A 114,002-nucleotide genomic window follows, 5' to 3' on the forward strand; every position below is an offset into this window, starting at 1 on the left:
TTTATTTGACTTGGATTTATAATTTCTGCATCTAACTTTAGGGATAAATAAAATATTATAGGCTATAGTTGCAAAATGAGGATCAAACTTTTATTAAAAAAATAAATTCTATTTGTAATATTTTCCTGCTTAAAACTAAATGGTGGATTTACATGTTTATCAGGGATGTGTAGTCAGGTGAGGCACATCACTGTCATCTGCCATCATAACATGGATACTAATGATAAAAGTAATGTGTTGCATAATCTGTGCTAAAAATGCCATTTATATGTAGTATTCTGATCATTTGAATGATTTTTATCCTTCAAATCGCTGTATTTTGCATATTTCCTGTTCAATTCCAGCACAGGCTGTGAAGTGATGCAGCTTGGAGCTCTGCCGTACAGCTGATTGCACAATCACATACTCGGCATATGTTAATAATGTAATGCTATATTTAAAAAATATATATACATGTCCACGCTTGGGATTTAAAATGTAATATATTTCAGGTTTGTCTATTGCTTATTTCTGGATCTGACATAAAGCCGCATTGAAAAGACACAAAGTGAAGCAGGCAGCAGCACCGTGTGGTGGACTGAGACGTATAAGCCAAGGACAGCAAAAATTGTTTCAAAAATAATTAAATTCATTTTAAAAAACATCCAGATGGAAAAAATTGGCCTCTTAAAAGAGCTCAAAGTAACAAGATTAACTAAAGCGTTAAATTCAACTGAACAGACAAGGAAACTTACTTAAACAGACCGGACTAACTGGAAACGACAGTGAACATATATAATGGCTGACCAAGACCAAGACAAGCTACGAAATACAGCAAACAAACAAAATTAAAGTCCATTCTATGGTAAACTAACATACAAAATTAATAAAACTAATAGACATCAAATAGAATTTAAAGTAAAGCAATTTTCAACACAAAAATAGTTTCTTGTCCCCCGGGCAATGGTTCAGTCCAGTTAGCGGCCTGCTGAATAGAAGGCCTCTGGCATGCTTTCTCGTGTCAGGCCTGACTTGATGGTTCCAGCAGCAGATGGCAGCACCAACAATGGTCCCCTCAGCAACACTGACTCAAAAAACACCAAATAAAGCTTCAAACAGTGTTAATATATTTAAACCAAACAAAGGGGTTTTTATGTGTTATATTTGAAAAGAAAAAATAGAAAGTGTGTGCACGATGTAAAGTGAGACCATATATGTAGCGTGTGGTGCTGGAGGTTACTGCCCTGATGGGGTGGTAGCGTGGGCAGCCATTACACACGGCTCCAGAAGAGGGCGCTCAGGAGATCACGGATGTTCTTGCAATGGTGTTGTTTTGTTTTGCTGTGACTCACTGCAAAATTGGCAGATGTCCTCCGGGGTGCTGTGTTTATATTTTAGGATGTCCCAAAGTCTGTATCATATCACTAAATGTTGCATTTTAGTTAGTTGCTCTTTCTGGTCATAATCTACTTACCAACTTTTTAGTGAACAGTGGTGAGCTCCAAGTTTAAATGAGGCCCATGGTGGTTTCTATATGTCTTACATGGCAGTCTGGCCAAGTGCAATGCCTCATGGTAGTATTTATAACAGCTCTTCTCTATTCACAATTTTTATGCTTATCATCAACTCCGTGTGATATTCAACTGAGAGAACCATAACTCTGCAGGAACACAGAGTCATGGTGTCCAACGTCTACTGTGACGAGCATGGAGATGTCTTGTAAAGATCCGTTTCACCATGTTGATAGGATCTATGCTCTGCTAAAGTAAATGTGGTATATTTCTGTGCCTTTTAATTCAGTCACTTACAAATCTAAATCCATAAAAGGTGACATTTTCAAATCAGTTCAGCATGTTATCAGTAGCAGGTAAATGGTTGACTTTTTTAGTCCAATGTTACAAATTTAAGGGACCAAATCAACTTTTTGAGCTTTTCAGTGTTTTATAATGTTCATTCCTTACTAGAAACATCCCCAGTGGTATTATTTAACCATTCAAAAATTTCTGAGTATTCCTCTAAAAACCTGCTCTCTGAGCACCAGCCCCTCCCATTCATGAAAATGAGCTGGTTCTCACATTGTGACATCACAAAGTGAGGAACAGCCCCTTCCAGGAAGAGTCTGCGCTGCCAGCCCCGCCCCCAGACTAACACACACGCCCATTTTCTCAGTGGAGCTAGCGGTGATCAGCTTAACGCTTTCAGTTTAGATGAACAATATGTTCATCCATCTTTGTAAAAGTTACGATGTTTTTTTTTTTTTATGGGAGAAACTCAGACACGCCACCAAGGCCGACTCTGGGATGATGTCATGAAATTGAGTGAAAGGAGTGAAAGGCGGAGCCTCAGAGATCGAGTCGTTTTACTTCCGGGCGGCAAAATAAAATGCGAAAAATGCGAATATTTCATCAAAAATTGCTCTTGAGTGTGCCAAAGGTAATAAATGATCATATATATGGATATAGTTTACTCTGAAAGGCTTGAGAAAAGCATGATGAGGGCTGCTCATTACTGGTCCTGGAGATCTACCACCCTGCTGTTTTCCAGCTCTCCCTGCATTTCTTACTACTGATTACCTGGACCAGGTGAGTTCATTCAGGCATGTGTGGAGTGTGGAGACATGGGATTGATCTGGAAAACAGTCAGGGTGGGAGATCTCAAGGACCAGGAATGAGCAGCCCGGATAGACCCTTAAACAGCACTACAGTTAGAAGATTTGTCCGCACTCAACTTTGTCACATGGATAGGCGTGTTGTTGGTAGCGGTGGAAAGAGGCTGAAGGTTTTAGAACCAGGGGTGCTCATTACGTCGATCGCAATCGACCGGTCGATCTTCAAGGACATGAGGGTAGATCGCAGGCCAGCAAAGATAAATAACAAAAAAATAAAGGTGTACTTCTAAAAAATCCACCAGCCAATCAAAATCCTCACTGAGAAGTACGGGACTTGATTGACATGTGGATTGGCCAATCGGACATCCTCTGATACATATGCCACTGCACATGCGTGTTTAAAAACACTGAGCGCAACCTCTCTGTCATCAGAAAGTCCCTTTCTGCCCCGCAGCATGTCAAGTCCCTGGCAGAAGATCACTCCGGAGAAACAGAGTGATTATTGAAGCCGCCCCGTGTCTCCTCCTGCTATCGCCTCTGCAGTTCTCGCCCGATAAATACGAGCTCATTAAGGAAGCTGTTTTTTACGTGGAACGCGCTTCGTACGGAGCCAGCAGCGCCTTTGAAATGCCATGATGCTCCCCCTACTGCACGGTTAACAGAGCGTGACGTATGATAGTCGCTGCTTTCTGTCTTTGTAATAAAACGCCTCATCTGTTAATACAAAAGTATCTTTGTGTAATCTTACTGTGTAGTTTTTAATCATCAGTATATAAACAACAATGTTCAAACAAACATGTAACTAACAAACATGTGCTATAGTGTTCATATATATATGTATATATATATATATATATATATATATATATATATATATATATATATATATATATATATATATATATATATATATATATATATATATATTGTAGCGTTTCAATGAATGCAGACGCTGGTTTCACCATAAACTCCTCATTTATTCCGAACACTCGGTTACTGTCGGCCGTAACCACGCCGTACAAAAACAGGGACAGGCTTCCCACCCAAAAAAACGAGCTTCCCTCCTAGTCTCGCGGCTCTTCCTCCCCTCTCCCGCCACGCCCACCGTTCTCCACAATCAACAGAGCAACCCAGCATCCAACAAAACACCAACGAATGAACAGAACACGGGGATGCTACACTGTCTCCCCCTTACAAAGTCCCTCGTCCCGAGGGGCCGCAGAAAAAGTCCTTGAGGTGGCCTGGAGGCTTTCTCTGTCTCTGAGGCCTCCTTGGAGTGAGAGTTTGGGGTTGTGCTCGTGTTTCTGGGACCTCCAGCTGAGGAGCAGGGGTAGAGTCCAGGGAAGGGGCAGAAAGAGAAGGTTGTAGAAGGGGGCAAGAATGTACGTCGGATGGGGGTGTCACATTTCTTGGAGGATGTTTTGGGGGTCCAGAAAACTGCTGAGGTTGAGCATCACCTCTATAAGGGGCAAGCCGGTCCAGGTGGAGAACCACCCGTCTTCCCCTAGGTGGGAGTCGGACCCTATATACTACCTCACCCAGCACCTCCAACACTTCACAAGGCCCAACCCAGTGGCAGTCAAGTTTGGGGCACCTACCCTTCCTCCGTTTAGGACTGTACACCCACACTAGGTCCCCAGCTTTAAAGTCTCTTCCTCTGGCCCTCATGTCATAGTTCCGTTTCTGTCGTACACCCGCTTTCTGTAGCTGATCACGAGCAAATGCATGGGCAGAGTCCATCCGGTCCTGGAGTCTCCTGGCATATTCCGGTCCTGGTGGAACTGCTGGTGTGTCTGGGGTTTTACCAAAAGCCATCTCGGCTGGTGTCCGTAGCTCTCGTCCCAACATCAGCAGAGCAGGAGTGCACAATGTAGAATCCTGCACAGCAGACCTGTAGGCCAAAAGAACAAGGGGTAAATGACAGTCCCAATCCCGTTGGTGTTCAGCTGTGAGGATGGCAAGTTGTTTTGCCAACGTTTTGTTGAACCGTTCGACCAATCCATCGCTCTGGGGATGCAAAGGTGTGGTCCGTGTCTTTTGTATGCCCAGCTGCTTACACATAGCACCAAATACTGCAGACTCAAAATTTCTGCCTTGATCGCTGTGGATGATCTCCGGTGTTCCAAATCTGGCAAACATCCCAGCCACCAAAGCATCTGCTACAGTCTCTGCTTCCTGGTCTGGTATGGCGTATGCCTCGGGCCATTTTGTAAAATAGTCCATGGCTACGAGAACATAGCGGTTGCCGTGGTCTGTGCGGGGAAAGGGGCCCATAATGTCCACAGCTACCCTCTCCATTGGGGCGCCCACAGCCAACTGCTGGAGCTGGGCACGTGACTGATCTGACGGCCCTTGTATGCTGTACAGAGATCGCAGCGACGGCAAAAGTCTTCGACATCCCTCCTCAACCGGCCCCAATAAAACCCTTGTCGGAGTCGTCGAAGAGTTTTTGAAATTCCGAAATGGCCAGCTCCTGTAGTTCCGTGACAGGTTTTTAGAACAGATTGTTTCAGGGAACTGGGGACCACAATCTGCCACCTCTCCTCCCCTGTTGCTGGTTCCTTCCAGGCTCTCTGAAGCACCCCGTCCTTCAATCGTAGGGCCCCGAACTTTTCTAACAGTCCTTTGGTGGTTGGTGAACACCCAGCTACCTCCTCCCACTTTGGTTTCTGCCCAGCCTCCGCCCACCGCAGCACAGGTTTCAGGTCAACATCCTGTTCCTGTTGTGCTCTCCATTCAAGGGGGCTGACGAGTTGTATTGCCCTGCAGATCGGGTCATCACGGTTGTCCACGGGGCCCAGCTCCTCAACGCAGAGCTCTGTTTCCCGGGTCTCCCTTTTTTCACAGTATCCGCACCCAAGAGGGCCACAGGGCCGCCGGGACATGGCATCAGCGTTGGTATGGTGAGCTCCTGCTCTGTACTCCACTTTGAAGGTGTACGGTGCCAACTCCTCCAGCCAACGTGCAATCTGTCCTCGGGCTTTTTCGCGCCGGCTCTGGCTGCCTCGCTGAAGCCGGCATCAGCAGCCATCTCCCTGGCTGTTTGTCTCAGACGGGCTACGTGCTCCGCAGCGTGGCTCAATCCTACCAGATGTCCAGACAGACCAGCGCGATCATCGTGCGTCATCTCCTCCTTAATTTTGGGACGAGCGTCGGGTTTTCCTCGCGGCGTCGCCATCTTCTCCGCTGACTGAGTTGCAATGCACGGCAAGCCCTACCAGACTAGCGGTGAGGTGAGTCAGAACTCAGAAGTTCTCCTTTTTTTTGTTTGATTGCTTTCACTTCTGACACCAATGTAGCGTTTCAATGAATGCAGACGCTGGTTTCACCATAAACTCCTCATTTATTCCGAACACTCGGTTACTGTCGGCCGTAACCACGCCGTACAAAAACAGGGACAGGCTTCCCACCCAAAAAAACGAGCTTCCCTCCTAGTCTCGCGGCTCTTCCTCCCCTCTCCCGCCACGCCCACCGTTCTCCACAATCAACAGAGCAACCCAGCATCCAACAAAACACCAACGAATGAACAGAACACGGGGATGCTACAATATATATGTATATGTATATATAATCTATTAAGTAAAAGAAAGTTATATAAATATTTTTTTATTTAATAGATTTTATTTAGGTTTTAAAAGGTTTTAAAGAGGTTTTAAGAGACATGTTGGAACAACAAAAAACATTTTATGTTGAAATGATGAATAAAAAAGAGTCAAACTTCCTGTCATTTACAAAAATGGTTTTGGATTCTGTCAATACCAGAATTGATGGTGTGAGAAAAGATGTGCAGGAGATGAAGAGCAGCCTTCAATTTTCTCAGGGTCAAATTGATGATCTGAGGGGAATGGAGAAAAAGGTTGCCTCATTTGAATCTCAATTGCAACAACTGCCTACCCAGAGCTTTGACAAGACTGACATTTCTGATATGTCTACCCAAATTGACTCATTAGAAAACCAGAGTAGACGAAATAATGTCATTATTGACGGACGGGCTCAAGACGCTGCCTGTGAGTCCTGGTTACATTCTGAAAAGAAAGCCAGGGAATTCATCAGCAACATGCTGAAAAGAAAGACAAAGAACGTATCCTACCAAAGGCTAACGCTCACCTGAAAAACTCTGGCATCTATGTCAATGAGGATTTCTCTGATGGTATCAGAAAGAAGAGAGCTGAGCTACTACCTGCAATGAAGCAGGCCAGAGAGAGAGAGGAAACTTTGCTGTCATTAGCTATGATAAACTCATAGTTTAACCCCGTCAACAACAGCAGACGGAAGCTAACAGCAGATTTTAAACTGTCCTGTCCTGCTAGAATAAACCTACCGCCAAGGATTATGTTTTCATCTGTCTTATTCTGACTACCCACGACAATGAATTGTGGGGCTCCTCTGCACTGAGTTTTCTACTTGAGCATGACCCAGACCAAAACTGTATTTCTCAGATTAAAGAAAATACTTTTGGTACGTCTGAATACTATTGTGAAAGCGTATTTGAAAATCGTACTAATTCTTTTGCGACTAGGAATCACTTCTCTCTCCTACACATCAATGCCGTTCTAAAAATTATGATGTATTATCTGCTTGTCTTGTAAATCTTGATTTTAGCTTTGATGTAATTGGATTAACAGAAACTTGGCTTACTGAAAATATAGCAGATACCTTTAACATCATGGATTACATGCATGTTTATAGATGTAGAAAAGGAAGGGAGGACGGGTTTTCTTGTTTTTAAACTCTGGCTTACAATTTAAAGTAAGATGTGACATTGAGGAGCTTTTTGATTTTGAAACAGAAGTTGGAGCCATAGAAACAAAGTTCTTTATAATCAATTCTATTAATAGACCGCCTAATTGTAATTTGACTGAGTTTGTTGCTAATATTTCTAATGTATTGGACCTAGTTTCTAAAGAGGGAAAGAAGTGTTATTTAATGGGTGATTTTAATATTAATCTGTTTAATTATGAAACAGATTTAGCAATCAAAGAATTTCTTTACATCATGTATTCTCATAGTTTTTATCCAATGATTACAGTCCTACTTGAGTGACAAATACTGTAATTCAGCAACCCATAAGATAATATCTTCACCAACATACTATGAAACCTGGGGTGTTGTGCATGGACGTGGCTGACCACTGCCCTATTTTTTTCACAAAACATGTACTGAGATTAGACAAAGCAGCCCTGTGTCGGAAAGTATTGAATATAGGAGGAATCTTACTGAAATGAATAAAATTAAATTTAGAAATATAGTCAGTCAATTGCAATGGACTGAGCTGTATCAGCTATAAGATCCCCAAAAAGCTTTTACTGTCTTCATGAAAATTATTTCAGAGGTTTACAATTGCTGTTTTCCTCTTCAGCCTGGGCCTCATAAGGCCAAATGTTCAAAACCATGGATCACTTCAGCTTTGATAAAATCCTTGAAGACCAAGCATAAGTTATATAAAAATACCTGACTTGTCCTACACTCAAAAAATATAGAAACAGGTTAAACCATTTCATAAAAGGAGCAAACGTTCACTTTTATAATACAAAGTTAGCCCAGCGTAAAAACAATGTTGCCTGCCTTTGGAAAACTATCAACGCAATACTGAATAAAAACACTACTAAAAAAACAGCTATCCAATGAATTTCATGTTTATGATAATTTGTTTCAGCCCCTCACCAAATTGCTGCAAAATTTAACTCATTTTTTTCTGAGACAGTTCACTTGGTTATGACAATATTGATAGTAATTTGTTAAAATCAATCTATCTCTCTGCCCCATGCCGGTCCTGCTGGCCCTGGCCTGGGTGGCGGATGTGATCGCCCGGGGGGCAGTTGTTCTCTATCTGCTGCCATGCGGGTGTTGGGGGGGTTCTGGCTGCCGCTGCTGCTGCGGCGGGGGTCTTGGTGTGGGGATGACTGGGCACTCTCCCTCCTTCTTTTCACATTCCATCATCCACTTTAGAAGAACATAAAGATTCACTTGAGCACAGATGTTAGCTCACGTTTGCACAAATAGTTTGCGTGATTGAATGAAATGTTTCACACTAGTTGGTTTGAATGTATAGGTATGCGCGTGTGTGAAAATTATTTGTATTGTCTACTTGTTGACAGGTGAACGTTTTTGGAGCCAACAGGTATACATAGCCAACAAAGAAGTGGGATTCCGACTTGTTGGTGGTGGTGGGGTTCTGGTCCGGGCTCCAGGGGTTCTATGGGGCAAGGGGCCTGGGGTCTCCATTATCCAAGTCTGGAATGCTGCCTGGGATGGAGTGGATGGATGGATGGATGGATGAATGGATGGATGGATGGATGGATGGATGGATGGATGGATGGATGGATGGATGAATGGATGGATGGATGGATGGATGGATGGATGGATGGATGGATGGATGGATGGATGGATGAATGGATGGATGGATGGATGGATGGATGGATGGATGGATGGATGGATGGATGGATGGATGGATGGATGGATGGATGGATGGATGGATGGATGAACAATGTTTTTACTGAGATTAAATGACATCATGAAAATTAGGAACAGTGAAAATGGGCTTTGTTAATGAAAGTAAATGTGGTGCCAACATTTGTCTTCCTCTTGGGTCTCTTAGCCGGCTGGCTGTGACTTTACCCACCCACCTGTGGATCCTGTTGAGAGGTCACAGCCGGCCTGCACTGATTAACCACACTGCATTTAAGACCACTCTGTGTCTTCAGTGTTGGCTTGCCTTGTATATGCTGAAGTTCATTCTAGCTGTGTAGTTCATCCGTTTTGGCTTCATGCTTTTCTTAACTATATGTGCAGTGAATTTCTGTTAATAAACTCTTGGAACTCTGTTACATCTTCACCTGTGGTTATTCCCTTTATCTGGTCTCGCCTGCTTGCCTGACCATGACAACTTACTCAGATCTCTTTAGCACCTTGTTGGATCATAAATTGACTGACAGAAAGGCCTTAACAAATCAATGTATTTATTTCTGATCTGCTTTTCTTCTTGTGTCTCTCATTTGCAAGCTTTGTCAAGGACAAGAGAAGTTGGGTCAACACAATGAAGACAAAATAAGTCAAAAACCTTGAAAGGTTGCCAGTTCAGAGACTCCCTGAAGAGAGTGTAAGCCTTTGAGAAACTGTACTTTTACATTTTTGAAGCACAGCAGAGTGAAAAAGGGGTATTTTCCATTTGTGTACATGTCTAGAAACTGGAAAAGTATTGTGACATCTCACTGAAGTCTCCCTGGAAAATTGAAAAGGCAGTGCATTGCAAGAACTTGGTTTGATGAAGTCAACACACTCAGTAACCTCTAGTAACATGATAACTGCACTATTTTGGTCAATTTTGCTATCTAGAAAGAAGAGTAACATACTTTTTTGCTGAATTTAAATGACTGTGGTTCAACACTGAGCTGGCCCATCCCTCTGAATTATAACAGTTTTACTTCTGTGCAAAGACTATTTACAGCAATAAGAGGTTTGTGGAAATCTTTGATCATTATGAAATGCCTTTGTGGGACAAATGGGGAAATGTGTACAAGATAGCCTGCTATAGCCTACTATGATTTCTGAAGCTGTTGTGCAGCTCTCTGTGTGCCTAACTGTATGTTTTAGCCATCCAAATTTGGGAGGATGTAAACTCCAAACTACTTTTATGTTTACAGACTTGTTTAACATGTGTTACAATGCTTTACCTGTGTCTGTGCTTTTTTACTCCCTGTAATTTTTTAACACATGCTCCAGTCTGAACTATCCAAACTGGTGAAAGCTGCTTTGTCTAAATGATTTTTAGATGCTGCAGGCTTTTTTGTGGCTGTAAATGATTAGCTTCAGTTCCCCCAGCATTTTGACAAAAGACGTTTAATCTTCAACTTACGTACATTTGTCTAAGAATTCAACAGAATATCTCCACGATGGCGCCGTGTTTTTAGAGTTTATTGCAAACTGTTGACATTTACAACATTGTAAAAGGCACTGATAACATTTTCAAAGAATAAACTATGAAAACTGGTAGTGGAGTACTTGTGTTTATTTGACAAAAAAACAATGCAAAATATATCAAGAAGGAGCATCAAAAAACACTTGGACCAGACATGCAAAGGATCATTTTTTCTTAATTTGTTTTGTTATATATTTTGTTCTAAACCAACAAAATACAGATGTGTATCCTCCTTCCTCCTGTGTTGTGTGTTGGACTACAGGGGTTTGCTGGAGCCTATCCCAACTACTTCAGGGTGAAAACCGAGAGCACCCCAGACAGTTCATCCATGTGCTGCATGCACAGACACACACAGACACACTTACATTCACTTCCAACAGATCATTTGGGACACAGGTCTCAAACTCCAGGCCTCCAGAGTCCTACATCTTTTTCCAACAAACCCACCACTGAAGCTCCTTATTGGCTAAACACACTTGATCCAGGTAACCAGCAGCAGGTGATGCAGGATTTCTTAAGACCCTCCAAGATGTCGGGCCCCAAAGCCTGGAGTCTGAGAGCTCTTATTTAGAGTCACCAATGACTCATGAAGCATGTTTGTGGGCGGTAAGGGGAAGCCACGGCACCCAGAGAAAACCCACACAGGGAGAACATGCAAACTCCACACAAAAAAGAACAAGGAGTTCTTTAAAGACTTGACTGACAAAAACAGTTCAGAGGAGACATCAAGATAGCAGAAAGAATAATAAACGGTTCAAGGTAAGATAAGAACAGAGGTCCCATGAGATCAGGATTTGCTTTCCTTTATGTAGAGACATCTGTAGTTTTTCAGTTCAGGAGAGCGTTTTTGAAGAAGTTTCAGGAGATAATTTATTTACAACCCGTATAATGATTCATCTCATTTGAGTCAACTTTGCTTCAAATAGGTTGCTCAGTTAGAGATGCACCAACTTCATCCCTGAAGTGACAAGAAGACTATGAAATGGGTGCAGCTCAAACAAAATCAGCAAAACTGGCAAAATATCAAGAGGCTTCAGACGGTCAGCAAGAGTGAGTATAGCATGGATCAAACATTACAATGACTAACACTTTTTTACTCCATTATCTAAATAAAATATATCATACAATGTGGATCTGCTAATGCTGTTGATGTCAACTACAAGATAAAGCCAACCGCAGGTAAGAATGTATGCAGGCCATAGAAACACAGTTAAAAATGTGCTGCTCTACATTTACATTGTTTTCTGTTGCAATAAATACAATAAAAAAACTGCAATGCAAGACAGAATTGAAACTTGTTTTTACACAAATGTAATGCTTTTTCCCTAAATGTCCCAAACACTGCAATAGTTTGTGTAATATTAATTATTTTCCAATAATTTACCAGAAAACAATCTGATGAAACTTTAGACTTTATGTCAGTCGATATCTCATCATGCTCTACAAAACTATCAACAGAGAAATTCCTAAAGATAAAAATCATTTTGTAAATGGAATGTATAATTTTCATTTTGTGTATATGTTGTATATTAATACACAACCTGTGTATTGCTTTCTTTCTTTCTTTCTTTCTTTCTTTCTTTCTTTCCACTTTTTCATTTTCTGATTCAGAGGGAAGTTTTATTTTTGAAACCTACCAAATTCTGTTCACCACATCCGCCTGTCTTGCCACGACGCGTGACGTGTTTGGAAAGTTTCTGTGGGGAGAAAAGAGTGAGTGTGGAGACCAAAAAGAGCCTTCAACTTCAAAGTAACATAAAGCTGCTGTTTCCAGACAAAACCGGGAGTCTTCTTTGACGTATAAATTTATGGAGACAGTTGTTCCCGCGGAACAAGTTGCTCTGCATAATACGCGGTGACAGATAGTTTGAAGGTTGGGCTTCTTCCTCCTGAAGTCAATAATTAGTTCTTTGATCGTGGAGACGTTGAGGACCAAGTTGTTTTCTGCACACCACCCCACCAGCTTGTGGACCTCATCCCTGTATGCTGTTTCATTTCCACCAGAGATGAGCCCCACCAGGGTGGTGTCGTCTGCAGGCTTACTGACAGTGTAGTCTGGGTGGATGCTGACACAGTCATATGTATGTATACAGGCTGCACAGAAGGGGTCTGAGCGCACAGCCTTGTGGTGAGCCAATGTTGATGCTGAGAGCTGTGAAGAGATGCGGACCCACTCGGACTCTCTGAATACGGTCAGAGAGGACATTTCTGATCCAACACCAGTGTCCAGCAGTTTATTTGTCCGTCTGTCTGGGAGTATTGTATCAAAGTCAAAGAAGAGCAGCCTAGCGTCGAACCCCTGCTGTTCCAGGTGGGAGATGGCGGCGTGGAGTGCTTAGACAATGGCATCCTCTGTTGATCTGTTAGGTCTGTATGCAAACTGAAATGGTAATGGTAAATGGCGTATACTTTTATAGCGCTTTTCTACCTACAAGGCCCAAAGCGCTTTACAGTCACGGACCCATTCACCCAGTCACACACATTCACACACTGATGGCGGCTCTGCTGTCGAACACTGGCGCCAACCTCCCACCAGAGGCAAGGTGGGGTTCAGTGTCTTGCCCAAGGACATTTCCACTCATGGGAATCAAACCATGGGTCAAATGCCGGTGAGAGACAGGACATGATGCGCCGTTGAACCAGTTTCTCAAAGCACTTCATGATAACAGGAGACTGGTCGGCAATCATTGACGTTGCTGATTGAGGTATTTTTTGGGCAGCGGGATAATTGCGGCTGACTTCAGGCATGGTGGGATGAAGGACTGGGACAGTGATTTGTAGAGGATCTTGGTAAAGACCCCAGCCAGCTGGTCTGCACACTCCCTTAGAACCCTTCCGGTCACTCTATCTGGTCCAGCAGCCTTCCTGGGGTACACTGTCTTCAGTGTGCTCTTCATCCCGTGCTCTTGAACCTTGCTGCTGAAGTTGACACAGTCACAGCTTGAGCTGTGGCTGCCCTGGGCCCTCTTTCCCTCTTGTAGCGTGCAAAGAAATGCTTCAACTCCTCTGCAAGCCCAGCGCCGCCCTCTGCAACGTAATAGTAATCAAATGTAACTTCCAGTTGGATGGAGTCGGAGCTCAGAGGTTTTTTTCCGCTGCAGACATTTTAAACCTGCTGGTCGCTACACTGACATGAATCAATTCAAACCTGTTTGATTTTAGCTGCTTTGCTGCTCCTTCTGGGTTTTACTCTGAGAGAAACGGGCCAGGATGGTTGAAGTCTGCAGAATCCCGGTTGAACTGAACTGATGCAAAGTCCAAAGTCAGTGTCCGTCTCCAGGTTCCGTCAATACAAGACAGAGACACCTGTTTGTTTAGAATCTGGACTAATCAGCAGCTGTTTGATGGCAGCTTTGTCACGCTAAACTGAAACTTATGAACGCAAAATCAAAAACTGAGGAAGAGTGAGATGTGACACAACACGTGAAAACACACATTTGTGTGCAAACAGCAAAAATATTTTTTGAAAGCAAAAAATATAGTTTTTGAAACCAAAAAAGGTTTTTCAACGAAAATGTTTGTGTTGGGAAAGCAAAAATAATTCTGAAAAGCAAAAAAAAAAAAAAAACTACGTTTATGAAAGCAAATATTTAATATTTTCCTTTGCTTCTGAGAAAATTTTGTTTGCAATGTATTGGCATTCATATTTCATAGAAATAAATCTTCCCAAAATGCTCCACATCTTTCATCAACTCCATCATATGAAACTGTTTTAACCTTGATTGATTTATTTCGACCTACATTTTACTAAATATTGATCATTGTTAACATTTTATAGACCTTTGATAACTGAAAACTGTCATAATAACAGTAGTAGCTAAAGAGTCATTAGAGACGAACGAAAGGCTCGAGCGTCGTGAAAGATCCTCGCTTTATGACCATATATGGATACAGGAAGTGACGCAAACTATGGAGTACTCCAACTCAATCGAATCTTTCACTGGTCAGTGTGAACTGCTAAAAACTATTTAATTGAGGTCTATACCTCCAGATTTTTATTAGTTATTCACTTCAATACTCCCTTTTCGAGCACTGATTCAATGACGCAACGTAAGTTATTTGTTTATGCTTGAGTATCGTGACGTAGAGGTTCAAGATTCCTTTTCACGTCCTGCTGAGTTCGCTAGCGTGTGTAAAAGTTGCTAGCGTGCCTTTGTGACGGGCTGTGACCGGCGTGGGGGAGTTTAGGTCGTCCTGGCTGTAGATATGACACACAGACGGGTCCGTTTCTGCCGTTAACTGTGACTAACGGACGGGGAAAACGGGGTTTCCTGCAGCTTCACAGGGAGCCACGGGGTGGCGCCATTTCACTCGTTTTGTTGAGTCGTTGAAGTTTCTTAAGGCTTCACGGTGAAAATTGGAGGTTATTTGACAGCTCCTGGTAAACAAATTAGAACAAATTTAAGCCAAGTTGACATGAATATGACATTTATATCTTGTTTTGAAAGCCGGCCCGCTGACGTAGGTCTGCGTAGAGATGCTAATTTGATATTTATTGAAGTTGAAGTTGTTTTGAAACCCGGCACGCTGATGTAGCACGTTAAGTTTGCTGAGTTTATATGTGTTTTTTAATGATTTGAATCCTGACACGCTTACATAACATGCTTGGTTTGATGAGTTCATAATTTTTGTAAGTTTTTTTGAAACCTGGCTCGTTTATGTAACATGAAAGGTTTATTTATTTAGATGCCAGCATGACTCACCTTTGATGATCAGGACATCATCAAAGATGAGTTGCTGATTCATCTTATTGAAAACATCGCCTCAAACAAATGTCAGAAAGACTTTACAAGTAAATAAAATGACTGTTATAAAATAATAAAAACACTGTTAACTTACTCCTGACAGTCACGCCAAAGAAATATAAGACCATATCAGTCAAGAAACTCCAACTCCCATGATGCATGCTGCAGGGTTGTTAGTTTGAACCCTCAGAATTGTTTATTTTTTTCAGTTGACTGTATAAGGGAACTGGACTGACTTCCAGTCAATGAAGTGCAGGAAACAGGAAGTACCAAACAGGAAGAACCCGCTGGTTCCAAGAAGTCAAAATCACATCTGAATTCCCGCCCTAACCCCAAACTAGGGTTGTGCCGATCGTCCATCGTGATGGGTGACTGACATCCCGATGGAGAGACACCATCGTGATGCCACGCCCCCGCCACGTTGCGAGTCGACACCATAAGCCGCGGTTACATGTACAAAATATCTTGATGGGATCAATGGTCGGATTAGAATCCAACCGTGTACATGGGCCTAGAAAAATGTTTTCTAAAACGTTCACTAAGGTCGGAATAAATCATTCGCACATGCGCAGTAGGGTTTGAAAACCGGAAGGGTATATAAATTCCGCCGAGCGGCTTTTTTTTTTCAAACTTTATTGAATGTAACAATTCAATGCAAAACGATGGTAAACAGCGCCGAGCGGCTATATACATTGACATGTCAACTCGGTAATATACGAGACGATCTTCTAAACGTGCTTTTAATAATGTTACGGTTATTATGAAACACCTGTTCGCTCATCATTTGAATTTTAATACGTATGGTCAGTGCTTTTTCTGAACGGAGCCGGAAAGAAGCCAGGATTAGCAGTATGCTAACACGGGCTAACAGCATTAGCTTTGGGTGGCGCTGCACGTAAACATGTGGGAATAACATCAGCCTTTATTTAGTCGGGACACAACTGGAAACACAAATCCACGTCATTGTTTTAATGTTTTCTAAGGACTGAGCGACATTTCTGCTTTGAAGCTCAAACCCTTGTGTGTCTGCTGACGATCCGAGCTGTGCTCAGAGACACACTTTTAGACCCGGTTCTGAGTTCGGTAGCTCGTACCCCTAGAGCTGCGGGACGGATCGCAGTCTTAAATCTCCCACACATACCGCTCATATAACAAAGCACCCCTCTCCCTTCCCATCAAACACAAAGCTGGAAGTCCGCGCTCCGCCGGTCCACTTGACTAGTTAAGTGCGGGAGCGGACCATTTCTTTTCTAGTTTGTCTGTTACTTTTTTTGTTAATGTCACTTCCCTCCGTTTATACTGGATCATCGCAGATTAGTCATTAGTTGGGAAATAAAATTAAAATAAGTAAAATAACGAATACCCCCCCCCCCGACGATGTCATCGTCCATCCCGATGGTTGACAGCAAACATCGTCAACGGCCAATTTAGGGGACATCGCCCGACCCTACCCCAAACTACTAAAAAGCTGTTATTTGTCATTTTCAAAAGTAATTCAGTCTCCACGGTCAATACTTTTTTTTTTAAATGGCAGATATGACATCATTGATTTTACCAAGTTAGAATCTAATTGATATGACAGTTTTTTGACGATTATTTATGATCCACTGTCTTCTGAAGATATTAACGTTGATGGTTAATTCAAAAATACATTTAAATACATTTTTCTGGCAAAATGTGTTCCGATGCAATGCATTGTGGTCTATATTCGCTGATCTAGTGAGCATCGATGCACAGTGGTTTTTCTAGGGCCCTGGATTCTGGAATGGTAGATTCGGACAGCACTAGAAAATGGAGAACGCACTATAGAGTGAGTAGGGAAGGAATTCAGACACAACCATTGGCTTCCACAAAGAAACAAACAGCTGTTATTCAGTCAGTAGAACTTTTCCTGCTCTGCTACTTTTTTAACACGTTCTTTTTTTTCTCATTATATTTTCCAAGTTATTCAAATGATCAACTGACAAATCAGATGTCTGGATAAAAGTTTGCTCTCTGGTCGAACATTCGAAGAGTTTGATCGACTGATTTTCCGAGCCAGCTTTCAGTGGAAGGGGTGTGGACTTCCAACGAGCTCACTCCCGATTGACAAGAGTGGTTGCCGTAGAAATGACTCAGAATCAGGACCAATCACTGCTTATTGTCAATGTCTGGTTCCAACGTGGTGACGTCTGTATTTGCTTTGTCTTTGAGCTGGAAGTTAACCATTTTCTACGGGTGATGTCAGACTTGCTCAGTCCAGTTTTTTTATGACTTCCTAAACAAAGAAAAACAAATAGTTATTAAAAATATATATATGTATATATATATATATTTTTATAACTGCCTCGGTAATGGCCTTACATTTGTGGCTGCCTTGTTGCCTGGAGGGACCACAGTGACCCTCTCCGTCGACACACACAGACAGACAAAGAAAAGATAAAATACCTGTTCCTTCTTTAAGAGACTTTCATTAGAGAAATGAATGCAAAATCCTCCGGAAGCATATTTGTTTCTCTGACCATGGTTGTCAAAGCAACCATTTTTCTCTTATCAACCATGAAACAGAAAGTAGTGTAATGACAGAGTTAATTATTTTTATAATGAGGTGTTAAGATCTAACAAACACTATAAACATTAGATAATATTTTAAACATTAAACCGGAACTTGGATGTAGTTTTACACCTTCAGTTTCTGACCATGTTACCCAGAGGCCCTAAAACGAGCACTTTGTCGACAGATAAAGACTAAAATTACTGATCGGCCTGTAAAATATTTGAGACCTCGGATGCAGTCCTACAGTGTTCTGCTCAGCCCCACTCAAGAAATCAAATCAAGCTTTATTTATGAAAAAAGTGCTACTTATTCATTGCAGCTCAAAGCGCTTCACAATTTAATAACAGACAACATAATACAAAAAAAGAGAAAGCAACCCACCCCTTGCCCCCCCAGTCACACATACAGGTGACAAATGACCCATGAATAAACACATGACCCCATACACCATGCATACAGGCATGTAAACAGGGCTAGAATTATGAAACAGTCTTGGCCCTAAGATAAACTATTCAAGCAGGTATTTCTCTGCACGAGACATGTTCTCTCTTTAGAGGAAAAGATTTTAGACTTAACTCCTGTTTCTCATCAAACTTTGGGGGGAAATTGAATTTATTCAACTGTAACAATAAAGGGATTGAGCAAGTGGACTTGAGATTCTCACAGAAAGTTTCCTCCCTTTTCTGTTTTTATTTTGTTTTTTTTATAAGACTAAATCGTTACTCAACGTCATCAGTTGTAAATTAAAAAGAAATTACATAAGAAAAGTTTATTACTTTATCTTTGCTCTCCTCTGTGACCGTACTACAGTGTGTTAGTGGCTTATGAAAAACGATAACAGATATTGGTACAGACCTGCTCCCACAATGCACTTCCACCAAGTTGTGATGTAACAGGAAAAATGCTTATACAAAAAGTATTTTTTAATAACACATGCTTATTGTTGTCATCTTTTTACCTGTGCTTTTTAAATACTGGTAAATTATAATTTTTAAAAAACATAAAATAAGAATTGTCCTCAATTTTTCACTTGAGATATCTTTGAATCTTCTCTATACATTTGCATTATTTTCTACCTTTATGTTGAAATCATTGTTTGGATCCTACACGTGTCAGATTTCACACAAAGAGACGTAGATGTTTTATCCCAGACAAAGACACCAAAGTCATGTTCAGTCATGACCGCCAGTGTTTGGTCAGAGATGTGTCAGAACTGGTGCGTCTGTATGAGGAAAGGGAAATGGAATTGACTTGATGCACTTCAGGCATCAGGGTTGTTGCTCAATGCCGTCTGTGCAGAGTTATCTAACTCCTCCATGCAAAGGCACAGCTAGCATGGCGAACAGGCAGGCTGCTGTGTTTTCCACTGGAACAGGCCCCGCCTTAACTCCATCCTTCAAACAAAGTCCCGCCCCCATTCCTGCTGTCCAGCCTCTCTTCCCCCTTTTGTCACGCCGCTCAGCTCTTATAAACTACCACTTAGAGGCTGACTCAGTGACTAGTCAAGGAAGAACTTTATGCTGGTGCCATTTGTGGAGCTGAAGGTGCCGTACACTTTTTTGTTTCATTAGATGAGTTTAGTTTGACAGAAGCAGCTGTTGCCATTCTTTACAGGTACTTCCACTTCCCTTTTCATTGACAATCTTTCAGTTTGCTACCTTAGCGATAGCTGAAGCTTTATCTGGGTTAAAGGTGACTGGGAAAGATGTGTTTCTTTTGTTTAGCGTAACCTCAGACTGCTCAGTAAACACTTCAAGGGTAAAAATATTACCTGGTTCTTTAAAAATGGATTCTATTAAAAGTGGACACGAACATGTATTTTCTGTTGCTCTCGGAGAATGTGTGTCAATTGTAGTACTTTATGAAAAGGCTCTCCTGAGTTTTTTTACTCCATTTTTTGGGGAAAATACTAAAAAGAATATATAAAAAAGGTTTCACTGTATCTTGAAATTGTAAACATCTGTTTAATGTAGTTCACAACAATTTCACACAGCGTGCACATTGTGCAGGAGGATACAGTCAGCAAGCAAGAATGGAGAGAAAGGAATCTAGGTCACAAGTGGGAAGCTTTGCCAATTTTCTAAAAGTGCTTCAGAAGGGGGGCAAAATTAATGTAAAGTTCTTGGCAGACAGTTTGATCCCGTCAAGAGAGGTTGTAGTGAAAAAACAAAAACTGATAGTGTGGGTCTCACAAAGCCCCCAAACATTGTAGGGTTTCCATGACAGCTGATCAGTGGCATCACTGAAAAACTTTAACAAATTCACCACAAAAAACTTTTTTCTTCTTCTATTTTTTATTGCATTTGGTGAGTGATAAACTCATTTGTTAAAGAGTTCAATTTGTTTGCTATATAAATCAATAATTACAACCTTGTAAAAAACTTCATTGATGACTTCATTGATGACATAATTTAACATTCATGCAGATAGAAGACATCTGGGTCCAGTTGTTCAAATCTATTCATTCTTTATTGAAAAGGATGACATTTATTTTGAGGCAGAGTTTTGGGGGATTTGAGGCTAAAGTTTATCCTCCTATGGTGATGCAATTCCAGGAAAAGAGTCCAGAAAAGCCTCAGTGAAGTATTATTGATCATCTATTGGTTCAGACATTTCCAAAAGGTTTCATGCCTGCCACCCGAAAATGAAAAATGATCCCAAATTTAAAGGGTTCCTTCCAAACAGCTGCCAATTATTATGGGATTAGAGGTGGCAGCAGGCTGCCAGACACCCCCCGTTGTCAAACTTTGCTTTGCAGGACTCAGAGAAATTCCAGAAACCAAAGAGCTGCTGCTCCGAAGAAACCACTAACTCGCTCATGTTCCACCAGCTTTTACATCACAGCAGAATTAGACTCATAATGATAATCTGAGCGACGAGGTTTGCTAGATATGATGTCATCTCTCCTCACATAATCAAGCTATGTGACATGCAGTCATAAATTGCAGCAGTTAGGATGTTGGCTGAAGTTCGTAGAATTCATAGAACCTGAGTGTTAATTACAGCAAACTGCAGATATTTAAATATCCTGATATTTGATAGGGAAGCATTATTATTCATCTATTAAAGGGCCTATACCACGCTAAATCCATTTCTGAGCTTTTAAGTGAATCAAAATGTTCTTTCCTCATGAGAAGAAACCCAAAGAGGTCATTTATATCTGGGTCAGAAAAGAACTCAATAAAAGAACTCATGTTTAATTAAAAAAGAAGTTCTTTTGTGTGCCAAAGGTAATATTTTATCATATAAATAGATATTGTTTACTATAAAAGACTTAGCAGTTGCATGTATAGGACCTTGAAGTATCTGTACTTTTTGCTAGTTACTTTATATCTTCTCCAACTTTGACTTACATGTCAAGGTTTGCTCTGCAGTTTAATAGCCTCCATAAACCTGCAGCATTCAGATTTTTACCATGAAGTACTCTGTGAATCTCCTCTTATCCATGACTGTGTTCCCTCTTTGTAATAATGATCATAATGGATCTCATTCACACCCATCTGTTAAAATGTTTTATTCCAGTTTATATGTAGCCTTTTTATTTTATTAGTAATTTCATCCCACATGAAACTCTTTTTATAACTTCTAACCATACGGTTATTTTTTTTAATTGATTACCAATCCATTTCAAGGTTGTACTTAATCATATTGTCTATGTGGCAGCAGATTTTTAAAGGTGTAAATGACTGTCTGGCTCTTGTTCGGTGCAGTTTGTCCTCCTGTTTTCTTATGAACTGAGTGACAGTCTGTGTGGGGAATGTGGTTTTCAGGTCCACCGGTGGACAGTTCTGCTGCTGCACACATCCTTTCCAGTCGACTCGCTTCACTCCCACATCACTTTTGAGGCATCAGCCGCACAAAAGCTACATTGATGAGAAGAATTATCCGACTGATAACCTAATTCAGAACGACAGCTGGCTGTGAGCTGACAATGACCTTTAAGAGACTGATTATAGTGTTGCACATTTGCATTACTGTTTAATAGGACTGACCAAAAACTAAAAGGTAATTGTCTAAATCATCAAAATTGTACAGTGAATAAAAATAGGCAGTCACATTCCTCTGCCCCACATCCGCCCCTAAATTCGACATTGACAAAGAAAATACAAACTGCGTTCACGCTGGAGGGGAACCGTAACACAGATCAGGATCACCAACAAATGCTGGGCTTTTCTGGAACAGGAAGAGTTGTGTTGCACTGTGCTATTGTGTAGTGCTGTGATTCATCTGAACAAATACAGTAAAAAAGAAATCTTCTGAAAATTAGAATGTTCCTGCTCATATTTTCATGCAGATCATGTACAGGATGTTGTTTATCATGACATTTTGAAGTTTTTATTCTTACATAACGATAACTGAGCTAACTTCACCACATCCGGGGCACTTTGACTCAAGGTTTGTTCAGGTGGATCAGAGGAAAAACAACGTTAGGGGTATAATTCTAACATGCCACTCTGTTCTTTACAGTGTTATGGAAAAGATCCCCGGTTCAGAGGTCCAGGTCCAGATGGACTTGGGAACAGCACATCCTGCTCCCTCCAGAGGACAATGGTCAAACAAAATGGAGTTCCTATTGGCGGTTGCAGGACAGATCATAGGCCTTGGAAACGTGTGGAGGTTTCCTTACCTGTGCTACAAAAATGGAGGAGGCGAGTCCCGCTATAGCTAAATGGAAACCCACACAGAGACCGCCATGTTTGTGATAACGTGTTGAACAAAAACCCAAAGAAATGCCTTTCAACAACATTATTTTATTCCAATGGATGTGGGTCACCACCTAAACATCTTGTGCTCCTCAGGTGTGTTCTTCATCCCGTATATACTCTTCCTCTTTACTTGTGGCATTCCCTTGTTTCTGCTGGAGACAGCCCTTGGCCAGTATACCAGCCAGGGAAGCATCACCTGTTGGAGAAAGATCTGTCCATTATTTGAAGGTGAATGTCCAGTCTTTTGGTGTCCAGCTCTGCCCGACCCGATGGGCCTCGTGGACTCAGACACTCATCCACTGGTTGTTTGATAAAGATAGATGATGGACATAGCTGTGTTTATATGGACAAAAGTAATCGGATAGAACGCCTGATCAGAAGAGAAATGCGTCATGTAAACACGCCGTTCTGAATAGTCTGTCCCGATCAGACTCGTTTAGATCAAAATTTCTTTCCGATGGAGATAGGTGGGTTATGCCGATTGTAGATCCGATTGTTGTTCATGTAAACGGTTCATTCCGATCATGGGTCACTACTGCTCTGGTTTACGTCACACATAGACGGTGCTGTGTTTCAGAGAAAGCTTTGGAGCTCAAACAGGACCGACCGGATTTGTGTTTCCTGTCGTGTCCCGACAAAATAAAGGCTGATGTTTTTCCCACATATTTACGTGCAGCCAAGATGCAGATTGCAGAATTTCCCGCATGGATTTATGTTCATCCAAGGCTAAATGTTGTTAGCCCGTGTTGGCCTAACCCTTCTTCAACTTCTACCAGCTCCGTTCTTCTAGAAAAAAAAGCACTGACACACGGATTAAAAATAAAATGATGAACTAACAGGCGCTACATAATATTCATAACATTAATAAAGCACGTTTAGAAGATCGTCTCGTTTATTACCGAGCTGCTGCATAAATATATATGACAGCTCAGTTTGTTTACTGTGGGACTCATTTCCTCTTCCGGTTTTTCCAATACTACTGCGCATGTCCAATGATGTATTCTGACCAAAAGTGTGACCATGTGAACGTTTGTTCTAATCAGAAAAAGGTTTCCTGATCCCATGTACACGGTTGGATTCTAGATATCAAGATATTTTGCACACGTAACCGCGGCTATAGTGATAATTGATACTTCAATTAAACATTTCAGTAAACTTAACACATCAAACACAAAATGCTCTCAGATTCACAAAACCTCCATCATAAAAAGCTACTCTTAACATAAATGGTTTGGTTTCTGGATGTGGAGTAGAATCAGACCAAATAGAGATGCAGGTGTGAGATCTTTTTCAGTGAGGTGAGCCAGGCGTTTGTTGTTGTCATAGGCACGTCTGACCCGGGTGGAGACACTCCAAAACGCTGAGAAACTCGCTGAACGTGACAGTAAAAATATTTAATAAAAGTTTATCAAATTTGGAGAGTTTAATTATATTTTAGTAAGTATCATTTATTCTAAAAAATCTGTCCAACTGGATAGTGGAAGTAATGTGCGACACTCTTGGTGTTATGCAAGAGTCACCAGCTGACAGGCTGGACTGGGGAGAAGGAATTTTGGCAGAACTGATGGTTTTCATCTTTTTCAAAGTCACAAACAGGACTAAATTAATACCAGATGTAGTTTTCAAAAACATGCATGTCTTGATGGCTTTGATTGCTCGTCAAAAGAACATAAAGAAGGATGACTTATTTGTGATAAACTTCAGGCACAGCTGGTCCAGGGAGGTTTAAACAATTTATGAATGTGTTCCCAAACTTTATTGACTTTAGCTGCACAAATCATTTTTTTGATGATAAAGCGTCTTTGCTCAGCCCTCCAACATTACAAAGACTCTAATCAGCCTGAGGTCAATCAGGTCCGTTCATTCAAGCTGCAAGTGGACGTTTAGCTTCCTGAGGAGTTTGACTGGCACCTTTGTTAAGCACATTAACTCCACTGGTTGACTGATCAGCACCATCATGGAAAAGAAAAACGTTTGGAAAGGTTTCCAATATTTGGCAGAAAGAAAAGGAGAGTCATGAACCTCTGTAACATTTTAGATTGTAAGTCAGCGCACTAAACTTTACACATGTGACTTAATCTGTTTGTTTTTTGCAGGGATTGGTTATGGAAGCCAAGTGGTTGTTTCATACTCCAGTATGTACTACATCATCATACTGGCCTGGGCATTCCTGTATCTATTCTCCTCTTTCAACGCAGAACTTCCCTGGGCGACGTGCAGTAACAGCTGGAACACCGGTAACTCTGATGCAGACTTCCTAAAGGCTAAACGCTGACATTACATTGTTTTTAAATCTATACGTTTCTGCATTAAAACAACTATTTCATATGAAGTAGGGCTGCACGATATGAGGAAAATGTGCGATTTTAGTGATCAATATTGCGATGACGATATAACTTGAACAAAGAGCAAAAACAACAAAAACATTTCCATTTCGCTGCAAAAGTTTATTTAAACAAGAGTCAAAATACCTTAAATAATTCTCCGACTGACCCTCGTCTAATTAGGAGGGCAACATCTAACATAAAAGCTCCATCTGATTGGCCAAATGCATAAAGGGATTAATTCAATAGTTCGAGTTGCCATGGAGATTGTTTTAGCACATTTAAGCTTTACCTTTAATTGCGATTTTTGCCGACTTTTGCGATATGGATATTGCGCAGCTTGAAATCGCGATAACAATAAATTTGTGATTCATTGTGCAGACCTAGTATGGAGAGATTTTTATGTTTCGAGCAAAAAAACATTTTTGTGGGCTCAAAAATTATTTTGCACTTGAAACAGAAAAATGTACTTGAAACTCCAAAAAGCGTTTAGACAAAACAATTGTGTCTCTTGTGTGCTGGAAACAGAGCAGGCACGGCGTCACAAATGTGCCACATAAGCCAGCCAATCGCAGACATGAAGGTTGATGCTTATTGGTCAGAAATTCTTCTAATCATGCTCAAACCTGATCCAGTCCACAAATGAAATTGTATTGATTGCCGTTTTCTTTAGTTTCTAGAGTAAATAGTTTTGTGGGCACAGATTTTTGAGTTTCAAGTACAAAATCATTTTTTGAGCACACACATTTTTTGACGTTTTTCATTCAAACAGTGAGTGTTGTGCTGGTAATAATGGCACCAAGACAACTCATTTAAGTGTTGTATGTTTTCCTTTAGCATGCAATAAATCCATTATTCTTGACTAACTTGAGGGTGGAAGTAAAAAAACAAAAACCTCAAATAAACAAAGTAAAGTTATTATGTAATGAGCAAAGTATCCTACAGTCAAATTCCAGTTTCCAGACATATTCCTAGACGGTTTCTGCCGTAAACACTCTTCCTGATTTGTTTTCCCCGGTCACTGAACCGTTCATGCTGTCACTGGTTGTGAATCTTTGTTCATCCCTAAACTGAAATACTTTGTGAATGTGTGTGTTTGCAGCACAGCGATCCTTGTTTAGTTAAGACTGATTGGATTTCATAGAATACGCTGATTATTCCAGATCTATCTGTCAAAATATTCTCAACATTTCAGATAACTGCGTGGAGTTTCATCAAAGTCTTGAACCTTTTAACACGACTTTGACTGAAAATGCAACATCACCAGTGAGAGAATTCTGGGAGTAAGTAACAAAAAAAGACTAAAACCTTTATATTTTCAGGGGAAATTGTGATTTTTGTGTGTTTGTGTGATTCACAGGAGGAGAATTCTGAACATCACAGGAAACATCAATGAGCTGGGCAGTGTTCGGTGGGAGCTGGCTCTGTGTCTGCTCTTATCCTGGATCATCTGTTACTTCTGTGTGTGGAAGGGAGTGAAGTCTACTGGAAAGGTGGAGCAAGGCTTCTGTTTGTTTCTAACATTCACACTTCTTCATGTTTCCACTGAAAGCTTGGATCAACACGGCGTAACCACGTCTTCCCTTTCATGTTTGTGAATTCTTTACATTCAGAATCATTTATTATGAATATAAAAGATCTTTTAACTGGAATGCTGTCATTAATGACCATAAGTAAAACGGATTCAGCCGTTTGACCCAAAGAAGTGACTTCTAAGGATCTGATGTCATTTCAGCTGCATCTAACCTCTTCCGAGGCGTTTTCTGGCAGTCAGATGACCTCTAAACGGTTCAAACTGCCAACAGTTCTTGATATCATTATTGTGTTTTTTTTACTCATGAATAAGCAAGTTTCTTGGAGCAGAGATACCTGCTACTCACTTAACCCTTGTGCTATCCTATGACCCCCCCCTTCCATTGACGTGTTCTCCCTACCATGACAAAGGTGGATAAAGGTGGAAAGATTTCATGTAATCCATGGACACCAGTGAAGATCACAAATCATTGAAGAAAAAAGGTTCAGCGCACTGTCTAGTGGGTCTAGATGACCCAACTCCCAACGTTAAAGTGCTTAGGACAGCACAAAGGTTACGGAGCTTAACGTGAATCAGCAGTCCTGTGGATTTTTGAATGTTGGTTAGTAAATGATCTTTACCATCATGGTTTAAACAGGTGCAAAAACATGAGAAACATTAACTGCAACCAGGCTGCAGATAAATATTAAACTTCTTGACTGAGTTCTCAGAAAAAGAGGTTAGAGGTATATGGTAAGAAAAACAACTATTTTTGAAACAGAATTTAATTAAAAATGATAATTTGAACATGACAGGTTTGACCACACGTACTATTAAAATGACTAACATGCCATGGTTTTTTGCCTCGTGCAGGTAGTTTACTTCACTGCTACCTTCCCGTATCTGATGCTGGTCGTGTTGCTCATTCGTGGACTCACACTCCCAGGGGCCTTAAATGGAATCAAGTTTTACCTTTATCCAGATCCGTCCCGTCTTGCTGATCCACAGGTATCAATACAAGTCCCGCCTATAAAAATCTGTTTTCTGCCGCTTTAGTAACCAGTCTCAAATAAGCTTGAGTTGTTTTTAAATGCAACCACAAGGGGGCGGAGCCAGCACTTTGGTGTGCCTAAGTCAGTGTCATTGCAGAGGGCCAGGAAGGGCATTCCATGTAAAACTAAACTAAGTAAGAGAACCATAAGAACTTTCTCACCAGGTCAGTCATGAGACAGGTTAATATTGACTACCACTGGAACTGATTACCTACAAGATAACCAGTTAAAGAAAGAGAGGAGGAAGCTAGTTAGTCCTGACATCGTTCCTCTGTATTAGTTTGGAGAGGACCACCCAACACGGTCTGAACACAGGAGGAAGTGATAACTGTATAACTCAAACAGAGGATATCTGATCTCCGCGGAGGAACTTGTCACCAGCCGTACTTCGTGGAAATAGTCTGAAGCAAACGTGGAGCCTTGGGGTTTGACCTCTGTGAAATAAAAAAGGGGCAAAAGTTCTACAAAGAAATAGTTCCACACGATAGGATCCTCTTTACTCCGTCCTTAGGTAAGCAGTCCTGTAAGTCCAGAGAATACAAAATCCTTGATTAATCTAAAAACAAGCAAGCAAAAATGTCCCACAGTCCACATAAAGAAAATAGAAAGGAGGACAAAAAAGTCAGGATAACACAATAGCAATGTCTGAAGTCCCTCAGCACTCCCTAACTACTAAAATAAGAAAGTGCCCTGGATTTGAAAATCAATTCAAACACCATGCTCGCTGCTATTTTTGTTTTACACAACACATTTGACATCACTGATTTCCTAAATAAAATAAAAAAATCTAAAGGATAAATCGTTAAAAGTTCTTGGATCATTGTTTTCTCCTTCAGGATTGTGTTTTCAATGGTTGATACTTTTGTGTTTCTGTAAAGGACGCTACATACACGTCACTATCTGAGTCCCTGATTGGTCAGAGTGCTGCGATTCAGCAGGAAAATGTTCAACCGCTTGAACATTCAGTGAGAGCTCACTGAACACCAGATTATGGCAAGCTGAAAGGGTCATAATTCATCAGGAAAAGTGTCGTAAAGAACTGTGCTTCTTAGTAGCACATCATTTACGCCGTTCAAAACCAGGCGTCCCATCCAGAGTTACATTTCATTAGGCTTTGAAGACGGGATGTTTTAAGAATGCTCAGGCCTCCTGAACTTTGTCTTATTTTCACAGAGAAAGTAATAAAAAAGATCCTCTGATTTTATTTTTGTTTTTATCTTTACCCTCTCTGCTTAATGCTTTGAATCACTCAGGGGTTAGTGGCATTTAGTTATGTCTTTGATGCCTTAGTATTGAAATCTTGTTTTTTCTGGAATTGTTTTACAGGTGTGGATGGATGCCGGCACGCAAATATTTTATTCCTATGCTATTTGCATTGGTTGTCTTACTGCACTGGGCAGCTACAATAAGTACAACAATAACTGCTACAAGTGAGTTAAGGACCAGAGTGGCAAATGAAGGGACGGTTTTCATGTATTTTCTTTCATTCACTAGAAAGATTAGTTTCAAATGATAGAAAGTTGTTTCAACTTAGTGAACAGAACCTTTAGACTTTTTCTAAAGTTTATTGAAACATTTGGTGCTAGAAGAATTCTCAGTAAAGGCAAAACAATTATTATTTATAGTAATATGATCATATGTTGAGATTTATTGTTTGTATTGTTTTCCAGGGATTGTATATATTTGTGCCTCTTGAACAGTGGAACCAGTTTTGTGGCTGGTTTTGCCATTTTCTCTGTTCTTGGATTTATGGCCTTTGAGCAGCAAACAGACATATCAAAGGTGGCAGAGTCAGGTGAGTGAAGCTATGTCATGCAAAACCAACACTTATGAGCTTTGAAGTGTTTTATAATGATCATTCCTCACAAAAACAACCCCATAGTGGTAATTTGATCCAGTCACATATTTCTTAGTATTCCTCTATAAACCTGCTCTCTGAGCCGCAGCCCCTCCCAATCCACGGCTCAACGCTTTCGTTTTATATGAACAAAATAAACATCCATCTTTGGAAAAGTTCAGATGTTTGTTTTCGTGGGAGAAACTGCTGAGGTCAGCTCTAGGAGGATGTTGTGAAATGGGCGACACCCACAAGGAGAGAAAGGCGGAGCCTCAGAGATCGAGTCATCTTTCTTCTGGGTTGAGAAAAAAATCAGGAAAATAACTAATATTCAATCAAAAAAGTGTTCTATTCCCAAGGTGTTGCTGTTCTTTTTCCATAAATCTGTTCCATTTTCTGTCACTGAGGTAATATCAGACCCCAATGGCCGCTACATTATAGTTTCAGGCAGAATTTGTGGTGAGAGTCTCACAATATTGAATGTCTGTGGGCCAAACTTTGACAGTGAGGATTTTTTTAAAGAAACTGTTTCTTTCTATTCTTAATTTAAATAACAGTCAGCCTGTAATGGAGCTGATTTTAACTGTTGCCTCAACCCAACACTGGATCGCTCCTCATCTAAGCCCTATTCTGTCTCCAAATCCTCTAAAGCCACACAACTTTTTATGTCACTGTTGAATATCAGATCATTCACCTGTTACCCTTGATATTTTCCTCCCAGGTAACTCTCTGTCACGGTCTCCATGACGGTTTAACCCATTGCTGTTCAAAGACACAGACTTTGTTCAGTTTATTAGTGGGCGTACATTTCCACTAATAATACACCAGATCCATCTGCAATTGCAATTTGGGAAGCATGTAAAGCATTTCTGAGAAGGGAAATAATATCAAACAGCACCTATAAAAAGAAGATTCACAAAAGAGCCGCGATCTTTACTCTACTATATCGGAACTGCAAAATAAGTGTGCAGAATCCCCCAGTGCTGCTCTATCTAAGAAACTGCTTATATCAAGATATTACTGAAGTCTTTACCTCTGATGGACTCACAATCAATCCTCAAACTATCAGTGATAAATTTAGGAATTTTTACTCTGCTCTAAACACTCCTAATGTTTTCCTGATGAGAAACGTTACAAAGCTTTCTTTACACATCCTAATATTCCGACAATCGAACCAGATGTAGCTGCTCAACTGGATAAGCCTTTCACCCCTGAAGAACTAAAGAACGCTGTCATGTCTATGCAGAGTGGGAAAGCCCTGGACCTGATGGAAATCCCATCTGAATTCTTTAAGGCAGGGGTGGTGAACAAGTTTGACACCAAGAGCCAAATGTTTTTACTGTGAAAGTCAAAGAGCCACACCACACACTGATATGCCAAGACGTACACACACAAACACACAATTAAAGCCGTATTATTTCCCATAACACACTCCTCTACCTACAACAGAACAGCAAGTATTGTACTTGTGTTTATTTCAAGGAAAGTGTCCACCCTCAATACACATCAAATGCAGCTTAGCCAGAGTTAACACAGAGACTACCCTGGAGGTCAGATACCCCTCCACACACACAGGCACCTCTCTCTCATCTCACACACACACACACACACACATACTCAGTGACGTGCAGTTGGTTGGTGGTTGGTGAGGCGGTTACATCTGCATAATATCTTGATGGGATCAATGGTTGGATTAGAATCCAACCGTGTACATGGGATCAGGAAAACTTTTTCTGATTAGAACAAACGGTCACATGGTCACACTTTCAGTCAGAATAAATCATTGGACATGCGCAGTAGTATTGGAAAAACCGGAAGAGGAAATAAGTCCTACAGTATACAAACTTATATACATTATATATGCCTTATTCATTTATGCAGCAGCTCTGTAATAAACGAGACGATCTTCTAAACGTGCTTTTATTAATGTTATGAATATTATGAAGCGCCTGTTTGCTCATCATTTTATTTTTAATCCGTGTGTCAGTGCTTTTTTTTCTAGAAGAACGGAGCTGGAAGAAGTTGAAGAAGGGTTAGAAGAGGCTAACACGAGCTAACAACATTTTGTCTTGGATGAACATAAATCAATGCGGGAAATTCTGCAATCTGCATCTTGGCTGCACGTAAATATGTGGGAAAAACATCAGCTTTTATTTTGTCGGGACACGACTGGAAACACAAATCCGGTCTTTCCCGTATGAGCTCCAAATCCTTCTCTTAAGCACCGCACCTTCTATGTGTGACGTAAACCAGAGCAGTAGTGACCCATGATCGGAATGAACCGTTTACATGAACAACGATCGGATCTACAATCGGCATAACCCACCTATCTCCATCGGAAAGACATTTTGATCCAAACGAGTCTGATTGGGACAGACTATTCAGAACGGCATGTTTACATGACGCATTTCTCTTCCGATTAGGCGTTTATTCCGATTACTTTTGTCCATGTTAACACAGCTACTCCTCTGAAGTCAGATTTACGATTATAAAACTGAATATTTCACCATTCATCCAACAGTATTTAACTGGTAATTCTTTATAACTCATCAAAGATCCTTACACCAACAAATAGACAAACATCTGGACAGAGCATCCTCCTGGTGTCTAAGTAATTCATATTAACAATAAAAGCATTAAATACATTACATTTCAGATGTGTGAGGCATAAATTAATTTTAACCTTCAGTCAAAATTTTTGCTTTTATAACTTCTTTTTTTTTTAAATTTAATGAATGACTTTTGGCATAAAAAGTATGGAAGCATTTGTGTAGCATAATTAAACATAAAAGTCAAAACCAGAAATGCTTTTTCATTTTCAAAATGAAGCTGCATTTGTTGACTCAAAATGAGAATGAAAAAGCAATCTGTCAAAATGCTTTTTCCTTTTCTTCCTCAACACTGCTTCTTATTCTGTCACTTAATTAAAATGATAAGAAAATGGTATTTGACATTTCATTTTCAAAAAGTTATCTGGTAAATGTGTAGCAAAATTCATTTAGAAATGTCTAATTTGACAATTAAAATGGATTAACAGAAATGCTTTTTCACTTTCAAAATGTAACTGCATCAGATGACTCAAAATTAAAATCAAAAAGCATTTTGAAGGAATGCTTTTTCCTTTTCTACTTAAAAAGTGTTTATTCTGTGTCATAATTAAAATGAAAATGCAAAGAGCTGATTGCATTTTCATTTTAACATCCACCCTGTGAATAGTGTTGCATAATTCAATTCAATTTAGCATTTCCAGAGGGGAGGCGGGGCGATGACGTCAGTGCTATCTCCGTGTGTCCGGCTGCTAACAGACACATGCTAGGAGCAGTGTAGCTTTGTGTCAGCAGCAGAAGAGAGGGCTTTGCGAGCCCCATGCGGCTAGCAAAACGCTTGGAGTCGATAATGCCCACATTAATCAGTCCTGACCAAACTGGCTTTATTAAAACCAGACATTCATACCATAATATTAGGCAGCGTATGAATATTTTATACTGCACCTCTTCAACTGACACCCCCAAAACCATCTCCATGGATGCTGAAAAGACCTTTGATCGGGTGGAGTGGCCGTAGCTGTTCTATACTTTGAGACGCTTTGGCTTTGGCTCAAAATACGTATCATGGATCAAATTACTGTACACATACGTACGCACGTGTTCGCACTAATAATGGCTACTCAAAATACTTCCCCTTGGGCCGTGGAACTAGACAGGGCTGTCCTCTTTCCCCTCTTCTATTTGCGCTAGCCATTGAACCACGTCCGGCGGCCATTAGAACTAGCTCAGTGTGCGGTATCTTGAGGGGTGGCGTAGATCATAAAGTAGCCTTGTAAGCAGATGACCTTTTATTATTTATCTCAGACCTACCTTTTAAAATCTCTCCATGTGTCATTAAGCATCTAGGGGTTCAAGTAACTAAGGAATTTTCTGATCTTTTCAAAACCAACTTTAACCCATTACTGGATCATACAAATTGTGACTTATAGGGTTTGGCCATGCTGCCGTTATCTCTTGCAGGTAAAATAAGCTGCATCCAAATGAATGTGCTGCCTAAACTTCTCTATTTTTTTCAATGCCCACCAGTATTCATTGCAAAGCTAATTTTCAGGTCTTTTTATTGCCCAATTCTTATGGGAAAAAAAGCCGCCAAGGATGAGAAAAATGATATTGCAGAAAAGCAAAGATAATGGCGGCCAAACTTTTTTTTTTTTCAATTGGGCTGAAAATATCTGAACAATATTATTTTGGTGTCGTTGTCATATGGTTGAGCCAACCTGGTTACTAATAGAGGAGTCATCTTATACATCTGCCTCTGCTACTCTACTCTCTCTTTTGTGTTTTCTTCTTTAACTATCTCCCACATCTTATACCGATAACATCATAGTTAAGTATTGTTTAAAGATGGACTCAACTCAAACAACACCTTGGAATCCAAAAAATATCTCTCATGTCGCCACTCCATCTTAACCCTCTGTTTCCTCCATCATCTACTGATAAGACTTTTGCCCTGTGGAGAAGTCCTGGCCTAGTTTCAGTAAAATACTTTTACACAGATGGAACTTTAGCTTCATTTGAATTACTATCTAAAAAGTTTAATCTGCCTAACACTCACTTCTTTAGGTATCTGCGGGCTCGTAATTTTATTTGTCATCACTTCCCTGAGTCCTCCAGTGCCCCAACAGCCACTATGACTGATACGTTCATGGGGATTAACCCCTCTCTGAAGGGTACAATATCAAAAATGTATAACCTCATACCATCCACCCTTGATTGATAGATCTGAGCATCTTGGTCAGAAGAGCTCCATGTGGACATAAATGATGATCAGTGGAGATCTGTGCTTGGACGAATTCACTCATCAATATGCGCCCGGCACTGTATTCAATGTAAAGTGGTTCATAGAGTTCATTGGTCTAGAAGCAGACTTGCCAGAGTCTTTCCTGGTACCGATTCTAACTGTGTAAAATGCAACCTAGGCCCTGCAAATCTTGATGCGCTGTAAAGATCTTCGCCCACCCACTCATTCACAATGGATAAAAGACTCACTTTCTTTTATTAATCTGGAAAAAATCAGACATTCTCTTAAGGGCTCTGGATCTAAATTCTCTGAACATGTCATGTCCTTGACCTAGAAACCAGTGAACTTTCAAATTTATAAACAAGTATGAGGTGTTTAATGTCTGTGCTGGACATAGATTGGTAGCACAGTATATTGTTTGTATAATTATTTTATTTATTTATGTTTTTTTCTTTCTTTTTTTGTTTAGTTACTTTATCTTTTTTTTTATTGTGGTTTTGAATTGTTTGTTTGCTTTTGCTTATTTGAAACATTTCTAAATAAATCACACATTAAAAAGAATGTGTTCTACTGTTTGCTAAAGGTGAAATCGGAAGGTTAGACGTTTTAGATCGTTTACTATAAACCTCTTAAGAATATCATTGTTTAAACCCTTTAAATTGGATCACTGCTGAACTGTTGAGTACACTTGTCTTTTTCTGTGCAGGCCCGGGCCTGGCTTTCATCGCCTATCCTCGAGCTGTCACCTTGATGCCTCTTCCTCAGCTTTGGGCAACATTATTTTTCATGATGATCATCCTGCTAGGTCTGGACAGTCAGGTATTCTTCTATTTTAATGTCTTTTCCCCAGATACTCTAGACCAGGGGGACTCATTACGTTGGTCGATCGTGAAAGACGTGGGGAGATCGTGGCCCATGAAAGATAAATAAACTATATATATAAAAAATTAAAAATGCCGTCAGCTAATCATCATCCTCACCATGAAGTACTGTATGTCAGTTGATTGACACACAGAACGGCCAATTGATCACCCTCTGAGACACAGGTCACTGCACATGCGTGTTTGCCTGCAGTGAGCGCACACTCTTCCCAGCAGCTGTGTGCTGGGTCACCGGTTTACTGAGGCCCGGGCCGTCCTGTGCGCTTCCTCGATTAGAAGCCAGACTGAGACGTCTGAATCGGCATCCCGCCACGGCGCCTGCCGGCAACCCGAGGCTGCTCGGCCAGCAGTGTCCAGGAGAACGCGCTTCGGGGGCCCTGCCCACAGATCAGGGGCCGCCGTTCACTCAGTTGTGGTTAAGCCAGCAGCCCTTCAGGAATTACTACACTATACTACAGCAGAGCACGAAACGTGATTGTTGCTGCTTTCGGTCTTCATAATAAAACGTCTTATTTGTTCTAATTATGGATTACTACAAAGGCTTTGTGTACTTTTACTGTGTAGTTTTGAGTTATTAGTCCAGAAACATAGAATTTTAGACTTAAGACGTAGTAGACATAACTTTGAAGTTGAATCACGTGACTTTGGTGCAGAATTCCAGGCCTTGACTGGTACACTTGTTCTACATGTCCTGCACTGTCATCTCAAAGAGATTTGTGTACTTTAACTGCATAGCTCTGGAATTATTACTACACTAACACAGCACTTTTCTGAAAATACTGCATAAGTGGATATAACTTTGATGTTAAATTTAGTGTAGCTCAATAAGAACATACTGAGAGCTCTTTCTGGGTTTTATCACCTCCTGTTTGCATTTCCTGGTTGATGGAATAAAACCGGTCTTTGTGTTTCAGTTCGTGGGCCTGGAGGCTCTTGCAACAGCCATTTCTGACTTGAACCCCAGCTTCTTCCAAGTCGGCCATCGGCGTAAACTTCTGCTGCTCGTCATCTGTGTCATCTGTTTTCTCATTGGCCTGGTTATGGTGACAGAGGTAAGATCCCTGCATATGAAAACGCACAATGACTGGAAGAGCTGCAGCTGTGGTCTTCTTCACAGGGAGGACTCTACGTCTTTCAGGTGTTTGACTATTATGCCTGCAGTGGAATGACTCTGCTGCTCTTTGCTCTGCTGCAGTCCGTGTGTATAGCTTGGGTTTATGGTGAGTCCAACAACAAAAAGGAGAAAAATCGTGGCTTCACAAAGAATCTTAATCATTCATTGGTCTCATGCATTCTTCCAAAGGTATTGATCAGTTTTATGACATCATTGAAGACATGATCGGATACAGACCTGTGTCTGCATTTAAGTACCTCTTGAAATACGTGACCCCAGTGATCTGCTTGGTGAGTTTGGTTCCTTTCTTCCTGATTCTTTTCCATCTGTTCTATTTCCTGTTGTTCTTTTCCGTTCTGTTTGGTTCAGCCGCATTCTCCTGAGCCGTACTTTGTCCTGCACGATCTTTCTCTAATTTATCGTATTTTCAATTTATCCCTGTGTTTTGGGCTGCCTCACTGCAACACAGTCAGACTGGATTCTGAGTTAACCGAGATGTCATGTTGTGTCTGTAGACAAACCAGTTTGATGGAAATGCGATGTTCTGTGCGGTTCTTTTCTGTGGGGTTCTGCTCTGTGCGGTTCTCCTCTGTTTTCCACTTTTCTGTTACAGATAAACAGTTTAACTCTAAATGGAATAGGTCTTTATTAAAAAATTAAGTTTTAACATCAGTTTTTTCATATGATGCCCAGGTACATGTTAAAGATGAACTGCAAAAACTTGAATAAAACCAACTTTAAATAAATAACTTCTGTAAATGCTTTGAATTAAAGCCTCCCATCAACACAACCTTTTACAAAGAAATGCTTCACAAGCAGCACCAGCTGGATAGAAGCACGTCTGAAAAGCTATCATATTCCGGGCTATAGAGCGCACCTGAGTACAAGCCGCACCCACCCCTCTAATTTATAAAGGAAAAGCCACTTAGTACATACACAAGCCGCACCTGTCTACAAATCGCATGTTGTAATGACTCAAGTAGTAAGTTACCGATTATCCTGCCCAAACACTGTAGAACTACAAACAGCTTCAGAGAGGGTGAAGTATACAACATTTTAGCCTATTTACTTGAACACATTCACAAACGGTCAAACAGCATGGAGCTGACTTCTGCTCACAGCCCCCTCAGTCATGGTGAGGAACTTTACACCCACGATTCCCCACTTCCCATGAGTCTTACAGGCTTAAGGCGGGGTTAACCCCCAGGTCGCCACACTGTGTTGTAGACTGAGGATGTATATGTGCTGAAACCGCGCGTGTGTGTTACGGGTCGGGGATTGTGGGAGTACCCAGGCGCAGAGAGGAGGAGGCAGTTGTTCAAGGTGGATAAGGAGCTTTAATAACTAAACAAACTAAAAACCACTGCAATGCAGGAAGTCCAAAACTTGAAACACTAGAAACACTTGAAACAGGGGAAGAGCAGAATAACAAACTATGGACCAGCACAGGAGGAAGGGAAGGACAGGTGACCCCCTCGTGACCCCCTCCTCCTGGAGGGGGTCACGAGAACCAACCGCCACATGCAGCAGAGTCCGGAGGACGGCCGGAATGGCGTTCAGTCCGGCGAGGCGGGTCCGAGGGGACGACCGGGAGGCCGCGCTGTCCGGCTCGGAGTGTCCAGCCAGCAAACGTTAGGCGGCTCGGCCTCAGAGTCTGGGAAAGCCAGCTCGGACTCAGGGTCCGCGGCAGGGGGCTCGGGCTCAGGGTCCGCAGCTGGGGGCTCGGGCAAGGCGTCTGGTGCAGGGGGCTCGGGCCAGGCGACCGGAGCAGGGGGCTCGGGCCAGGCGACCGGAGCAGGGGGCTCGGGCCAGGCGTCTGGTGCAGGAAGGGGTTGGGGTGCATCCAGCACCCTCCTGTCCACCTCCCCTCTTTCCAGGACCCTCCTGGGAGCGGGGAGAGGTTGGGGTGCGTCCGGCATCCTCCTTGGAGCAGGAACGGGTTGGCTTGCATCCGGCACCTCCATGTACAGGACCTTCCTGGGAGCAGGGACGGGTCGAGGTGCATCCAGCACCCTTTTGGATGCAGGGGTCCTACAGAGCCTGGTCTGTTCTGCCTCCAGGCAGAACCCTCTCAAGGCCCTCTCTGCTGGGTGCGGATTTGGCTGATCCATAATGTTACGGGTCGGGGATTGTGGGAGTACCCAGGCGCAAAGAGGAGGAGGCAGTTGTTCAAGGTGGATAAGGAGCTTTAATAACTAAACAAACTAAAAACCACTGCAATGCAGGAAGTCCAAAACTTGAAACACTAGAAACACTTGAAACAGGGGAAGAGCAGAATAAAAATCTATGGACCAGCACAGGAGGAAGGGAAGGACAGGACTTAAATACAAGCAAGACAACGAGACACAGGTGGAAACAATCAGTACAGAGGGTAACCAAAGTAAAACTCACAACCAAGGTCTAACACAGGAACCTTTCAAAATAAAACAGGAAGTGAACTGAAAACATGCCAGAACAAAAGGAAACAAAACACAAAGGCAAAGAAACAGAAACCGTAACAGTGTGTCTAAGGCTACGTTCACACTGCAGGCTGAAACGACCCAATTCCGATTTTTTTTGCCCCTATGCGACCCAATTCCGATCTTTTCATGACAGTCTGAATGACACAGATCCGATCTTTTCAAATGCGACCCAGGCCACTTGGATTTGCCGTCCTGAATCCGAAACGTATCCGATCTTTTCAATTGCGACCGCCGTCTGACCGGCCAGGCCACCTAAATCCGAATCGTACGTCATCGATACGCAACAAAGGTCATCATTCTGCGTTGAAATAGGCGGGAACGAGAACGTAAACAGCAACCACGGCGGACGATGCTGCAGAGACCCGTCAGTGGAAGGGAAGCGATGTCCCCAATTGTATTAATATTTGGGGTGACAGCACTATTCAGGCCAAACTCCAGGGCTCTTATCACAACCGGGCGGTTTTTGAAAAAAATTAACAGCTAAATGGCCGAGCGTGGTGTTGAACATTTTCTCGCGCGTACTTTTTTTTCTTTCTCCCCTTCCCGACCGTGGTCAGAAGCGCAAGGGACCCAAGGCGGATCCTCCTCCTCCTCCCTGTTCTGACCCTTAGATTCTCCAGGATTCTCCGGAATGGGTTAATAAAGAGTCCATAGCATTTATTCTGGGGGAAACCTTCTTTTATTACCGTTGTCCTTCCTCCGTAACACACAACATGAATGCGCGCCCACACTGCCACCCCCCCCCCCCCATTCTCTCTCGCTGCACGCGCTCTTTTCCTGTCCCTTACACAAACGCGCGCGCGCGTGGGCCCGATACATTCTACAACAGTGGTTACAGACGATCCCGGCTCCAATGCCTTCTTAAAAATGGGAAGATTGTTATTATGGCTCCTTTGTGAAAATAAATTTATTAATGAAAAAGAGCTCCGCTGTTGACAACACTGTTGTTGACATCCATGTTAACGTAAGCTACTTCCGCAAACAACGAGTGACGTCATTCGACATAGAGTACTCTTCTGCGCATGCGGGTCAACTCTGGGTTGTTTCACGGTCACACTGTAGATCACAAAAGTTCGGATTTACTTGGAAATGTGAACGGTCTAGCAAACAATTCGGATTTTTTCAAAAAATCGGAATTGAGCATTAAGCCCTGCAGTGTGAACGTAGCCTAAGATGGAGGAGGGAGCTGCAGCAGAAGTGTGTTGTAGAGGTAAGATCTGGCCTAAAAATTCCAGCCCGACCCGACCCAGCCTGACCAATTAACTTGATTTGCAGGCCCGAGCTCGAAGCAAACCCGAAATTTCCATTTATCCCATAGTATTTTCGGCGGAATAAGAGGCCAGACAAAGAGAGTGAAAGAGAGATCTTGATGCACACTGGCGTCATTACGCGGAAAAATACTGCAGCCTCGGCGGTGCGTGTTTGCCTTTTCAGTTCCCCTGTCTTCAGTTTATCCTTGACTTCTTGCTGCTCCATATCGGAGATACCTAAACAAAATAGATGTGGACTTGCGGAGGGAAGATTACATTCACGACGCGCGCGCAAAGCGCGCCCGGGCTCTGCGTCTGCGCTTCCTGTTTAGTAATAGTTATATAGTACAGTAAACCCTTGTTTTCCGCAGGTGTTCCAAAAAGAACCCGTGATAGGCAAAATCCGTGAAGTAGAAACCTCTATTTTTTTTACAATTATTATACAATTAAATACTCTATTATACATTGAAAAGAAAGAACAAACCATTTTACAGTCTCAAGCATTTGTTTCACAAATAAAGGTACTTTAGAAACGTTTTTTTTTTCAACAAATAACTTCTGTACTGTACTGACAAATAATAATTTTAACCATCGATGTGAACAGAAGGCTTCAAATTGCGGAGATTAGCCCCGCCCACTGCGACCAGGAGAAAATTTAAAATGATTAGTAAAAAAATACAAAGTACAGTGGGACAAATAGTGACTCAGGTGTATTTCACTGCTCTTCAGACTGAGCCGCTGCATCCTGACTCCACTCTCCAGTGTTTTCTTCTTTTGAAGCCCGCGGTGCAGCTGTGTTTGTTCGGGAGAAGAACATAGTGATTGACAGTTGTTGTCGCTCTTTTTTCTATGGGTTTTAGAGAAACTCAAAATTGCAAGAGAATTTGCACGTACGAAATGTTAATTTGGAAAGCTGATTTACCTACGTGTACCTACCTATTAAACTGCAACGTCATTGACGCACAGGTAGAGAAGATGCAGAGTGACTTTTTAGCCAATCAGAATGCAGAACACAATGCACGATGCAAATCCGTGAAGTAGCGAAACCGTGAAAAGTAAACCGTGTTATAGCGAGGGATCACTAATTACCTTACAGCGCATTCTCTGTTTTAACCAAATTATTTATTTATAACAAGTATTCCTTAGTTTAGTATCCACACATCATTTTAGTATACATTTTTATAAACATATTGTAACGACCCAGAGTTGGGACAGAGCTGCGGGTGGCCGGTGCCCCCCTCTTTCTGCCAGTTGCTGGACCACAGTGTATGTCAAACAACTGTGGGCTGGTGACTGGTGGGATAGGGGCGGGGTCTACCTGTGTGCGTGCATGTGTGTGTGCTTGCATGTGCGTGCGTGTGCGTTTGGTGAACGTTCTCCCTCTGAGTAAGAAGCTGGTTGTGCCTTTCGGTTCGTGCGGTAACCGTTCTGACATACAGGATTAATAAAGAGCTGTTTGACAGCCGCCCGCCTAAGGAGCTTCTTTGCAGCCATTACAATATATTTATTAAAAAAGTCAGCGAGAGAGAAGCGCGACCCAACCCGAACGTAATGATTGTCATTTTAGTCCGAAATTCGGGTCAGGTCGGGTTCTAACTCGGGCTCGGGCTTAAGATCTTACCTCTAGTGTGTTGGGGGTGTGCGTTTATGTTTGTTATACAGAGTGAAAGAGAACTGTAATAAAAGAAGGTTTCCCCGAGAAGAAGATGAATGATTCTTTATTAACCCACTCTGGAGACTCTGAGGGTCCAAACCGGGAAGTGAACAACCGAAGGAAGATCCGAGAGGAAAGAAAGAAAAAAGTAATGCAGGAAAGGTTTAACACATGATATATTTACAAAGAAAGACGGCACACAGAAAGAGTTTTCAAAGTTTTAATGATATAAATGAGCTTTTCTTTTCAAACTGTGCCTGTGACGCGGCAGTAACACAGGAGCAACATGGTAGTAACAGCACTAACTCAATTAGAGCCGCTGTGACTTATAAGCAGCGCGTGGCCAGAAGTTTCCTTTCACATCAGTGACACACCGTAACACACTGCTAACACGGCTGGTTTAAAAAACATGAACGTAAAAGTCACTGAGAGCTTTCTTCATCTTCCACCTGTGCACTGAAACCATGGAAGTCTTCCTCCTCAGTGTCAGATTGGAATAGCGTCAGAAATTCTTCACCACACTCTCTCAGTCTCTCCTTCGTTGTAGCTGTCAGTGTCACTCTGAGGTAAATTCTCTCCTGAGCTTGCGCTGTCCTCTCCGTCACACAGCAGACCGGCTTTTCCGTTGGTGATGGTGGATTTTTTTCAAACTGCTTTTAACGATTGCTTTTTAACTTGATAGATGCGTCATATTGTAGTGGCGGTCACGGGCACGTTGGGTCTAATGGCACCAAGGGATTGTGGGATGCGGCCAAAGTAGGGCTGAGCATGGGTGTTTCTTTTTGTTGCACCATGACTGAGTGGTCTAAGAGCAGAAGTGACTTCCATGCTGTTTGGCTGCTTGTGGGTGTGTCAAAATAGATGGTCTTGTTGCTGGAAATGGGATTATACATTCAGCTACCTCTCTGAGACTGTTTTCAAAAATGCATAAATTAGCTGCATCATTCAATAAGCTGCAGGATTGAAAGCATGTGACAAAACTAGCGGTTTATAATCCAGAAAATACGGTACTTTCTTTCTTTTCTTTTTCTTTTTTTACAGAAATATAGCCAGCACTATATCTAAAGCAGTGTTTTTCAACCTTTTTTGAGCCACGGCACACTTTAACCCTGACATAAATCCTGCGGCACACCAGCACCCCAAACAATAAAAAAAGAAAATTCATGGTCTGTACTGATCGACAAACACCCCCCCCCCCCCCCCCCCGCGCGCGCAATCTCACGTGGATTTTTGTGATAATTGTGGCAGAAAAAGCAGGAAGTTGCGGCTGTTTTTTTCTAAGAGATGAACCACCAGCTAAAGACGAGCTTTAGCCAGTATTTTTGTTAGAACTGAGCGACTTTATCAGCAGAATTAAGAACAAGGAAGTGAAGACTTTAACCACTTCTGATTGGTCAGACTGATGACATGTGATTAAGCCTTCAAGAATGATTGGCGGAGACAGTTAAAGGGGCGGGACTTTTCCTTACACAGTTATAGCTGCAGCTAAATCGCGGTACCGTGATTCTTATCAAAATGTCTTTAATAGAATTAAATAAACACAAAGAAAAAGTTATTTTAAGATCTTTTATATTCCTAACTACTCAGTGTTTTATCAGGGCCTGTTTGGATGAACAAAGAGCTGATTTCCTGGAGATGGAAAATGTTTTTAGATCAGTTAATGAGGGCAATTTCTCCACGGCGCACTTGACCATCTCCCACGGCACACTAGTGTGCCGCAGCACACTGGTTGAAAAACACTGATCTAAAGGACTAAGCTAAAAGCTGGAAAGCTCTACCATCTGGTAGGGAGAAATTTGGGTTTCAGCGTGTTTTATTAAGTTTGACGTTTTTAAGTTGAAGGCTGTGGAAAAGCACATAAAACCTGTGGAGACGAATACTGAACCTAAAAATCCATTTTACCATGAATATAATCCTGTAAATTTACAAATTAACCCTGATTTGAAAGAACATAGAAAGGAAAAGCAAATCCACATAGAGATTCGACTAAGAAAAATACTTTTTTTTTACCAATCAATAAAAAAAATCATTATTTGGTTACTATTAAGAAAATGAATGTTATTCTTGTTAGATTATTTAACCAATCTAAGTACAAAATAGAGGTTTAAAAGACATTTGGAGGAGTGAAATACCTTTTGAGAAAGTTCATATTTGGATGTATTTGCCTAAAAACCTCATGTCATGAACTAAACCATTTTTGGTTTGACACCATGTGCTGTGATGAATTACTTTAGTAACTGAATCAAAATATGATTTTCACAAACATGATGTCCCACAATATGACTACTTTTAGATTAAATATAAAATATTTTTAATAAGCAAAGAATGTTTTATTATTTAAATGTTTTTGTCTGTTTCAATGACATTTGTGGTCCTCCATAAATAAGAACCAGAACATATTGTAAATTCATGAAAGTAAAACCTCAGTAATTAATTATTTTTCACAAACAATTGTTGTTGTTTACTTTTAAGTACATTTATAATTAAAATCATCTCTTCATAAAATGTTCCAGGGGACATTCATCTTCTCGCTGGTCAAGTACACTCCTCTGAAGTTCAACAACACCATCGAGTATCCGTGGTGGGGTTACTCGCTTGGCTGGTGGTTCACGCTTTCATCCACACTGGTTGTTCCCTTAGTGATGCTGTACAACCTGTCCGTCACTCCCGGTACACTGCGACAGGTGAGCCAGCGTGAAAAGGCACAATAATAACACAGCTATGTTTGCTCCTTCACTGAGGACAGAGTTTGTCCTTCACAGAGAATCTCACTTCTATGCACTCCATCTGAAGACCTTCCTCTGACTAAACCGGAGAAAACGGCTCTGGAGCTGCTGAAAATGTCCTAATCTTCCCTGAACACGGGGTGGAAGTGTCTGTGAACATCAGAGGATGTCATGGGAACCCCCACTCTCAGCTAGAATCCCTAAACCCGCTGAAGACGGACTGTAAGCACCATGCAGGAAGCTTAGAGCCCACCCTGGGGTGGGACACAACAACAGCTACTAACTACTAACAACACTGTAGGAACCTTCCACTGATTCAACTCGTCTCAGGCATGGAAAGCTTTTCTCTTTGTTACTAGTTTTCTTACAGTTACTGTTGCAAATGTTTGCAAAAATCAATTAGATGGGTTTTCATTTTTAATTGGTGTAAATTCATTTGATCATAAAGCCTCATGACTAAAATCTGAAATAACATCTACACAGGAAATGTTTTCATACATTGCACAGTAAAGCTTAACTGTGTTCAAATATTTTCATCCCAAAGAAGATGGAATCCACTTTTAAACAAAGTATTCAACCCACAAATGCAGAATTTCCTAGAGGGAAGGTAAAAATGAATCCATGCCTGCAGAAGTACAACAGCTGAGGAGAAAAACGCTTCACATTTGATCCTCAGCAGTTGGTTGATGTGAAAACAGAAGGTTACTTTTATCCAAAGATGCTGACATCACCGTTCCCAGCTGTCCTTGACAGGAAGGAGCGTCTAATGAGCAGTCGGGGTGAAAAGGGGTAACTGTAACCTGTTTTACCCCGACTGCTCAGTGGCCTCTGCATGCCACACACAACTTTTAAAGTTGTACACAGTATGTTTTTATAAATCTTCTTCTATGCCCTTTTATTTGTCCTACAAATATCCAGTATTCAAAGTTACCAGATGATCTACTGTCCTGTTGGAAATACTTTATTTAAAAATGTGCATCAGCTTGTAGGTCAACCTTTGTGTCACATCTGATCCATGTAAATCTGTAAAGCCAGTACTGTTTACAACCTATTGTAAAATAGTGTATAGTAAGATTTTGTTTAACTCAATGATATTTTTTTAATCACTATTTAATGAAAAGGATCCTTCTTAAAGATTTGTTATTTTCATGTAATTTCATTGTTGGGTGTCATTGTGTACAATTTTCAGTGATTTTCCTTTACTGTTTCTTCATGATCATTAATAAAAGCACATGATAATATTCATCTGTCATTTGTAACGGTTTATTTATAGCCTGTTACGTCCCTAAAACTGCTTGGAGACAGTAGTAGAAAACTCTCTGAACTGCTTTGACCAATGTGAGGGATCGAGCGGCCAAAGACGACAACAGAAGTTTATCAAAAATTAAAGTTTTAATTTATCTCAAAAAATGTAAAAAGATGAACAAACTGGGCCCATAAAAGAGGTCAACAGAAACATAATTAACTCAGGCAACAAACTTAACTTTAACTTAAGCAACTGAACAGACCAAGTAACAGAAACAAACTGACCTAACCAAAGACACAACAGGGGAACATATATAGTGGCTGATCAGACCACCTGAGAAACATGGGGGGGAAACTAGCATGACTGCACAGACATTTAACACAGACTATAAAGACAAGACTAAACACTAAACTTGGTTTCTTAGTGGAAAAGACAAAAACATCAAAATTGGAACAAAATGAATAATAACCAACAGAAGCTAAACAAAAAATCATTAAATAAGTCCATTGGTTTCTCCCCTGGAGGCTTCTGTAGATAGATCCTAAAAGTCGTTGAGAAAACTAAACTTTATGAAGCTGCTGGTGTGGATCAACTATGAAACCAGGTTTGTGGTGTGAGCTAGACTCCAAGACAGTAAAAATACATATACAGTGGTGGACAAAATTGTTGGTCCCCCTCAGTTTAAGAAAGAAAGTCCCTAATGCTCACTGACATGATTTGAAACGTTCAAAAGTAACAATAAGATAAAATGTATTGAAAATTAAATAATCAAAATCAGCCATTATTTTTGAGTTGTTGATTAACAGAATTATTTAAAAAAACAAACTAATGAAATAGGGCTGGACATAGATGACGGTACCCATAACTTAATATTTTGTTGAACAACCTTTTGAGGCAATCACTGCAATGAAACGGTTTCTGTATTTGTCAATGAGCCTTCTCCCCCTGTCCACAGGTATTTTGGCCCCCTCCTCATGAGCAAACTGCTCCAGTTGTCTCAGGTTTGATGGGTGTCTTCTCCAAATGGCATGTTTCAGCTCCTTCCACTGATGTTCAATGGGATTCAGATCTGGGCTCATAGAAGGCCACTTCAGAATAGTCCAACGCTTTTCTCTGAGCCATTCTTAGGGGTTTTTGGCTGTGTGTTTTGGATGGTTGTCCTGTTGGAAGACCCATGACCTGAGACTGAGACCAAGCTTTCTGACACTAGGCAGCACATTTCTACCCAGAATGCCTTGATCATCTGGAGATTTCATTTGACCTTGAACAACTTCAAGACACCCTGTGGCAGATTCAGCAGAGCAGCCCCAAAACAGAACTGAGCCTCCTCCATGTTTCACAGTAGGGACAGTGGTCTTTTGGTTGGATGCTTCATTCTTGAGTCTACCAACATAGAGCTGATGTGCCTTACCAAAAAGCTCCAGTTTGGTCTCATCTGTCCAAAGGACATTTTCCCAGAAGCTTTGTGGCTTGTCAACATGCATTTTTCCAAATTCCAGTCTGGCTTTTTGATGATTTCCTTTCAACAGTGGTGTCCTCCTTGGTCGTCTCCCATGAAGTCCACTCTGGCTCAAACAACCACGAATGGTGCGATCTGACACTGATGTACCTTGATCTAGGAGTTCACCTTTAATGTCTTTGAGGTTGTTCTGGGCTCTTTGGATACAGTTCCAACTATCCGTCTCCTCCATTTGTCATCAATTTTCCTCTTCCGGCCACGTCCAGGGATGTTGGCTACTGTCCTGTGTGTCTTAAACTTCTGAATAATATGTGCCACTGTGGTCACAGGAACTTCAAGCTGCTTAGAGATGGTTTTATAGCCTTTATCTTTACCATGTTTGTCTATTATTTTGTCTCTAATGTCCTGGGACAATTCTCTCCTCCGCTTTCTGTTGTCCATCTTCAGTGTGGTTCACACCTTTAACCAAACAGCAACGTGACTATTTGACTCCCTTTAAATAGGCACACTGACTCATTATGGGTTTGAAAACAGCTGTGATGTCAATTAAAGGACATACCTGAGTTCATCATGACCCCCGGGGCAATTAGTTCTCAGTCTTTTATGGAGGGACCATCATTTTTGTCCAGCCCTATTTCATTAGTTTGTTTTTTAAATAATTCTGTCAATCAAAAACTCAAAGTAATGGCTGATTTTGATTATTTAATTTTCAATAAATTTTAAATTATTGTTACTTTTGAATGTTTCAAGTCATTTCAGTGAGCATTGTGGACTGTCTTTCTTTAACTGAGGGGTACCAACTATTTTGTCCACCACTGTTTTTGTTTGGTGGATTTAAAAAAAAACATTTGACTGGATAAAAAGATCTAGATCTTCTAGAATAGAAGTTAATGGTAAGTTTTTTTAGGCAAATAAAGTTCTGTACAAGGCTCCATTAGCCTGTGTACAGGTGAATGACCTAAAAACAGACTTGTTTCCTACGCAATTTGGAGTCAAACGAGGAGATGTTCTTTCACCCTTTTTGTTATCTATGTCAATGATTTAGCTCAAGAAATTAAGAAAACTAACTTGGTTATCAATATTAACAATTGGAACTTGGGTATTCTACTTTATGCAGATGATGTTGCCTTGATAGCCGATTGGGAAATAAAAAGACAAGGAATGTTAAAAACAATGAATGACTGGTGTAACAAACGGAGACTCACTATCAATGGTTATAAAACACGAATAGTTCACTTTACAGAGCCTTGTGTACCTCAAAGTAATTCTCAATTCTATTTTGGTACAACTATATATATACTATACTATACTATATATACTATACTATATATATACTATAATATACTATACTATAACTATATATATACACTCACACGTGTACTGATACTTGTAAGTATCTTGGTCTTGTTTTTCATACAAATATAATGTTTTCAGGAGGAAGGCAGCTATTATGAGATTCTGCTGGGAGGAGCTTGGTGATAAACCAGATAAAGGTCTGTCATGAGTTCATTTTGTACACATTTACACAATTAATGGCTGGGTAGCTCAGTTGTTAAGGTGAAGGTTTACCATGCAGGAATCAAGGGATCAATTCTTGGTGGCAATGGTAAGCCCTTAACAGGGCAAGACCCTTGATCCTACTGCCTACCTGTGAATGTGTATGAGTGATGGTCAGAAACTTATTTGCAAATTAAGGACAATTTCTGCGCCATATGAGTGAGCCATATGTTAGGTCCAACTGAAAAAGAGGACAAAGATCCTCAACTCAGAGCAGGAGTGCGCCCCTTACAGGTGGAAGTAGGGCGCTGTAAAGGACAGGAGGAAAGACTGTGAGCTGAGTGGTGGAGGATGAATTTATTTTCTGTTTTATTGTCCTTTGTTTGTCTGAGGTAATAGAAATGTCCTGATTTGTTAACTTTTGTGGCAAACTCCCCATAATTATGTGTTTATTTTGACGGTAGAATATTCAACGTCTCTTCAGGCATAATGATCGGTGACCCGCCGGCTGACCTGCTGACTCACATGTCAAGCTCTGATGTGTTTGGTCACAGTAGGACAGATTCCCAGCAGTGTGCCTTTGAGCAAAGGCCTTAACCCTAAACAGTCTGTGTGGCCGATTTACAAAACTAATGGCAAAGAGATGCCTCTTGTTCATTATAAATGTCATTTTTGCTGGAAAGTATAGTAAAAAGGAAAGGTATCATCAGTTTAAGGTTGATTCTTTCAGAATGAAACTATGTTGTCAATCTAAACGCAGAAGTGGTCTTTATGAACCAGCATTTATCAGTGACAGTATTTACCGTAAATAAGATTCTATTTTTGATTGAAATCGGCTCCAAAACAGTTCAATTCAACTCCACTTGTTCAATGGAGCAGAACCCAAAGAAGCTGAAGGACAGACGGTTCTGTTAGCTTCAGAATCCAAAGCTGGTTTTTGGACATTGTCCTCAGCCAGCGTCTTCACCTTCAGTTCAACATTAGATACCACAGACGACCCCTGAGCTGAGAGCGTCAGCCTATCAGCTCTCAGTTCTGGAACATCAAACCATTTTCTTCACAGCATGTCGTGATTATGAACTGGTCTTTTGTTCCTGTACTGATCTGCTTATGTCTGTCGGATATAGCTGCTGGTGCAGCTCTGTCTGGATGTTAGACGGTCATGAGTGTCCATGCAGCCTGAGCTCATGCATGGTGCAATAAGGGTTATGGTCAATATATAATATCAAGTCTTAATAAACCAAAACAACTATTTAAACAAGTGTCTTTTGTGGTTTACTCTAAATTCTGTTCTTTTTATCTGTTGGTGATCCAATTATGTACAGTTTGACATTCAGGCTGGATGTTTTGTTCCTGGTAAACTCCTGCTTTAGCTTTGATTAGCATGTAGCCACTGAATCTAGTTAAATGTCCATTTATTTGCTGTTAGTCGAACAGCTTATTTCTGCTGTCCACAAAACTGCATTTGAATCAAAACAGTCTATTCAGAGACAAAAGTCCACATGCTGCCATTAAAAAAGTCTGTTTTGATTTCCATTGATGAGTCTAAAATCCTTTTCTCTATTTTATTTCAGACTTTATTCTGAATCCATCAGCTAGAGCGCTGAAAGGAAAGGTCAAACACACGTTTTTAAAATCATGATGAAGAGTAACTGTTCAGCGTCCAGAAAATCATCTCTGAATATTTGTATTTACTTGAATGACTTTTGTTGAATAATCCCCGCGTATGCGTGTAACATGCAGGTAAAGAAGACACAAAGACTTCATGTGTGCTGTTTGTCTGAAAATATTTCTTTTGCACAAATGCCAGTTTAAAAGTCCAATCATTTCATGACAACTTTTGCACATGTAAACACATTTCATGACAGAAACCATAATAGAAAAGAATCAATCACACCGAGCACACTGCAGGTCTCACACCTGCACTGTTTGTGAAAGTCTTCTTTGACTTTTTTAAGGTTAACAGAATACAGAACGATGACTGCGGCGCGAAGAAGAACGGAAAAGTTTTAGCCGACAGGCGGAGAAAAGAGTCTGTAAATGCTGAGCTACACTTTGACTTGGTTAGAAAGAAAAAAGTACTTCATGCTCATTCACTGTACAAAATATCTGAATGTTTGGAGGCAGCAGCACTTGAAAGCATTTAGCAACAAGCTCTTTAAAAACCTTGCTAGCATATAATGATATACAGTAAACACAAACCCACACACACTTTTGTCACTTTGTTTTCTGCTTTTTTCTTTTTTTTTTTTACATAAAATATTTAAGACAGCTAAGGGTTTCATTCAGAACCAACCAATGTTTATAAAACATCTTAATATTACTGTCCAGATTTGATCTGAACATCTCATGAAAATAGAACAGTGTTGGTTTAACCGTTACCAAAGTGCAACATCGCCTGCTAAAAAAGCCACACACATGCTAGAAAAATGTCCTTTTTAAACAGAATCAATGGATTAAGTGTGACGAAAGGAAACACAGACGATGGGATGGAGGAAAAAAAGAGTCACTGCACTATGTAGGTACATCACAACACCAGAGCTGAAAAGAATAAACTTCTGATGGGTTTAAAGTGCAACTACAGGTTTATGTCCGTCTCCCGCATGCAAAGACTGGCCCTGGAAGTGGGTCCGAGTCTTGAATCCGAATGGGGACCCCTTCCGTTTGATTGGGATCCTTCTATGCAGCCGAGATAAAGAGAGGGTTTGTTTTTCTAGTGCTTGATGATTGTGCTGTTTTCTTTATAAAGCAAATTTGCATATCCATACATGACTTAGAGAAATAATATTGGAGTCCCAGATCTAAAAGTCCCATGAAAGACCTTCGTCCTTTTCTCATGATCGGCTTCTGCAAGTCTGGTTGTTTCATCACCGCTGCAGGTCTTTGGGCTTTGATAGAAGCAGAAAAAACATGCCATTTCTATCACTTTTCCATCTTTGCAGCTGAGAGAAGGACATTTCTTGTTTCTGTTATAATGTCACTTTTTTTTGCAGCTGTGGAAGAAAAATAACTTTTCTTTTTTCTATTAAAATATTTACAGCTGCCAACAAGTCGAATCATCTCAGAGTTCCTCCGTTCATTAATATTCATGTTTGTTCACCTACAGTACCACACCAGCTTTACACAAGTACGACTCTTGATATGTTGAGGAGATGCAATAGAGAAGAATGCATGAAGTCTACATTCTTTAAGTGCATGATCATTGTCATGTTGGGGAAACAAAGTCTTCAATTTCATTGCATCTCTGGAAGGAAACCACAGTTTAAGTTCCGCTGTAGATCTACAGTTTCAAATTACAACAAGCTGGGAATTCATCTCAGGTTTGTAATTTGTGCTTTTTCCAACTTTTCCTCTATTTTCTAGAAATCAACAATTGAGAACAGAAATAAACATGGCACCTTTGGTGTCACTGGATTTGTAATGTGTTTGCATTTCCAGAATGCAACCAAAGCTCGTTCTTGTAACTCCCTCCAATGGGTTAGAGAAGCATCGATGGGTTTGCTTTTAAAGGGCAAAGAGGCAGGTGACATCCTGGACATAGTGGGGCAAAACACAGACCAACAGCCACACATGGAAGCTGGAATACCTGGAAACAAAATCCAGGAATGCTGGGGGAGACCATGCAAACCCCACTCAGACGGGTCCAGGGGGAGGTAGTTGCAAACGCATCACTTCCTGTCTGGAAATAGTAACGTCCAATTGGTTTTTTGTTTTGGATTGAACGCCTCTACGCTAATAAGACACCTTCTACCCCAAATACATATTGCACGTTAAGAAAGAGCAAAGTTTCAAGTCTGGATCCCAAACACCTCCTGAAACATGCAACCGCCTGCAGAAAGGCTCCATACCAGATCCAGGTCAGAGGTCAGAGGTCAGCGACCACGCCATTCAGGCACATGTCCACACAGCAGCCTAAGGACAGTAAAAGCTTTTCCTCAGTGTTATCAAAGAAATTAAATATTGTTTTAAATAAAAGCCTGGGCCAAAGGAGTAAACAGGAACAACTGGGGGACTCTGTCGGGCCGTCTCTACGGGGATGAAAACCCGGACTACTCAACAGACGGGCTAACGCTGTTTGGCTTGGAAACCTCCCTGCTTGCACTTTGCTTTGTTTGCAGGAATGGTCACGTTGGATTTTGGGATAAAAGGGTTTGGATTAGAGGCTTTTATTGAACTTCATTCCTGCCTCTGTTCCCATGGCAGGAGGGCTTCTCTTCTCCCTTTTTAAATGTCAGCGCTACATTAGCGTCCTGACTCCTCCGTCGGCGTTTAATGCTCAACTCCCCGTTCATGGTGGTCCTCACAATGTCGTCCCGCCTCCTCTTTGTCTTTCCAGTCTGTTCAAAAATAAAAAACAAACGCATTTCATTTCATCTGATCCTCTCCTGACTGAAAAAAAAGGTTTTCACCACTAGGGGTCAGTATAACCGCACAACAGAGCTCAAGTAGATTCTCCAGACACTTTATCTTCATCGAGAAGAAGAACTTTTGAAAATTGAAAACTGAATATTTCATTGTGATTTGAAATGTATACAGCAGCATAATCAGTCAACAATGTATTATTACAATATAATAATGAAATATATTAATATTTAATAATAACGCACAAACAAGCATAATCCTGATGTTATTCAAACATACCATCTTATGGTAGCATTTCATGTGTGTATTTAGTTAACAGCAAAGTAGAACCGGAAGAAATTTAGCGCCAAACTGTGAAGTACTTTTAAAGTACATGTTAGAATTCAATAGAATATCTGATTCTTTTCAAATTCTGCTTTATTCTGTAGATCCATCTGAATGGGAGTCTTTTTATCTGTTCAGAACTAAAAGTAAAATTTCATTAAATGTGGAATTTGTTTTCTCCCATGTCAAATGTTGAAAAATGGAAGTATTTGAAGAAATAAAAAAGAAAAGTTGGGAAGACAGACAAAAGCCGTTGCGAGTGCTGGACTATATTTAGCCCAGAACAGAGAGTTTACAGACCTTGGCATCCTGCTCTGCAAATTTTTGGAACATGTTGGCGTAGATCTTTTTGTCCTGTTCATGGTGTTCCTTGATCTTGTTCTGACAGATGAGAATCTGAGCGCGAGCTGCTTGATTTGCGGGGTTGACCTGCAGCACCTTCTGAAAGTCCTCCTTTGCTAAGCCGAACTCGTTGCGGTAGAGCCGGGCTTCCCCGCGGCGATAAAAAGCCTTCTCGTTGTTTTCGTCCAGCTCCAGAACCTGTGACAAGACGCAGTAAAACAGGCCGCATGAAGGAAATACTTCTGCTTTGGAGCCTCAGCATTCACGCAGCGCACCTTGTTGCAGTTGTCCACCACATGGGAGAAGTCTTTGAGCCGCAGGAAACACAGGGCCAGGTTCAGGTGGGCCGTCAGAACGAATTCCTGTATCCTCTGATGCTGCTCGATTCCAGTTCCACACTCCATCTCCAGCCAGGAAATGATGCGCTGATACTGGATGACCGCCTGGTGATATTGTCCTGTCTGGTGACAGAGCACAGGAACTCATCAGATGAATGCAAACAACAGCAACACACTTAAGAAAAAAAAAGACTTTACCTTGAAATACTGATTCCCTTTGTTTTTAACTCCAGGAGCTAAATTCACCTTTTCATATATGTCCATTTCCCAGGATTCTTTGGCCTGAACATCGACACAGACATAAAGGAGTAAGTTTTAACAAACGATAGTTGCTGCTTTAATCAGAAGAAAAACCTGGGATTAAAGTCAGAGCTTGTGCTCACCCTTCTAAAGTCTTTGAGGGTCACTTCATACACGATATCTCTGTCTGGGCCGATCTTGTATTCTGCTTTACCTTTGCTTCCAAACCCATACCTGCAAACACGTGCACGGAAAGTTCATGATCATGACACAAAAAGGAGGTTCCACCAGTTTTCATCTCTAATGAAACTGTGGGCGAAAACATAAAAAGTGGTCATTTATTCTCCTCTTTAGGTGACGCTGCCACCTGTTGGCTGGCTTCATTTCTGTCTCCGTGCCATGAATTTCCCGCTCTTCTCTCTATTTTGCCATGCCTGGAGTAAGCGTGAAGGTGAGGGTGAAGGACCAGCATGGCATGGATAAATGCCGTGTTCCTGCATGTTCGGCTGCTGATGTGGAGCAACAGATGAATGTGTTTAAATGTATGATTACAGTCGCACTCCGACTGTAGTTTATCAGTGCTGAAAGAGTTCCCTTGGAATCCAAAAACCTGTGTCGTTTTCTACGACATAGTTTCTGCAGAGCGGCAGGAGTTCAGTAGAAATTCTCCTCTGAGTTGTGGGCGGGACTGTTGGCTTGGAGTAAGTCTGCGCTCATTTCCCATCATTCCTTGGTTTACACTCTCTCCCACTAGCTTACAGCCCCTCACGCCCCCAAACTAGCAGCAAAACTTTTTAAGCCAGATTCCAGCTCAGACGAGGAAAGCAAAAACGTTCACGGATCCATTTGTCCGATCAGAAAGGGGCGGAGCTTGTGGCCCACTGATTGTAGGTTGTATCAAACAACTCCAAGCGTTTTCAGACTGCATTGTTTTTCTGCTCCACAATTTGAATAAAGAAATGCTCAGAAAGATCAAAGAAAAGATCATTTCATGTGAATTTTCTTTACGCGTGTCCTCTATCATCAGAAAACGTGTTAACCCCACTTTTATCGGAGCGATTGCTGCATCTACAGCTGTTCAGGCCGGTTATTTTCAGAGTCAAACACTGATTCATGCTTTTAATACCAGAAGGTACTCAAAACTAAAGTAAAAATCGTCCAAATGCAGTTGTTTTGTGAATGATACATTTTGGGCACTTTAAAAGCATTTTTCAATATTCAAAAGTGTGTGTTCTAACTTACTTTGGTTTCAGGTAAAGTAAACAACACTCTCCTTTTTGCATTTTGTCCATGGCTCTGTCTACTCCCAGAGGAACGCCTTTGTCTTCAGCTTCACCAACGATGAAGCTGACGTTTCTGCTGTCAAACAGGCGTCCGTCACAACGGCCCTCCAGGTACACTGTAGAGCATTTGGGCGTTACCTCTGACAGTATGATCACTGATAACACAGTTATCAGTTGACTTTCATCACTTTAACTGAAAGTGGGTGCATTGCTACCATCAACACTGGCTCCATCGTTGGGCTGGCTGTAACCCTCCCCTTTGATCTTTATTCTTCTCACAACGCCGCCGTCGTCTGTCAGCGATTCCCCCTCGAAGCTGAGCAGCTCCATCTGTTCATGGGAAACAACACCCCGTCACATGCTTTCTGCAAAAGCTACATGGAAAGCAGAATGCAAATCTACAGCTCTGCAAAACTCTGCATCTGTTATTAGATCCCGTGTGGGAAGAGAGTTGGAGTTCATGAAAATAGAAATCAATGACATAATCAAGAGCACGTCAGACAGCAGGTGCTGAACACACATCATACCTGAACAGATGCAGTGACACAAACTAAGATTTTGGGGAACTCTTCAATTATTAAATTGCTGTTATTCTGCCCCATATCCTTTATTTTTCCCATATAATTCAATTATTTCAGACATATTTGAAACTTTCTGCAGCTTTTATTTACTTGTGCTTCAATCCATCAATCCATGTTCAGTTATTTATCTTCTGGGGGAATTTGTTTTATTTTTTACTTAAGTTTTTATTGGCTTATTAGATTGATTCAACTGAAATAATTGAGAAAGGCCAATGCTAAGAAGGAAGTCACTCCTTCCTGTTGGATACTAAAAAATGAAAAGGCTTCAAATCGTAGCTTCAGAGAAAAACGGTAAGTAGGGTCATCTTATGGAGGAGAAATATTTTCTGTTTCTTAAAAAATGATGCGATTCCTCAATAACCATGAACATCAATCTGCTGCCTCTAGAACCAGAGCTGCTCTCACTGGAAACGTCTTCATCTCAGTCACGTTACGGTTTGAACCACATTATCGTGACCCCTGGTGCGACATTCTTGTCCCGCTCTATTTCTACCCGTAACAAGAGGGCCTGGTTGCAGACAACAACATGGCGGCCTGACATCATCAGCCGTTACCCGGGCGCCACTTGTCTGAGATCCCCCCGTCCATTTCCAAATGCAGGATTATCTTGACTCTAAAATAGAGATTTCTTTTACTTATAGATGGGAGCTGAAGGCGTCTCGTGTTGGACAGACTTTACTGTGACAACAGGAGGTTGTGGGTCTTCTGAAACACAGGGTGTATATTTACATAAACCCCTTCTGTAATTTAGGCTAAACCTTGTTTCCATTGATCACATTTGTCTCATTTTCTTGTTTGACCGGACGGAAAAGATGAGGAAGGGGGGGGGGGGGGTGTTGGAGAGGGGGGGTTAAGGGGAGTTAAGGAGATCTAGAGTAAAATAGAGCTTCTTTTTGTTAATGAGCAGTATTTGTATATTTAGCATAAGCACATATCCTCTGCGGGGGGGGGCTGTAATAAACCCCACTGCTGTCTGCTGTGGTGGAGAACAGCTGGATTAACAATAACTATTCATGAACTCCTTCCAGCTTTGCTCAGTGCTAAACTGTTGAGACTGTTGAGACTATTGCACGTCACGGTCTTGTTCTTTCACTGCAGCTTCATAAAATAGAATTAAAGCCTCCATTTTGTTATCAGGGAGGTGTGCATCCAGAAAAGGGGGGGGGGGGGGCATTCGTCATGCAGCACAGTGACAGAACACGCCTACCTCAAAGACCACTGAGGCGTTGGGGGGGATTTTGTCTGGATTCCCAGCAGATCCGTAGGCATATTCGGGTTTACAGAGCAGAGTGCACACCTCGCCCCTCTGCATGGACAGCACACCAATGTCCCATGACTTCAGGACTTGTCCTGTCAAACAACATTCACAGGTTAGATCCTGTTTGGCAAACAACCAAACAGAGAAGGATTGAACTCGGCTTCACTTCAAAGCTGTAAACTGTAGCTCAACTCTTCTATTAGCTCTGGTTCTGCTGCACTCTGGATGCTTCTCATTTTCACACTAACACTTAGATAAAGGTATTTAAGGGGAATGTTTACTTGCTTCTTTTATTGATATCCATATACATGTTATCAGCTGATAACAAACCAGGGATTTTCCATTTAAATTAGGAACCATAATGACTTATTTCATCTAGTTTTCTACTGACAGACATAATTTCAAAAACAGCGAAGAAGCCAGACTTGAGAGAAGCAGAACCGATTTCAATGTGAGAAGAGGCTTTTTTGATTCAACTGACTGAAAAAGAATAAAGAAGAACTATAGAATATGAGTGTGAAACCACAAAATCCAGCTATAGAATTTTTCAAAAAGAGCTGATTAGATGTCGGACTGTGAGGAGTGAAGCTTGTGCTCATTGTTTTTATTTAATCTCAATTTTACTCAAAGGATTCAGAAACCTGCATTCAAAATATCAAATTGCTGTTTTTAACAGTTTATTTTTATTATTAATATTGAAAATGAAGGTAACTAGTAAAACTGAGTAATAAAAGTTTAGCCTTTGTTCAGTTAATTTATTTGATTTTTTGTAAAACCGACAAAAATGTTACTAGAACAGAAATTAGAAAAAAATTTATACATTTATTAGAACTGAGTCCTTTTATTAGTTAAACCAAACTGTTAAGGTTTAATTCTAAATGATAATCCTTCATAAATTTAGCTATGATAACAATTGTGTTCAAGCTAAGGTTCCTAACTGTTGAACACTATAAGCCATTACAGAGTTTCTGTCATCTAAGTTATCCTCACTGCTGTGAACGTCCATGTGAGCGGCGAGAACCGAACCAATCAGACAATCAAACACATGTCATGAATGAATGTTTTACGAACATAATCAATCATTTTGTTACTTGAAGAGAATCTATCTGACCAGAACTGGATTTAAAACACTGTAAAACTATCAAATGAATGAACTCAGTAGGGGTGGGATTATATAAGCTTGCTTCTTCCCACTCCTTTTCAAGCAATAAATCAAACTCTACTTGACTTAAGTTAATGATCACTGTATTCAATTAAGCAAATGTGATTTAAGTGACTTTTTGGTTTTCTTTTATTTTATTTTTAAACTATGCATTTCATCATTTCTGTAATGAGTTTGATAAATATGTGTAAATTCTTTATTGCTTTGACTACAATGCTTGAAATAAATCTATAAATCAAATCAAAACATGTCACAGTAAAAACACAGGAGACACAACAACCTGGTTAGGAAATGTGGTCATATTTTAAAGACGGGTTAGCCTAACCCTTCCCTGTCTGTTCAAGTTCAAAACGTACAAACGCTTCACTTGTTCACAGATTGGTTTTTATAACAGGTCACCAGCTGCACATGTTAAAAAACGGAAGCACACAGCTGCTACCAAGAGCATCACTGTTCACACCAAAGCAAAGGATGCTGCCAGCACTGAAGCTGGCTCCAAGAAAGAAAAGGATCCCATTCAATGAACTCAGATCCTTCAGCACAACCAACCAGAACACCAGAGGATGGGTCATCCTTTCTCCCCTTTTTAAAAGACTTATGTCACTTTCTGTTTTTTTAAAGCTTTAGAAGGTTGATGTGTTGAGATGACAAACAAGTAAACACTAAAGTCATCTCTTTTAGATCATTTCCTCTATCCTGACTATAAGCAATCCTCAAATCCAGGGCAGAAGGGAAGTTACCTTTGCCGGCATTGAAGCTAAACGGTTCTTTGCGTTCCCGACTGCAGTCAAACTTCTTTCCAGTCAGCAGTCTTCCAGTGTAATGGACAGTGACTCTGTCCCCAATCATTGGACGGTCCACATCAAACCCTGGACACTGCACGACCTGCAAACATGTCAACAAGTCCAAAATACAGCAGCTGTCCCGTTCTGTAAAGGTGAAGGAATGACAATAAACACCTTGATGACTCCTTGGTCTTTGTTTGGCGTTAGATCGATGCCCTTAGCAGCAATCACCGACGTGGCTGCCGGACCGTCCATGAGCAAATCCTGATCGGTGGTCATCTTTACGCTGGGCATCAAACAGCAAGACTGTAGAAACATTTGGAAAAGCCCACAAGGTCACACTTTGCATATTTTCACTTCAAACACTTCAGAGAATTTGAAGTGTGATTTGACTTTGGAAACTTGACACAGACGAACTGACTGCTGTATAGAACACGGTCATGCTTTGTGTGTTGTGCTGGAATCGTGCAAACAGCTGGAAAGGCTTCCTCTGCACTGATCACACCGCTGTACATGTGGTCCCTGTACGGATCCTGGGTGGATCATGGATCCTCCAACCACTGTGCTTTTGGAAGGAGGTGAGCGGACCGACTCAGACAGAAACTGTAAACTCACCACAAACATTCAGTACAGAACTTCCAGAGGTTCTTCCTGAACAAAGCTCCGCATAAGACGTCCTGTGGGTTCTGGGCTGCATAGTTTGCTCTTTCAAAGATGCTGCAATAGAACTGAAATGCGTCTTTTCCAGATCTTTTTTTTGTCAAATAAAAGAAATGTCCACAAAAATCCCTGTTCTGTTTGACTTTCCTGCAACACTCACTGGTTCCTGCTCTCATAATGAATGGGTGACGTCATGTCATCTAGAATAGCTCCTTTTCTTTGAAAACACGTGTGTTAGTGTGAACACACACGTTGTGTTCTTCTTTGAGATGTGTGACTCTTGGGCAAAGACAGGTTTGCAGTACTGGACGGCAAAACCACTACATCTGCTGATTTAACTCAAATCAATTCAAGGTTATTGACACCATTTAAAAAAAAGACAACTTTAATTTGTGTTGAGTTTACATTTAAGCAAATAAGACTGTTTTTGTTTGTTACTAATTTAAATGTAGGATTTTTTAGCATTAATTGTTCATTGTTTTGAACAATTATAATTTTATATCAATTTCAACTCAATGTTGATATTTAAACCAAAATGAATTGAAGGAGTAATTCTTTTTTATTTATTAAAACTCATTGAGCAGCAATAATTGTCATATATTTAACCAGAAACAAACAAATAACTTACTGAACAACACTAAAAACAAGCACATCATTAGTTATTCAAATGTATTTCTGCACACTAATTATATAAAAGATCTTTGAACAAAATAATATTTAAATATTAACACTTAAATTACTTATTTTATTCGAGATAGCTGTTTTTGGACAAATCTAGTACACAGTCTCAATAGCTAAATCACAATTTATGAATTAGTACAAACTTTTGCAAATGTGCATTCATATTTTTTTGAGTGAAATCTGTGTAAAAATGAGATAAATCCAGAAACACCTCTGACACATCTAATGTTAGGAAACATCTTTGCACAGAGGATGTCTCCTGATCCTTGACTAGAACATAGAACTGAAAGACGTCGCCCACAGAAAACAGCTCCGGCTCCAACCAAATGAAGTTAATTCAGTCACCATGTTGGAACCAGACGTCCTCAGTAAGCTGTGGTTGGCCTGTCTGCATGTCTACTGTAACATCTCTCTGCAATCAGGAGTGAGCGTGTTAAAAGGCCACACCCCTACCACTGAGATCTGGAGAATCTGTCAATCAAATCTTCAACGGGAGGCCGCCTACTTTTATTGAGGCGTCTGATTGGTCTGTTCATGACTTGAATAACTTGAACTCTACAGCAAAAATATCATGAAAATTAGCAACAACGTGTTAATAAAAAGGTAGTAGAGCAAGAATAGTTATTCTGACAAATATAATAATAGGTGTTTATTTCTCAATAGAAGTCAAGATCAACTTTATTATTAATCCCTGAAGGGAAATTTATGGGTGCTCTGCTTCTGGGGGGGTTCAGTCAGTTCTTAGTTTACTGTCAAGGATCCTGACAGAAGCAAGTTCGCCATGACAACCTCCCTCCATCGTTCGCCAAAAAGATTTTCAACTCAAGTCTTGCCAGAACAATGAAAAAGATGATCAGATGTTGCAGCAGCTAACACCTAACACACACACACACACACACACCCCCCCCCCCCCCCCCCCGCGTACACAACTCTTCAACTGTCAGGCTCACTTAGCTTGGCATTGTGGGAAAAGAGTGAGAATCTGTCTGAAGTAAGTTAGCCACCACTGTCAGAGACCCAACCCAGAAGGTCAACCAGCATCAAACACAAGCCGGTCTGAACCGAGATCAGCAGGACAACTCTTCCTTTCAAGTCAATCATGTTTTCATGAACATCAAGTACTTTCTTTCCTCTTAGGGACTCAATGTCCTAAAAAAAACACAATTTCCTGAAATGATGTTAGATTTGAAGGTCCAGTCCTGCTCAGCGTACCGACAGGATGTTCTGGTTCTGTTTTCCACAGAAATCCTTCCACTAATAGCTGCTCTATTAAAGAACATTGTGTTTTTTCCATACTGAGACTTCTAAAGAGGCTTTCAGAAATGAAATGAAATGCAGCATCCCATCTTAAAGAAAGATTTCACAGACAGGTCCATTCACGCCCAGGACGGCCATCAGACCAGCATCTCCGTCCAAAGTCCTTCCAATGGGATCATCTCCATTCAGAGAAATCTTCCTGACCTCTCAGGCCACTTTTCCAAAAGGATGAATTTATCAGAGCAGCAGGTTGCTTTATTGGGCAGCAGCCTGTTTTCCTCTGCTGCTGTATTTATCAACCAGCCGCTCCGTCACACGTCCTGAGCATGAGCCCAACTTTGAAGCAACAGAAATGCTCTTTTTGAAAACTTGCTTTCAGGCAGTTAAAAACACCGGGATTAACTTTAATCTAGGATTGTCAATTTTCCAAGTAATCCACACACTCTGGCATCTCGGTTTCCCTTTAAGCAGTCATGCAGATCCGTCTGAGTGGCATCAGTTCGGGGTGCCGCCTTGTGCTCCAGTCCAACATTAAACGCTTGGATGCAGGAGAATCAAAGCTGTCATTCAGCAGCAGCAACACCTTCACCCGTGTTTTTATATAGCGTTATTGTCATTTTAGATGTTACTTAAGCAGGTCTGTGTGTGTGTGTGTGTGTGAGAGAGAGTGTGCCTATGCGTGTGTCTCTGAACACAATGTTCCATCTATTCACAGATCCCTGTTGGCAAAGCCTGGCGGCGTTCGCCAATCTAAGAGTCGCTCACGTACGAGGAAGCTCCCATTTCTGGACTAAACAGCAAGTTTCTATTCGCCATCACAAAAACAATTAACGAGACACCTGAAGTGAGAGAAAACAGTCAAAGAGGCAGCATGACTCACTCTCATCACCAATAATTAGTCGTGACAAAAGCTTTTGGACTCCTTAAGTTGTTTTTATCCTTTATATTTCTTATTTTTCCTGCTGAAAAACACACCAAACCGTGAGGCACAGAGGAGGAAAACGCAGAGCACAAATAGTAGAGATAAGATGGCATGGAGGGTTCATGCACCCAAAGTAACACAATGAAACAAAGACCACATCCACAGACGCACACAGCGTATCAGTACATTCTGTCTCACATCCGTGTTCTGCTGCTAATTCATACCTGAACATGTGAGGACACTGTGTGCGTGCTGAGCTGAGCTGAGCATCCAAGCCGCCGTTTGTCTGCAAACTTCTCATGACGGATGGAACACATTTCATTTCTTTTAGTGTCAAGGGAAACCCAACTTTCTCTGTGTTTTGATCTAAAAACTAAAGCAGATATTTTTTTTTAAATACAAACTGTCCCCAGAACAGCCAGAGACTTTGGTCTGCTTTCCATCCAAACACAAGCAGACATTTAGAGTTCAGAGCTGGCCTGAAGTCTGGCGTTTCAGATGAATCAGGAAAAAAGTAAAGTTCTTGTTGTGATCCTCAGAACCACCAAGAACAACCTGGAGTCTGTCTGTGAGGTTCTGGATGTTCTCATCCGCTTCCTCTGGGGACCACATTCATCCACTGTCACCAACTAACTAACATCTGTAACGGAATACTTTCCCTCCTCCTCCTCATTGTTTCTCCTGCTCACATGTGAGTCCTCACATTGTTTAAACAACTCAGCAGCCGCGACCAAAAAGCGCTAAGACAGCCCCCAGACCGACTCCCGGTCTAGTTTCTACGCGTCAACTTCATGGATGAAGCATGAAGGTCCTTACATTTCCGCGTGGTGCGCTCACAAAAACATCTTCCCCTCCAGCTGGACCGGCTGCGACTGTTCTCCGTGGATGTGCTGAAAGGCTGTGTTCGGGTCGGTCTTGTGGCGGCGCGTCCGGCAGTGCTCTGCCCATGTGATGGTTCGAGAGCGCTCTGTTTTCGCCGTTCTCCCACCCCCTCTGCGCCCTGGCCGTTCCTCCGTGGTGCGCGCGCCGGTGGAGCAGCCACACGGAGCGCTGACTGCGAAATGACACCGGGGAGACTCTGAGGAGAGGAGGAGAAACGCAGAAAGGAACGAGCGAGGCAGACAGCGCGGGGGGGTCAGAAACGAGAAGAGAGTTGTGGGAGGGCGTTTAGTGTAAAATTAAGGGCAGGTCTTGGAAAGCAGCCACAAAGTAACACAATGTTCCGGCTGTACTGTAGCTGTACCGCCGCTGATGAGAACACTGTGTTCCAATAGACACCCTGACCTGTAACCCGTTCCGTGCCAGGCCGGGAACAGGCTGTTCCGCAGCAGGCTGTACTCTTTGCTCAGCTGACAGCGCATCAACAACAGAGCGGAGAGACGCGCGCGGGCGACGATGTGCAAGCACCGAAATAAACGCGCAGTTTACCCGCGATTAGGCGCGCGGCGGGACGGATTACCGTTTCTGACGGGGACGCAGACACCCGAAAAGAGAGCGTCCGCTTCTCCTCCAGCGTCGGTCAAGTCTTTCCGAGTGAAGCGAGTCTGACTCTGAGCTGCAGTTTCTTGCAGTTCTTTGGCTCAGAGTTGGTGATGTTTGTCCTTATTATTCCTTTATTTATTGGCTCTTAGATCTTGTGCTGTTATTAAATCCTATTTATAAATGAAGACAGAATCCTTCTTTCTGTCACTCATGGATAAGAAGGGATTTGGGAATGTCCCCTAACCTGCTGAACAGATGGATGCGCAGCCAGAACGTTGCCTTTCCTGTAAAAGAAGCCGGTTCTGCAAGGCAGGCTGCAGAAAAGCAGAAGCCGAGCAGAAAGCAGGACAGACCCGGTCGGGTTAGACCTGGAGGTTCCGAGCAGCATCACTGAAGGAGGCCCGAGGCTGCGTGAGTGAGTGACGGTCCCTCTCCGAGAAACGATGCTGTTCCTGGAAGTTATTCATACTTCTGGGAGTTGGGAAATGAATTATGAATTCATAAAATTAGTTTAAAACACGGTCACATTTTGTTGAAACAGCAGCTAAAAAAATCATAAATGACATGATCCCAAAATAAATAAATCACATTAATAATACAAACGCTTATTAATGTTTATTATTAATAAATGATACGAATTATATCTAAAAGTTATGTTTCTAAAAAATACATTTTGGGGTGTTCATTGTTTTTATTGGATTTGACAACAAATGTATGTGTTTCAGTTTAACAAAGACAATAGAAGACTAAACCATAACAAATGTCAAATTACTTTAATGTCATAACTTTAGATTAGCTCAATTATCAAACTCATAAACTGTTAGTTTGCCTGATTTTTATTAAGTTTCAGATTTTCAGTAATGACTTGGAGCAACGTCCTGCCAGTGTTCATCTGCTAACACATGGACACGTTGGGTTTTATTATCAGCTCATAGTCAGATATTTACATTAAACAGTTGTTGTGTAATTTCAAAGCTTTTACCATTTATTTAACGAGAAATATTCAAAGTAAAGCAAAAGGGATGAAAAAACATTGATACACAAAGCAGGCATTAAAAATAAGGCTTGGCCTCAGAGAAGAAGGAGTTGTTCCTTTTCCTGAGTAAACAGGAACACGGTGAACCTTTATGCACGCCCCCCACCCCCCTATAAATATATCTTTTTTGTTCTGTTTTTTCATATATATAAAGTGAACCACAGAGTGGGTGTGTTAAATCTGGTGATGTCAGACGTGTTGTACTCACACCAGACTTTCACTTTAAAGGCATGCCAGCACACCTACATTTCCCACCAAAGTCATAAAAGCTGTTTATGGTTTTATGGCATCTCTTCTGTGCTCTGATGACACAAGCATTTCCATACAGAATGTTTTGTTTCTGAGATTAATGAGTCCTTTGTGTTGTGATATAATAATAAAAAAGAGCTGATTTCATCTTTGGATGCTGTACAGATAAATTGTCATTTGACATGTCTTGCCACCTGTGTTATCTGTCTTACCTGCCAGGTGTGCCTCCTTTAAAGGAGGGCATTCCAGCAGGATGTGAAAGTGGGCGCAGATGAAATGGCGGCTAAACTTTTATTATGATGAGGGAATCAGAACAGCTTTTATGTAGTAACACAAAGAACAGGGATGACCAGTTTTTATGTATACATATAGTCATATAGGTTCCAAATAAATGTTTAGAGGTCTGGAAAAAAATGAAATGTCCCTTTAAACTATGGCTAGGTGCTATTTGTGCGTGTTATGAGTGCATTTAGCAGTGAAAAAGAACCCCACCTGTTCTGTAATCCTTGAACCTGGATGATCAAACAGCTCATTTTAGGCCTGGAGGGTGAACCCCACAATTCTGAGTGGAGACGGCGCTGTCTGACCTCACCGCTGGTAGACAGCAGGCAGCTATTGAATGGAACATGATGATCCTGTTAAATACTAAGGTGACGTAAGAAAAGTGAACCTAATTCTGCAAAACCCACAGGGATGTTATCAACCAGGTGAGTAATCCTCGGAGCATCTGCTGATCAGGACAGAGCGGGACTCAAAAAAAACAACACTTGTCGTAAATCGGTTGTTCCAGTATAGAAACGAATGATGCCTTGGGAGGTCCCAGTGTGAAGGACAGCTTTGCCGTCAGCTCGTCTCGCCTCGGGGAGTTTGGTGTGTCAAATGAAGTTCATAGCTGTGACCCACACTGAGTAGATGTCTGCAAAAACACAAGCAGCACTGTAAACCCGAATAAGTTCAGTGAACTCAAAATTTTTGAGGAAACAGATTACATAATAATTTTTAAGTTGACTTACTTAAAAAGTATAAGTTATTTGAACTTAAAATCTTTGAGTTGAATAAAATAAAACAATTTAACTAAAATTAAACTATAACTTTTTATTTAACTAACTTAAAGATTCTTACTTTACTGAACTAGAATATTTTGTTTTTATTGAACCTTAATACATTAGTTAATTAACTAAAAAACTTTAATATATCTCAACTCAAAATTAATCATTTGAAGTCTAAAGGTTGTTTGCTTTCCTGTTGCCTTGAGGTTGTCTTCTTTCTGCTTTGGTGAGACCGCAAACATGGGGGGAAACAAGAAATGAAGATTATGAAAGAATAAATCACCAGTATCTTGCAATTATGCAATATAGTGTTCTGCATTTACTTTATGCTAGACAAACAGTCTATATGCAAACAATTTTCTAGTTATTTTTGAGACATTTTAGCATTTTTTACAGATAACTCAGTAAAGCAATTCAATTTTTTTATGAAGCCAATAAACTGTGACATTTCCTAAATATTTTGTACTTTTTCTATTATTAAGATGGAAAATCTGACAGACGTTGTAAGACAAAAGTCTGGCTGAATAAGAGTCTTGGTGTAACCAGAAGCATGCGGGTGAGTGCATTCAAGGATAGAGGCTGCACAGTCATCAGGAAGTGAAACAGAACAGAATGTGCTGTACTAATCTGATTGTGAAACACTGCCCTGAGTGGATGCATGAAAAAGAGATGTTTGGTGGAAAGAACTGCAGGCAGAACCTGTGGTCGCAAAAGGAAATGCACTCACGAAACAAACCCCATCTTTATGTGAAGAGGCAAAAAGTGGGGAGCAAGAACAAGCCGTCCGGCGTAACGCTCTCTGTTTGTGTTCAGAGCGTCCATGTTACGTACGGGGGGGGTAATCTTCTGACTGATCCTTTTATCCTTGAACTTTTGCCCCGAAGAAAGAGTTTGCCACCACTGTCTGCCACTCCTCCAAATAAGTGACAGAGAAGGAAAGGAAGAAAAGGGTCATAGCTGCTGTTTTCAACACAGCTGCATCGCCGTAATGCTGCCTTGGTGGAGTCAAAGTTTCATTCTATTCTACTGCATAACTATCACAACACACTTCACATAAGTACAAATCAATAAACGTAGATTTCTACATGTATCAAAATGCATCAACTCTCTCAGAATTGAGATGAAACTGAGGGCGTCTAGCAGACGTTTTGACACAAAGCCGTCATGTTGTTGCCAAGGACACTAGTGTGGTGACTGGAGATCAGGTCAACAACGTTTCAATGCAAACAGAAGTACAAAGTTACTGTTACATTCCTCTATGTTTGTGTCACACTTATTCCTGAACACAACCCAGTACAGGAAGTGCACATACAGTGTGACCCCGCCCACTTGAACGCTTCCAAAGGGTCATTTATGGTGACTTGTCCTGTTGAGCAATAGCTGTTGGTTTACTCAAATTCTTGCGTAATCCCGAAAATGTAGTCTGGTGCCGTCTTTTGTTTCTGTCCCTCGGGGCAAACAGACGTCACTCATGTTTTTTACGGATCTATAGAAGTTTTCAATTTAAATGATACCAAATATTAGTTTTCAGACTGATCTTTTGCCGCAAAATTATTTATGCATATTTAGGCTAGCGTTATTTTTACAGAAATGTAGTTTGTTTTAAAACCGAAACAACAATTTCCTTAAAATAAAAAGTAACATTTTAATATGACAACTTATCTATCATTGAAAGTGAAAAGTATTTAGTTCCAAAAAGTTTGCAATATCATTCTATCTTAAACTTCAGCTTGTTAAGTAGTTTGTTCCTTTAAACTTTACCTGTAAATGTGTCTAACAGCCTTTGAAAAACGCCATCAAGGGTCATTTTAAGACTACGTGTGAATGAACACTGGTACTATTTGTAATTTTATTAAACAGGGTAATAATGTGTCCAAAAGTATTCAAAAAACATTTTAAAACAATGTGACCATTTCTGTCACACTCTAATAGTCCTTTTTAAAAACCTTTTCTAACAGTGTTTTCTTTTTCTTGTATTCTTGTTTCTTCTTGTAAATATAGAACAAAACATTTTTTAATATATATATATATATATATATATATATATATATATATATATATATATATATATATATATATACTTTTGTACAAAATCTCAAATGTGTGTTTATATATATAAACACATTTCAGATTTTGTACAAAAAGGCTTGTGCAGCTGTTGACTTTAAAAAATACATTTAATTGAATTTAAAGTGACCGTACCCGAACAGCAGTAAGTTTGTATTAGAATAAGTGTTCAGTTGTGTGATAACAACTAGTGAACATAATGTTCTGAACAGTTTCCGTTGTTTGTCATGGCCTTCTATGAGATGCTGTACGTGGGTGAAGCAGCAGGTGGCGCTATAGTTTTTCTCTACCTTGGCTACTGCCCATTCACGCAGGGACGAAGAAGACGACGGTCCTTTTCCGCTGCTGGTTTCGTCAATCTAATTGGCGACGAACGTTTATCGATAAATCTCTCTTTTCACCTATAAATAGGTGAGTTTTTTTGTCTGCTTGCCTTCATTTACGTTTTTATGTCATCCGAATTTTTCAGTGTGCAGTAACCACCGTGCTTCATGGTTTACATTATTTGTAAATGTCGCATGAAAAAATGCTAACAGGTTAGCCACATTGAAAGGCTGCTTGCTAATATACTAGCATTTGAGTTAAAGACTGAACTCATTGATAGCTCAGATATTTGACTGCTAAATTGTTTTACTGTTTGACCTTTTTGTATTTTCTGCGAAGTATTTGATATAAATGTGTTGTAGAGCTCCCTCTGCGTAAATGTTCAACCACGTACCGTCAAGAACCGGTGCGTTTCCGCCTGCAGACGGACGGGCTGCATGCAGAAACGACAAAAACATGCTGAATCGTGTTCCATTGTTTAGATGTAAATGTACAATCTTAAATTTATGTCGCTATTTTATTACCTATTACAGCAAATAATTCTATAATATAATCAAAGCATTGAAACGGATCCATTTTGCACACACTGCTTGGCATTGTTATTGTTTGGCTGCATTCAATCCCTAGTTTGAGAAAATCTAAGTAAAATTGTTGCCTTGTGAATCTTCAAACTTCAAACCTGATTGCATCCCATCTCCCAGTCTAAAGCAAATGTCTTGTAAAAGTATTTTTTTCGGACTAAGCACAGTGATCACATACACTGCTAACAACACTAAGCTGTAAAAATGAGGTGTAAATGCCTTTTGACTGGAGCTTCTACATCTAACTTTGATTTTGTTGCAGGTTTTTCTGTCAGGCATATTCACAGACGGAAGGAAGTGGGGAGTATAAAATGGGAGGTATGAACATTTTTATTTTATTTTATTGTTTATTATTTAACAAGATGGCAAATCATTTTTATTAAGACTATTATTCACACATATTTACATACCACCAAGCACCAAAGGTAATGGAAATTCATGTTGGCCACACATTATACATGCACAGTCATGCATTGCCTTCACATATGTTTAGTCGAGAAAAATGGCCATGAATTTAGTGTCTAAACCAAATCCTGTGTCGGCTATTTGGGCACGCTTTGGCTTTGAGGCAGATGACAAGACACAGCTGATGAATTTGGACAAGGACGTGTTAACCTTTCCTGCGCTGACTTTTCTCTTCCTGGTAGGAAAGGTGCAGGGGAGATCCCTGAAGGAAGACGGATCTTCCTTCAGGGTTCACTTTCCTGTTCGGACCCTCAGAGCATCCAGAGCGGGTTAATAAAGAATCATTCACTGTTTTTCTGGGGGAAAACTTTTATTAATCTTCTCCTTCACTCCGTAACGTCAAACATGAACGCACGCACACCCCCAACACACTTGTGCACGCTCTCACTCACTCTCGCACTGCACGCGCTCCTTCCTCCTACACACGCAGCGCGCTGACACACATACTCATTCTACAACCCCTAAATAGTTAGTTCAGTAGTTAGTAGTTAGTTGTTACTATTATTTGTTAATAAAGATAACTGCATTGTAATTATTAATTGTATTCATTTGCAATGCGGCCGCTTGGGGATTTTGTGTTTGGCAGCGGTTGGGGGGGGGGCTAACCGCAACTCCTGCTGCTTCATCACCGCGGTGATCAAAAATCCCACACTGTCTCACTTTAAAATTAAATTAAAATTATTCAGATTATTTTCAGTGTAGCCGTCTTTCTGGGGTTCGGTGTCGGTAAAGCGGAGTTTCATCTGTAAAATAAGGAGCTAAGAGACACGTTTGGGTGAAGAGGACCAATACTTTCCTTTTCATTCACATAACCTGAAGTTCATTTGTCTCATTACGTCATGAACCTGTCATCCAAACACCAATGCGGAAGTAAACAGTGTTCCAGACGCCCACTCCTCCAGATGAAACGTCCTGTTTCAACATCAAACAAAGAGGAATGAAAATAGTCTGTTATATTAGCATTAGAACTTGGACAATGCCAAAAAGTGCTGCTTCTCCTCAGACGGAAGCATCACAAAGACTTCAAGATCTGGTCTTTAATGGAGGAAGAAAGGATCCAAGTGGGCTGGCTGATGTCTTCACAGACATCTTCAACATCTCTCTGAGTCAGGCTGTCATCCCCACATGTTTCAAAGCGACCACCATCATACCCGTCCCAAAAAAGCCATCTCCCTCCTGCCTTAATGACTACCGTCCGGTTGCTCTGACCCCCATCATCATGAAGAGCTTCGAACGGCTAGTCATGCGGCACATCAAGTCTGCCCTGCCCCCCTCCCTGGACCCATTTCAGTTTGCTTATCGGTCCAACCGCTCAACAGAGGACGCCATCTCAACTGCTCTTCACTCCGCACTCACCCACCTGGAGAATAAGGACTCATATGTCAGGATGCTGTTCATTGACTTCAGCTCAGCATTCAACACCATCATCCCCCAGCAGCTCACTCACAAACTTGCTCAGCTGGGGCTCAACACACCTCTGTGCAACTGGCTGCTAGACTTCCTGACGGGGAGACCACAAGCAGTGCGAGTCGGCAGCAACACATCCAGTACCATAATGATGAACACAGGGGCTCCCCAGGGATGTGTGCTGAGCCCCCTCCTCTTTACCCTGCTGACCCACGACTGCGCCCCGACACACAGCTCCAACATTTACGTTAAATTTGCCGACGACACCACGGTGGTGGGTCTCATCAGGAGCGGAGATGAGACAAACTACAGGAGTGAGGTGAACCACCTGGCTGGTTGGTGCAGAGACCATAATCTCCTCCTGAACGTGGAGAAGACGAAGGAGATGGTGGTGGACTTCAGGAGAGTGCACACTCAGCATGCTCCTCTGACCATCAACAACACTACGGTGGAAAGAGTGAGCAGCACCAAGTTCCTGGGTGTGCACATCACAGACAACCTCTCCTGGTCCGAGAACATCGCATCACTAGCTGGGAAATCACAGCAGCGTCTCTACTTCCTCCGTAAACTCAAGAAAGCAAATGTCCCTCCCCCCATCATGCACACGTTCTACAGAGGCGCTGTGGAGAGCATCCTCACCAGCTGCATCACGGTGTGGTATGGCGCCTGCAACGCGTCCTGCCGGAAGTCCCTCCATCGCATCGTGAGGGCAGCTGAGAGGATCATCGGTGCCCCCCTCCCCTCCCTCCAGGACATCTACAACACCCGCCTGACCCGAAAAGCCCTCTGCATTGCAGCTGACCCCACCCATCCATCCAACAGCTCCTTCAGTCTGCTTCCATCTGGGAGAAGACTACGCAGTCTTCAGGCCAGGACCAGCAGACTCAGAGACAGTTTTCTCCTCCAGGCTGTCAGGAAGCTGAACTCTCTCCCAGCCCTGCCCCCCCTCCCCTCCTGCTGCCCTGTTGCCCTCCTGCTCTGCTGAACTCTGACACACATACGTCACCTACCTCATCAGCACTGACTGCACCTTCCACCAGTCCTCTAGTGCCGTTAAAAAACTAAGTAACTGTACTTCAGTCACTTTATTCTCTCCTCATTGTTTTACTTTTATTTTTTTATACTATTTATATTTAGGCCTCTACTACTATTTATAGTTGTTTATTGTGCAATTTGAAGGTGTCTCCCCGTTTAAACTGAAGATGAAGAGAAAACGCAATTTCAATTTCTATGTATGTGTCAACATTGTAGATCTTGACAAATAAAGTTACTTGACTTGACTTGACTTGACATCTGCAGGGACACCGGTGTCTTCATCAACGGCTGCAGAGATCCTGGAAGCCGCCAACAATGAATAAAACATAAAGAAATTGTAAATCAAACAAATGAGCTTCCAAACATTTGGAACGTTATCAATAAGCATTCAGCTCATCTGTTCAGCTACGTTTAGTGGGTCTGCTCTGCTGCTGCACGGCGTTCACTTGCTGCTCTGTAAGATCACCTCCACTTTAATCTCGTAAATTTTTGACTTTAAAGGCCCGTACACACCGGGACGAATATTCGCCAGGCGTTATTCGCCAGCGTTTTTCGCCACGTTTTTTGTGTTCACACCCAGGCGATTTTCGCTGACGATGAGCCGAGCGAACATGCAATTTCATTCCCTGACATTAGATGGCGCTGAATGTAAACAGAAATACTCCTGTACACAAGGTGGCGCTGCGCAACTTTACGATTCTTAAAGTCGCTTTTCACTCAGAAGGAGAGAGCAAGTATTTACGCGCTTGTCAGAATCATACAAAGAAAACATGAATATTTCAAGCACCAGTAGCTCCAACTGGTACTTGGTTCGGGGATATTTAAGAATGTCCGTCATTATTTCTTTGCGGCAGCGTAGACGCTACTTGGCGTCTATCTTCTTCGCTGGTATGTGTGCTCAGCAAGGCAGTTTTGTGTTTGAGCGCCCCCAAGTTGTGTTTTACTGTAACTTCAGAAGCTCCAGACACGTGTGCAAAAGCGCCATTCTCATTGGTCGAATAGATTTCGACGCGACGCGTCGAAAAAAAAAACGAACCCGAGGCTTTTTTTTTTTTTGACGCTTTGGCGCGTGCCGTTTTTTCGCGTCGGTGTGCACACTCACATTGGTGCCCTTTGTTTAGTCACGAGGCGTTAAACGTCGGCGAAAATCGCCGGCGAAATTCGTCCCGGTGTGAACAGGCCTTAAGTCTCGTAATTTTACTTTTTTATTTTTTTATTTTGGTGGCCCTAAAACTCTTTCGTAGCCTCAGGAGGAGGTGGAGGGGAAAAAACCTCCACAGAAAGTTCTGTGGTGAAACTTTGCTCTGTATCGCTCTCCGTAATTGAAGATGCAGTGTGACGTACGTTACCTCAACCTAACCCGCTCAGCCCGCCTCCCCTAGCCTCGCCACCCTCCTTTTTTTTGTTGTTGCATTTTTTTAAATTTGGGCTGAGAGCGGCGTCAGCCTCCAACTGTCCTGTTGTGTTACCCTTTAACCTTTCCTCCAGGTCTGTGCGGCCAAGAAAAAAGTTCAGCGCAGACCACACGTATTTAGAAAGTTACGTGTGAAAAGGCATTTTCTTTTAATTATTGACATATTTTTTTATGCAAACCTTTTTGTTTTCCTCAATACATACCGTCTGTTGTAATTGTATGGATTCTGAAGGTGAAAGAATATTGTAATTCTTTATCATTTAACTTTGTTTTATCAAAATGTCAGAATATGTTTTGGTAAATGTACCAACATGTTTAAACTTCACTACATGTTCTGTAGACTTTGTTGATGCCTTTTTTAATCAGGTGCTTTTCTTTTCTTTCTAGACCCTGCTTATCATCGAGACTGCCCCCTTGACTGCAAAGTGTACGTGGGGAATCTGGGCAACAATGGCAATAAGACAGAGCTGGAACGAGCTTTTGGATACTACGGCCCGTTAAGAACTGTTTGGGTTGCCAGGAACCCTCCAGGTTTTGCCTTTGTTGAGTTTGAAGATCCCAGAGATGCATCAGATGCTGTGAGGGAACTGGATGGCAGGTAAGGCGTCCTTTCACCGTTTCCCTCCGTTGGTTTCTAGCTTCCTTTGCTAACGAGGCCTCTGCTCAGGACTATGTGTGGCTGCCGAGTGCGCGTGGAACTATCCACCGGGGAAAAGCGCTCCAGGAGCCGGGGCCCTCCACCGTCTTGGAGTAGGCGTCCTCGGGATGAACTTCGCCGTCGTAGTCCTCCAGTCAGACGCAGGTACAGGTTCTCCGCTGAAATCGGGTTTGTTCTATTTTTAAGTTTTAAAACGTATGTGTTCATCGACATAGGTTGTAATTATCATGTAGATGTAGTCAGATCTATGATATCCACCAAAGTTTTTATCATTAGGACCAAACGTACATTCTAGCCCCATTATTAGAAGTGATGACGTTCAGGATTATCAGTGCTCATTCAGGGGGGATGGTTGCTTTCAACTGGTTGCTTCATTAGTTATTATTTGGATCAAATCTGTGGCCGTATTCACAAAACCTCCTTCTTTTGCTGGTAGTGTAAACGTTTCAAATGTCTTCTAAATTCTTTGAAATAGTTGTTTTTGACTGATTGGTCTGCGTTGTCAGTAGAGCATTTTTATCCTTAACATTTGGTTTTATTTCAAGTGTTGTTATGAAAACTTAGAGTCTTGCTCAATGAAATGAACAATCCTTTTGTTAAAATAAGCGTCTAAAAGGCTAACTGGTTACCTGGGATGTTTTGTGAATATGGTCAGAGGCTTTTCTTCTGTTAAAGACTTTTGAATGGACCTTAATGCTAAAGTGTAGTTGGAAAGAAAGCACCAGAACTCCTGAAGAGGCACAGTTAGGTCTTCCTCCTCCATTCAACATGTTTCTATCTACTTAATTTAAAAGCACTTTCTGCAGGTTTACATTTTGTTATCTTTCTGAGTTTAGTTGTCATCTGTTAATAAAAACTGAACCCCATTGCAGAGTCACCACCACGCTTCTCACCATCTGAGTCAGTCAACTAGTCCTCTTTCAGCATCATGTGACTGCTGACCAGCGAGCCCCACTCAGCTTGGCTGGTGTGGTCACATAACCAGGCACAGCGCCAGTCGTCAGGTTCCACCAACCTTATGGTTCCTGAGCATGCAGTTCCCAGCATCCTCCTCTTCTTCCTCCGACCTTTACCGATCGACAGTGATCCACGTCACATTATCAACCAAAAAGTCTCGTACTTTTGTATTTCTCAACAAATCTGCTGTATCAGCGGGAACAGCTCTGGGCTTACGTCCGCCTCAGTCCATCCCACCCCCCCAAAAAAAGCCAGGAAAAATCTTCAACCACCCCCCTCCAACCAGCCACCAGGCAACTTCATATCTGCAACATTTGCATCATGTGGCAAATCTTCTCTGCAATTCGACCTCCCTCACCATCAGTCTGGCTTCCTTGTGTCATTTCTATCTTGTCCAATTCCCCCAAAATAGTAAGTTTCTTTTATCCTGCTCTTTGTAGTTTTCTTGCTTAATCTAAGTTGGCAGTTTTCCCTCAGCACTTGTGTTCAGAGCAATGTCAGTGCAGCACTCCAAACCTCACGCTGACGGGATCACAACTTTTAGAAAAGTTGAACCAAATTAGGAACCTGTTTCCTTTTTCACTCAACACCGTTTTCACGGCTCGACATTAAGGCCGTTTCTTCAGCACGGCTGTGTTTTGGTCTTTTGTTTGTGTCCCACATTGGGATCAAAGGCTGCAGCTACAGCAGAATCTGGATGTTAACTTTGGACAATAATTCACATCCAGAAATGCTCGTCAGACTTTGAAATGACTCCTCGTTTGAAATGTAGAAAGAGTGTTGCAATAATCTACTGACCAACTCGTTTAGCAAATTTCTAGGGGCAGATCAGAAATGTGTTCATTGGAATCCAAAAGTTCTTTACTTAAGTAGTATTAATGCAGCAAATCCATCCATTTTTATGTTTTCATCTTCTTTTTTGAGGAAGTAAAAAGCTTTTAATTTGGTTTATAATGTCAGAATCACTTTATGTACTAAATCTTTTATTGGGTTAATTTGATTACTGGTCAAGTTTCAAGAATATCTTCTATTGGGTTGAAATGGGAAATTATGCAGCAGTGCAGTGATATCAAGGCCCAATGGAGGTTTTAGGTTATAAAGCAACAGATTTGGATGTTTTTTTACTTTTCTCAGTGTCGTCTTGATGTCGAGCCCTGATTATAGAACTGCTTTATTCTAAAATCTGGCCTCATGTTTGATGCTGACAGAAGCGAGTTTTCTTTAAAGAAGTTGACATTGCTGGAGTTCATGGATGAAGATGATCCATGACTGCTGGATCAGGAGGAACGTGTAGCCACGTTTCCAAGATTAACCCAAACATCTTCTGAGGGTCAAAAGGTTTCATTGGTTGTCAGAAAAGTCTAAATGAAATCCTAATTTCATTTTCCCATTTATTTTACCTCACTGACATCTGTAGATCACCAAGGAGGAGGAGCCTGAGTCGTAGTCGCAGCAGGTAAGCCCCATTGTAAATTATTTGTGGGATAAACATTTCCTGTGACTGAAAAGTCTTCTGTCTTCTTCCATTCAGGTCTCTTTCAAGAGACAGACGCAGATACCGGTCTCTGTCCAGAGACAAGAACCGCAAGCGTTCACGATCCTTCTCCCGGTCAAGGAGGTACATTTGTCTGTATTTTCATTCTTATGACTCCACATGCTCCGAAGTTTACCAATGACATTTAAAAATAAAAACTAATTGTAAAGTTTTAACCAAAACCTAAATGTCTAAAAGTCATATTTCATGTTTATCTGAAGCCTCTGTTTCCAAAATCTCCTCTAAATGGGCGTGGCCATTGTTGCTGGCATGAGTAGCTCCGCCCTTAACCTGCAATGAGTAAAAAGCTTAACACAGAGGGAGGGGGGCAGAAAGTGACTATTCACAGGTCATTTTCCAAATACGTCCGGCCGGCGCTGGACTTTTATCTGAGCCGCATGGATCCAGAGGAAGGTTACGTTTAGGATTACGGGTTAAGCTGCCTTCGCAGCAAACGCCATTCGCTCGGCAGAGGCGACCATTTTCAATGTTAAGTCGATGATACAGATGCCATCTGGGCGTGATGGTCTGGCACCAGCACGATTTGAGCAGCGGGCCACAGCGGGCCAGGGTTTCAGTCTGATCGGGCCTCCAGAACTTTAGGGTGATCTTATTTTCATGGATGCAATACTAAAAAAGGATCCTGATTTTATTCTTATTTATGTTTTTATCCTCTCTGGTTAAAGCGGGACAGCAAACCTCCAAAATCGGTCAGAGAAAAAACACAAATGTGGAGAAAAGATTTGATTAAGTTTTATTTAAAATATGTGCAGCAACATCAGAATCCAGGCTGGACGCATTTAAGATGTGTGCAGGAATGCAGCAACGTGCATCTGCTCTACTGCACCAGAACATGGTCAGGGAGCGTGTGCACGCTGGGCGGGGCAGATGAGTGAGCGTGTGCACGCTGGGCGGGGCAGGCCAGGGAGCGTGTGCACGCTAGGCGGGGCAGATGAGCGAGCGTGTGCACGCTGGGCGGGGCAGGCCAGGGAGCGTGTGCACGCTGGGCGGGGCAGATGAGCGAGCGTGTGCACGCTGGGCGGGGCAGGTCAGGGAGCGTGTGCACGCTGGGCGGGGCAGGTCAGGGAGCGTGTGCACGCTGGGCGGGGCAGGTCAGGGAGCGTGTGCACGCTGGGCGGGGCAGGTCAGGGAGCGTGTGCACGGCGCTTCTGGGCTGTTGTGACGTCTCCACAGATCGTTAATTCTTAGACAGTGTCTTTGTGTCGGTTTGAGAGATTTAAGATGAGAAACCTTTAGAAATAAAAAAATTGAAATGTTTATTCCATTTGTTTTCTTTGAGAAGACAAATATCAAACATGTTTCCATCTGAGCGGTATTTTAATAATCGATTCCTGTTTTTGTTCTACAGTCGTTCCAGGTCGACTGAAAGGAAATGAAGATCTTGGATTTTTGGGTCAAGAAGGCAGTTTTGTATTTTTGATTTTCTTTTCAGGTTTTCTTTCCCACATTGAGGCGATCTAAGCGCAGTAGTGAAAACGTGTGTTAAATGATGACTAAGGATTTTCCTTCCATTTTTCTGTCTTAATGGTGAAGCAGAAATCCATTCTGGCCCTGCATGCTTTCACTCAGAACTGTATTTAGTTGAGCAGTAATGTGCTTTTTAAGTGTTGAATTAAACTCTTGTATTTTTTGTTATTTGTTGATCATTTTGTTCTTGTCGCCTCGTCTCTTCAGTGAGTCATTGTGACATGCAGTGGTGTGAACACAATCAACACAAACTCAATAAACATGACATTCAGAAGTGCAGGCCGTCTGTAGAACGTTTCTGAAGCGGTTTCAGTGCTTCACCTTTCTTTGTGCTTTGTTCTGAATACTTGTTCAGTTTTTCCAGGTGCCATGTCATCTGAGTCTATGCATGTGATCGTTTTCGGTGCACACATTGATGATTCTGTAGAAACTAAAGCGCCTCTCGGTTCAGGAAGTGACTGAGGTGCTGATACTGGCTGCTAGTTACACACAGGAAGCAGTGGAGAGCGGCGTCCTGTCAAAAACACGCCCCCGTTTATGAAACGACCCAAGCAGAGTAGAGACCGAGGACATGCGGGAGGCAGCAGAGGTGGATGGTGAGTCAAAACGCAGAGCGTTGCAGCCGTAGCTTCATGTTCTTGGTTTAGTGTTTTAATGGTGCCACTTTTAGTGAAATCAACGTGAAGTGAAATGAAAGCTTCCTGTGTTCTTCTGTCCTAATGCTTCAGGCACAGACATGAGAAGTCATGTCTGCTCAGAGTAACAAGAAAAAGCGTTTGGGTTCCCGTCGGGCGCCGGCACACCAGAGCAAACTCCTCTGCACTCTTGAGAATGTAACGGACGAGCCTTCTGCAGATCAGCAGCAGGCGCCGGACGTCCAGGAAGTTCTAGTGTCTGCAGACCACGTCAGGGATTCTGGAGGCTCGTTGAGCAGAAGAAAGCTGGGGTCTAGTCGTAAAAAAACAGAGAGGCTGCAGCTTGAACCCAAGGAAGATGACGATGAGGAGGCCAGCTTGGATGCAACTCCTGAAAGCCACATTTCTGCAGCAGCCTCGGCAGTCCCATCCAATCAAAGGGGGGAGAATGAAACGTCTGCAACTCCTGATGGCTCTTATGCAACCTCTGCTTCTGAATACATGGAGGCTGAGGTCAGCTGGACGCCGTCTCCAGAAATCCCCTGTGCTTATAATCCGCACGCATGCAGGAATGAAACCGCCCTGAGGCCCGCTGAAACCTTTGACAGCCTCCAAAGTGGGGGGGCCAAATCTGAGGTGACCCCACGGATCGCATCTGCATGTTCAGAAGGCTTTCAGGACGACTACTCGATGGCTGAATTGCCCGTCACACTTTCTGTGATCACAACTGCAAGCAGCTGCAGGGAAGCCAGTGAGAGTCGAGCCAGGATGGAAGTCCTAGACTCGTCTAAAGGCGGCTTTACTACCAATGAGACACAGAGCCATCTTCTTCTAGCACCCCAAACGGCTCAGTTTCCACAGGTGGGTGTGATTGAAAATCCAGAAAAAGATGAGTCAAAGCATGTGCTTTTAAATGAAACCGCATTTCCAAGTGATGAGGAGCATGTTGACGAAACTGTTGACACTTCTAAATCCCTGCTCGGTGTGCAAACTACTGATAAAGAAGAGGTTTCAGCTCCTGAAGATGACCAGAACGTGGGTTTTATGAGCGGGAAAAGCAGTGACGGTCTTCAGGATGATGGGAGAAAATGTCCCCCCATCACAGGAGGGCAAGAAAGTGCAGCGGGGCAGATGTATGGAGGCTTTGATGAGCTCGACCAACAGCCTTCTGATGGACCAAAGGTTCACCAAGAAGAACAGGGAGTTCCCTCTGAAGTCGAGCTCCGCAGCTTTTCTGTCCAAAGCCGAGGGTCGGAGTCGAGTCCCCCCTTTAAGTCCTGCTCACACAGCGGTTCTGTGAGCTCTGATGGAGACGCAAGCCTCAGCGGAATCACAAAACATCCTGGGTCTCGCCATGAAAAGAAAGAAAAACCTCTTCAAGAATCTGCAGTGTGCGCTTCAGAAAGCTCAAAGAGCGAAAACACCCTCCAGGTATTGTTAAAAACTGAAAGTGCAAGCCTGAAAGAAGACCGTGAAGACCCCACTCATGATTTAATCCTCTCTGTTTCACAAGACAGTCCTCCACGTTCAGGGCTTGCAGATGGACGTTCTGAGGATCCTGATGTTTGGTTGCCAAGTCAGGAACCGGACCAGGAGAACTTCAGCCTTTTGAGGGAAAAAGAGGCTCAAAATGAAGTTGATGGAGCTGATGAACACTCACAGCAGAAAGGGGATAATTCTGATGTTAATCCTCGTCCACATTATGGTGCATCTGATGAAGAAACAGTTGCTAATGAAGCTATTAGCAGAAATGAAATATGTCTCAAATCCTCGATTCCAGGGAGAAAAACTTCTTCCACAGAGGAGGATACGGCAAGTTATGAAGACAGACCTGCTGCGTGTCCCGAAAAACCCTGTGAGGCTTTAGACACACGAGATGAAGATCAGGAATTTTTTGATACCAAAAAAAGGGGGCTCAGCGATGGAAACCAAGCGGATTTAGCTCCAAGACAAGAGAACAGATCAGAGGATGAAAGAAAATCCACCTCTGAGCAAAAATGTCTTCCAGGAATGGAGGACAAATCTGCTTTATCGTCTTTTCAATCACAAAGTAGTGTTTCTTCAGAGGCCCACCCTCAGGCCGGTGCCGTGTGTTTGGTGGACAAGAGCAGCGCCGGCTTTGATCAGAACCAAAGCACAGCAGGCCAAGAAAAGCCAGGAGAAACAGAGCTGGAGGAAAGAGGAAGAGATGACACAGCAAAGACCCAAAACCTGAACGCCCAGGCCGGCTTTGGGAGAATTCTAGTCTCCAAAAAAGAAGAAGAAATCATTAACGAATGGTGTTACAGGGAGAAGCAGAAGGAGGAAGCTCCCACTGTGCCTCTAGTAACACTTTCAGAAAGACAAGAATGCATGACAGCGGTAGGGCAGAGTGACATTGTTCAGCATTTAATAGAGTGTGAACCAAATGTGTCTCTTTCTGTAGAGGAGAGACTGGCTGAACAAAGCTGCAAAACCAAGGGAAGGCTCACGATAAGAGACGAGGGGCCGACCGCAGAACAGCAGATAGCTCATGTCGGAGCGACTCGACATTCAGAGAACGCTGGAAACACAAAGCAAGGACCAGAGGCCGAGTCAGCACCAATGCAAGGCATCTCTCATAGTGATGGAGCTCAAAGTCCCCCTCTCTTCTCCAGGACCCAAAGTCCATTTCCAGAGGCACACCAGTCCAAGCTTACTGTTGATTATGACAAGTCACAGGTCAGGGAGAAAAAAGGGCTGGACTCTGCTCTGGAAGATATTCAGGAGATGCAAGTGCAAGAAGAAACTGCCCCCAACCCCAGCACCAGAGAAAGTGCTCATTCATCTGAAACAGAGGCTTCTCATTTCAACCATGACGCTTGGCTAAACTCTGCAAGTTTAAATGATGAAGGAAACACAGAAGTGTCAAGTTTGAGCTTTGAACAGCCAGAAAGAATAAAACAAATGGATTCTGTCCACACTGAAAGCATGCCAGATTTAGATTTTATACCTTCAACTTCTTCCACAGAGCTTCCAGAAAAGAAGGACAGAGATTCCGATGTGGAAATGATGATGTCGTATGGAAATTTACCAAGCAACCAGGTACCCAGTCAGAACACGGCGTACATATGCTCAGCAGAGAGCCCCCCAGAAAGCATGGCCCCCAAACACCAGACCTCATCATCTCTGCTAGAGACCTTTACAGCAAACAATGAGCCACATGGAGCTTTCAGCCTTTTAAATCCTGCAGGAAGTCTACAGGTTTTGAGTGAAGCACACAAAGAACAGATTAACCTAACACAAGAAGTACATCCAACGGATGACAATTCCATCTTTCAGAAGGAATATTTTCCACCAAGAGACTCTGATTGTGCTTTGAAATCCCAACATGTGGACTGTCGCTTCAGCAAAGATGAAAGTCCGTCAAGCAGGAAAGCAGCAGGGCACAGAAGGAAGTTTGGGTCCAGCAGAAGGGATAAAGAAAAACGACACAACAAAGCTGATGAAGAAAGCCAAGAATCTAAAGAGGAAGAAGTCCAACTAACGGGGCGCCATGAAGCAACAGAAATACAGAGGATGAGTCAGGGAGAACCAGAAGATGTCCTTTTTGTTGCAGAAGTCAGAAAGATTAACTCAGCAGGGCCTGCAGATAAAACGCAGGAGGGGAAAAGGGCTTTTTTGAACAATGCTCTGGTCGACAGCACTGTTGCAACTGCAGATAAAGAGGATTCCTCAAAGTCCAACAAAGACAAACACGTTGGATGTGGAAAAGAGCCGGAGAACTCCGCTCAGCTTACAGGATATGACTCGCTGAAAAAAGAGAAGATCCAATCATCACAAGCCTCTGTTTGGAGCAGTCACCCAGATACGCAGAGTCACAAATATCATGATGACGTCATCAGCTCAGAAAGCGCCCCGGTTCCTGATCAAAAAGAAGCCTTTGTGCACCGCATCACACTGTCCGCTGACAAAGACTCACACAGGCAGGAAGTCCACCAGGAGGAGGACAGGAGTTTGCTCACAGCAGTGGCAGAGGACACAAAGCAGGACGTCCCAGTGGAGGACCAGGTGAAGACTCCTCCAATGCTAGAAGATTCTGCTCCTCAGCCTGAAGCAGTTCTCAGTCAGAAGGCAGACTTTACCACCTCAGAATTACCTGAAACCTCCACGTCAGGAAGTACTTCAACAGGTCAGCCGCCTGCCACAGATCCTGTGAGCTCAGTGTCTTTTGATGAAATGACCCAAAAAAATGACAACGGACGAGTGGATGTACAGATACCAGAGGTCACAGTCGCTGATGAAGAAGAGCCAGGCAGTAAAAAGGAAGGAATGCAAGGTAAACATCCTGAGACTAAAGGTGCAAGTCCTGATTTAAATGCATCCAAGAAGAAAAGAAAAATGGGCTCCACCCGCAGGAGTCTTGGATCACAGGCCAGAAAAGAAAAGTCTGATGAGAGGAAGGAACCAGAGGATGAAGAAACCAGCACTTTACATATGGATGAAGATAAGCAAACAGAGCTGGTGCCCACATTTAAAGAGAAACAGCCTCAGTTTCACACAGAACATGGGGACGGCAGCTCTGAACCAAGAAAAGAGGAACTCTTTGAAGCAGTGGAGCGTAGTCATGGAGATGAATCCATACTGGCTCCTGAAGGGAGGCCACTTTCTGAAAACCAGCCGGTAAACAGAAGCCAGGGTCTGCTGGCTCCACAGCCACCTCTGACAGCCTTTCCCAACAACAACGCCGTGTCAGAAGCAGCATCTGGAGCGAGAAGGAAAAAGTTTGGATCCAACCGGAAGTCGCACTTGCATCAGAACAAAAAAGAGCCCGAGGTGAGCGTGGGGGTCCCTGTGGAGGACACCGCTCAGCCGGCCGAGGAGCAGGAGCAGCAAGGAACAAGTCTGGACTCAGACTCACAGGTACAGGCAGCCTTTTCATGGTCACACAAGCTCCCTGTGTCATACTGGACTGAACATGTCTGATGTCACAGAACTTGTTTTTCAGTTCATTGCTGACAGAAAATATTAGTCAAAGATTAGACTAAAGACAGCTGTCAGAGTGAAAACACACAGAGTCACTTCACATGTTCTCACAGACTCTCTGGTACTCTGGTTATCTACACAGCAAGTCTGCCTCAGGCTGCACTTCCTATTTGCTTGAGCCAATTTTACACCAAAGTTGTGAGTTTTCTGCAACAATGATGTGACTCAAGCCAATTTGAGGAAGATGTGGTCATCCTTGTATGTTTCACATGCTGGAAAGGAGAACAGGGCCCCCTATTGAGCTTCCCTAAAACATGACAAGTGCCGGTCTTAAAGGAGATCAGCTTCAGTTTAGTTTAGCAATCAGATTAAGAATTCTATGACTTTATGTTCTTCATGATCCATGTTTATTACACAATCAAATGAATGAAGCCCATTGAGACGGCTATAGTTATAAATATTGGGCTATACACATAACATTGAATTGAATGAAAAACCCAAAACAGCTTAAAATGTGGTCAGAATGGTTTTTCAGCAGAAGAGTGTTCAGAAAAAACCACGAGTCCTTTCACAAAGACAACTGCCGTTGTCTCTGCAGGTCGGTAGACAGCAGCATAAGGAGGTCTTTCCCCACATCAGCTCCACAACTGCTGGGTAAGTCAAAAACTCAAAAGAATGAAATATAACAATCTGACAACAATCAATGAACAGACAGATGGATATCAAAAAGTACATTTCATGTCCTGGAACTGCCAATCCTGTCTGTCCATTTAAGAGAAAGTTTTACGTTTGGTAACCTTCAGTCAATCCATTTGATGCATGGACAGTACTCACACAACAGTACTCTATAAAAATGTGCACAACTTATGTGACATGATGATGATGATGATGATGATGATGATGATGATGAAACATCAGGGGTGGAGATGGCTCGTTTTCTAGGACAAAGGGCCTATCATTAGCAGTGCAACAAAAACAGCAGCAACATCAGATCCATCCCTCCGTCCAGTTCTGATCCAGATTCCAGCTCAGACCAGGAGAACAGAGACATTCATGGGTCTGTTGGTCTGACAGTGGATGATCAGAATGGAGCAGAGCAGGACGCTTGTGGCACCCTGATTGTAGTTTCTGTCACACTTACAAGCTTTTTCAAACAGCATTGTTTGCATCTGCTCCTGATTCCCACAATTCGAATTAAAAAAATTCAGAAATTCAGTTTTAGTCTTTATTTTCTTTATATATGTTTTCCATCACCAGAACATGTTAAAAACACAATTTTCATCGGCGTGGGTCTTTAAAAAAACACCCATCTTAACCAAACCAGGAAGTAACCTGCTGCAGTTCTTCTAACAACCACTGGAGGCTGGTTTCAGAGAACCCTGATGATTACCTGATAACTGGAAAGTTCTGTTCAAACAGATGAAAATAAAAGAAAAACCCTTAATAACAGACCTTGAAAAACAAAAAATAATGATAATAATTATTCTTCTTTAAACAAACGTTGAAAAGGGAGTGGGCAGAAGCCTAGCTTCTTTGAGGCCCCCCCCCCCCCCCCGAGCTTTTCAGACGCTTGCAATACACTTGTCATCTACATCAACATAACACTTTCACCATGTCACTGAAAAGTCCAGCTTTGTGTAAAAAACGTAATTATTCACAGCTGTTTCAATGTTTGTTGCCTTTTTTGTTTTTAAGACAATTGTGACTGGTTTGAATCTCTTTTTACTGCTGTTTTATTTGTATCTTAGTATTCAATGGGATTTATTATTATCTTTAATTAGTAAAATGAAACTTTTATTTACTTTCTCATTCCCAACTGGGCATTTTGGGTCAATGAGATAGTTTGACGCTCGTCAGGTCTTCTGTTCACTCTGCAGACATACAGGTCACAAGTACACTGTTGTGTCTAAACCGTTGAGTTAACACTGTTTTGTGTAGTGTTGTGTGAACACTGTTGTGTGTACCGTTGTGTGAACACTGTTGTGTGTACCGTCGTGTGAACACTGTTGTGTGAACACTGTTGTGTGTACCGTTGTGTGAACGCTGTTGTGTGAACACTGTTGTGTGTACCATTGTGTGAACGCTGTTGTGTGAACACTGTTGTGTGTACCATTGTGTGAACGCTGTTGTGTGAACACTGTTGTGTGAACACGGTTGAGTGAACATTGTTGTGTTTACCGTCGTGTGAACGCTGTTGTGTGAACACTGTTGTGTGTACTGTTGAGTGAACACTGTTGTGTGTACCATTGTGTGAACACTGTTGTGTGTACCGTTGTGTGAACACTGTTGTGTGAACACTGTTGTGTGTACCGTTGTGTGAACACTGTTGTGTGTACCATTGTGTGAACACTGTTGTGTGTACCGTTGTGTGAACACTGTTGTGTGTACCGTTGTGTGAACACTGTTGTGTGTACCGTTGTGTGAACACTGTTGTGTGTACCATTGTGTGAACACTGTTGTGTGTACCGTTGTGTGAACACTGTTGTGTGTACCGTTGTGTGAACTGTTGTGTGTACCATTGTGTGAACACTGTTGTGTGTACCGTTGTGTGAACACTGTTGTGTGTACCGTTGTGTGAACACTGTTGTGTGTACCGTTGTGTGAACACTGTTGTGTGTACCGTTGTGTGAACACTGTTGTGTGTACCGTCGTGTGAACACTGTTGTGTGAACACTGTTGTGTGTACCGTTGTGTGAACACTGTTGTGTGTACCATTGTGTGAACACTGTTGTGTGTACCGTTGTGTGAACACTGTTGTGTGTACCGTTGTGTGAACTGTTGTGTGTACCATTGTGTGAACACTGTTGTGTGTACCGTTGTGTGAACACTGTTGTGTGTACTGTTGTGTGAACACTGTTGTGTGTACCGTTGTGTGAACACTGTTGTGTGAACACTGTTGTGTGTACCGTCGTGTGAACACTGTTGTGTGAACACTGTTGTGTGAACACTGTTGTGTGTACCGTTGTGTGAACACTGTTGTGTGTACCATTGTGTGAACACTGTTGTGTGTACCGTTGTGTGAACACTGTTGTGTGTACCGTTGTGTGAACACTGTTGTGTGTACCGTTGTGTGAACACTGTTGTGTGTATCGTCGTGTGAACACTGTTGTGTGTACCGTCGTGTGAACACTGTTGTGTGAACACTGTTGTGTGTACCGTTGTGTGAACTGTTGTGTGTACCATTGTGTGAACACTGTTGTGTGTACCGTTGTGTGAACACTGTTGTGTGTACCGTTGTGTGAACTGTTGTGTGTACCATTGTGTGAACACTGTTGTGTGTACCGTTGTGTGAACACTGTTGTGTGTACTGTTGTGTGAACACTGTTGTGTGTACCGTTGTGTGAACACTGTTGTGTGTACCGTCGTGTGAACACTGTTGTGTGAACACTGTTGTGTGTACCGTTGTGTGAACACTGTTGTGTGTACCATTGTGTGAACACTGTTGTGTGTACTGTTGTGTGAACACTGTTGTGTGTACCGTTGTGTGAACAATGTTGTGTGAACACTGTTGTGTGTACCGTCGTGTGAACACTGTTGTGTGAACACTGTTGTGTGTACCGTTGTGTGAACACTGTTGTGTTTACCATTGTGTGAACACTGTTGTGTGTACCGTTGTGTGAACACTGTTGTGTGTACCGTTGTGTGAACACTGTTGTGTGTACCGTTGTGTGAACACTGTTGTGTGTACCGTCGTGTGAACACTGTTGTGTGTACCGTCGTGTGAACACTGTTGTGTGAACACTGTTGTGTGTACCGTTGTGTGAACTGTTGTGTGTACCATTGTGTGAACACTGTTGTGTGTACCGTTGTGTGAACACTGTTGTGTGTACCGTTGTGTGAACTGTTGTGTGTACCATTGTGTGAACACTGTTGTGTGTACCGTTGTGTGAACACTGTTGTGTGTACTGTTGTGTGAACACTGTTGTGTGTACCGTTGTGTGAACACTGTTGTGTGTACCGTCGTGTGAACACTGTTGTGTGAACACTGTTGTGTGTACCGTTGTGTGAACACTGTTGTGTGTACCATTGTGTGAACACTGTTGTGTGTACCGTTGTGTGAACACTGTTGTGTGTACCGTTGTGTGAACAATGTTGTGTGTACCGTTGTGTGAACACTGTTGTGTGTACTGTTGTGTGAACACTGTTGTGTGTACCGTTGTGGGAACACTGTTGTGTGAACACTGTTGTGTGAACACTGTTGTGTGTACCGTTGTGTGAACACTGTTGTGTGTACCATTGTGTGAACACTGTTGTGTGTACCGTTGTGTGAACACTGTTGTGTGTACCGTCGTGTGAACACTGTTGTGTGAACACTGTTGTGTGTACCGTTGTGTGAACACTGTTGTGTGTACCATTGTGTGAACACTGTTGTGTGTACCGTTGTGTGAACACTGTTGTGTGTACCGTTGTGTGAACACTGTTGTGTGTACCGTTGTGTGAACACTGTTGTGTGTACCGTCGTGTGAACACTGTTGTGTGTACCGTCGTGTGAACACTGTTGTGTGAACACTGTTGTGTGTACCGTTGTGTGAACTGTTGTGTGTACCATTGTGTGAACACTGTTGTGTGTACCGTTGTGTGAACACTGTTGTGTGTACCGTTGTGTGAACTGTTGTGTGTACCATTGTGTGAACACTGTTGTGTGTACCGTTGTGTGAACACTGTTGTGTGTACTGTTGTGTGAACACTGTTGTGTGTACCGTTGTGTGAACACTGTTGTGTGTACCGTCGTGTGAACACTGTTGTGTGAACACTGTTGTGTGTACCGTTGTGTGAACACTGTTGTGTGTACCGTTGTGTGAACACTGTTGTGTGTACCGTTGTGTGAACACTGTTGTGTGTACCGTTGTGTGAACACTGTTGTGTGTACCGTCGTGTGAACACTGTTGTGTGAACACTGTTGTGTGTACCGTTGTGTGAACACTGTTGTGTGTACCGTTGTGTGAACTGTTGTGTGTACCGTCGTGTGAACCCAACATTTGGTTTCCACAGTTCAAACACACTGGCCCAGTCTCAGCAAACTCCAGTCCGCCAGGACCAGGACCACCGAAAGCAGCGTGTCGTTGGTAAACAGAGCAATGACATGAACACATATGTTAGGGTCATAGACCAAGAACTCCAGTCACATGTCACCATGACTTCAGGGGATCCCAGAGCGTCCGGCCTCACGGCAGACAGCTACAACGTGGTCCTGATCGGAGACAGCAGTGTGGGGAAGACCTCCTTCATGAAGAGGGCTCAGAATGGAAAGTTTTTCTCTGAAGTCCAAGCCTCTATTGGTGAGTTCAGAACGCTCCGGTTATTCCAGCAGATGTTTGTCAGAGACCATTAATGGGATTTCTTTCAGGTCTGGACTCCTGCGAGTGGACAGTGGTGGTTGATGGGAAACGTGTGGTGATGTGTTTATGGGATACAGCCGGGCAAGAAAGGTACATTTTGCACAAACTCTCTTTTAATCATAAAGAAATGGTGTAAAAGACTTTTTCATATAAAAAAGCACTTTACATGTAAAAACAAACAGACAACAAAATATGAAAAAGAGAAACAATTCCAACCCACCAACCCGTTCACCTCCACTCACACAAACACCCACAACCACACACACAGGTGAGGTCACTGAGGCTTTATTTCTCCCTGAAGGCAGATCGATTCTGTTGGTGTTGAGTCACAAACAGGCAAACCGAACACACTGAAAACTGTTTGTTTAGTATGGTTTCAATTACAGATAAAGTCAAGAATCCAATTTCCAGATCAATAAACAAAAATGAGGACATACGTGTCAGAATTACCTCACTACTCCCTAAAGCCTAAAAGACGTGGGACTGTCCAGTTCCCTGGATTTTAATATCATTTGACAAATGCTTATTACTGCAAATCTGGCAACACCCAGTTACCGAAATAAATTCTAATCAAAATGAACATTTTATGAAGACTTTTTAAATCCACTGTGTTCTGAGGATGAAGATTTTAATGATTTAGAAAAAAGTCCATTTTATTAGTTTTGTTTTCCAATGAAAAATGGATCTAAGGTTTGCATTCTAGTCTATATTCACCAATCTATTGAGTGTTGATTCACACCAGGTTTTGCAGAGACCTCCCTCTGTGTGATGCACAAAGCAGTGATGGAGTTCAGACCCAACCTCAATCTTTGTTTCAGATCAGGAAGCATGTTCAGTTCAGAAACAAATCCAACTGGCTAAACTTTCAAAGATGCAACACATTTCCAGTTTTACAGATCTGTTTTCCATCCCACTGCTCTGGATTTTCTCTGACCAGCAATGCAACATTGCATGTATGCTGATTGCATCAACGTCTTCTGCATGAACACAAATGGACACGCTGTCCTTCAAACTCAGGCTCCTCCCATTAAGATCCTTGCATCCTGCTTGAGATTTTCAAAACTACAGCCAAGTATGAGCTCCCACAGACAGCAAACCTGTCGCCCCGTCTATGTTTGTAACATTGATTCAAATCAAAATGGTTTACTGTAGCAAACACCATGGCCATGTGCCAAAAAGACAGGCTTTTAGGCCTCACTGCAGCTCTCTCATGGCTTACAGCTGAGCTCCCAAAGACTGAAGTAAAACCAGTGTGGTGACGGTACATCTGGGTATTTGTTGAAGTGTGTTAGTAGTAGTACGAGTGCATTGTGTTCCTCTGGCAGGCACACACTGTGCTGTAAGCGTTACATAAGCGTGTTCCCGTCAGCGGCTCAAACATCCCTCTGGTCTCCGGGGAACACCAGTCCACATTCCACACTCGTCATTTGTCACAGCAGAAACCCCAAACTGTGTCTCTGGCGACTGTCGTTCAAGGTTTCGCTCCATGACGAGGCAGATTTTCCACAAGGCCCACGCCTTTCTCCTGATGTATGACATCACTTCCTGTCAGAGCTTCTCCGCTGTCAGCTACTGGGCTAACTGCATCCAGGTAGGACGGCTCACAAACACAAAGCAGGATGCGTCTGTGGTTAAACCCAGTCTTTTAATAGCTGGAAGTGTAAAGTGATCCTGAATAAACAGGTTTTAGAACAGCGAGTGCCTCTTCTTTAGGAAAACACTTCAGCCACATCCAACCTATAGACTACTTCCACATGTTTTTCTAAAGGTTATTTTATTTCAAAAGTGACAAAATAAAAGACATCATAAACATAAGTATGAAGGATGTTCCAAAAGGGCTTTGAATAAAGATGAACTTCTTATGGAGTCCAAGACCCTTTTATCAATTCAATCCAAACTTTATTTATACAGACAGTATTTTTACTGAATTACAGGAAGTAAACACTGAAAACTATCAGTTAGAATGAATCTTGTTGGCTCCTTTATAATTGTCTATGATTTCACCCTTTGTAATAATTACTCTGAATTTTTCTATAGATTAACTATTTAAGTCTTCCCTCCACTAATTCCATATCTGAAGCCCTCTGGTGGACGTTTAGCATTAACATATGCAATCCTCTCACACTCCATTGATTACCAAGTGACAGCAATGTGTGCAATACTGAGAGATTTGAGCCTTTTGCATATTTTATACCATGATTTTTAATGATAGAATCACTTGTTAGCATTTATGCATGAAGTAAACCGTCCTCCAGCCGTCTTCTTAACAACCTGACTTGCTTTGGCTGCAGGCTGAGTGTTTATTTCAGTGATGTCTTTTGCATTTTCAACACGCTGCAGTTTTAGCATCTTCATGATCTGAAGGCCGTTTGATTCTGCTGAGCTCTGCCGGGTCGGGGCGGGTCCATCCTGGTGTTGAAGGCCAGCACTTCTCTCCTGTCCTGCATGCGTGTTTTTCACAGCCCGCCTCAGTTTCATCTTCAAGCCTATTTTCAGAATGCATCGCCATAACAACGGAAGAGGATGGTTCAGTCGACAGATCTGTGAAGCTGTGGCTCTGCTGTGACCCAGAGCTGTACAGCACAGGATGTGGTGGAACCAACGTTCCATTTTAGAGAGCGTTAAGTCTTCAAAACCTTCTGAACTGAAGTCTCTCCTCTCTTAAAGATCTTCACATTTTTTAGATGAGATCTTGTCTGGTGTGTTGCTCATTCAAGGCAGAGGAACGTTGACTGATGCGTTAGACAGGTCAAAGACCAAATGACCGAACCATTGCACACTTTGCAGGAAGCTGCATCCGAAAACGTCACCGTCGTCCTCGTTGGGAACAAGAGCGATCACACACAGAGGCAGGTGAAAAGCCAACAGGGAGAAATTCTAGCAAAGGTGAAACGGCTTGACAAAATCCTCATTGTCTGTAAATGTAATGTCTGCCTTTCCATCTCAAGAATGTCCTTTTCTCCTGCAGGAATATAACTTTGAGTTTGTGGAGTGCAGTGCTGCCACAGGTGAAAATGTGCTGGAGGCGCTGGAGACCGTTGGCAGGTAAAGCACACCTGAGATTGATGAGGGAAGCGTCTCCAGAGCCAGACGGCCGCACTAACGAAGCTCCTCTCTGTCGTTGCCAGGCTGCTGAGTCACAGAGCCGACTTGAGAGAGGAAACCACAAAGTTACCCAGAGATCCGGTGAAGAAAAAGCGTTCAGGATGTTGCTGAAGAAGCAGGTTTCTGCAAAGTCAGACGTCCCACCAGAGGCTCACTTTAAACAGAAATGACTCGTTTTGTCCTTATGGCTTGTCAACTGTTGTAAAACCAAATTGATAAGTAGAATTATGTTTCTGCTTCCTTTGATAGCATCAGGAATTCTAGATTTGCCAGAATGTTTTCTATTAGATCCTTGAGTGTAAAAAGGAGAAACAAAGAATGTTTTTACTAGTTTTGCACTTTTTGTCTTTGTGTCGTTTCAGGACTAAATACTTTGTTTGATTTCAGATTTTCAATCTAATAGCTGTAGAAAAGTTTATTTAATTTTTTGTTTGATTTAAAGACTGGTAGCTTTTAGAATTATTGTTACTTTGTGTTCCTAATAATAGTATAAAATGTGATTTTAGCGATTTAATCAGGAAAGCACAGAATGAACCTCTTTCAGGAACCTGTCTAAATAAAGCTACTCTTTCAGCCTTTTTGCTGCATTTCCAGCTCTATGCTCAGTCTAGTAGGTTTAGTTTCATGAACAGTTTTGGGTTTTTCTCCAGCTGTTTCTGGAGACGTCGACGGGTCTATAGCAGAATTCATTTACCAGTTGACGTTCGTTTAGCTTTTTCCGTGGAACAAGTCCTCCTCTGATAATATGAAAAGCATGACAACAATGGCGCCGAGGGAACAGCCTCTAACCATCAGGAGGTTCTGTGGGGGAGAAATAGGAGGTGGCACCGCGGGGGGGTCTGAGAGGTCATTCCAATGATATCCTGCTTTTAATGCACTTTATTATGAAGAGGGTTAATGGCAAATCTAACAAACCCTCTTGCTGTTACAGAGTATTTAGAATTACGTTCAAATGATTTTCTGCTTATAAATGCCCTTTTATTGCATAAAAACACATTAAGGCCAATAACAGGAGCATTTCTGAATAAAACATGCCTGTGGATCTAGTCTGCCTACAGAGGAGCTGGCCGGCTGCCATGTCAGGCCGTCAAGCGCGGCAGGAGTCACCCGTGAACATGGAACAAGCTGGGAGGGGGGCTAAACATAACCGGGGACTCTGACAATCCTAAACATTGTCAGAGACTCAAAATAATGTTGACCTTTAGCGAGCAGAGGAGCGTTGGTGCTGAAACTCAGCTGCAGAGTCATGGGAACAAGAAGCTCTGTGTGCTTCCAGTGCGTTTATGTTTCTGATCATCTCAATTCCAACCCCAACGGTCATTTAGAAGACAGAAACATACAAAAGTCACATATGTTCTATGTATTTCTTTAGTCACTCTCCAAAATATTTCCTTTTATTATCTGTAGTGTCCTCTTTAGCTGCCATGTTCTTTTCCTCTGTGCGATGACATCACATCCGCTTTGCTCTGACGAGTGGCGGCGGAGCTTTCTTCAGACCTTTTCCTCACGGTTTTCTCCGTCTTCTTGGTGTAGCGGTGCTGCTGAACCGCCTGCATGACGTCTGCGGCGCTCCACTGGTTTCGGGTGAGCGCCTGGCGGGACGTGAAGAGTCCGTCTCGTGTGCGCCTCACGTTTTTGCACACGGCTGTGCTGCGCAGCTCCAGTCCGATCTCGTGCACCACTTTCCGCAAGTATTTCTGCGTTTCATTCAGGCACTGCACCTCTGTGAAAACAACAGCGGGGAGAGGTTTCCCAGAGTTTAAGACGAGTAAATCCAGCCTCTCCATGTCCAGTTGTTGAGTCGGTCATCCCGCTCACGTCTCCTGCTGGTCCAGAACGCGAGCAGCTCACATTCTGGAACAGCTGGAGACGTGAGCGGGACCACATCGCCCCCATTCTGCCTACCTGTGACTGCAGCTCCCCCAAATGCAGGGAACAAGTTTCACACAGCTAACAGGACTTTAACTTGTGTTTTTGTCCTTTTTTAATCTTCAGTTGCTTAAACCTTTTAGTTGTTGCTTTTAATATCTTAAGCTTTTAATGCACAGTCCGGTCACTTGAAGGTAACATGCCGTTAAGCTTGAGTGGAGCTTGCTTATCTGAGTTACCTAAAGTGAAGCTTGGAGGCTGGAAGTGAACGCATCGCAGTCCTGTCAAAATGGGAGCAGATTTCCCATCGGGGCCCAGCAGGCCCTGCACGGCCAACTCATAGGCTTCCTGGGAGCTCATGTCAACGTTGGAGAACCTGCAAGAAACCAAGTCTGTTCCATCTTTCCTGCAGCACTGAAGGATCACAAACACACAGATTTCGATCCAAAGTTATGTTTCAACACCACAGACGTCAGCAGTGACACCTGAATGCTACACGCTCTTTGACAGACCGTAACTCTGTTCAGACGCCGATTCTGACGCAGAGAAAAGCTACTTTTCTCATTGCAAAAGCTTTTCACTGCTGCAAAGCCTTCATCAAAAGCACCATATGGAGGTGGAGCGTACAGGTGCTGCAGGTTTTTGGGGGCGTGGTCTCTCCAGCATGTCCTGCTGGGAACATCTGGGGGGGCAGAGGTGCTTAGACTGCTGATCCCTCGACCCGGTCCCTTATGTGATGAAGATGGATGGAGGGAGGGAGGGAGGGAGGGATGGTTGGGTGGATGGGTGGATGGGTGGAGGGAGGGATGGATGGATACCAGCAGGTGTCCACTACCTACGGTTGGAAGAGGCTTGGTGCGAAATGTCAAAGTGGTGTAAATCCCACGTTAATTGCCCCGGGGCTTTTTCTCTCTCAGCTCTATTCCGATGAAAGACCCGGTGCGTTACAAATATGAATTTCTCCTTCATAATCATGTTTACAAAGGTTGGCAAATCCGTGTTTGCAAAAGGACGCCGTCTATACGTCATTACCAAACAGGAGTTCAGCTAAAGTGTGGGTGTGAGTTCAGCACGTAGAGCAGACTGTCACACTTCAATGACGTGAGGGTCTGGACCACAGAAGCCTTGAACCTGGGTTTACGGGCGTTTACGTTGACTTTTTAGAGAGAGTGTCCACTTGAATGCGAGGTGCTGCATGGATGTAGCTTTAAAGCGTCACATATCAGCACAAAGCTGCTTTTCTCCACGTCAGACTCCTCTGGAATTGGGTTCAGAGCATAAGCAGTTGAAAAGGTACGGCAGTCAGAAGAAAGTCAACACTGGAGCTCCGTCCGGTGTTAACGGGTTGAGAAAAAAACCAGAGTCAGATTTAGAGAAATATTTGACTTTTAGCAGTCACTGCCTTACATTCTCGTTGCCTTCTGATTGGCTCCCTCCAGCATTGCCAGCACTCTCTCCAGCTTATCAAGAGTGATGTGACCTGATAAAACACAACACTTATGGGTGTGCAGTATAAACCATTCCAGTATAAACCATTCCTTAACACAGTCCTAATGGAAGAGGCCAGACAGCACCTGCTTATTTAAAATACATCTGAACCTCATTTGTTTTATTCTGAAACATTTCTTCAGTGGTTTAAGACGCTGTGAAAAAAGGGAAACTACCGTAAGTGGATTTTTCCACAACTCGACCCGTGTGAGAGAAGTCTTTGGTTGCCATCCCAAATTCACATTCCAGCATATAATCCTGAAAGGAACAAAAGCAGCATTGAGCTCATCGCCACAGCGTGTAGCTGAACTACTTCTTCAAACCAGCAGAGGACAGGCATTACCCGGGTCACTCGTGTCTTGTACAGGTCATCTAGAGCCTTGTTTCCATTCCCAACAGCGAGAACTACAACGTGAACACAGGGCGGTCCTTTCTTATTTTGTTCAGGTTGGATGCAGCAGCATCACCTCAGGATCAGGTGAGAGGTCATACCCAGAACTCCAGAGGAGGCGGCGTCCAGGCGATGGCCGACTCCAACGCGTATGTGTTGGAATTCAGGTCCGGTTACTGAAATGAGAAATCCCAAAATCAAGATGCAAATCTGGGTCTCCTGACCTTTTAAATGAACAATGATGGACACTTGTTCCCCACAGTCACAGTTCCTCACATGGAAACAGCCTTTTATAACTGTAGGCCCTGAACTTTATTCAAAATCTTTACCTGGGGGGGGGGGCATAACGTGCAGGACATGAATCAAATCAACCTTTATAATGACCTCAATTCAAAGTGTGTTTAGAGCAGCCTTTTTGTCGTAGGATCATTACAAATGTTGTCTGTGCTGCAATTGTCCCTTTTTTTCTTTTAACAGATGTTTCAACGATTCTTTTGTTGTCAGTTTGCTTCTTGTTTAGTTGGCTTCAGTTACAAACATTTCATGAATCTTTTAGCATTTTCTGTATTTGGGTTTTCTGAGTGTTGATATTCTGGTCTTAAAGTCCCACTATGATCATCCTCTGATATATTCTAAAAGTGTTCCCAGTCATCTTTTAGTTCCTAACACCATCACTGCCACGGAGGATGTAGTCATCCACATGCGGATGCATCAGAATGGAGCAGAGCAGGAAGTTTGCAGCTTCTACATCTACAAGCTTATTCCAACTGCATGTTTTCGTCTGCTCCTGATTCACTGCGATTTGATTAAACAAATACTCGGAAATGCTGCTTTGAGCTTCAATTCTTTCATAGATGTCCATCATGAGAAAAATGCCACAAGAACATGTGAAACACACAGTTTTCATAGGAGTGAGTCGTAAAACTGGAACGATGTGATGGAGCTCAGACAGGAAACACTGCTGATGGTTGTTCTGCTGCTCTGACGTCACCACTGACTGGTTCATTCTGTTGCCTGCTTTCTCAGGTCGCACACAATTACAGGTATTCTACAGCTTCTCTGCGTCCTCTCAAACCCCGAGCACGTACAGCGCATGCGCAGTAATGGTAATTTTGGCTATTCAATAGGTTTGATTCTCTGGCTGAAGCTGAGAAATGAAACTAAACCCGACTTCCACAGCGACTTACCCAGAGGATGATGGGAGAGCGCAGGCACCGGTGCCGCGGACAGCGACGCCGCCGCTCCGGCCTCGCCGGTCGGACTCGGTTCCGCCAAGAACCGAACCTTGTGGGGAAGAGCCGGTGGGGGGGCGACGTTCCCTCCAGCAGAACGACAGGTTCATGAACATTTGCATGTACGTGACGCAGTTTAAAAACATGAATGTGGATAGCTATGCCGACAGGACAGCTTTCCCCCTCACCTTTAAGGAGGTTAGTCTCGATGGTATCACGCACGAGCTTCCAGTGCACGCCGAGGGGTTTGTAAACACAGAACAAGCCGTGTAACCGGCGAAGCTTTAGCGGGGTTACCATGGTGTTAAAAACTATTATTACTACTATAAATTTACATTGTTAGATGGTTGTCACGCCAGTCAGCTGCACAAGGATGCAAAAATCCGTCACATTGCTATGACGCATGCGTACATTGTACCACACGCCTCACCAGGTTAGATGCTGTTTTTATACTGCCACCTGCTGGACTGGAGGACGACAATAAAAGGTCAATAAACCTGTTTTTGTTTGGTTGTGTTTTATTAAACAATTCAGTTAAGGGGAAAGGTTTAACAAACAAACAATAAAAGAAGTTATTTTGAATTTCATTTTTTATCATAACAATAAAAATGTATACATGTCTACACATACAGTCATAACTTCAAAACTAATTAATGCACAACAAAAAATGAGACTAAATTAAATTAGGCCGGTGCTCACACTAACTCCTTAGTGAGTGTGCTCAAATGTTCAAATAAGTCTATCCAATGTGTCTCATCTCTCATGTCTTCCTTCTCACATGCACTCCAGTGACACCAAAGAACTATACATCAGCCCCCCCCCCCCCCCCCCCCCCCCCCCGGTTCTTTCTCTCTCTCCCATACATTTTCTACTTTCCAGTTACCAGATCCCAGTGAAATCTCCCCCCTCATCCAAGGTCAAAACCGTCTGCATGTCAGCTTCTTTGATCATGCCTCCCCTTTCTCCGTCTCCTTATCTCTGCCATTATTCATTCTTTATCAGCTTCTGGTACTGTTCTTTGAAAAACCCGGCTCCGATCCTAATATTCTTAGCAAGTACTGTTGATTTTTAACCTGCCATTTATTTCCAAAATCCTCGGAAAAAATAGTCTCAATATTTCATTCCATCCTCCTCCATAGACTTTCTTGTCTTTCCCACCCCCCTCTGCTGGTTTCATTCTTCTCAGTTCATCCAACTTAAATTAGATCTCAGTCTTCATCAGTTTCTACGGGTGTTCCTCAGGGTTCTGTCCTCGGTCCTCTTCTCTTAATCAGTTCCTTCCTACTTCTGGCATTATTTTTCGTAAATTCAACATTGACTTTCCTTGTTTCGGGGATGACACCCAGCTCTATCTGTCCAGTAAACCTGATTCCTCTCTTCCACCCCCGACCTTTTCCTCCTGTTTGTTTGAAATCAAAAACTGGTTTACTTTATTAAACTCAACAGCGACAAAACCAAACTACTTTTTGTAGGCTCCAAATACACCCTTTCCAAAGTGTCTAGTATCTGTAGATTCAGCTGCTGTCTCCTCCTCCCCTTAGATAAAGCGTCTGGGTGTCGTTCTCGATATCTCACTATCTTTTCATTCTCACAAATAATGACGTTACTCGATCTGCCTACTTTCATCTGCGCAACATTAACTGTCTCCGCCTCTCTCTCCCTGTCCACTCCACTTCTATCTTGGTTCCCAGTTTGGTCACGTCTCGCCTCAACTACTGTAATTCATTCCTTTCCAGTCTCCCAGACAAAACCCTCAACAAACTACAACTGGTCATAATATCCAGAACTCTGATCTCCAATCTGTGATCACATCACCCCCGTCCTCCAGCAAGTGCTCTGGCTCCTAATTTAATTCAGAATTCAATTCAACTCCTCCTCTGACTTTTAAAGCCCTCGTCTCGCTCGTCTAGTCACCATGGGGCCTTCAGGCTCCCCAACTCTGTGTCTCTCCCCCGCCTGACCTTCACTGTGTCCCCCAGCTTAAACCAGTACATGTGCAGGCCCGTCTAAAGTCTGCTAGAGAGCATTTGGATGATCCAGAAGAGGATTGGGAGAATGTGCTATGGTCAGATGAAACCACAATAGAACTTTTTGGTTAGAACTCTACTCGTCGTGTTTGGAGGAGAAAGAATGCTGAGCTGCATCCAAAGAACACCAGACCTACTGTAAAGCATGGGGGTGGAAACATCATGGTTTGGGGATTATTTTCAGTGAAGGGACCAGGACGACTGATCCATGTAAAGGAAAGAATGAATGGGGCCACGTATGGTCAGATTTGGAGTGAAGCATTTCAAGGTCCTGGAGTGGCCTAGCCAGTCTCCAGATCTCAACCCCAAAGAAAGCCTTAGGAGGAAGTTAAAAGTCTTTGTAACCCAGCGACAACCCCAAAACATCACTCTTGAGGAGATCTGCATGGAGGAATGGGCCAAAATACCAGCAACAGTTTGTGAAAACCTTGTGAAAGTCTTTGACTGCTGTCATTGCCAACAAAGGGTATGTAACAAAGTAATAGGTTGAACTTTTGCTTTTGAACTTATTTTCCACATGGATTTACAAATAAATTCTTTAACAATCAGACAATGTGATTGTTTTTCTTATTTTGTTTCTCTTAGTTGAGGTTTACCTATGATAAAATTTACAGGCCTCTCTCAACTTTTAAGTAGGAATGTACAATTGGTGGCTAACTAAATATTTTTTTGCTCCTTTTACTTTCCAGTTACTTTTTAAAGTTAAAACCTTTTTGTTTTTCTTTAATGCCAAAGAGTCACAATGGAGGGGTAAAAGAGAACCTCAGTTTGCCCCCCCTTGAAAACAAAACAGGCTTTTGCTTTCTTTTATTTCGCTCTTCACTGCAGCTAGATAGCAGTAGTTAACCAAAACGCTGTTTGCCAAAGTTTTACAGCAATACAAAAAGAAGAAACCAGAACAGGTGCTACTAGAGCTACTGGAGCCTTGAGACTAGTAGCAGGTGCTTTCAAAACTACATAAACAGCAGCACTCCAGGTAGAAATGGCAGAAATGCCCCTGGACCTGTGAAGGTTACAGCTGGGGTTAAATTACTGGTTTGAAAGGGCAGGACCAAAATCATCCGTCTAAAGCTGTTTTGAGTGATGTTTGGGAGAAACAGAAAAGGAGCTTGACCAGTTTTGGGTGGGCAATGAACAAAAAGTGACAGAACTGAAGTTAGACCACATTTACCTTAGTCAAACGGTGCCATTGGCGGTAATCCCACCATGGTTATTTCAAGGCAGTGTGGTCGATTTAGGGAGAAGTTTTATTTGCGTATAAATCAGAATATATTGATTATGTAAAGATTCATTCAGATGCATCTCAAGGGTTGAAGGGAGAGACGGGCAGCTTTTGTCGTCCGGGAGTTTAAGGTCACTGTACAAGAAAGAATTAACAATGGGATTACGATGTACACTGCAGAACTGATAGCATTATTACTGGTATTGAATTAGATAAACAACGTTAGACCTCTCAGTAAATATTTAAAGGTCTTATCTTATGGAAATAACGGTGGGAGGAAGGAGGGACAGGAAGGAGGTATAGGGACTGCAGAAGACAGTAGAGAATATGATGCATGTTGGGAGGAAATTGGAATAACTAAATATCCTCCATACAAGCAGACTTTCATGAGAGGTAAGCACACAAGTGGGAAAAGCGACTTCTGTGATGTGAAGGAATCTATAGAACATGTGATGAGTTTAACAGACAAAGGACCATTTTTGTAGAACACTTTCAAACCTTCCAGATAAACTGGGATTTACGAAGCAAACTAAATAGTCGAACTGCTGATTATTTTTAAAGTAATTTTTAAGAACGACTAAGTTGCTCGGTAGAATTTAGGTGCAGGAATAAGTCAGTTGTATGGTGCTAGCCCTTGTGCTATCCTAGGTACTTTAACATTGGGGGTTGGGTTATTTAGACCCACTAGACAGTGCGCTGAACCTTTTTTCTTCAATGATTTGTGATCTTCGCTGGTTTCCATGGATTACATGAAATCTTTCCACCTTTATCCACCTTATTTACATTTTGGATGTAAATGTGTGAGAATGACATAAGCCTTTATTTTGCCTGGACACCACTGGAAACACATTCATATGATGATTTAGAGTTTCTCAGATCCGCGTAGCAGCACTTCTGCCTTCAGCGATCTGATTGCTGGTCTGAAGACAAAGCTAGTCCCGGGGAAAGTTTCTACGAACGGCGGTGCGTCCGAAGGAGGACCGTGGAAGGCGGAAATGGTGCTATGTAGTCCTGAGAAGCAGTGTAAAATCATCAGGAGTGCATAGCCGTCACAAAGCCGTCTTCTCTGCTGCTAACACAAGGCTACACTGCTCTTAGCATGTGTCTGTTAGCAGCCGGACACACGGAGAAAGCACTGATGTCATCGCCCCGCCTCCTCTCTGGAAATGCTAAATTGAATTGAATTATACAACACTATTCACAGGGTGGATGTTAAAATGCAAATGCAATCTCCTCTTTGCATTTTCGTTTTAATTATGACACAGAATAAGCACTTTTTAAGTAGAAAAGGAAAAAGCATTCCTTCAAAATGCTTTTTGATTTTAATTTTGAGTCATTTGATGCAGCTGCATTTTGAAAATGAAAAAGCATTTCTGTTAATCCATTTTAAATGTCAAATTAGACATTTTTTAAATGAATTTTGCTACACATTTGCCAGAGAACTTCTTAAAAGTAAAATGTCAAGTACCGTTTTCATTTTCATTTTAATTAAGTGACAGAATAAGCAGTGTTGAAGAAGAAAATGGAAAAGCATTTTGGCTAATTGCTTTTTAATTTTAATTTTAAGTCCAAAAATGCAGCTTCATTTTGAAAAGGAAAAGGGATTTCTGGTTTTGAGTTTTATTTTTAATTATGCTACACAAATGTTTCAATAAGTATTATAAATTAGTATCTGTCTTTCTCTTTCGGCTTTTTCCATCAGGGGTCGCCACAGCGAATCATCCTTTTCCACCTCACTCTATCATGAACATCTTCTACCCTAACATTAGCCAACTTCATGTCCTCTGTTAAGACATCCATGTATCTCCTCTTTGGCCGTCCTCTTGCCCTCCTGCCAGGCAGCTCCATCTCCAATATCCTTCTACCAATATATCCACTATCCCTCCTCTGAACATGTCCAAACCATCTCAGTCTGGCTTCTCTGACTTTGTCGCTAACACAGGCAACATGAGCCGTCCCTCTGATGTACTCGTTCCTTATCCTGTCTAAACTGGTCACTCCTAAGGAGAACCTCAACATCTTCATCTCCGCTACCTCCATCTCAGCCTCTTGTCTCTGTCTCACTGCTACCGTCTCTAACCCATAGAGCAGAGCTGGTCTCACTACTGTCTTGTACACCTTTCCTTTGAGTCTTGCTGACACTCTTCTGTCACACAACACTCCTGACACTTTCCTCCACCCGCTCCAACCTGCCTGCACTCGCCTCTTCACCTCTTTTCCACACTCCCCATCACACTGAACTGTTGACCCCAAGTACTTAAACTCCTGCACCTTCTTCACCTCAGTCCCCTGTAACCTAACGCTTCTACCTTGATCCCTCTCGTTCAGACACATGTAATCTGTCTTACTACGACTGACCTTCATGCCTCTTCTTTCCAGAGCAAACCTCCACCTCTCTAGCTGTTCCTCCACCTGCTCTCTACTCTCACTGCAAATTACAATGTCATCTGCAAACATCATTGTCCAGGGAGATTCCTGTCTTACCTCGTCTGTCAGCCTGTCCATCAGCATAGCAAACAAAAAAGGACTCAAAGCTGATCCTTGGTGTAGTCCCACCTCCACCTTGAACTCCTCTGTCTGACCTACAGCACATCTCACCACCGTCATACTTCTCTCATACATGTCCTGAACTACTCTGACATACTTCTCTGCCACTCCAGACGACCTCATACAGTACCACAGCTCCTCCCTCGGCACCCTGTCATACGCCTTCTCTAAATCTACGAACACACAATGCAGCTCCTTCTGACCTTCTCTGTACTTTTCCATCAACATTCTCAAAGCAAAAATGGCATCAGTGGTGCTCTTACAGGGCATGAAACCATACTGCTGCTCACAAATCTCCACCTTCTTCCTAAGCCTGGCTTCCACTACTCTTTCCCACAGCTTCATAGTGTGGCTCATCAACTTTATTCCTCTATAGTTGCTGCAGTTCTGCGTGTCACCCTTGTTCTTAAAGATCAGAACCAGAACGCTTCTCCTCCATTCCTCAGGCATCTTCTCACTCTCTAAAATCCTATTGAACAAACTCGTTAGAAATTCCACTGCTGTCTCTCCTAGGCACTTCCATACCTCCACAGGTACGTCATCAGGACCAACGGCCTTTCCGCTCTTCATCCTTTTCAGAGCCTTCCTAACCTCATCCTTTCCAATCTCTGCTACTTCCTGCTCCACAACAACCACATCTTCCTCCCTTCTTTCCCTGTCATTTTCCACGTTCATCAGCTCCTCAAAATACTCCTTCCATCTTTTCTGTACACTCTCCTGAGTTGTTAGCACCTTTCCATCTCTGTCCTTAATCACCCTTATCTGTTGCACGTCCTTCCCATCTCTGTCTCTCTGTCTGGCTAGCCTGTACAAGTCCTTCTCTCCTTCCTTTGTGTCTAACCTGTCATATAGCTCATCGTAAGCTTTCTGTTTGGCCTTTGCCACCTCTCTCTTCACTCTACGCTGCGCTTCCTTGTACTCCTGTCTACCTTCCTCAGTCCTTTCTACATCCCACTTCCTTTTAGCCAACCTCTTCCTCTGGACGCAGTCCTGTACTTCCTCATTCCACCACCAAGTTTCTTTACCGTCTTTCCTCTTTCCAGATGACACACCTAGCAACTTCCTACCTGTTTCCCTGATAATTTCTGCTGTAGTTTCCCAGTCATCTGGAAGCTCATCCTGACCACCCAGGACCTGTCTCAACTTCTGCCTAAATTCCTCACAAGTTTCTTCATTCTGTAGCTTCCACCACTTGGTCTTCTTTTCTGTTTTCCCTCTCTTCTTCTTCCTGACCTCCAGAGTCATCTTACACACCACCATGCGGTGCTGTCTGGCTACACTCTCTCCTACCACCACTTTGCAGTCATTAACCTCTCTCAAATGTCCTCGTCTACATAGGATGTAGTCCACCTGAGTACTCCTACCTCCACTTCTGGATGTCACTCTATGTTCCTCTCTCTTCTGGAAGTAAGTGTTGACTACAGCCATTTCCATCCTCTTCACAAAGTCCACCACCATCTGTCCCTCCAGATTCCTTTCCTTCACACCAAACCTGCCCATCACCTCCTCATCACCTCTGTTGCCCTCACCAACATGTCCATTAAAGTCTGCTCCAATAACAACTCTCTCTCCTCTGGGGAAACTCTGTATGACCTCATCCAACTCACTCCAGAATCTCTCCTTCACTTCTAACTCACAGCCAACCTGTGGCGCATACCCACTGACTACATTCACCATCACCCCTTCAATTTCTAACTTTAGGCTCATCATCCTGTCTGAGACTCTTTTCACCTCTAGAACACTGTTTACAAACTCCCCCTTCAGAATCACTCCTACCCCGTTTCTCTTCCTATCAACACCATGATAGAACAGTTTGTATCCTCCTCCAATACTACGTGCCTTGCTGCCCTTCCACCTTGTCTCCTGCACACACAGTACATCTACCTTCCTTCTCTCCATCATGTCTGCCAGCTCTCTGCCTTTCCCTTTCATTGTGCCAACGTTAAGAGTCCCTATTCTCAAACCTATGTTCCTGCCTTTTCCCTTCTCTCTATGGCCACGGACCCTTCTGCCTCCCCTCTTTCTTCGACCAACAGTAGTCAAATTTCCACCGACACCCTGTAGGTTAACAGCATCGGTGGCGGTCGTTGTTAACCCGGGCCTCGACCGATCCGGTATGTCTAAAGTGTTGTGGATGATTCGCATGGTTATTTTGGCAATTTTTACGCCGGATGCCCTTCCTGACGCAACCCTCTCTATTTATCCGGGCTTGGGACCGGCACAGAGGCAACTGGTTTGCAACCCCTGTGGCTAGATTATAAATTAGTATCTGTAATCCACAGAATGGGATTTGGTGTAGTATCCAGATCAACCAGGTGGTGGCGCTTTGTACACAGACCACTTGATGGCCAACCGTGAATATTCGTTTCGAAGAAGAAGTGCTGCTAGCTATCGGTGCTAAAGCTGGAAGATAACTGGACACTGGTAAAGTCGAAGATGATCCAATTCCTGACTGGTTTTGCTCTAATACAGATTTAAAATCCAGATATTCACTAAAAACAACAACAAATATATTAAATAGGAATGTTGGTGGCGGATGAGTTACTGGTAAACTATGTTTAACTTAAGGAAAGCTGTAAACGTAGAAAACGGACCAATGTGATGAGAATTGACTCTCTGCGGTGATTTAGCAAGCGATGCCTAAAAATACCTGTTATTTTACAAAAACATCCCAGATTCAAACTGTTTTTGGTGAAAGTAGGAGGAGCAGACAGGTGTAACGGGTGAAGTGAAACTAGCGAAAAACGGTTTTGCCTAAAGAAGGAAAATCCAGAAACATTGATTGACAGGGTCATCATCAAAGAAAAAGGCCAGTTCAGTTCTGTAGAAAAGCACCGTCATGATTGTCTGTGGTTATGAGGACATTTTAAATTCTAAATCTCAAATGCAATATCATAGGACTGTGCAATACTATAATACTTCTCCACCGTGCAATACTCAATAGGAATCATACTCTATCACATATTGATATTTACTTATTCCTGTCTTCTCACTGTAAACGGCTGACCCGGGACCAGAGACCCTAATGTTCTTTATCACTGTGATAAAATGACAATAAAGATTCCTGATTTTTGATGAGAATAAAATAAACTTCATATTTTGTATTTTGCTCTTCTACTGCTCTACAAAGTCACAAATTTAAGTGAAAACGCCTCAAAATGAGGCTTTTTGTGGCAATCATTAGGTTAGAATAAACATAATAAATGACGGAAAAAGCAATGACATGATGGTACTGATTCAAGACGCTTTCTGTCCTTTATAGGTTGAATACTATAAATCCTTCAATCATTGTCTTCTTGTTTCTCTTTCTTTATTCTAGCGTTTTCCTCCATTTTTTGCCGCTTAACTTCTACAACAATCTTTCAGCTATTTCAACCATTCAAATGTTCAGCTCGTTCAGCTTTTTCCAGCCATGACTTCTGCCTTGAATCTTTGAATCCTTGAACTTTTCCAGATATTCCAGGACTTTTGCCTCCATTGAAATACATGAGAATCCTTGGTGCAGAAGCTCGCTGGTTCGATACCCGGCGCTGGCATTTTTTTCCACAAACAGATCGTTTTTGTTATTTTGCGGTTTTCACTTTATTCATGGTCAACTTTGATCATTTCTTTATTTATTCATTTTTGCCAATTATTACCCTTAAAGTTTTATTTTCATTCAGTAATATAGCATCAATCCTGAATTTTCTTCTGGAAAAGCAGCTCCTTCTAGTTTGGATTGAGTTTCTTCAAAAAGCTCCCGATTCTATCTGAGGTTGTCTTAACGTCTCCACTGAGAGACTCAACCTTAAACCGCTGTTTACTGTTGACTTTTAAAAGTCAGAGCACTTCTAAAGGATTATGGGATGTTTTCTGGTCACCACCAACAGACACTGAGCAGCAAACAAACTCCTAATAGTTGAACCTTTTTGTACTGATTGTAAATCGTTGGGGAAAATATTGGAGCTTCAGACCCTAAAAGTGGTTTGTGGGAATGTGAAGGAGCTTTTTTAGCTAACGATGTGGTTCCAGCAGGCATGTTTAGCCCTCACATCCTCCGTTTTGTGTTCATGCAGGGAGCATGCGAGCCCCCCTGCGCTGGGTGCTGTGGGACGTGAAGGACACCCTGCTGAAGGTGCGTTCATCTGTGGGAGGGCAGTACGCTAAGGAAGCTGAAAGAATGGGTGTGAAGCTGAGTCCTGTGGAGGTCGGCGCTGCTTTTCAGAAGGTTCATCACAGTTATTCCAGCAGATACCCCAACTATGGAATCTCTGAGGGTCTGGATGGGCGATCTTGGTGGATGGGAGTGGTGCAGGACACTCTGCACCAGTGCAAGGTCACAGATCCAGAGCTGGTGAACACCATCGCATGCAAACTTTATCAAAACTTCTGCAGCGCAGACAACTGGGAGGTAACGGACATTCTTGCCCAAATAGTGGCCTCATTTGAATCTGTTTTGTACAAATGTCTGGATGTTGCTTTAAAAATAAAGCATTTATTGTGACTAATCTGAAAACTGGGGGTTTTCAGAATTGATCTTAAAAAGTCTTTCTTGGCTTATAGTTTGTATAATTTTCTCCTCAGGTCTACCCAGACACAAGGACGGCCTTGGAGAGCTGTTCCTCTCTGGGGCTGAAGCTGGCCGTCGTTTCCAACTTCGACAATCGTCTTGAAGCCATCTTGCAAAGCTGCGGCCTGCTGTCGCATTTTAGCTTTTTAGTGACGTCAGAGGGAGCCGGCGTGGCAAAGCCACACCCAGCCATTTTTCACCATGCGCTGAGGAAATGTGGAGCATCAGCCGACAGCGTGGCTCATGTTGGAGACCATTACGTCAATGATTACCTGGCCTCTCGGTCAGTGGGCATCCATGGCTTTCTGTTAGACAGAAACAACATGCAGAAGGCCGCTCCTCTTCCTCCGGAGCACCGGCTGACCTCGTTGGAGGAGCTGCCGTCACGCCTTCAGCAACATACTGACTAGTGGCAAAGAACTCATGTAGCTTCTCATCCTGCCAGCATCTTCCTTTATGCAACACCCGATCTGGAATATTGTTTATGTATCTGTTTAGTTCCATCAGCAGAACATTTGCATTCATTTGTACTGTACATAAACAGGAAACAGAGTTTATCCAAATAAAATGGTTTTAATCCACACGGTTAAAGTAATGCATATTATTGGTTAGACTCAATAGCTGAGTAGACTTCACTTTGCATAATTCAAGTTGCTGAAGTCTGGAATCAGACTCGCATCCTAATTTAAAAGTCTGAAGTAATGTTAGAAAAAAACTTTCAATGAAAAACCTCTAAAGAAAACAAATTTTTGTTCTTTTTTATAGTCAGTTTTCTAATTCTTGGTAAATTCTAAGTGGTTTTTTTTTTTATCAAATGTTTGCATGTTCTCTTAACCCTTGTGCTATCCTATGACCCCCCCCCCCCCCCCCCTTTGCATTGACGTGTTCTCCCTACCATGATAAAGGTGGAAAGATTTCATGGACACCAGTGAAGATCACAAATCATTGAAGAAAAAGGGTTCAGCGCACTGTCTAGTGGGTCTAGATGACCCAACTCCCAATGTTAAAGTGCCTAGGATAGCACAAGGGTTACACTGGTACTAAGGGGCCAAAAGTGTGCCAAGAAAATATCCCCCACATCATGACACCACCACCAGCAGCCTGAACTGTTGATACAAGGCAGGATGGATCCATGCTTTCATGCTGTTGACTCCAAATTCTGACCCCACCATCTGAATGTGGCAGCAGAAATGGAGACTCATCAGACCAGACAACATTTTTCCATCTCCTATGGTCCAGTTTTGGTGAGTCTGTGTGAATTGTAGCCTCAGTTTCCTGTTCTTAGCTGACAGCAGTGGTACCTGGTGTGGTCTTCTGCTGCTGTAGTCCATCTGCCTCCAGGTTGGACGTGTTGTTCTTTCAGAGATGCTCTTCTGCAGACCTCGGTTGGAACAGTGGTTCTTTGAGTTGCTGTTGTCTTTCTATCAGCTGGAACCAATCCGGACATTGTACTCTGCCCTCTGGCATCAATGAGGCATTTCTGCTCACAGGATATTTTCTCTTTTTCTGTAAACCCTAAAGATGGTTGTGGGTGAAAACCCCAGTAGATCTTCATTTTCTGAAATCCTCAGACCAGCCTGTTTGGCACCAACAATCATGCCACGTTCAAAGTCACTTCAGTCACCTTTCTTCTCCATTCTGACACTGGTTTGAACTGCAGCAGATCATCTGGACGGTGTCTACATGCCTGAAAGGATTGAGTTGCTGTCATGTGATTGGCTGATTAGAAATGTGAGTTCTCTTGCAAGACCAAGAGCCGGGGTTCACATCACATCTGAGCCTGGGGTGTCCAGGTCCCCGTGGTGGGGGTTCTGGTCCTTGAGCGCCGCCCTTCTCTAAATTTCCAACTGTGGGCGAGCCTGGTTGGGCCAAGTTTACAACACTTCCTGCGGACCCTCTCTTCCCCTGGGGGTGTTCTCCTCCTGGGCGGGGATGGCTGGCTCCTGCCTGGCTCTCTCCTGGACCAATCGTGGGTGGGGGGCTGCCTGGAGCATGGACTGGGTCTCCCTTGGGGGGCCCCGGCCCATGCCAGGGGTTGGGGTGCGGGGATGCTCAGAACTCCTGGGTGGTGGGGAGCTGCTTTCCTGTTTGGGCTGGAGCTTGCACTCTCTGTTCCCCTATGCCTCCCTGCTCTCTGGCTTTGGGGGCCCCTGTGGTGGTCCTGCTGGCCCTGGCCTGGGTGGCAGATGTGATTACCCGGGGGCCGGTTGTTCTATATCTGCTACCATGTGGGTGCTGGGGGGGTCTTGGCTGCTGCTGCTGCGGCGGGGGTCTTGGTGTGGGGATGGCTGGTCATTCTCCCTCCTTCTTTTCACATTCCATCATCGACTTTAGAAGAACATAAAGATTCACTTGAGCACAGGTGTTAGCTCACCTTTCCACATGTGGTTTGCGTGACTGAATGAAATGTTTCACATATGTTGGTCTGAATGCATAGTTATGCGTGTGGGAACAATATTTGCATTGTGTACATGTTGACATGTGAACATTTTTAGAGCCAACAAGTATGTTTGTGACATTTGAGTGTGTGTGTGGACAGGCCCTGCCCTTACAGACTTGTAGTACATCTGAACTTCACTGTAATGAGTATAACCATCCAGAAACTTGTTGCTTCATGCTGCTTCATGGTTTTGCCGCCCCCCCCCCCATACAGTACAGTACAAAAGTTTGGACACACTTTCTTATTCAAAGAGTTTTCTTTATTTCATGACTGAAAATTGTAGATTCACACTGAATCAGGAATCAGGAATCAGGAATCAGGAAACTTTATTGTCATTTTATCATGATAAAACGAAATTAGGCTCTCTGGTCCCGGGCCAGCCGTTTACATTCAGACATAAATAATATATATCAATAATAATGTCAGTAAAATATCAGTCTGTTAAAATATCAGACTGAAGGCATCAAAACTATGAAATAACACATGTGGAATTCTATACATAACAAAAAAGTGTGAAACAACAGAAAATATGTCATATTGTAGGTTCTTCATAGTAGCCACCTTTTGCTTTGATTACTGCTTTGCTCACTCTTGGCATTCTCTTGATGAGCTTCTAGAGGAAGTCACCTGAAATGTTTTCCAACAGTCTTGAAGGAGTTCACAGAATGCTTAGCACTTGTTGGTCCTTTTGCCTTCACTCTGCGGTCCAGCTCACCCCAAACCATCTTCATGGGTTCAGGTCCGGTGACTGTGGAGGCCAGGGGCCTCATTTATAAGGCGTACGGATGAAACATAGGACGTGCGTACGCACAGAAATATTCGGATTTATAAAACCGTGCGCACGCACATCCTACGCATCTTTCCCTTAATAAATCACAACCAATTCTAAATGCAGCGCAGCTTTTGCGGCCTCATGACACGCCCATAGTTGCCCATAAATAGTCTGTGAAACGCCCACAAATGAATATTCATTGATTGCGAAATCATGGCAAACACAGAGAGGAAATCAAAAAACCGTGACTTCACTCAATGTGAAGTAGAAGTTATCCTTGGCGAGGTGGAAAAGAGGAGAAAGGTGTTGTTTGGAGGGCCCAGTGTGGGCATTACTAATGCCAAAAAGGCACGTGAGTGGCAAACGGTGGCAGACGCCGAAAATGCTGTAGCCTCACAACCTCGGACCGTGGCCGAAATAAAGAAGAAATGGTCGGACATCAAAGTCGAGGCGAAAAAACTTCTAGTGCTGCATCAGGAGGGGGGGGGGGGCACCGGAGAGACAGATGCAATGGGTGACACGCGTAGTTCCTCCGAGTGCTCCTCTGTAACGCCGGGCCCAAAAGCCCGCAGAGGTCCATCAGGACGGCTGGAGGAAGTCTGAACCGGCTCATAAGCCACTCGTCCTCGTTTGCCAGCAAGTCTTCTTGCTGTCTAAAGATGCGTTCACTCTGAATTCTTCCATTTGCCACATCTTCTAAGAGCGCCAGATCAGCCATTGTGCGTCATTACGCATTGTGATGGGGCATTTTATTTCCATCCATTTAATTACATCTGACAACCTACAGATGTCGGTAATAATCGACGTGGAAATGGGAAATTGTTCAGCGCAAATGTAATTTCTTGTTGCTTTCTGAATGGTTGAGACATACGCCATACATTGTTTTATCAAAAATAAAACAAACTAAAGGCATATGCATGAATACCATAATTCTGTACCTTATGAAGAAATGTTTTGCTCTGAAAACAACTTTCCCCAGTGGACAATTAATACGTCTGTCCGTCCGTCCGCACGCCCGCACCACAGAGAGTGGCGTACGCCTTCTTTTGTGCGTACGCAGCGTTTATAAATGAGGCCCCAGGACATCTGGTGCAGCCCCCCCCATCACTCTCCTTCTTGGTCAAATGGCCCTTACACAGTCTGGAGGTGTGTTTGGGGTCATTGTCCTGTTGAAAAATGAATGATGGTCCAACTAAACACAAACCGGATGGAATAGCATGCTGCTGCAAGATGCTGTGTTAGTCATGCTGGTTCAGTATGCCTTCAATTTGGAATAAATCCCCAACAGTGTCACCAGCAAAGCATCCCCACACCATCACACCTCCTCCTCCATGCTTCACGGTGGGAACCAGGCATGTAGAGTCCATCCGTTCACCTTTTCTGTGTCGCACAAAGACACAGTGGTTTGAACCAAAAATCTCCAATTTGGACTCATCAGACCAAAGCCCAGATTTCTGATGTCCATTCCTTGTGTTCTTTAGCCCAAACAAGTCTCTTCTGCTTGTTGCCTTTCTTTAGCAGTGGTTTCCTAGCAGATATTCTACCATAAAGGCCTGATAGACACAGTCTCCTTTGAACAGTTGTTGTAGAGATGTGTCTGCTGCTAGAACTCTGTGTGCCATTGACCTGCTCTCTAATCTGAGCTGCTGTTAAGCTGCCATTTCTGAGGCTGCTGACTCGGATGAACTTATCCTCTGCAGCAGAGGTGACTCTTGGTCTTCCTTTCCTGGGGTGGTCCGCATGTGAGCCAGTTTCTTGGTAGCACTTGATGGTTTTTGAGACTGCACTTGGGGACACTTTCAAAGTTTTCCCAATTTTTTGGACTGACTGACCTTCATTTCTTTAAGTAATGATGACCACTTTTCTGAACTTATCTGCTTTTTTCTTGCCATAATGCAAATTCTAACAGTCTATTCAGTAGGACTATCAGCTGTGGTTCCACCTGACTTCTGCACAACACAACTGATGGTCCCAACCCCATTTATAAGGCCAGGAATCACACTTATTAAACCTGACAGGGCTCACCTGTGAAGTGGAAAACATTTCAGGTGACTACCTCTAGAAGCTCATCAGGAGAATGCCAAGAGTGAGCAAAGCAGTAATAAAATCAAAAAGTGGCTACTGTGAAGAACCTACAATATGACATATTTTCAGTTGTTTTATACTTTTTTGTTATAATGTATATAATTCCACATGTGTTAATTCATAGTTTTGATGCCTTCAGTGTGAATCTACAATTTTCATAGTTGTGAAAATAAAGAAAACTCTTTTAATGAGAAGGTGTGTCCAAACTTTTGGTCTGTACTGTATATGCCATGAAAGAGTCCTACTTACCTTAAAAAGCCTCTTTTTTCTCATGCAACCCCACTCCCACCCCCATCACAAACATAAGATCATAAATATTAGTGATGGATAGATGAGGCCTCGTGAAGCGTTTCGGCACATTGTCCAAACTGTGTTGATACTGTTAGATATGTCACTCAATACTGACTCCTGCTGGACCAAAATCATCATTGCAGGCAACCAGGTTAAGAAACTCCGCTGATATACTTACTAAATTTAATCTAAACAATATTTGTCATTGTAATTCCTCTTTGCCATGTATCATGCCCCAGCATCGAGGAAGTGCTTTTAATTTTGACAGTTCTGCAGAACAAATGTCACATTTAACCTCCAAAACATGAAATGATTCATTTCAAAAAGTCTGTTTGAAACGGAGGAGACTTCAGACCGCAGTCTGTTCACCTGTCCGGCGTGAACGGGCTGCCGGACTCAGAAGAATCATGTCTCCTGGGAGATCTGCATCTCCAGACAGAGGATGGGCGGAGGCAGCTTTTGAATGAACAGTCCTGAAAAATCGTGTAAACAGTCATGAATGTGGGTTTCCAGTTGAGTATGAATGAGGAGTGAATGAATAATGGCCGCAATGTAAGCGCTTTGAGCGTCTGGAAAAGCGCAGATAAATCTAATCCATTATTATTATTATTAAAAAAAGAAAAACTATAAGCAAACAAACACCAAATAATAATCATAACAATGACAAAAGCCCATTTAGAAGATCATCTCACTCTATGTCAGAGATTGGTTTGTTTACAACGGGACCAAGTTCTTCTTCTATGGTGTCATTAATGATGACGTCACACAAACTGACGCAAAAACAGCCCAAAGCAAAATTTCTCCGCAAAACCAAAATCACCCAACTGGGT

General features: G+C 42.5%; 6 protein-coding genes across 12 annotated transcripts; 4 read left to right on the forward strand and 2 right to left on the reverse strand.

Annotated features, from left to right (window-relative positions):
- The first annotated feature begins 14,374 nt into the window (after positions 1–14,374).
- Positions 14,375–45,338, forward strand: LOC101167601 (sodium- and chloride-dependent GABA transporter 2). 6 transcript variants are annotated; one of them, XM_023954678.1, is made up of 16 exons: positions 14,386–14,448; positions 22,254–22,435; positions 22,586–22,720; positions 24,589–24,729; positions 26,012–26,099; positions 26,177–26,309; positions 27,203–27,337; positions 28,708–28,811; positions 29,052–29,176; positions 34,713–34,825; positions 35,802–35,939; positions 36,005–36,107; positions 36,191–36,291; positions 42,409–42,426; positions 43,110–43,151; positions 43,881–43,992. In XM_023954678.1, the coding sequence occupies exons 1-15, from the start codon at positions 14,390–14,392 to the stop codon at positions 43,113–43,115; spliced, it is 1,581 nt and encodes a 526-aa protein (XP_023810446.1). In that variant the 5' UTR covers positions 14,386–14,389; the 3' UTR covers positions 43,116–43,151; positions 43,881–43,992. The 6 variants fall into 6 exon arrangements, with proteins under 6 accessions (XP_020557092.1, XP_023810446.1, XP_011492911.1 ...); XM_020701433.2 differs by lacking the exons at positions 42,409–42,426; positions 43,110–43,151 and adding an exon at positions 44,130–45,338 and having other exon boundaries at positions 14,375–14,448; positions 43,881–44,051; XM_011494607.3 differs by lacking the exons at positions 42,409–42,426; positions 43,110–43,151 and adding an exon at positions 44,130–45,338 and having other exon boundaries at positions 14,411–14,555; positions 43,881–44,051.
- Positions 45,339–50,065: 4,727 nt separating this feature from the next.
- Positions 50,066–63,636, reverse strand: LOC101157675 (peptidyl-prolyl cis-trans isomerase FKBP5). 2 transcript variants are annotated; one of them, XM_004086129.3, is made up of 11 exons: positions 63,307–63,636; positions 59,145–59,276; positions 58,926–59,070; positions 56,973–57,115; positions 55,400–55,514; positions 55,144–55,300; positions 54,045–54,135; positions 53,860–53,943; positions 53,599–53,784; positions 53,282–53,521; positions 50,066–52,632 (listed from the first exon to the last, which is right to left on the reverse strand). In XM_004086129.3, exons 1-11 carry the CDS (start codon positions 63,436–63,438, stop codon positions 52,462–52,464), a joined length of 1,596 nt encoding a protein of 531 aa, XP_004086177.1. In that variant the 5' UTR covers positions 63,439–63,636; the 3' UTR covers positions 50,066–52,461. The 2 variants fall into 2 exon arrangements, with proteins under 2 accessions (XP_004086177.1, XP_020557100.1); XM_020701441.2 differs by lacking the exon at positions 63,307–63,636 and adding an exon at positions 62,715–63,244.
- A 4,924-nt stretch (positions 63,637–68,560) lies between these two features.
- Positions 68,561–78,513, forward strand: LOC101167349 (serine/arginine-rich splicing factor 3). The gene is made up of 7 exons (XM_020701437.1): positions 68,561–68,784; positions 69,541–69,596; positions 73,987–74,197; positions 74,267–74,401; positions 76,632–76,670; positions 76,746–76,832; positions 78,118–78,513. The coding sequence occupies exons 2-7, from the start codon at positions 69,590–69,592 to the stop codon at positions 78,143–78,145; spliced, it is 507 nt and encodes a 168-aa protein (XP_020557096.1). The 5' UTR covers positions 68,561–68,784; positions 69,541–69,589; the 3' UTR covers positions 78,146–78,513.
- A 10,792-nt stretch (positions 78,514–89,305) lies between these two features.
- LOC110013329 (ras-related protein Rab-44) lies at positions 89,306–92,837 on the forward strand. Its single transcript, XM_020701438.2, has 4 exons — positions 89,306–90,745; positions 91,942–92,040; positions 92,123–92,199; positions 92,283–92,837. Exons 1-4 carry the CDS (start codon positions 90,641–90,643, stop codon positions 92,368–92,370), a joined length of 369 nt encoding a protein of 122 aa, XP_020557097.1. The 5' UTR covers positions 89,306–90,640; the 3' UTR covers positions 92,371–92,837.
- A 287-nt stretch (positions 92,838–93,124) lies between these two features.
- Positions 93,125–97,662, reverse strand: trub2 (TruB pseudouridine synthase family member 2). The gene is made up of 8 exons (XM_011494602.3): positions 97,428–97,662; positions 97,195–97,329; positions 96,109–96,183; positions 95,960–96,021; positions 95,793–95,874; positions 95,536–95,608; positions 94,368–94,504; positions 93,125–93,982 (listed from the first exon to the last, which is right to left on the reverse strand). Exons 1-8 carry the CDS (start codon positions 97,537–97,539, stop codon positions 93,675–93,677), a joined length of 984 nt encoding a protein of 327 aa, XP_011492904.1. The 5' UTR covers positions 97,540–97,662; the 3' UTR covers positions 93,125–93,674.
- Positions 97,663–105,361: 7,699 nt separating this feature from the next.
- hdhd3 (haloacid dehalogenase like hydrolase domain containing 3) lies at positions 105,362–108,171 on the forward strand. Its single transcript, XM_004086127.4, has 3 exons — positions 105,362–105,459; positions 107,091–107,425; positions 107,599–108,171. The coding sequence occupies exons 2-3, from the start codon at positions 107,096–107,098 to the stop codon at positions 107,992–107,994; spliced, it is 726 nt and encodes a 241-aa protein (XP_004086175.1). The 5' UTR covers positions 105,362–105,459; positions 107,091–107,095; the 3' UTR covers positions 107,995–108,171.
- The last annotated feature ends 5,831 nt before the right edge of the window (positions 108,172–114,002 follow it).

This window comes from Oryzias latipes, chromosome 5 (genome assembly GCF_002234675.1).
Source record: "Oryzias latipes chromosome 5, ASM223467v1".
NCBI lineage: Eukaryota > Metazoa > Chordata > Actinopteri > Beloniformes > Adrianichthyidae > Oryzias > Oryzias latipes.

Bases quoted from the DNA above. Each gene is read 5' to 3' on its own strand.
- LOC101167601 (XM_020701433.2), top strand. From the start codon at position 14,390: ATGGATACAGGAAGTGACGCAAACTATGGAGTACTCCAACTCAATCGA. The intron at 22,436-22,585 runs GCGAGTCCCGCT...TGTGCTCCTCAG, and splicing joins GTGCTACAAAAATGGAGGAG to GTGTGTTCTTCATCCCGTAT. The intron at 29,177-34,712 runs GTGAGTGAAGCT...TTTTCTGTGCAG, and splicing joins ATCAAAGGTGGCAGAGTCAG to GCCCGGGCCTGGCTTTCATC.
- LOC101157675 (XM_004086129.3), bottom strand. From the start codon at position 63,438: ATGGGCAGAGCACTGCCGGACGCGCCGCCACAAGACCGACCCGAACAC. The intron at 53,944-54,044 runs GTGAGCACAAGC...GTCGATGTTCAG, and splicing joins CCCTCAAAGACTTTAGAAGG to GCCAAAGAATCCTGGGAAAT. The intron at 53,522-53,598 runs GTGCGCTGCGTG...GTCTTGTCACAG, and splicing joins TGGTGGACAACTGCAACAAG to GTTCTGGAGCTGGACGAAAA.
- LOC101167349 (XM_020701437.1), top strand. The intron at 76,671-76,745 runs GTAAGCCCCATT...TCTTCCATTCAG, and splicing joins CTGAGTCGTAGTCGCAGCAG to GTCTCTTTCAAGAGACAGAC. The intron at 76,833-78,117 runs GTACATTTGTCT...TTTGTTCTACAG, and splicing joins TCCTTCTCCCGGTCAAGGAG to TCGTTCCAGGTCGACTGAAA.
- LOC110013329 (XM_020701438.2), top strand. From the start codon at position 90,641: ATGACGAGGCAGATTTTCCACAAGGCCCACGCCTTTCTCCTGATGTAT. The intron at 92,041-92,122 runs GTGAAACGGCTT...TTTCTCCTGCAG, and splicing joins AGGGAGAAATTCTAGCAAAG to GAATATAACTTTGAGTTTGT. The intron at 92,200-92,282 runs GTAAAGCACACC...TGTCGTTGCCAG, and splicing joins GCGCTGGAGACCGTTGGCAG to GCTGCTGAGTCACAGAGCCG.
- trub2 (XM_011494602.3), bottom strand. From the start codon at position 97,539: ATGGTAACCCCGCTAAAGCTTCGCCGGTTACACGGCTTGTTCTGTGTT. The intron at 96,184-97,194 runs GTAAGTCGCTGT...TTCTCATTTCAG, and splicing joins GCTCTCCCATCATCCTCTGG to TAACCGGACCTGAATTCCAA. The intron at 95,875-95,959 runs GTAATGCCTGTC...TGTTCCTTTCAG, and splicing joins ACAAGACACGAGTGACCCGG to GATTATATGCTGGAATGTGA.
- hdhd3 (XM_004086127.4), top strand. From the start codon at position 107,096: ATGCGAGCCCCCCTGCGCTGGGTGCTGTGGGACGTGAAGGACACCCTG. The intron at 107,426-107,598 runs GTAACGGACATT...TTTTCTCCTCAG, and splicing joins GCAGCGCAGACAACTGGGAG to GTCTACCCAGACACAAGGAC.